This window comes from Engraulis encrasicolus, chromosome 3 (genome assembly GCF_034702125.1).
Source record: "Engraulis encrasicolus isolate BLACKSEA-1 chromosome 3, IST_EnEncr_1.0, whole genome shotgun sequence".
Lineage (NCBI taxonomy): Eukaryota > Metazoa > Chordata > Actinopteri > Clupeiformes > Engraulidae > Engraulis > Engraulis encrasicolus.
Window position 1 is genome coordinate 44818759 of NC_085859.1, and position 138975 is coordinate 44957733.

The following is a 138975-nucleotide window of genomic DNA, read 5'->3' on the forward strand; positions in this document are numbered from 1 at the left end:
TTATTTTGTTGTAATGTAGCTTATTTATAGCCTCTATTTATTGCATGGTATTTATCTAGCTATTTATTGTGGGGATTGGGTTATGGGTCTAAGCATGCTGTGTGTATTGTAGCCTAGTGCATCACTTGACCTGTATGGCTTACTCAGACTTCTTGTTGTGTGGGGCGGGGAAACCCTGTGTAGGGGAGATGGCCTATGGGGCTCAGTTATTTTAATGAACTTGCATTAATAATAAAGAGTTGTTATTCCTTGAATCCTTTTGTGCATGGTTGTTCCATACCGGACCATACCGGGGTATAATTAAAGGTGGTGGCAGCTTAATTAGCATACTGTCATTTTAGCGCCCTCTTGTGGCAGCTCACAAATTTATTACATTGGTGGCAGCGGTGGGATTTAATCTTGCAAAATGGAACGACCTGCACCTGTGGATTCTAGTAATGCAACTGCGGGGGGCTCACATGGTAACACAATGAGCCGCCCGGTGTTCATGCCCGAAACGTTTACTGGTCAAGGTCGGGATTGGTCAGACTGGTCCCAGCAGTTTGCATTGGCCGCAGATGTTAATAACTGGAATGATGATCTTAAATTGAAATTCATGTCTTTGTTGTTATCTGGGCGGGCCAGAGATGTTTATTGTGGATTGACTGAAGAAGAAAGAAGTAGTTACACAAATTTACGCACAGCCTTGAATAAATGTTTTGACCCTTGTGAGAGTGAGGATTGGAATCGAGCTAGTTTCTCTTCGAGGAGGAGGTTGGCCACAGAGTCGGCACGTGAGTTTGGCAATGCCCTGAGACGTCTGATTTCCAAAGCGTACCCATCTGCAGGGGGTGCTACACAAGACTTACTGGCGAGAGAACATTTTGTGGCACATGTTGGGGTGGGGGAATTGCGTATACAACTCCGTAGTGCAAAACCAGCTACCCTAGAAGCAGCCATAAATTTAGCCTCTGAATTGGAACTGATAAGAGACATGGAACAGGGCCAGACAGCGAACAAGGCTAAAATATGCGGAGTGTCAAGTAGCTCCCCTGATCCCCAAATGACTGTGTTACTTCAAACAGTAGAAAGCCTACGGCAAGAGGTTAAGTCTCTTAAAGTAACAGTCGACAAACTCTCAGCTTCTCAAGATGGTAATAGGCCTACCCCTGTAGTCAGAACTCCACGGGTGGGACCTCAAGCACCTAGTCGCGCTCCTAAAGAGCGCTCTGACGTATGCTGGGAATGTGGATGTAATCGACACTGGAGAAAGGACTGCCCATATCTGTCGGGAAACTCGAAGGAGTGAGTGGTGAAGGCCAACGACTCACTCCCCCAAGTTACTCAGCGGGCCTACAAATTAGTGCGTCACGGGGCAGCCAGGGTGTGGGGGTGTTTTTACCTGCTAAAGTGGGTGGGGTAGACTGTAGTCTATTAGTGGACACCGGGGCCCAGGTTTCTGTAGTAGCCAAGGAGTTTTGGCAGAGGGCCCACTGGTGGTAAATCTACACTGGAACCTTACACTGGGACTGTGTCGGCAGCAAATGGGGGGCCGATGAGCATCATGGGGAAATGGGCAGCAGCATGTCAGATCAATTCACTCGCCTTAGTAATTGACTTTCTAGTTGCAGACATTCCATTGCATGATGTTTTACTTGGGACTGACTTTCTCCTTAAATTTGGGGCAGTGATAAATCTGGGGGAACGCTGTTGTGAGATTATGGGAAAACGACTGCCTCTACTGTATAGTAATCTCAACAACCAAGTGCGACGGGTTGTGGTGCAGGAAGATGTTATTGTTCCTCCCTGTTGTGAAATCATACTACCAGGAAGTGTAGAGGGGGTTTTTGAGGAACCTGTAGAGGGGTTACTTGAGCCTGCTAATGGTGTGGCAGAAGATATTTTGATAGCACGGGCTCTCTGTAGAGTGAAGAAGGGTGTCCTACCCCTTAGGGTTCTCAATGTAACAGAGGGGGAGCTCTTGTTGAGAAAGGGAACGACTGTGGGTACTCTGGATGTGAATGTGGATGTGCTTACCGGTGAAGAGTCGGAAACGGAGTGTATGACAGGGGTTGCACAGTGGACTTCGGACTCCTTGATGACCCAATTTGGGCTAGACAACAAGGGGCTAACAAAAACCCAATTGCAAGCTGTCCGTGAGCTGTTTAATAACAATGTCTCTGTTTTCAGCCGTGATGATTCAGACCTGGGTAGGACACATCTGACCCACCACCAGATTGACACCGGGCAAGCAAGGCCCATCAAAATGGCCCCTCGCAGAGTACCTCTTCACTTGCAACAAGAGGTGTCGGAGCACATCAAGCAAATGCAAGGAAAAGGCATCATCCAACCCTCCTGCAGTCCCTGGGCAGCACCTGTAGTACCGGTGAGGAAAAAGGATGGTGGTTTGCGCTTTTGCGTCGACTACAGGAAACTAAATGAGGTAACGAAAAAAGATGCCTACCCCCTCCCACGCATTGATGATGCCTTAGATAGCCTGCATAGTGCCCAATGGTTTTCTACTCTCGACCTTGCCAGTGGGTACTGGCAGGTTGAGGTGGACCCTCAAGACCGTCCTAAAACGGCTTTTACCACCCGACAGGGGCTTTTTGAGTTCAACGTGTTACCATTTGGGCTAACCAATAGTCCTAGTACTTTTCAGCGACTAATGGACTTAGTTTTAGCTGACTTGCAATGGACTACATGTTTAGTTTACCTGGATGACATCATCGTCTTTGGGCGGGACTTTGCAGAACACCTTCAGCGTTTAGACCAGGTCTTGTCAAAACTCAAGATGGCGCACCTTAAAGTGAAACCGGCAAAATGTAACTTTTTTTCCACTAAAGTTCACTATTTAGGGCATGTCATTTCAGCGGAAGGGGTGATGGCAGACCCTGAGAAAGTGGAAGCCGTACGAGGCTGGCCCACCCCTAAAAACCAGACAGAGGTGCGTAGCTTCCTCGGACTAGCGTCATATTACAGACGTTTTGTTAAGGGTTTTGCAGAGATAGCTAGGCCATTGCACAAGTTGACGGAAAAAGGCCGGCGGTTTCAGTGGGATGAGGCGTGTCAAGAAGCCTTTGTCAAGTTAAAAACCTGTCTAATCTCTGCGCCCGTGCTAGCATACCCTGATCCCCAGAAAAGTTTCATCTTGGATACAGATGCGAGTGACACTGGTATTGGAGCGGTGCTTTCGCAGGAGGTAGATGGCTTAGAGCGAGTGGTAGCCTATGCAAGCCGAGCCCTGACCAAACAGGAGCGTAAATATGCTACAACGAAAAAAGAACTTTTAGGTGTAGTGGCCTTCACAAAGTACTTTAAACATTTCTTGCTCGGTAAGGAATTCTTACTCAGGACGGACCACAACTCCCTCAGGTGGCTCCATAACTTTCATGGGATAGAGGGACAACTGGCCAGATGGCTAGAGCAGTTGGCAGCATTCCAATATAAGATTGTTCATAGACCTGGGAAACTTCACACAAATGTTGATGCGTTGTCTCGATTACCTGGGTACAAGGGAGACCTGCCCGGCAGTACATCTCAGATATGTGCAGTGGATCAAAAAGGGGGGGAATTGCCTCCTGAACGGGGGGAACCAACATCAGACCCCCTGGACGATGATGCCTTGACCGAGGCCCAGCACGCTGACCCAGAGTTGAAATTGCTGATGAAGCTAAAAGCACAGAACGGGGACAGACGCGTGGCATTGAATACTTACCCGGACCTGAAGAAGTTTGGGTTGGTTTGGGACCAATTAAAGGTACAGGGACGGAGGTTGGTACGGGTGTTGCCTGCAAAGCCAAAATTACCTGCCAGAACCCAACTTGTGTTACCCGCGTCCTTGGTACCAGTAGTATTACAGCAGTTACACGATAAAACTACGGGTGCTCATTTGGGAGTTCAAAAAATACAAGGGAAAATAAGGGACAGATTCTACTGGCCAGGGTGGTTTCAAAGGGTAAAGAAGTGGTGCCAGGATTGTGGAGAATGTGGGTCTCAGAAGCAGTCAGGTGCAACCCCCAGGGCACCCATGGTGACCTCTGCCACTTCGGCTCCCTTTGAGAGGATAGCAATAGATATTCTGGGTCCCTTGCCTAAAACGGAGCGTTCTAATGTGTACATCATGGTGGTGGGGGACTATTTCTCAAAATGGACAGAAGCTTATCCTATCCCCAACCAGGAAGCAGAGACGTTGGCCAGAGTGTTAATGAACGAGTGGGTCTCTCGCTATGGCACTCCAAGGAGCTTGCACTCTGACCAAGGTCGCAGTTTCGAGTCCAATCTATTCCAGCAACTGTGTCATTTGCTGGATATAAGTAAGACCAGAACCACACCATACCACCCACAATCGGACGGCATGATAGAAAGATTCAACCGTACACTTTTGTCTATGTTAGTCTTTTATGTGGATGAAAATCAACAGAACTGGGATAGTCTCCTTCCATTTGTGATGATGGCCTACAGAAGTAGCGTGAATGCCACTACAGGTTTTACCCCCCATAAAGTCTTGTTTGGTAGGGAGATGGTTTTACCAATCGATGTAATGTTAAACATTGATGTAAATGAAAAGTTCCCCTCGGCTAAAGGCTATGTGGAAAGGTTAACTGAAAGCTTGTCTACAGTGTTGGAGGCAGTAAAGAAACACCAGGCTAGAGCTTCAGAAAACCAAAAGTTTTATTTTGATTTTAAAGCACAACACCAGTCTTACTCAGTGGGGGAATTTGTGTGGGTAAGAAATAAAGCCAGAAAGAAGGGGGTGAGTCCAAAGCTACAGAAAAGATTCAAGGGACCTTTCAGAGTTATTGAGCGAGTATCAGACGTGCTTTATCGAATACAACCAGAAGGGGGAGTCTCCAGTAATGTTGTGCATTTCAATCTGCTAAAACCCTGTGTGTCTCCTACCGTTACAGAACCAGTACCACAGCTGGGGGCCCAAGTCCATGACCAGCCGGCTACAGGGGCACTTCCGCAGCTTGGGCGGAGGGGTGAGAGGCCACCGAGTGGTGCCAGTCGGGTGTTCCGGCGGTCGAGGGGTCCTACTGTGGGGAGCACGGGGGCTCCTATGGCTGCCACAGCTGTGCCCAGGGTCATCCCATCGGCAGTCGGAGGGTCCCAGAGGTCGGAGGCATCCACAGGAAGCCCAGCCAGGGGGACCAGATCGACTTCTGCTCCTGTGGTCTCTGATGGTGTGGCCGCCGACGGGGCAGCTGCGGGTGGGACATCCGGTTCATCTGCTGCAGAGGGTCTGCTGTCGCCTGAGGCATCTGCTGTGGAGGACTTCATCCTGCCACCCGAGTCTGGTGCCCAGGAGACACCTGAGGTTGCTGGGGAAGAGTCTAGCCTGTCAGCAGCATTGGCTGCTGGGGGGTCCCGCGTCCCAGTTGCTTCAGCTGGGGGGGAGGTCAGTTGGCCTTCCACGGATGGAGAACCTGGTTCTCCAAACGAAGAGCATCCCCAGCCGGAGCTGGGGACATCGCCAGGGGGGTCACTACTTCCAGGTAGTCCGGCGGCTGGTGACCTGGGCCGGCCGGAGCGTGCAAGAAGGCGCCCTGCATGGTGCCAAGACTATGTTGTTTCTTTGTGAGGACTCGGGGACGAGTCCATTTTTCTGGAGGGGGGGTAGTGTGATGTGAACTAATGGGTGCGAGTAATGGACATGGCTGCGCTCGCTTCCCCAATTATCGCACTGCCCCGCTCACCTGTTGACAATGACACTGATTACTTGGCGTGCCAAGAAAGCCATGGCTGTGTTGGGGCTCATTCGCGAGAGGCCGAGAGACAGAAGCAGTTGGGGCTGCTGGGTCCAATTGTGGGGAACGTTTGGTGGCGTTCGCGGTTGTTTAGGACCGCCGGCGCTGAAGACACCGGGGACCACTTAGTGACCCGGAGTAAGATAGTGGGGGGAAATGCTTAGCTAGCCAGGACCACGATAGTGTAGACGGACCCAGCGGGTTGCCTCACTGCCAGGCCACTCCAAACCCGGCTAAACAGCCACCTTGATGAACTGCTCGTTCCTGAGCCAAGACTCCTAGTGGGCCAAGGGCTCGCTTATGATCCAACTGACTGACTGAATGAAGTGAGGTCTCGCTCCGCAGCGGGACAACGGGGTCTCACTGCCCACGGACAGGGAAGTCCGCTTTTAAACTTATTCCTTCATTTTGTGTGTGCGTGTTTGCTGGTGCGTGTGTGAGCGCGTGGGTGCCATCGCTCTGTTAAGTGTAACCCGGTCACCAACGAAAGTCTGTCTTCTCACGCGTGTACTGTCTTATTAGTGGTAGATGTTTTGATGATGATTCTGAAGGGTGCCGTGTTGATGCTTTTAATGGACTCATAATTACTTGCCGTGATGAATTGCTATATAGTGCTGTGATGAATTACTGAAGGCCTGACTTGCTGTGATGAATTGCTGTGATGAATTTTCCACTGAGTTGCTGTGATGAATTGCCGTGATTATTTTGTTGTAATGTAGCTTATTTATAGCCTCTATTTATTGCATGGTATTTATCTAGCTATTTATTGTGGGGATTTGGTTATGGGTCTAAGCATGCTGTGTGTATTGTAGCCTAGTGCATCACTTGACCTGTATGGCTTACTCAGACTTCTTGTTGTGTGGGGCGGGGAAACTCTGTGTAGAGGAGATGGCCTATGGGGCTCAGTTATTTTAATGAACTTGCATTAATAATAAAGAGTTGTTATTCCTTGAATCCTTTTGTGCATGGTTGTTCCATACCGGACCATACCGGGGTATAATTAAAGGTGGTGGCAGCTTAATTAGCATACTGTCATTTTAGCGCCCTCTTGTGGCAGCTCACAAATTTATTACACTATTGTTTGTAAAAAACAGGATGGCTCCCAGCAAAACGTGAATTACAAACGCTCACGACACACTTGTGTGAATGCACTGCAAACTTCTTACACAGCAACCAAATAAGGGTAGCCAACTTACTACATCGCTATAGTTAAAATTGGTGTGACTGTGGCATATTATAATTAGGCTACTCTGCATGGCCCGGTGGAGTGGGCAGGAGGAGGACGACAGCAGGTGAGAGAGCAAGGGGGAGAGAGAGAAAGAGCAACAGTGAGAGGAGAGAGACGACGAGCGCCAACAGTACTCTTGCGAGAGGCTTCAAATGGAAGGTCCCGAGGACCAAGCTACGGAATGCCCACACTTAACTCAAGGGATTGTCCACACCCCTCCAGTTTCCAACGTGGCGTTTCAACTGTGCTCCGGCCGCGGACCCTCATCGGGCAGAATGCCATCCGCGCCCTCCGTGGATACACAGCTCACCGGCGTCCGATCCCTAGGATCTTCTTGTGCTCGGTCTAGGCTCAGCCTCGTCCGGCTACCGGTTAGGACGTTCGCTCGCGCACCTGTTCTCCGGCTCAGGTCACTCGCCATCTCGACATCACTCTCTCTCTCTTCCTCTCGCCTCCCCCGCTGCGTCGCCGCTCCTCCGCTCTCCCTGTGTGTTCCAAACCTGCAAATAAAAACACTCAACCTCCCTAAATGCACCAATCACATTCCTAATTGTCCCGTCTCACACCTGCACCCATTTTGAGTTCATTAGTCCAAGTTCACCCTCCAGTCTCTGTTTATGTTCGTCGTTTCCACAACTTCCCACGCAAAACAATTAAAACAATTTTTGGTTTCCACCTCCACAAGTGGCCCTTGTCACCCCGTGACATCCAGACATTTTTAATTCATCTTTATCTCAAGCAGTTGTCCCACATATTTTAAAAAAATCAACTATTATACCAGTTCCAAAAAGACCAGACACAAAAACTCTTAATGACTTCAGGCCTGTGGCACTTACATCAGTCGCCATGAAGTGCCTTGAAAAACTGGTCTTAGCCCATATAAATTATACAGTCCAGGACACTACTGACCCCTTTCAGTTTGCCTACCGTCCCAACCGATCAGTGGATGATGCAGTAGCAATAGCTTTACACCACACATTGGAGCACCTGGAGAGTAGCGGAGCGTATGTCAGAATGCTTTTCCTGGACTACAGTTCTGCCTTCAACACCATCCACCCAGGCAGACTGATTGAGAAACTGACAGGCCTTGGCCTCAGAACTCCCACCTGTAATTGGATACTGGACTTCCTTATAGAGAGACCACAGGTGGTGAGAATGGGGGGGCGGGTGTCCTCTGTGCTCACAGTCAGTACGGGATCTCCACAAGGATGCTGCCTCAGTCCTAAACTCTTCACACTGTATACCCATGACCTTCTCTCAAGCCATGACAACACCATCATCATCAAATATGCTGATGACACTACCATCCTGGGGCTCATTAAAGAAGGGGACGAGTCAGGATACAGGTCTGTTGTGAATTACATCATTGACTATGGGGAGACAAACGACCTCATCCTCAACACAGACAAGACGAGGGAAATTATAGTGGACTTTAGAAAACATCCTCCTCCCCTACAGCCTCTGCACATTAAAGGGACAGAGGTGGTGAGGGCTGAAAGTCATAAATTCCTAGGCATGCAAGTAACATCCAACCTGAGCTGGAGTCTGAACACCACATCCATCGTGAAAAAAGCCCAGCAAAGGCTGTACTTTATTAGGATGCTTAGGAAGGCTGGACTGAACTACCGCCCTCTTACCCAGGCCTACAGAGGACTTGTAGAGAGCATCCTCACAACAGGCATCACTGTCTGGTATGGCAACATCACTCAGGCTGAAAGGAAGTCTTTGCAACGAATAATCAAGACTGCAGAGAGGATTATAGGCACAGCACTTCCCTCCATGGACTCCATATATGTGCAGCGCAGCCATAGGAGAGCAGAGAGAATCATTAAAGACCCACTCCATCCAGCTAACTCTCTGCTCAAACACAAGAACTGCACATACACACCGAGACACAGTACAGCAGCGGACAGCATTCCTACCAGAAAAGCAAGGTTTTTCAACAGTTTCTTCCCAGCAACAGTGAGACTGATGGCAAAAAAGAACATTTGATCCACCTTTTTTTATTATTATTTTGACCTCTTTGATTTTTATCACTTTTTAATGTATTTTGTCTTCCTATTTTTCTATTTAATTCTATTTATTGACTCAGAGGGCCTGCACAAGAGTTCCTATGTGCTTGGACTACTAGTTTATGCACAAATGGCAAATAAAGTACTTTGAACTTTGAACTTTGAACTTTGAACTGTGAAAAATACTGGAGGAAACTTGACACACATCAGCCTTGAAACTGCACAAGGTCCATTGTTTGGACATGCCAACATGCCAATATTTCAACACAGAAAGCCAAATCAACCCGTCACTAGCTTCAGAAAGAATAAAATTAAGTTTTTGAGCGACCGTCTCACTTTCCTGATCTCAACATCATTGAGCCATTCAGGGGAAACCTCAAATGTGAGGTTCCAGCAAGACACCCAAAAATATTATAGGAAACAACCATTCTGCCAGGAAGAATGTGCTGTTCTGTCATCTGAGAACATTAAGAGCCTTATCCACAACTACCACAAACAATTTAGAGCGGTCCCTGATGTTAAACAGGGCCATATTCAGCATTAGCAACTAGGGTATGTAAACTTTTGAACAGGGTCATTTGGGTAGTTTGGGTTGTGATCATGCTTTTGAAAGAGTAAACACAGAATATTGCTAATAAATATCTTGAGCTAGTCACTAGCAATGAGTGAAAAAAAAGGTTTTGTGTAATCCTTCATATTTTGTGAGAAATCGCGAAGAAAGCGTTTATTCTGCTGGGGTATGTAAACATATGAGCACAACTGTATCTGGGGTACTGATCTAGTGAAAACCTGTTAAGGCTTTACAACACATTAACAAATGACTTGATAAGCATTGCTTATGCATTATCAAGGACTTACAACTCATTACAAACGCATATCGCATAACNTTTAAAGTGAAAATCTTTCCATGCTTTCCAAAACATCAACAAATGACTTGTTGAGCATTGCTTATGCATGGGAGGCAACATCTGAGAGATCTTACTATTCTCATCAAAAATATTTACAAACCACTTACATAATACATTTGAGATGTGAGATGATGTGCTTCATGGTAACGGTAACACAAGACAGACAACTTCAATATCTTTAACTATTTAATTTTTAAAAGTAACAGTTATCAGCTTAAACAGTAACACAATGAAGAAAGAGAGATGAGGACTAGCAAAATGAAGAGATTAGATGAGGGGAGAGCTTGTGGAGAAGAGAGGGAGGCAAGAGAAGAGATATAGTGCATTCATTAATCAAAATTTTCTGCAAGGGCCGGTGGCGTTCATGTGTGCTTCGGATGTCAGTGTTTGGTATTTACGTAATTACCACATGAACGCATAATTAGGAACTGTACTGCATTTAAAAAGTATTTTCTACTGGGAGGCAGCAGCGATCCCGTACTTTTGAGCTCAGCCACTTTGCACTGTAGTTCAGGATTTCCCAAAATAGTTTTTATAATAAAAATATATTGAGAGTCTGTAATAGTGATCTAAAGTGAAAGCTGTAGAAACTGCATGATGACTTCTGTTCAGCTATGAAAATACTCCGGGTGTCGGCGGGCGTTATGGGAGAGAGGTGGATGGGTGTTCATGGCCGCTATGGGAGTTAAAGGGTTAAAGGAACTTTTCTGACGATGATGGTCCTTTGTAAAAAGTTTCAGGGGTAAACTGCCTTCATGATGCTACCTGTGAGGAAACAAACAAAAAAAGCACAGTTTTCAATTATGGGCAATATTATTGGACACAAGTCATGTAGAAAGCAATATGCACTAAGAAGCAGGAACTCAGACCGTTATCGACTTTTTCCATATACAGTCCCGTCCAAAGGATTTGGAACAGAAAGGCGTATGACATTGGAGTACATCTCGTCTTATTTAAACCTACTGTATAAACATGCCATAGGGTCATTTCACGTGAAATCAGACACTTTGGGACCCGACCGACACCAGTGTTAATTTCGTGACGAAATATTTTCGCCATAATTATCGTTAACGATTGTTTTTCCCCTGACGACAATAAAACGATAACGAAAAAAACAGCATGTGTTTGTACGAAAAATATAACGATATTGATTTATATTTTCGTCAAAAAAATAAAAATGTGACTACAATACCATCGGAGACGAAAACCAATAGGAAGCATTTTTGTTAATATGTCACTGAAACATTGAAAAAGAATTTCCTGATCTTTCGCAAGTCGCGACCCATCTGCTCCGCGTCTCCCTCCCCTCCCTCACACACACAAACACGCAGGCACAGTGACAGGCAGCGTCGGTGCTGCACGCCCGTGACCTTTTTTTAACAGCAGTAGCCTACTTTTCAGTGCAATCCTGGCTGGACAAAAATATTGTTGCCCATTTATCCATGACGAAGAAGTTTATGCAGTCATGAAATAGTGGTGGTGCTGTCTGTCCTACAGTAGCAAACATCTTTCTCTAACGATGCCTTTTTTTTCTCCACTCCCAGTCGCTTTCATGAACCTGCTACCCGACGGTCGTTGTCTGATCTTTTTTCAATGTTCGCTAATGTTTGTAATTTAAGGGTCTATGCGTAGGTACAAGCCTTCTGATAAGAATCACTTTAGTGCTGATCGCAAAGGATTCGGAAGTGTGGAGTTTTGCGACTTGTTTCAGTCAAGGACACTGAAATAGGAAGTAAACGGCCTTTCCACGCTTTCATATGCGTTTTTCCAATAACATCTTGCGAATGCATGCAACATGGACACAACCATGTCAACGAGAGCGCGTATGCCATCACAACTTCGCATCAAGCAAATAATATGCAACAGCTTGCAATACGCGCACGAGGGAGAGAGAGAGAGAGAGAGAGAGAGACACGTCTTCCAACAGGTGCCTGTAGGCTACCCCGCGACGCTCTTGATTACTGGTATACCCACAAGTATTTTTTCATAACGTGCAGTCCCGTTTTCCCCCCGAAGTCGTAAAATATCGACAGAGCTTTATGAGTGTCGTGGCCATGATTTTTTTTACACATTGGACGCACTGGCTTATAAGACATTCTGGCAGTTTTTGACAATATTTCATGATTACAATATGTCATTTTAATCATTGATTTCCCCAAATTGTATTTTAGTTTGACAATTTTATAGAGAAGTGTAGACAAGAGGAAATGAATGTAATATTTTGGTTGACTAAAATTATTTTAGATTTCGTCGACTAAAATTGTATGAATTTTAGTCAGCTAAAACTAGACTAAGACAAAAATGATTTAGATGACTAAATTGTGACTAAAACTAAAATTGCATTTTCGTCAAGAGACTAAAACTAAAACTAAATTAAAAATTCCTCTCAAAATTAACACTGACCGACACGGATTTCAAATCATACTTGCTGTGCCTGATTAGTAGCAAGGTAGCACCCCAGAACTGCATTTGTGCGAATCTGACACCAATATTAAGGGAGAAACAGACTAGCGAAGGTTTACATATGAGGGTAGGGTATAGTCTACATGTTTCTGATATTGGCTCAGCAACTCACCCTATTGGACCATCCTCCATTCCTGGTTCTATCCCCCTGGGTGCTCGGTGCTGGCTGTGTCAACGTGCATGGGTGGCTACCCAACACTGTTCAAAAACATGATGAGATTTAGATGAGATTTAAAGGGACAGTTTGGTCAATTTCAACATGCAGTTGTATTGCACACGCTACCCTTGACTTGTCAGTACCTGGTGATGCCACATTTTTCGGCTCAGCCCTTTCCGAGATATGAGCAATTCTAATGGGGGCAGCGTTTGTTTACATTTTTAAAAAATGAAACATAGGCCAACTCCAAATATTTTCCCAAAAGGTACTGCTGTTTGCTAGTTGTCTGCTGATGTTTTATAACCTTTTGGATGTTTTTGGGAATAAATAAAAATGTTTTTTTGAAATGTAAACAAAGAGCTGCCCCCATTACAATGACCAGGATCTCGGAAACGGCTGAAGAAGAAGAAAAAAAAATCTCTGACTGGTACTGACAAGTCAAGGGTAGTGTGAGCATTACAACTGCATGTTGAAATTGACCAAACTGTCCCTTTAATAGCAGACAAAATATTTATTACATATCACTAAAAGCAAATACTGTGTCAAGCCCTACATAGCCTAAATAAACGAAACAGTGCCAGCATGCATACTTACACTGGGTCTGCGTCAGGGGGCACTTCCAGGAGATCTGGTCAATACTGTGTCACTGGTGTCAACAGTGAGTGGGCTGAACGTTCATCTGTTCAATGTAAACAAACATTTAATTATTTCCCATACACCTAAAACAATTACATGTGTATGACATTAGCTCACTAACTCACCCTATTGGGTCATCCTCCACTCCTGGGTCCATCCCCATGTGCCATGGGTGCCCGCTGCTGGCTGTGTCAACATGCATGGGTGGCTGGCTACCCAACACTGTTCAAAAACATGATGATTTAGATGAGATTAAATGTCACAAAAACAATGCCAGCATGTATACTTACACTGGGTCTGCATCAGCGGGCACTTCCACTTATCAAATAAATCTGTCATGAGCCAACAACTGAGAGAGGAAAAAGTCAAGTCACAATTTAGCTTTCATGACAGTAAATTACTACATGAGTGCAAATAAATACATCAGCAGGTTCACAACGCCATTCATTATTTCTGAGGTCAGTAGCCTACTGTAAGAAAGCTTGGGACAAATCATTCATGCAGTCATTTCAGAAGTCATAGTCAAGTTCATTATGTATTTTTGCTGGATTTTTATGGGGATTTGGAAAACTATACATTTTTGAAAAGTAGATAGTATAAGCAATCAGAAAAACAATGTTTCCATTTGCACAGGTGGCGGCCATCTTGGATTTTTCAAAATGGCGTCCGAAAAACCTATATTTTGTCATTTCTCAGCTTCTGAATAAGTTAGAACATTGATTTTAACTGCTTAACCAACATTTTGAATCTAATGGTGTTAGTTTTATTGTTGTCAGACATTTTGTTACCACACCAATTTATTTGAACTATTGATTTATAGTATTTATGAGTAGATGGCCCACCATTTAAAACATCCCAGCTTGAATGTGCAAAACTGGTACAGTTTACATGTCCACCATTTTGCTGTACATTTACAGGCTTGCCTGTGCAAATCTCACAGCTACATTGTATCCAGTATACAGGAGCAGCGCCACATAGTGAATGTTTTGAGTGTCAACAGGTGTTCAATTTTTTCATTTGGGGGAATCCTTCAGCATGCATGCATTTTCTGTATGATAATACTGGAAACTGACTGCAAGACAGAGTGACAAATCAATTGGTGTTATTAATATTATTAATGCACATACGAGCATGTCATTAACTGGTGTTGGTGAGTGTGCTTTAGTGTAACTGTTCTGTTTGCTGTTTGTTCTGGTTATATTCATGGGTGAAGAACATCGAGGTGAACAAGAGACATGTCAAGCCCATGAGCTCATTAACTGGAAGCTGTGTATTCTATGCCAGTCTGATGATGCCAAGACGGTGGTTCTGGTCCAGAATCCAAGATTAGACACTAATGGACATGTACGAGAAGTAGTTCAAGAGAGGGTCAGTCTGAGTGATTGGGACCATGTTAAATCCAAAGACGACTGCAGAACTGCACAGCTGAGACACCAGTTACACAGAAAGCAGTCTAGGATCTCTCCTGTCACTCAGGTGCAACCAACAAGGTTCAAATACAGCATGCAAGCAACCAACATGCACATCATTTCTACAGGACGGTGCACAGCCAAGAAGCGTGGCAAGAAGAGAGGATGAACAGAAATGGATGACCCAGGCCCCTCAACATCTAATTCTTCTCCACTCTACTCGTCAAGAAACAAAGCTCCATCTGCCAAAAGGCCGATGGTGAACTACTTTATCTGGTCAGAACTGCAAATGCCGGAAAATCTCCAAAGGCTGCTTTGGAACAGTCCCAGAATCTCACACTCAAAACTAGACTGAACACCAGCATCTCAGCATATGATGCACATGCAATTGATGTATGATATCACAAAGATTGTGGGACAAAACATGTGTCATGTACGGCGAGACTCAGGCCTGACAGAAATACAACTCTCAAAGAAGCCTTGACGTTAACATGTCTGCTTGAGCTGATCAACTGTATTGATGTGGAAACACAAAACAAAGCATGGACATCATTGAAAAAAATGTATGTCAACATGCTTGATTCAGAAGCCTTGGAGAATCATGAACTTGCATTCAGTAGAAAGTGGCCGAAAGAGAGACACACCCTTGCTAGTCTGTACAATTCAGCTGGGACATCATTGATGTTGCTGGATACTTGTATGGCATCTGTTCCCTGGCCTGTCTTGGTGAAGGTTGCAATGTTTGTCCTTGTCACCTTTGCTGCTTTGTAAATTGTTTTCTGTATCGAAGGGGAGTAGAGTTGCCCAGCTGGGACTTGAACCCAGACCTTCTGGAGTAGTAAACAGGGGTTCTGACCGCTACACCAAAGAGCCAGGCTCGTTGGCATGTTAGTCAGAACACACCCACAACCCTAGTGATGGTCACTCCATCACACTGCCTTCCCCTTTGGGAAGCACACCCGTGCGGTCCACACACTTATGGTGTCCCTCACACAACTGCCCATCATGCTTCTCCCATCCAGTGTGCCCCGTCATCAATGCTTCACCCATCACTGGGGTCCCTCACACCGGGGACACCAATCCTTGGGGTCCCTCACATGGAATTACGGCACACACACAATGGGTACACTTCCGATGGCCTCACGGTACCATCCCACTTCTGACACCATTTGTAGTGAAGGGGAGTAGAGTTGCCCAGCTGGGACTTGAACCCAGACCTTCTGGAGTAGTAAACTGGGGCTCTGACCGCTACACCAAAGAGCCAGGCTCGTTGGCATGTTAGTCAGAACACACCCACAACCCTAGTGATGGTCACTCCATCACACTTCTCATGTTATAATATTCATCAGTTGTCATTGCAGCATGAACCATGTCTTCTTCACATGCTTCTGGATAGGACTTTTGACTTCTTTAGGTCATTTAGAACAGACAGATTTCAGTTATGGCAAGACTGTGAGGATTCTCTTTTTCAGCCACTTTCTACTGAATGCAATCTTTGTGATATTGGACAGCAATTGAATGTGCATCATCTGCTGAGATGCTGGTGGTCATTCTTGTTTTCAGGGTGGGATTCTGGGACTTTACAGCAGCCTTTAGAGTTTTACTGCCATTTGCAGTTTTGACCTGATAAAGCAGTTCACTATCGTCCTTTTGGTAGAAGAAGCATGGTTTCTTATCGAGTGGACTCGTACGAAATCTTGTGGATAGTGGAGAAGAATCAGATGCTGAGGTGCCTGGGTCAGTCATTTTTCAGTCATTTTTTTGAGACTTGGTCTGACCAAGTCCATAACAATTAACATTTCCCAAACGGCATGGTTGATCTGCCTCCTTAGGTTTGCTACTGGTTGACTGTTGTCCGACCAAGTGAGTGGAGTTCCCGATTTTTTTGAGATCAGAAACAATATTAAACATTTCTCTTGGCCCTTGCCTAGAAGCAGTGCAGAAGGTGCTGCATCACTGGGAGGTTGTGGCCTGTCTAGTGCAGTTCTGCAGTCATCTTTTCATTTTAACATAGCCCCCTTCACTCAGACTGGCCCCCTCTTGAACTACTTCCAGTACATGTCCATCGGCGTCTAATCTTGGATTCTGGACCAGAACCACCTTTTGGCATCGTCAGACTGGCATAAAACACACAGCTTCCAGTTAATGAGCTCATGCTTGATAATGCCTCTTGTTCACCTCAATGCTCTTCATCCATGATTATAACCAGAACAAACAGCAAACAGAACCCTCACCGTTACACACCACCATCACCAACACCAGTTAATGACAGTATGTGCATTAACAATATTAATAACACCAATTTATTACTTGATTTGTAACTGTGTCTTGCAGTCAGATTTCAGGATCATCATACAGAAAATACATGCATGCTGAAGGAAGGCAAAAGGCAAAAATGTAACGCCTGTTGACATTCAATATATTCACTACATGGCACTGCTCCTGTTTACTGGATACAATGTAGCTGGTATGAGCTTTGCACAAGCAAGCCTGGATATATACAGCACAATGCTGGACACGTAAACTGTTTTGCACATTCTAGCTGGGATGTTTTGTATGGTGGGCTTGACAGACATGCATCTACTTGTAGATACTATACAGTAAATCACCAGTTCAAATAAATTAACATGGTAACAAACTGTCTGAGAACATTAAAACTACCACCAGTAGATTCAGTGACCCTGAAAATATAGGTTTAGCAGTTTGAATCAATGTTTTAGCTCATTCAGAAGCTGAGATATTGCAAAATTATGGTTTTTCGGAAGCCATTTTGAAAAATCCAAGATGGCCGCCATGCAGACATTTGTGCAAATGGAAACATGGTTTTTCTGATTGCTTATACAATATACTTTTCAAAAATGTATAGTTTTCCAAATCCCCATAAAAATCCAGCGAAAGGTTCAGATCCAAACGTAATGAACCTGACTATCAGTAGGCTTAAGCTTACCTCATCTAAACATACAAAAAACAACATGACTCACTACAAAGACCTCAGAAAAGAAACTAACTTACATTTATGGTAGTCCAACGCCGTTAGTTTTGTGCCAATCTCTTTGCCTACATCTGCAAAGCTACTCAACGTGACACCTCCTCTCAGTTTGTTTACATCCGGCGTCCACCTCTCCCCAATGCAATGAATTAGCTATGCACGATGGGCATGAGATTGTGTATCTTGCAAGCGACAGGGATTTATCTTTCAAATAAGAAAGGACTATGCAGGCAATTGCTTGTCTGTTCAGTGAATATCAAAACATTTTAGCAGCCAAACTTACTTGGATGCAGCAGCGGCAGCAGCAGGAGTAGGCAGTAGGCAGCAGCAGCAGGCAGGCAGGCAACTCAGCTCATCACATGCTCTTCTCGCATTCGCTCCAACTTCTCGTGTCAACTTTGATTAATACTTCCGACACTGTCAACATCCACATACCAATACGTCCGCGAAAACACAATGACGTCCGCGAAAACACAATGACGACTCTTCTCCGTTTAGACTTGTAATTGTCCTTCAGCAATATAAACCGTGAACACTGAACAAGACACTACCAAAAATATTGGATAAGAGGAAGATAACGCAAACCACGCCCACTCAATGCAAACGCGTGGGCTCAAGTTGGGTCTCCTAAGGGGGCGTTGTCCCCTCCTTCTTCTTCTATTTTTGAGGTGTTTGCTCAAGACGTGCGCTACCGCCATCTACAGCGCTAAGGGGACTTGATTTATTCTCAACCTCAGGACTCCGAAGGTCTCCTAACCGAAGGTCTCCTAAAGGGGCGTTCACCCGACATAAAGTGGATACCGGAAAGGAAACAAAATGATGCTTCTTGGTTACATCCAGTTTCTTTGACACTACTTCCTCAAAGTTTAATGTGTCCCCTCAAAGAACGTCCCCTGGAAACGCATCACTGATCACAAAACAACATCCGGTCGATTAACCACTTCCTGGAATATTTGAATTATCAGAGACGATGCTAATTAGAATAGAGAATCTTTGGTATTACCCCTGTAATTAAGAAATCATAGATTTCTAAAACTAGTGAAAAAGAGTTACAAAGTTAATTGTGTTTCCTGCTGGCCGTTTTCGGTTGTTTTGACGGAGAGTAATGAGTATGACTGAGCTGTATTTTACCGCGATTTCAACGTTGTGTCATTTCAACAGTATTCTGGTCAAGGTAAAATAAAATAAAATATTGTAGCGACCAAGGGACACACAGCTGTCAAGTATGGAGTACAGAATGGTGGCGCGGGACTGTTGTGGAACTGTTGGGTGCTTTTAAGTGTTCTTATGAGTTCTGATGAGTCAGTTGGAAAATGCCGGGCTGGAGATAAGCTGCAGGTTTATGGCTCGGTGTATGTGTTACTGTCTCGTTGAATAAACCCAAAGAAACGGTACCTTTGACTCGGTATTTCTTAGGGTAACGCTACACTGGTGTCAGAAGTAAAAAAAAAAATAACAGGAAAGCAACGAAGGTAGGCTACAGTTACCTGACATAACGCTAAGAGCATCATCCCTCGATCCCTGCGTTTTGTTGTTTTGTTTTAGCTAGCTGTACAGTTAGGTTAGGCTACCGCGGAGTTCGGAAGATGTTTTCGAAACCGAACATGTCTACGAAAGTGGAGGACACGTCGGAAGGTGGGGAGGAATTTACCTTCGGACATTTAAGGGAGCAGTGGCGGTTGGGGGGTGAGGTAAGCAGACTCCGGGAAACGGTGGAGAGGATGGCAGCTGAGGCAGGCTTCGGAAACTCGTCTTCATCGCGAGCCAAAGCGAATACATCGGTTGCCGTGGAGACCGAGTCCCCTTCCTGCCTTCCTGCTGCAGACCAGAATGTAAACAAAGATGGCGGCGCCCTTAACATCGCGGCGACTGCAGCGCAGCTGAAGACACCGAAATATGCAGGTACATCGGAGTGGGAGGCTTTCCATGCACAATTTGAACTATTAGCGCGGGCTAGGGGATGGACTAAACAAGAACAAGCCCTCCATTTAGCCCTGTGTCTCGTAGGTGATGCCTTACAATGCCTGCTTCTGCTTAGTCCAGAGGATAGGCAAGATTATGACGCTTTGGTTGGGGCGCTGAACAGACGTTTTGGACAGTGTATACAGCCTGGCCTGATTAAAAATGAACTCAGCAACCGGTCCCGACGACCAGGGGAGCCACTGCGGATCTTAGCTAATGACATTGAGAGCCTTACACGGCGGGCATACTCTCACATGCCCCCGGAGGTGCAGAGTGAGCTGGCGCGGGACCAGTTCATCAGGGCCCTATCCCCCACTGAGCTACGTGTACAGGTACAACTAGAACACCCACGTTCTCTGCAGGGTGCTCTGGAGCTGGCAGTGGAGAGGGAGATTGTGTGGGGCGTGTCCGGAGAGGGCAGGCGCGGTGAAGCCAGCCCTACAGCCAGGTCCGCGATGGGGGTTGACGTGGCACCAGACAGGCCAGCGTGGGCAGCAGAGGTCACAGAGCTGCTACGGGCCGTGTCGTTGCAGACGGCACGGAATACGCGCACAGGGCCTAAGGTGTGCTGGGGGTGTGGCCAGCCGGGCCACCTCCTCCGGCAGTGCCCCAAAGCACTGCATTCCCCGGGAAACGGCGTGGGGTCCGTATAGGGGAGGCTGTGCGGACCCCAAACCCAGCCCCCACCCCATTCCCCTTTTCCAGTGCAGTGGCGCCTTCAGCATCGGTGACCGTGGCCCTACCCAACAGCGAGGTTGCCACTCCCACGACTTGGGTCAATGCTGCTCACCAGCCCCTGCAGACCTCAATGACGCTGTCCCAGTCCTGCGGCCCAACCCCCAACCCCGCCCCGCCCAGCCCTTCAGTCACATTGGCCCCAGCACAGCAAATGACAATGCCCCGTGAGAGCCAGGACCCAACCATACTCCAGGTCCAGCGCCCCCGGTCGGAGGAGGGGAGTGTCATCTCTGCTGTGCGGGACATCTGGCGGGAGAACTGTGCCGACCTGGACCCCCAGCAGGGCGAAGAGCTGTGGCAGCTACTGCTTGAGTTCAAGGACATCTTTGCGCTGGGCGAGGAGGACGTTGGCCGCACACACTTAGTGCAGCATGACATCAACACAGGGGACAGCCCACCCATCAGACAACGCCCTCGACGCCTCTCACTAGCGCGGCAGGAGGCGGCTGATCGAGAGCTGTCTGAGATGCTGCGAGCAGACATCGTGGAGCCGTCGGACAGCCCGTGGGCCTCCCCTGTGGTCATGGTCCCGAAGAAGAACGGACGATGGAGGTTCTGCGTAGACTACAGGCGGATCAACGCAGTCACCAGGAAGGACGCTTACCCCCTGCCCCGAGTGGACGAAACCCTAGACCAGGTGGCTGGCTCAAGCTGGTTCTCATCCCTAGACCTGAGATCCGGTTACTGGCAAGTCCCCCTTTCCCCCTCTGCTAGGCCAAAAAGTGCATTCATTACTGCCCATGGACTCTGGCAGTTTAAAGTCCTCCCTTTTGGCCTCTGTAACTCACCAGCAACATTCGAGAGGCTCATGGATAGGGTGCTGTCCGGGGTCCCACGGAGCGAGTGCGTGGTGTACCTGGATGACATCTTGTCCCATGGCCCCACCTTCCAGAGCTCCCTCCACTCACTACGGCACGTCCTGCAGCGGGTGGCAGCCGCTGGCCTCAAGCTCCACCCTGACAAGTGTCGGTTCATGCGGCGAGAGGTGATATTCTTGGGACATCAGCTGGGCGGGGAGGGAATTGGAACCATGGAAGAGAAGGTACAGGCAGTGACAGACTGGCCCACACCCACAGACCAACACCAGCTGAAAAGCTTCCTGGGACTTGCCTCCTACTACAGGAAGTTTGTGAGAGGCTTCTCCTGTGTAGCTGCACCTCTTTTCAAACTGCTGCGCCAAGGGCAAGAGTTCGAGTGGAGTGGGGAGTGTCAGGCAGCATTTACATCTCTGCAGAAAGCACTAGTGGAAGCCCCTGTCTTAGCCCCTGCTGACCCCTCCCTCCCTTTCATTTTGGACTGTGACGCAAGCGGCCAGGGCGTGGGTGGAGTGCTCTCCCAGGTGGGCCCAGAGGGTGAGAAAGTGGTGGCGTACTACAGCAGGACATTTAACAAGCACGAACGCAGGTACTGCGTCACACGCAGAGAACTCTTGGCTGTAGTGCTCTCCCTCCGCCACTTCAAGTACTACCTCTGTGGGCTTCCATTCACAGTTCGGACAGATCACTCCGCCCTCCAGTGGCTCATGTCCTTTAAAGAGCCAGAGGGGCAGGTGGCACGCTGGATAGAGGAGCTGCAGGCTTACGACTTCCGGGTGGTGCATCGGGCAGGGGCCAGCCATGGCAACGCTGACGGCCTCTCCCGACGGCCCTGTGCAAAGGACGGATGTCGCCACTGCGAGCGGAAGGAGAAGCGGGACCGAGAGCTGCAGGCACAGGAGGACGCCATTGTCAACCAGGCGGAAGTGGTGGTGTGCCACGAACTGGTCCAGTGCTCGCCCTCACACTGGAGACAACAACAACAGGCAGACCCAGACATACAGCCCGCGATGCGGTGGGTGGAGGAGCAGAGGCGTCCACCGTGGGAGGAAGTAGCACCACTATCAAAAGCAGCAAAAGGCCTGTGGGGGAAGTTCGACGCCCTGCGCCTGGTGAGTGGAGTGCTGTACCGGGCCTGGAAAGACCCAGCGACACGTGAGCTGAAATGGCAGGTGGTGGTCCCGAAAACAGAGACGGAGCGCGTGCTGCAAGCGATGCATGGGGCGACAGGGTCGGGCCACTTCGGTGTCAAGAAGACATTCGAGAGGCTTAGGCAGAGCTTCCACTGGGGCCAGTCTAGGAGGGACGTGAAGGACTTCTGCAGGCGGTGTGACGGCTGCACAGCCAAGAAAGGCCCGTCCGACCGTTCTCATGCACCCCTCCAGCAGTTCCCAGTAGGCGCACCCATGGAGAGAGTGGCAGTAGACATCGTTGGCCCCCTCCCACTCACCGATAGCGGCAACAGATACGTCCTCGCGGCCATGGACTACTTTACAAAATGGCCGGAGGCGTACGCCCTCCCTGACCAGGGAGCAGAGACTGTGGCTGACGCCCTGCTCGAGGGGATGGTCTGCCGCTTCGGTACACCAGAGCGTCTTCACAGCGACCAGGGACGCAACTTTGAGTCGCAGGTGTTTGCTGCCTTGTGTAGCAAGCTAGGCATCACCAAAACACGCACCACACCCCTGCACCCACAGAGTGATGGCCTAGTAGAGCGGTTTAACCGCACACTCATCGAACAACTAGCCATCATCACCACCAAACACCAGAGAGACTGGGATAAACACCTTCCCCTTGTCCTGATGGCCTGTCGCTCCGCGGTGCAGGAGTCCACCAACTGCACCCCCGCCCTCCTGATGCTGGGAAGGGAAATCAGCACCCCAGCAACGATGGCCTTTGGGCTCCCACCCGACACCCCAGCATTTCCCCCGGGACCCGAATATGCCAGGAGGTTACAAGACCGCATAGAGACAGCGCACGCCTTTGCACGCGATCACCTGCGGAGCGCAGGGGTGCGGCAGAGGAGAAACTACGATCTGCATCACAGGGGCCGAGAGCTGGAGGTAGGTGAGCTGGTCTGGCTCTACAGCCCGCAGCGAAAGAAGGGACGTTGCCCTAAGCTGGACAGCGAATGGGTGGGCCCCTGTCGAGTGCTGGAGCGACTTGGGGAGGTGGTGTACCGTATTCGGGTAGCGGTCCACCGGGATAGGCTTGCTCCCTATCGGGGTGAGGCTACACCCTCATTCCCACCTGGGCGCCGACAGACCCCTTCTGCCACACCCACCCTAAATTCCCCCTCCTCCCCCCCCACACAACACTCCCCCACACGCACCATGACCCCACGACCACTAGCCACACCTGATTACGCAGACATGCAGGCAGACACCCCCACACACAGTCCCCCCTTCCCCTACCTCACACAGGACACACCCACACAGTTCAATGCAACCCAGCCACCACCCAGGGGTAATGACAGAGACATATGTGGGTATCCACCTGCACATACCCCCCGGACACCCTTCACACTCTCCTCCCCTAGTGCAGGGGGAAACGCACCCCCGGTCTCCCGGACTAGGCCACGGAGGCGGAGGAGACCGCCTGCTAGCTTGAAGGACTTTGTGCGGTATTAAGTTGTGGACTACTAAGCTCATGCGTTTTTAATGTTGTTCTGATGTTATGTGTTTAAATTGTTGTTCCCTCGGGGCGAGGAACTTTGACAGGTGGGGATAATGTAGCGACCAAGGGACACAGCTGTCAAGTATGTGGAGGACAGAATGGTCGCGCGGGACTGTTGTGGAACTTTTATGTGTTTTAAAGTGTTCTTATGAGTTCTTATGGGTCAGTTGGTAAATGCCGGGCTGGAGATAAGCTGCAGGTTTATGGCTCGGTGTATGTGTTACTGTCTCGTTGAATAAACCCAAAGAAACGGTACCTTTGACTCTGTATTTCTTAGGGTAACGCTACAATATATATATAGGCCTATATTAAAAACGTTTTGAAAAAAAACAAAAAAACAATGTCACTGTTAGTTGTACAGCAGATACCCACACATATGAGGTATCAAAATTATGGTTGAGATGTCTAGTTTTCAAAAAAAAAAAACTTGGGTTGGACTTTCAGTTATGGTGCTGTTGTTTACAAATTGTGTCAGAGTGAATTCTGAGGGTTAACATTACTTGTCCACCTAAGCAGTTGTATGTCTCTATGCAAGTGGGTGTTTGAGTACTCTATTAGTTGTAGAGAACAATATTGCTTAGCAAATTTCGTTAACTAGCATGCTAACTAGCGATTTCTGCTATTTTGCTCTGTGCTTGCAATGGCTCAAATGGAGGGGAATGTTTTGCGCTTAGTGTAAGCTTAATCTACCTTTTGGCAGTAGCCTACAAATAACAAAATTAATGTTTAAACTGTGCTTTTTTATTTGTTTCCTCACAGGTAGCATCATGAAGGCAGTTTACCCTTAAAAAAAGGACCATCATCGTCAGAAAAGTTCCTTTAACCCTTTAGCTCCCATAGAGGCCGTGAACGTCCGGCCACCTCTCTCCCATAACGCCCGCCGACACCCGGAGTATTTTCATAGCTGAACAGAAGTCATCATGCAGTTTCTACAGCTTTCACTTTAGATCACTATTACAATATACAGACCCTCAATACCTATATTTTTATTATAATAAAAATATTTTGGGGAGATCCTGAACTACAGTGCAAAGTGGCTGAGCTCAAAAGTAGCCTACGGGCTCACTGCTGCTGCCCAGTAGAAAATATCTTTTAAATGCAGTACAGTTCCTAATTGTGCGTTCATGTGGTAATTACGTAAATACCAAACACTGACATCCGAAGCACACATGAACGCCACCGGCCCTTGTAGAAAATTTTGATTAACGACTTTACGAGCTGATGACGTACACAACAGCTGGCTCTACTCTCACCATGGCAACTGTTATGTATTGGGATTGATGTTCGGTGCATGCGCACCATCTCAGGCTGTTGCCTTAGTTACCTGTTATATGATTTCCATCGTCTGGCTACCGACAGTTGGAAACTTTCTCTCACTCAAGCAAGTCCCGTACGGTGTCAGTGAGTAGTACAAGTCTGCAACATGACCACGCTAGGTCGGATAGAAGAGTTTAACGAGGACTCTGGACACTGCATTGATGAATATCTTGAGCGATTGGAATGTTTTTTTGATGCAAATAAGATAGAGGGGGATGGCAAGAAACGAGCCGTGCTGCTTAGTGTGTGTGGAGCCGCGACTTATTCAACACTGCGCTCTGTGTTAGCACCCACTCGCCCCTCTGACAGTGCGTACAAAGACATTAAAAAAGCCTTACAACGCCACTACGGCCCCGCGCCATCCGAGATAGTGCAACGCTTTCAGTTTCACAATTGCAAGCAGAAGCCAGGCCAAAGCATCGCCAATTACATAGCAGAGTTACGAAAACTGTCAGTCCACTGTGCTTTTGGGGCACAACTAGAAGCAATGCTGCGTGATAGAATTGTCTGTGGGGTGCTAGATGAGTCCCTGCAGCGTCGTCTGCTTGCTGAGCCAGAGCTCACGTTCAAAGGGGCGGAGGAAAAAGCCCTTGCTGCCGAGACAGCCGCTTCCAATGCTCGCATTCTTAAATCCGAACGTGCCAATGCTGCCCAAACAGCTGATGTTCATCACACATCGGCGAAAGCGAAACAAACAGAGACTCAAAGTCGTCCGTGTTTCCGTTGTGGGGGGATGCATGACTCTCGTGCATGCAAATTTATCACAGCTGTATGTCATTACTGTAAGAAGAGGGGGCATATTGCTCGTGTTTGCCTAAAGAAAGCCAAGGATGGCACTGACTCTTCAGGAGCAGCAGCACAACCCACACAGGATGCACACATTGTCACACAATCAGAGGAACCGCAAGAGTACCAAATATATACCATGGGCGGGCAGGCAAGTGCAACAAGGAAACAGCCATATCATGCTACTGTGATGTTAAACAACAAAACACATGTGATGGAGGTGGATTCTGGAGCAGCATGCTCTTTGATCAGTGAGCACACCTATGACACCCTGTGGCCAGATCAACCCCCTCCAATACACAAAGATAGCAGTGTGCTTAAGCAGTGGTCACAGGCAGAGCTGCGAGTTAGAGGGAAGATTTTTGCAAAAGTGCATTATCAAGGCCGTGAACTCACATTGCCCCTGCTCATTGTGCAAGGACAGGGGACAAGCCTTATGGGCCGAGACTGGTTTGATGCTTTAGGCATATCCATGATGGGTGTACATCACGTACACAGTCAATCCATAGAGTCAATCCTGACTGAGTACGCAGAAGTGTTTCAAGAGATGGGGGCCTCACGCACACCCCCAATCTCCATTGACATCGATCCTGCAGCTTCCCCAATGTTCTTCAAAGCCCGCTCTGTGCCCTTTGCTCTCCGGGCCAGGTTAGATGAAGAACTTGATAAGCTGGTTGCCCAAGGCGTTTTTGAGCCAGTGCGCACTTCCCGGTGGGCCACACCCATTGTACCAGTTGCGAAAAAGGATGGCAGTTTGAGGATTTGTGGCGACTACCGCTGCACGGTTAACAGAGTTGTGAAACCTGATGTGTACCCCATTCCTACTGTGGCCGAACTGTTCTCCAGACTGGCAGGCGGGGTGATTTTCAGTAAATTGGACCTCAAACAAGCTTACCAGCAGCTCGTGCTGGATGACGCTGCAGCAGAACTCCTCACCATCAATACCCACCGTGGGCTCTTCCGGGCCCGCCGACTGCAGTTTGGAGTGTCAACAGCGGTGTCGATATTCCAGCGTTTCATGGATACCCTTCTTGCTGGCATTCCAGGCGTTCAGCCATATTTGGATGACATCCTCATTGCAGGAAAAACAATCGATGAGCACAATGTGCGACTCTCTGCTGTACTGCAACGGTTCACAGAGGCAGGGCTGCGGCTACAAAAGGAAAAGAGCATTTTCACAACAAGCCAGGTTGAGTTCCTGGGGTTTCGGGTGGACAAGGACGGTGTACGGCCAACCAGTGAAAAGGTGGAGGCAATCCAAAAGGCTCCGTCACCCCGGAACAAAACCGAACTGCAATCCTTCCTCGGCCTCCTAAACTTTTACAGTTGCTTTCTGCCCAACAAAGCTACAGTGTTGGAACCTCTACATCGTCTCCTGGACCAGTCCTCTACGTGGCGTTGGACTGATGATCATGAAAAGGCTTATGCTGCTGCAAAGCAACTACTTCAAGCTGATGGCGTGCTAACCCACTACGATGAAAGCAAACCCCTCGCCATTGCATGCGATGCCTCTCCTTATGGTCTGGGGGCGCTTCTATTCCATGTTGAGCCAAATGGACGAGAGGCCCCCATCTGCTTTGCGTCTAGAACGATGTCTTCGACGGAGAGGAATTATGCGCAAATTGATAAAGAGGCGCTGGCTGTCATTTTTGCAGTCAAGAAATTTCACCAGTACCTGGCTGGTCGTCATTTCCAGATTTTTACTGACCACAAGCCCCTCTTAGGCCTGCTGCACCACTCTAAGCCCATGCCCTCTATGCTGTCCCCTCGCATGCTACGCTGGAGTGTGCTTCTTGGAGCCTATGATTACGAGCTGAACTACAGGCCAGGGAAACAGCTAGCGAATGCTGATGCTCTGAGTCGCCTCCCCCTGCCCTCTACAGTGTCAGAGACCCCTCCACCCTTGGAGGTGCTTTTGCTGGAAACTGTGCCGGATGCCCCATTGCATGCAAGCAGAATCGCTGCCCTCACTCTGAAAGATCCAGTTCTGTCTCGCGTCTTACGCTGGGTCCTTCATGGCTGGCCTACAGAGGTGCCAGATGACCGTTTCAAGCCATTCCTGAACCGCCGGCATGAGCTTTCAGCGCATAAGGACTGTCTCTTATGGGGAAGTCGGGTGGTTGTTCCTGATCTGGCGAGGGAGGGAGTGATAGCCATGTTACATGATGCGCACCCAGGCATTGTGCACATGAAAGAGCTGGGGAGGAGTTACGTATGGTGGCCAGGTATGGATGCCGCCATTGAGAAAAATGTCAAAGACTGTACAGTCTGCCAAGAGTCCCGCCATGCTCCGCCCACTGCGCAACTGCATCCATGGGAGTGGACAACAAAGAAATGGTCTAGATTGCACATAGACTTTGCGGGTCCATTCCAAGGCAAAACCTTCCTCATCATTGTGGACTCCCACTCTAAGTGGCTGGAGGTAGCCGTGGTCAGTTCTATGTCATCCGCTGCTGTCATTAGCACACTGAGACTTCTGTTCGCAACCCATGGTTTGCCGGACGTCATAGTCTCTGACAATGGAGCCTCCTTTACTTCTGAAGCATTCAAGGAGTTTGCCGGGCGCAATGGCATAAGGCATGTGACCACAGCGCCCTACCACCCTCGTTCAAACGGCCAAGCCGAACGAATGGTCCAGACAACCAAGGAGGCCTTGTCCAGAATCACTGCTGGGGACTGGCAGACACGTATAGCTAGGTTCCTACTGTCACAGCACACCACGCCTAATTCTGCGACTGGGAAAAGTCCTGCCGAGATGCTCATGAATAGGTGACTTACCACTGCTCTTGATCGCCTTCATCCAGATTACGAAAATGACATGCATCGCAAACAAGAGGTGATTGCTGACAAGCATAAAGGCAGTGTTAGGAGTTTTCAACCTAGAGAGACTGTCTACATGAGGAGCTACACTGGGGCGCACAAATGGGTCCCCGGTGTCATTATGGATACCACCGGCCCTGTCTCATACAGAGTACAGACACCAGATGGGCAACTGCATCAACGCCATGTGGATCAACTGCGTGGCAGAGTGCAGGCAGGCGCTGACCAGGGTTCTGAGGGTTCTGAGGAATCACCGGACGACAGTACCCCAGAGCCTATCGAACCAACCCCACCTGCCTCTCCACAACCACCCGAGAGCGCCGAGCCAAGTGGTTCACCTGTCCCTGTGGTGGTGCCTGACCCTGCCACCCCCCTACAGCGCCCAATAAGGGAGCGCCACCCACCCCAGCGTTTTGGAGACTTTGTGGACTAGGGGAAAGGGGTGTTATGTATTGGGATTGATGTTCGGTGCATGCGCACCATCTCAGGCTGTTGCCATAGTTACCTGTTATATACAAGTTAGCTGACTAGAACAAAGGAGCCATGTAACGCCATGCTGATAACATAAGTTGAGATTCATAAAGGTTCATAAAAGCAATCCCTCTGTGTCCGTGTCGAATCTTACAGCAACCGCTAAGTTGAAATACTCAAAAACCGGCATTCAGTATATTCAGAGAGTCATGGTAAATGACTGTCAGAAAATATTCAGCATTTTTACCTTTTGACTTCCTAATTCATTTGCTTGCTGTAGCTGATGAACAACAGTCTATTATCGTTTTATTAACAAAAAAAAATGGCCAGAGTCTCACTCTGGTCCACCATCTTTAAGTTGTAAACAACAACAAAATAGCACATGAACGCAACGCACTTGTAAATACCACTTCACAACTAGATAATATCTACTAGATAAGACCACATGAATGCACTATATCTCTTCTCTTGCCTCCCTCTCCTCTCCACAAGCTCTCCCCTCATCTAATCTCTTCATTTTGCTAGTCCTCATCTCTCTTTCTTCATTGTGTTACTGTTTAAGCTGATAACTGTTATCTTTTAAAAATTAAATAGTTAAAGATATTGAAGTTGTCTGTCTTGTGTTACCGTTACCATGAAGCACATCATCTCACATCTCAAATGTATTGTGTAAGTGGTTTGTAAATGTTTTGATGAGAATAGTAAGATCTCTCAGATGTTGCCTCCCATGCATAAGCAATGCTCAACAAGTCATTTGTTGATGTTTTGGAAAGCATGGAAAGATTTTCACTTTAAAAGTTATGCGATATGCGTTAGTAATGAGTTGTAAGTCCTTGATAATGCATAAGCAATGCTTATCAAGTCATTTGTTAATGCGTTGTAAAGCCTTAACAGGTTTTCACTTTAGATCAGTTCCCCAGATATACTTAAGTAATGGGGTTTAAATCCTTGATAATGCATAAGCAATGCTTATCAAGTCATTTGTTAATGCGTTGTAAAGCCTTATCAGGTTCTCACTTTAGATCAGTTCCCCAGATATACTTAAGTAATGGGTTATAAATCCTTGATAGGCCTAATGCATAAGCAATGCTTATCAAGTCATTTGTTAATGTGTTGTGAAGCCTTAACAGGCTTTCACTTTAGATCAGTTCCCCAGGTATACTTAAGTAATGGGTTATAAATCCTTGATAATGCATAAGCAATGCTTATCAAGTCATTTGTTGATGTTTTGGAAAGCATGGAAAGGTTTTCACTTTAAACGTTTCCCAGATATGAGTTAGTAATGAGTTGAAAATTCTTGATAATGCATAAGCAATGCTTATCAAGTCATTTGTTAATGTGTTGTAAAGCCTTAACAGGTTTTCACTTTAGATCAGTTCCCCAGATATACTTAAGTAATGGGTTTAAATCCTTGATAATGCATAAGCAATGCTTAACAAGTCATTTGTTAATGTGTTGTAAAGCATGGGAAGGTTTTCACTTTAGATCAGTTCCCCAGATATACTTAAGTAATGGGTTATAAATCCTTGATAATGCATAAGCAATGCTTATCAAGTCATTTGTTAATGTCCAGAAACATCCATGAGGGGCAGTCACATGAGCCTCAACTTACTGTTTGCCATGTTACCAGTCATCACACACTAACCATTACAAAAGGGTTAATTAAGATTTCACTAATGCTAAAGCAAGAGTTTACAAACCGTTGCCATACATGCCTAATAGTACTTGGTAATGGTTAGGTGGTAGGAGGCAACAAAGAGATAATGTTTTTTTCATAAATAAAGGTGGGTTATCTGACATTTTAATGATGGTTTACTAATGCTTATCAGAAAGTTCAATCACCATAAACGAATCATTACCAAGAAATGCATAATGACTAACTCGTGATTCACTAAGGGTTGACTAATGTTAAAATAAGGCTTAACTAAGGCTTAACTTTGCTTAGCGAACAGTTACATCAGCACACACAAACCATTTACTAACGGTAGAAGTTAATGATTAAGAAATGAGAAATAATACTTACATAATGACTAACTCGTGATTCAGTAAGGGTTAACTAATGTTAAAAATAAGGCTTAACTAAGGCTTAACTTTGCTTAGCAAACAGTTACATCAGTACACACAAACCATTTACTAACGGTAGTAGTTAATGATTAAGAAATAAGAAATAATACTTACATAATGACTAACTTGTGCTTCACTAAGGGATAACTAATGTTAAAATAAGGCTTAACTAAGGGTTAACTAATGCTCAAAAAGGGGTACTTATTATAAAGTGTTACCGATATTCTAGACAGAGATACATAATTTTGTTTCTTTTCCAGTATCCCCTTTATGTCGGGTGAACGCCCCTTTAGGAGATTTTCGGTTAGGAGACCTTCGGAGTCCTGAGATTGCCCCTTAGGATACCCAACTTGAGCACACGCTTTTGCATTGAGTGGGCATGTTTTGATTCCTCTGAGTAGAATTCCATCCTCTTTGGAAGTAGGCCTAAAAACGTTCAGTGCAAATCCCATATGGGGCATTATACTGCACTCTGGTGGAATGAAGCTGTTATTGCCTTTTTTATGTACGTCTTTACATTACACTTGACAATACATGTCATTACAGAGGTGTATATACTGTGTACAGAAATGTCCATTTATTTCCTTCCTTATTGGTTAACTTCATAACCATTAAAGCGCAAGTCCAATGTATTCTATTCCACTGTATCAATATCTACCTAATGCAGTAAAAGGCACTAATGTGTGAATTGAAATGACCTCTCCTGAGCACTGTGTCCTTCCTCAGCTGTAGCCATTTCTCCAGCATGTTTATGTAGAAGTGCTGGATCACCTGTCTAACCAGGGACGTCATGAGCTCCATCCAGGCCTCGCTCCACACACCAGTCAGAGAAATGATGTGTCCTGTGGTGTGTGCTCATGGCAACCTGCCAGATATACACTGTACATATCCAAATCATTTAAAATATCCAAATCATTTTAGGTGATGAGAATGGTAGCCCCTTAATGTAAGTCATACCACTTGTGGCACACTGTAATAGTCATTGAGAAGTTAAGTACAATACTATGACAGTGCACAGGGCCTTTAGTAATGCACTACGACTTGGTCGCCATTCTGGTGACAGCAAATTTATAACACCTTGTCTTAACGGATTAATACAAACTGTGCACTACTACTGAAAGAGAAAGCAAAAACACAGAGCAGCATGGAATCCTGCCCCTTGTTGACAGGCGTTGATATATGAGAGTTGTTTTTACAGTCTTCATGTCAGTTCCTGCTTTTGCTTCATATAACCGGTAGAGCCTCATACCACCGCCACCACTCCTCCCAAGGTGCTTTCAAGTCAAGTCGGTTTTATTGTCAATTTCCCAGCTCAGGTGACAAAATCAGAACAAATTAACAAAGTAATTAACAGAGTATTAAAATAACTTAATAAACATTTGAATAACTAAAGAAATTCTGAACAATACTCTTGTGCTATATTACTCCACATCCTTGCCACCCCGGTCTCAAGATTGGAGTGGAATGTTCCATTTCCATAGCTCTGCTGTTTTGTCATAAACGCTGTTCAAATTTCCAGATCTTAGCTCAGTGGACACAGAGAAAGCCATTAGAAAGGTTATATAGACAGCTGTATGCTGCATAAGACACATCGACAATGACACACTCATGCCAGATGCCAGATGACCATTCCAGCCCTCCTCTAGCACCTCTGGCTCAGCAGAACATCTGAACGTGAAATACATCTTCCAAGTTGCTTATTACAACTGATCAGATATGTATCTTGTGACCATGCCAGGTAGGCTGGGGAATTGAATACACTGTGCTCATCCCAATTCTCCACCATTACTAAGGTATAGGCCTACCTTGGGGTATCTACAAGACAAGGTGTAAGGTGTCACAGATATGGGGCGTTCATTTACACTGAACAAAGAAGGAAAAACCTGCAAATTTCTTCTGTTTCACATTACATGCATGCAAACATTTAACATTTTCTGCTTATGCATAAAGTGGGTGTTATTGCAGTGCATTGCATATTGCTAATGGTGCATTGCTAAAGGGTGCATTTAGTGTCCTTTCTGGTCAAGAGAACCTTGAACTTGTGTATTTCCAATGTATTCTAAATGCACATCTGGCACTCTGCACTTTTTATCCTACAAATATACTGATTTCCTGTTTTGTGAAGTGAAAGTAAAAGTCCAGGGAAACTCCAACTATGACACAGCACTCCACAGCAAACAAGTGCACACTGCACACAACAAAATTGCATTTATGCCTCATCCGTACAAGAGGGCAGCTGCCCATGGCTCTCTGTAAAAGAGCAGTGCGGCGGGACGGTACCATGCTCAGGGTACCTCAGTCATGAAGGAGGATGGGGGAGAGCACTGGTTAATTACTCCCACACTAACCTGGTGGATCAGGAGTCGAACCGACAACTTTTAGGCTACAAGACTGACGTCCTAACTGCTTACCCATGACCATTGACAGGCTATCTTGTACAGGCTATGTTCCGCAATCTTGATTCATCTGGAAAAAAGAACTTGCAGTCCTGTTAGGCAGGTTTTGGCAGGTGACATGATCAAAATAACAAGATTGGAAAATTCCCGTCAAAAGTCAAAACATAACACAATAGTGCACGTAACACTGGCAGACTGGCGTTTGTAGTTCTAGCTCAAAACTACATCAATTGAAGACAAAAAATACATTATAGGTCGGTAGACCAATATGCTGGGACTACTGACATTTTTCCTGTCATTCCACATGTCCATCACACGAAAAACAGGTAAGGTTTTCTTATAAAGTTCATTTCATTTCATTTCATTTATTTAAACTCGAAGAATCATTGAGAGCCCAGCCCTCATTTACAATGATGTCGAGTAAAACAAACAATTACACATATAAAATCATATATATATACACAACATACACAATGCAACATAAATCATATAAGAGGTAAAAATTAAGACAAACTATGAATTAAAACTTATGAGTTAAAACAAGTACAAGTATGTGATAAAAAACTTCCCAGTATTACTTTAAAATGTTCTAAAGACACCAAGGCTTGAAGACCTATCCTTTGTTGTAGGGTATTCCAAAGTGAAGGTCCACAGACACTAAAAGCCGTTTTACCCAGTTCAGTGCGGGCATAAGGGACCTCCAGTAAAAAGTTGCTGCTGCGGGTTTGATATGGGTTGGAGTGCCAAACTAAAAGAGATGAAATATATACCAGTGAGGGCCTTAAAAATAAAACTAAAATAATGCATGTCCCTTCTGTGAGAAAGTGGAGCCCACCCAACTTTATCATATAACAGGCAATGATGAGTGCTATATGGATCCCCAGTAATAAAACGAAGAGCTGAATGATAGACAGTGTCAAGTGCCTTCAGATTAGAGAGTGGTGCATGTCTGTAAATAACATCACCATAGTCAAGGGAAGACAGAAAAGTAGCTTCAATTAACTTTTTTCTGCAGAAAACAGGAAAGTGATATTTATTTCTGTGCAGGAAAGATAGCTTTTGTCTGAGCGTAGTGACAAGACAGTCAGTATGTTTCTTGAATGTGAACTTGTCATCTAGCCAGATTCCCAGGTACTTATAATGTGATACTCTCTCAATAACAGACCCATCTAAAGTAGATATATTAAAATCATTTTTCATGCCATGCTTAGATCGAGTAAAGACCATACATTTAGTCTTGCTTACGTTAAGTAGAAGCTTAAGACCAATGAAGGCATTTTGTAGAATATTAAAAGACTGCTGCAAATTCTCCAATGCTAGCTGTACAGAATCTGCAACACAATACAAAATTGTATCATCTGCATATAGATGAATAGAGCAGTTGGAAAGGAGAGAGAGTATGCTATTTATGTACATGGTGAAGAGTACCGGACCTAATACTGAACCTTGTGGGACCCCCTTGGTTATTAGCAGGGGGTCAGATTGAGTATTACCCAATTTTACAGTATGGTGTCTGTTTGATAGGTAGCTCTGGAACCATTTACAGGCACTTGCACTAAAACCAATACCAGGCAGAATTTGTAGAAGCAGAGAGTGGTCCACAGTGTCAAATGCTTTGGATAAGTCCACAAAGATGGCAGCACAATGTTTTTTCTTGTCAAGAGAAGTGATAATATCATCAATTACTTTAGTAGCAGCAGTGACTGTACTATGTTTAGGCCTAAAGCCTGATTGGAGAGGGCTCAGAATATTATTGGTATTTAGAAATTCTTTGAGCTGATCATTTACCAACTTCTCTAGTATTTTTGAGAGACACGGTAGCTTGGATATTGGTCGATAGTTGTTAGGGTCAGTCTTATCACCCCCCTTGTGCAACGGGGTAATGTGTGCAAATTTCCATAGTGTAGGGACAACTCCAGTGGAAATAGAATAATTGAAAATGTGCAATAATGGCTCTGCTATTATATATGCCGCAGTGCGAAGAAAAAGGGGATCTAGGTGGTCTTCTCCAGTGGATTTGCGACTATCAATTGCTAATAAAGCAGATAGCACTGTATGCTTAGACACAGGATGAAGCCTAAATTCCAGATCATCGTCTCTGACATTGTCTCTGATACACATATCATGTCCAGCCCTAGGCATAAAGGAATGATTATTGCTATTATCAAAACTTTGACTGGCTAAAGAAAAATGTTTGTTAAGAGCACTGCAAATGTCTGATTTGTCTTGTAGTAGACAATCATCAAACTTAATGGAAGAAGGCATAGGTGTAACAGATTTATTGTTTTTGTAATTTACAGCCTTCCAGAATTTTGCAGGATCAGAGTACGAGCTAGAGACAAGGTTAAAGTAATAGTCAGATTTAGCCTTTCTTACAGATAATGTACATCTGTTCCTGATTTTCCTGAAACTTGCCCAGTCAGAGGCATCCTTGCTCCTCCTTGCTAATGACCAAGCCTTATTTCTTGACTGAAAAAGAGAGGAGAGTTCAGGGGTGAACCATGGGTTTGTTCCACTTTTTACTCTTATCTTTTTAAAAGGTGCATGTTTGTCAACAATGCAAATAAATGAGTTTGAGAAAAACTGTAGAGCCAAGTCAGCATCAGGAATTTCAGTTGTGAGATGAATGTCACTTTCATAGAGATCATTTAAAAAGGCTTGCTCATTAAAATGTTTCATAGTTCTTTTAACCAAAATGCGAGGCAGTGCTTTGGTTAGAGTGCTGTGCCTAATACAGGCAATGGGACAGTGGTCACTGACCCCTAAATCAAAAACACCAGTTGCGCTAATTTTGTTCATCTTATTTGTAAAAAGTAGATCAATAAGAGATGATTTGCTAAAGTTCTTAGAGTTTGGTCTTGTTGGATCATTAATAAGTTGATCCAAAAATAGACTTGAGAAAACATCTCTAAGATGTTTGGAGGCATCAGTTAGCCAGTCAATATTAAAATCCCCAAGAACCAGAACTTCTGAGTCAGTGAATCTAGATATCAATTCTGCAAGCTGATCTATGGATTTAGAATCAGCTGACGGGGGTCTATAAATCCCAACTATTATGAAGGAGTTGTTATTGGTGCCATAATAAACCTTTAGTGCAATAAATTCAAAGGATTTAGGTTCACTTAAGGAGTACAGAAATGTGACAGAGAAATGTGACTTCACGTAAATAGCCACACCCCCACCCCTCCCGACCCTGTCAATTCTAAATAAATTGTAGCCTGAAAGGTTGACTTCAGAATCATCAATTTCACTCTTCAGCCAAGTTTCTGATAAAACCAAGATATCTGTGTTAGTTTGAGCAATTAAAATATTTAAGTGGTCCATTTTATCTCGTTGCAATATACTTCTGATATTGAGGTGGATTAACCCAATGCCTTTTCTGTCCTTAAAAACACATGGATTGTCCAAGCGAACAACGTCAGGGGTAGACTCCAATGGACATGTAGCATTCATGACTTCAGGGCTTAGTCCATTATTGAGAGGGATATCAGGAGAAGAAATAGGAAGGACAGTCTCTGGCAGGGAGATATCATTGCAGATGGGCAGGCTTTGACATTTCCGAGGAGCCAACTGCTGGCCAGAGGAGGTATTTGAATGGGAGGGTGAGCAAGCAGCAGCAGAACGAAGTGATCTGACATTAAGAAGGGCCATCTGTAGGTGATGAGAGGGGCTACTTATTGCCTGTGTAGTTTGATCCCCAAGTGATACAGCAGGAGAGGGAGAGCTGCAATTATCAGCAGGACCCATAGTAGAGCTGGGTGTGTTTGTGAACTGGATTGGGTCATGCTGTGTTGAATGTCAAGGTGTGCTGAAAGCAATGAACTGAATAAAGTTGGTGGTTAGCTCTAGTAGGCCCAGTTTGTTTGGATGCACCCCATCAGATCTATATAAAAATGATTTGGTCCAGAATATATCAAAATTAGCAATAAAATCATGACCAGCTAGATTGCAAAATTGTTTCAGCCAGGTATGGAGACTATGCAATCTGCTGAAACGCTCTGAATTACTGGAGCTAAGTGGGATAGGGCCTGACATTATGCAGCGTTTCCCGAGGCTTTCAACAGTGAGACATAACGTCTCCAGCTCATTCTGTAGCTTCTGTTGCCTGAATAGGAGAGATGTTTCATCAGACATTATGTTTATTTTTTCAGATGACAGATGAATACATAATCATTATTATGTATTACTCTGGTATTGGTAGGCCTTGTCTTGTACTTTAATGTATGTATTGTGCCTATGTCTGCCTATAGTCAAATAATATAAAATTCCTTAATCAAATGTTTAGGAACATTTTTGAACGGTATGGATATGTAATACAATTTCACTGTTCTTGGTTTTGTTTTAAAAGATAGCTAACATCTGGGGCCTAAGACTTGTGCAGATTTCCTACTGAATATTTGCTGATCTGAAAATCTGCAAAGAAATGTAGGCTACCAAAAAATTCTGATGTATCAATGTATGCCTAAACAGTTTTCATTCTCGTGGTACATCCCATTTCAATTCAAATTCATTTGGCATGACATGTACTTTGTACGTAGGCCTACATGCTTTTTTTGTTTGCAAGCAAAGCTTTGTACATAAGGCCCCATCTATTCCTTATGGCATCTTAAGTAACNCATGATTACTCAACCAGTCTAGCCAAATATGCCAGTGTCACAAGTTAAATAAATAAACACGATAATTAGATAATTAGTTAAATAAATAAACAAGATAATTAGGCCTAAGTGTTATAGGAAATAGATTGTATAATAATAATAATGGGGCACCTAAGTCACGCCCTTCTACTTTCGATCCGTGGGGCTGGAGCTCTCAAAATTTTGAATGGGAGATAATGGAGCGAGTCAAGCTAAATCCTCATCCCGTTTGGCATGTGCTCCGGATTTCACATATGATGGCAGTGAATTTTAAAGGTTTGGATTTTGGTCTTAAGACCACCCATTTTCGGCATGAAAAGTTATTTTAGCTTTTGTGCAAAACAGTGTTAGAGACTACAACGTGCGTCTCGCATATTTGATGTGAACCGAGGCAGAGCCAACCCTACTGCTGCTCCGCGGCTTAAGTGGCTGCACGTCGGACATGCAACGTTTGTTGTGTAGTCCAAATAATTACATATTTTTTGCTCGCATACAACTCAAAAATCGCTTGCCAAGTCAACAAGCACACCATTGGTTATTATTAAGTCTGGGGCACAGCATGTGTGATCGACGGGGAAATGCGAGGTGGATCTGAAAATGGCTTTGATCAGTCCATTACAGCCCAGTCAAAGGTCATTGCTTTCCCAGCCCCATGGGCCGCCCAGAAGGGGTGGAGACTTAGGTGCCCCATAATAATAATAGGCTAATAATAATAGTAAGTAATGTCAAAATGTATACAACAAATAGGCCTACTGCATTTCAAACCATCCATATGCATTGCATGAACCTCATCAATGATTAATGCAATCCTGTTTTTTTGTGGTTAATTCTGAATGCTAAATCGCAATATGCAAAAGGGACTCGTGTCCTTACTTGTGTGAACACAATAATGTGGTGTAAACAGGAAGAATAATTCTATTCCATCATGTTTTACCAGAGATTATTTAAGTATATAGAGATATGCCAATGTAATAGGTTGCTATGGGCACCTAACATGACCAGGTTCCGGTCTGCCTAAAGGTGCGTGTCATAATACTCCTAGCATTGAATAGAACAGTCCTTAGGTCTGCCTAGGTCTGCCTAAAGGGGGATTCCCCCCCTCTCCCCCTTGCAATAATAGAACCCGGAAACAATGGGCCAATGGAACCTCTCTCTCTCTACTCTCTCTGGTTTTACAGTAAATGCACAAAAGCTGTGATCAGATTGTGTCCATGCAGACAGACACAAGAGTTTGTCATTGTCACTGGAATGTTTAATATGCAGGTCAGTGATGTTTCAGCAGTGGCAACCGTCAGGGCAGCACAACGACAGCCAGTGGCACTAGTATGGATGTTTTTGTTTTGTTTTTTAGTGTAGCAGGCCTACTTTGACAATTTGGGCTGAAGCCCACACCCGACTACGCCAGCCCTGAGGGCTATTCCCCCCAGAGCAAAAGTTAAGTTAACTTGGAGAATAATGAAGATAGACTTCGAGTAAGGCACACTGGTTCACAGATACTCAGAGGCAAGAGAAGTATGCTTCCCCAACAAAATTAATATTTATTTCACACGGAGGTCCACAGTACATCACAATAATAATCCCACAACACAGGTGACCCCTTTTCCCCCACGCATACACACATACACACCCACACACATACACACCCACACACTCCCAATACACGGGCAACACGGCCCCAATGCCCACAGGCCCTAGGGCCTGATCCACTACCGTGGAGAGCGATATAGAGAGCTAGGCGGCAAGGTGGAGTAGCGGAGAGGGCCCCGCCCAAACGGTATACGCTGGCAATAGAAATAGAAAGAAACTCAAAACTCACACCAAAGAAATAAATCAAAGAAGAAATTAAATAAATGAAATCACACAATTACTACACTAAGATAGAAAATCAAACTCAAATCACCCATGTGCTCACAGCAAAGGAAAGTGCAGAATTCCTCCACCTGGGACGAGAACAGCACACGCTGGGTTGAGGGGTGGGTCTCCTGTCCCAAAAGAGAGAGAAAGAGGAGCCAGAGAGAGGAGAAGAGAGAGAGAGGACAGTGATACAATTAGTAAGTAATGCACACAAACTCCTGCCTCTAGTATTGTGGCAATGCTTAAATGTTAATACTGTCCGATAGAAAAAAGAGAGAGAGGAGAAGAGAGAGAGAAAGGACAGTGATACAATTATTCACAGTAAGTAATGTGCACAAACTCCTGCCACTAGTATTGTGGCAATGCTTAAATGTTAATACTGTCCAATAGAAAAAGAGAGAGAGGTGAGAGAGAGGAGAGGAGGGAGAAAGGACAGTGATACAATTATTCACAGTAAGTAATGCACACAAACTCCTGCCACTAGTATTGTGGCAATGCTTAAATGTAAATACTAAATGTGGGGGGCCAATGCAGACGGGACCCAGACTGGAGCTGAATGCAGAATCAAAAACTGTATTAAACAAAGCCGAAAAAAGTAAAGGAAACCGACAGACAGAGAAATAAACAACATGGAAAAGAGGCACTCAGACACGCAGTCACAGGTGTGCGTTCCCGCATCAAAGGTAGCGAGAGCCCGCCGGGTTGACGAATCCCGAGCGTGAGCCGGATCTAAACAAAACAGCAGCCACCGAAGCCGTGGGAGGTCGAGGGACAGAATCTCCAAGTAGCCGCAGATCTGTTAAGTTAATAACAAAACCACACTAAGTTATCCGGTTCACTAATGCCCCATGATAGCAGCAAGGCGAGGAAGGGATACATACCGTTAGGCTGGAGATGGTTCTACAAGGCCACTATCCATTGTGAGCTCCGAACACAAACGCGCCACATTCCGCTGCTGTTCCAAAACCAGAGGAGAGGAATTAGACAAGGGCTACACCATGCAATCTAAGCAACCCACCGAGTCCTACGGTAACTTACCTAGCATCCAAAGACACTGCCACAAAGCTAGCCACCCCACGAGTCAGCTGGCAGCTTCCCACAGGTCAACGCAACCCCTCTGGCAACCGAGGCACCATAGCACAGTTTGGCTACACTGCAGAGCAAGCGAATTACGCTGTCAGAAAACGGTCATCAAAGCGTCCAAAATTACCAGTTAGGCACAAACGCCCTCACCACGCGATGGCCTTCCATGCCAAATCCCCCGGCGAAACAAGGACTGTTCTCCCCAAACAAAACCAGGCATGTGCCAACATCCAGGCCAAGCCCCTTAAATACCGCCCATAATAATCAGTGCGCACCTATAGAGGCAGTCGGTTGGTATGCAAATGAACCTAAAATGAACAGGCGGAGCATACAGGCAGTCGGCTGCTATGCTAATGAACAGGCGGAGCATTCGGAGGATCACTCTCAGCCTCAAAATGAATGGTAGTGAATGAGAAGCCAGCGCACTGGAGGGTATTGTCGGGAGAATTTTCATTGAAAGTCAGCTGCCTGCGTCGTGAATCCAGGGAAACAACTATGAAGTGGCAGAACCATATCTATGTCCGAACGACCACAAACAGTTGTAGAATCCACAGTCCCCCCCACCAACACTAAGCTGTCAGACTGAGTTTTGGTGGGGGGACTGTGGATTCTATAACTGCTCGTGGTCGTTCGGACATATATATGGTTCTGCCACTTTATAGTCGTTTCCCTGGATTCACGACGCAGGCAGTGGACTTTGAATGAAAGTGCTCCCGACAATAACAAGTCTAAAAAAGCAGAATTTACCCTCCAGTGCGCTGGCTTCTCATTCACTACCATTCATTTTGAGGCTGAGAGTGACCCTCCGAGTGCCCCGCCTGCTCATTAGCATAGCAGCCGACTGCCTGTGTTCCCCAGCTTCGGTATCCATGCGATTGTGCATCCCGTCACATTAGCACATTCATTGCAGCATATATCAACCACAAATGACTAATTCATTTATGGGCATTACATGTCATTGCACCACCTGACGTCTGAGTCCAAAAAAACAAACTAAAACGTTTTTGACGCATGCATAAGCAGGTGGTATAGCAATAGAAATAGGATTTGTATGGCACATTATCATAACTGTCATTCATTGTTCTAGAGAAAGGACAGAGAAGAGTAGGATAATTAACTATGTATAAATAGGTAACACTTTATTCGCTATTGATTCACTATTACAGTAGATCTACCACTTTAGGTACAGTGTAATAACCAGTGTAACAATATTTAATACCATGTAATACCAGTGTAATACCATGTACCAACTCTAACCCTAACTGTGCACAATTGGTACATGGTGTTACACTGGTGTTTCATGGTATTGATAAATAGTGTTGCACTGGTTATTACACTGTACCTAATGTGGTAGATACACTGTAATAGTGAACAATAAAGTGTAATCCAGTTGTATTATATATAGTATACAGTACATATTAATTAGGCTATATAAATAAAAATATATAAAAATATGTTTTGAAACATGATGCTGTTGGGACAGGAAGTTGGTTACAGCATTTGGCAGCATAATGCCTAAATGCCATTTCAGCCTGTCTGGAATTTAACCCAATATACACATGGCATGCAGGTTCTACACTCCTTATGATTGTGTTATTACCTATACTGATACTGATACCAGTATCGGCTGGGGCCCCGATACTGCACTAAAATGGTGCTATCGGTATCGGCGAGTACCAACATATAGGGCACCGATACCATTTACAGATGCTCGTATGACAATTGAACGCAGCCTTGAACTTAGGCTATGTACTATCAGAGGTATCTAAAAAGTATAAAAAGTTGTACTGAATTCACTTTGTACAGTACTGTATTAGTCTTGTTCCTGTTTCACAAAGGTAGGCAGCAGCCTGAAAAAGCCATGATAGCAATGACATTCCTGTAATGTTCATGATTCACAGTATTGTGTTCATTGTTAATTCTAGCCACAAGGTGGTGCAAGTTGGAGTTCAAGTTCAAGTTAGAAAAGGGGGAAGCGGAAGACAGATAGAAAAGGGAAACCAGAAGGCGCAAAGCAGAATCTGTAACAGGGTTTTGAGAATGAAGTAAAGAAATAATAGTTCACTGCATTTGATGTCCTGGTCATTCATTCAAGAACTTTACACTGGCGACGAGGATACAGACGGATGAAAACATGGCTACAGCATTACCACCGTTCCCGAGTTTTAACGTAGATGAGGAACAAAACGCATCCATCCGATGGAAGAAGTGGCTGCAACGGTTTGAGAATTTTCTGATTGCACTAAACATAAAGGATGAAACGCGGAAACGTGCTATGCTTTTACACTATGCTGGAGAGAGAGTACAGGACATCTTTGACACTCTTGAGGACACCGGGGAAGCAAAAGACTACGAGAAAGCGACAAAGGCACTCAGTGAGTACTTCTCTCCCCAAACTAACACTGAATACGAGACTTACAAATTCAGACAGGCTAAACAACTAACGGGAGAAACACTTGACTCGTATCATGTGCGACTACGGCACTTAGCATCAACATGCAGTTTTCCTGATGTTGAAAGGGAGATCAAAACCATGATAATTCAGACATGCACGAGCAATAAATTGCGACGTCAAGCACTACAGAAACCCGAGTTGAAATTGAAGGAACTGCTGACACTCGGTAGAACCATGGAACTTGCTGATGTTCAAGCATCAGGCATGGAACAGACAACAAGACAGGTAGTGGGAGAACAATTACGAGACGATGTCATGGCTATAGGAATGAGAAGGGGACAGGAAAGAAAATGTTATAACTGTTCTGGGCCCTTTCCTCACCGGGAGGGCACAGTATGCCCAGCGCGAGGGAAAACATGCAACGCGTGTGGAAAGCAGGGACACTTCAGCAAATGCTGTCGCTCAACGCGTCCGACAAACAACACTAGAGGGCGCCAGAGAGTTCACTACGTGCACACTGGTGAAGATGGCAGCGTCACACCTCAAGCATCAAGCAGTGCAGCAGATACAGAGTCCCCTGACGAATATGTGTACACAATTGGTAGAGCAAAAACAAATCTCCCACATGCAAAAGTAAAAATTAAGGACAGCAATGTAAGAGTGATGCTTGATACCGGGGCAACTGTGAATATCATAGATGAAGCCACCTATCAAACACTAAGACACCAACCTCCACTCACCAAATGCACAGTTCCTATCTTCCCATATGGCTCATGCAAACCCCTACCTACCTTAGGGAAATTCACTTCACTAATAGAATCCAAGTCGAAACTTACAACAGCCACTTTCCATGTACTCCGAGGCAACAATGGCAGCTTACTTGGCTATGACACTGCCAGTCAGTTGGAACTAATCAAAATCGCTAACACACTCCTTACACCACAGAAATCAGTGCAGCCCACAAAAGACCCCCACCACACAACGTCAGATGCTGTGGAACACCTGCTCATTGAGTACGCTGATCTCTTCCAAGGGATAGGAAAACTAAAAGACTTTCAGGTTAAACTACATATAAAGAAAGATGTTCCTCCAGTCACGCAATCTCACCGAAGAGTGCCATTTCATATCAGAAAAAAAATTGAAACTGAATTAAAACGCTTAGAGGCCCTTGACATCATTGAGAAGGTGGATGGGCCCACTCCGTGGGTTTCTCCAATTGTTCCCGTTCCCAAGCCAAAAGACCCTGAAGCAGTGCGCATTTGTGTAGACATGAGGATACCAAATGAAGCCATCGAACGAGAAAGACATATCACACCTACAGTAGACGATGTCATACAAGCACTTAATGGAGCTCGATTCTTCTCAAAACTGGATTTGAATTGTGGCTATCACCAGTTGGAGCTGGAGCCATCATCACGATACATCACAACATTCTCCACTCACGTAGGACTGAGAAGATACAAACGACTGAGTTTTGGAGTGTCATCAGCAGCTGAAGTGTTTCAAAATGCTGTTCAGCAAGCCCTAGATGGTATCCCAGGAGTCATTAACCTGAGTGATGACATTCTAGTGTTCGGCACGACGAAGGCTGGCCATGACGCATCCCTAAGAGCAACATTTCAACGTCTGAAAGAAAAGAACCTAACCTTAAACAAGGCCAAATGCTCCTACGCACAAACCACTCTGGATTTCTTTGGATACACATTCTCCGATGGAGGCTTTTCTCCTGATCCGAAAAAGGTCCAGGCACTACATGATGCTGCTGCACCAACCAATGCTGGCGAGGTTCGCAGTCTTCTTGGCATGGCAAACTACAGTGCCCGATTCATCAAAGATTTCGCCACCATAACACAGCCTTTAAGAGCACTCACAAAAAAGAATGCATGCTGGAAATGGACAGAAGAACATCAAAAATCTCTGGATACGCTAAAACAAAGCCTGTCAAATAATGCAGTCATGACCTACTTTGACCCATCCAAAGTGACTGAACTAGTAGTGGATGCCAGCCCTGTGGGCCTTGGAGCCGTGTTGGCGCAGAGACGAAGCCCACATGAACCAGCCAGGGTGGTCAGCTATGCAAGCAGGGCTCTGTCGAACATTGAACAAAAATACTCACAAACAGAACGAGAGGCCCTTGCTATTGTGTGGGGCTGCGAACATTTTCACATGTATCTATATGGGGCACCATTTACCCTTGTGAGTGACCACAAACCACTGGAATGGATTTTCAACAACCCCAAGTCTAAGCCACCTGCTCGTATTGAACGCTGGAGCCTACGTCTCCAACCTTACAACTACAGAGTCCATTACAAAGCTGGCAAAGGCAACCCTGCAGATTACATGTCCCGCCACCCTGCAGACGTGTCACATATCCAACAACAAGTGGAGGAATATGTTAACTTCATTACTGCGAATGCTGTCCCCAAAGCCATGACACTCAATGAAATTCAGGAGGCAACAACAGCTGACCCCACACTGGGCACAATAATCAATTTTATCAAACGAAACTCCTGGCACTCACTGTCTAAAACACAAGACTTTGCTGATGGAGTGAATGTTCATGCCCTGAAATCGTTCTACAAAGTCAAAGATGATCTGACTGTGACAGCCACCGATGATACTGTACTACTGGGCAGAAAAATCGTTATACCCCACTCTCTACAGTCCAGGGCCATATCGATTGCACATGAAGGCCATCAGGGCCTGGTCAAGACAAAGAAACTGATTAGAGAGAAGGTTTGGTTCCCTGGCATTGACAGACAGGTGGACACCATGATAGCTGGCTGCATCCCATGTCAGGCGGTTGTAGTCACTCACACACGAGAACCTCTTTGCATGTCTGAATTGCCATCATCACCATGGGAAAAAGTCAGCGTTGACTTCTGTGGTCCTTTCCCCTCTGGTGATTACCTTTTAGTGGTCATTGATGAGTACTCCAGGTATCCAGAAGTAGAGATTGTGCAGTCCACATCAGCGAAGGCCACTATTCCCAAACTTGATAAAATGTTCGCAACATTCGGAATCCCCCTAGAGGTCAAAACAGACAATGGCCCGCCGTTTCAAGGCTCAGAGTTTGCTGAGTTTGCAGCTTACTTAGGTTTCAGACACAGAAAAATAACTCCACTTTGGCCGCAGGCTAATGCAGAGGCCGAACGCTTCATGCGCACAATTCAGAAGGCCATAAATGCAACACATGTGGAACAGCGCCCATGGAAACAGACTTTGTACACTTTCCTTCGCAATTACCGTGCCACACCTCACTGCTCGACCGGCTTGGCACCTGCTGATGTGCTATTTGGGAGACCCCTTAGGATCAAGTTGCCTGATTCCCCTGTACCCATCAAGTGCCCAACTGCTACATCCATACAACGCACAGACTCCCTGGCAAAGTCACGGATGAAATTTCATGCTGACAGGACGCGCCATACCACTCCATCGTCATTGAGGGTGGGTGACGCTGTCCTTTGTCGTCAAAAGAAAGATGGGAAGCTATGCCCTGCCTATAACCCCCACCCGTACAAAATCATTGCCATAAAAGGATCCATGGTGACAGCTAAAAACAACAATCACGTTATCACCAGAAACTCATCCCACTTCAAACCCATAACAGCAAATGGAAATCCCTCGACTCAACGAAGAACCATGAGTGGACAACAAGACCCCATGAACTGGACCGAAATCCTTCCTGAACAAACACCACAGCCCCCAGCCCCTGACCCTCCAGAGCCACAGTCACCTGACCGCAGATACCCAGTCAGAATGAACAGAGGGCCCCCATCATATCTCGCTGACTTTGAATAACGCAGATAATTTCTTTCTTTCTTTCAAAAAAAAAAAAAAAAGAAGTGTTGTAATGTTCATGATTCACAGTATTGTGTTCATTGTTAATTCTAGCCACAAGGTGGTGCAAGTTGGAGTTCAAGTTCAAGTTAGAAAAGGGGGAAGCGGAAGACAGATAGAAAAGGGAAACCAGAAGGCGCAAAGCAGAATCTGTAACAGGGTTTTGAGAATGAAGAAATAATAAAGAAATAATAGTTCACTGCATTTGTTGTCCTGGTCATTCATTCAATAACTTTACAGTTACATCCAAGTAGTAGCCTATGCAGCTCTTCGTATATACTGTATCAAACAGAGAGGTATCAGTATGGTATCGGTATCGGCCAATACTGCACAGTCAGGTATCGGGTATCAGTATCGGGCCCAAACAATGGTATCCTGCTCCTTTTCCAGGTTCTCATTCCCTGAGGATGATAGCCTCCTTCATCGTAGGAGACACCCCCTTCCCAGAAGGCAGCGCTGTAGTTTTGTTGGATGACATTCAAGTTATGTACTATGACACGATTATCGAAAAGCTTGTACACAGAGGACAGAACAACCCCACTGTAAGACCAGGCCCATCTGACTTGAAGTACATTGGAGATGTCATTGGACACATATCAGCACACATGAGGCACAGAGTGTTGTACTTGAACAGTCACCTGAATGACACAAGCAGTAAGTCAGTTCTAAAGATTTGGTTCCTCTAGTGACACAGTCACTCAAAAATAAAAGTGACATTTATCTGTTTGTTATATCTGGAAATTTGACAAGAAATGTATGGTGCACAATGACATATTAGTTGGCTAAAAGTTCATAGATAGATATCCTTTCTTTAATGCACACACAGGCAGTAATCATCAATTAGCCATCATAATATGAGTGGATTTATTAAATTAGAAATAATCTTTTATCTCTTTCAGATGTTTGGATCCATCAGCGAACAGCTACATGTGAGATATCGGACAATGATCAGCCCAGGGGTCTAATAATCAGAGATGCCTACAACGGAGAGAGCGGGGACATTCGCTATTACAATCCAGAACTTAACACTCTTCACACTGACCGTGTGTGGCCAGAAGCAGCGGATCATTCAGCTGACAGTCTTCATTTTATGCATGAATACATTTACCATCCCACCTGTATTAGCCTGCTGCAGAAACATCTTGCCAATGAAAGAAACCGGGTTCTTAAAAAAGGTACACTTAATCTATTTACTCACCTTATGACTTAAGCCTTAATCATATTTAATCAGCTGGTCTATACCTGCCAAGCCACTAGCTCATATGGGTGTAGTAATGCCAAGCGCAACTCAGTTGTAGTGTCCAATAGCAGTATCTTCAAGAACCAGACACTGAAGTTATCATTGTAGATGGTGCAGCTTTGGTCCATACATTGCCACCAACCAGATCGAAGACATTTGAGGACTATGCAGCACTGGATATTCTGCCCTGCATATATGCTTATGCAATGAAATACAAGAGCACACACATTGTGTTTGATGTATACAGTCCATCAAGCCTTAAAAAAGACACAAGATCTAAACGAGGACAGGGACGTCGACGCCAAGTGACCAACAAGAATAAAATTCCATCAAACTGGCGCAATTTTCTGAGGCATGATGACAATAAAACAGATCTCTTCCACTTTCTGGCTGACAAGATTGCTCAAATGACTCTGCCTAACATAGTTGTCACCACGGGGCCCAATGTCTTGAGTACTTCGGAAATCTGTCTTGATCATCTAGACAAGTGTTCAGAGGAAGCTGATAGCCGCATCTTTGTACATGCCAAACATGCCACAGAGGAGGGCAGCAAATCCATAATGGTCAAAGCCAATGACACTGCTTGCAAGTGACACTCCCATTCCTACAGGATCTTGGTCTCCAGCAGAGGGAGCAATGACTTTAACCCACAATATTCCAGCACATGTGCAGATGAAAGGGCTAAACAGCTGGCAGTACACAACAAAAGAACCTCAGTAGTAATTTTTGTAGTAGTAGTAATTTTTTTTTATCAGTACCAAAGCAGTATAGAATCATGTAAAACAGAGGAAACAGCACTCGGCGGCACTATTAGAAATAAACATGACTTACCCCTCAAACAGAGATCTAATGGTGCATTCCCCAAGGGTGGGAGATGGGATGTTTCTGACCTCCTACTTGCTGAAATGCATTGGAACGCCTGTTGAAGCGGGATGTTCAAGTCGCGAGCTGGGGCAAAATCAAAGCAAACCGACTTCACCCCGTTGACTATCGTGATGTCATCACAGCAATGGCAGCACACAGTGATAGGAATAGTTTATGTTGCACAATACTTAGCATTCATCATTCTATTGACAAATAAAGTTGATTCAGACAGGTTAACGGTTGCAAAACCGCAGATGAACTTTTCTAAGGTGTAGTTCTAGTTATTGGCATTGCCTCTTTCAAAGATGTAATGAGGTTAAATGAAAAGAACGCATGGCTGACATCTTTGAGGAGTGAATATGTATTTTTTGTCCCTCCATGTTTGTAGTTTCTTTGATTTGCTGGTTGGAACACTTGTGAAGTGGGAGATAGCTGACTCCTGGTTGCCTATTGGGACGCTCCTACCACTGGGGAATGCACCATTATAGACAGAGATGCGTCATACTAGTTATTTTCCGGTATCCACTTATCGGGTGAACGCCCCTTTAGCAGACCTTCGGTCAAGACCTTCGGAGGCCTGAAGATGAGAATAAATGGAGTCCCTTTAGTGCTGTAGATGGTGTTAGTGCACTTCTTGTGCAAACACCTCAAAAATAGAAGAAGGGGGAGGGGACAACGCCCCCTTAGGAGATCCAACTTGAGCACCCTCGTTTGCATTGGGTGGGCGTGCTTTGTTTCCTCTTTATTAATCCAACCTCTTTGCTTCAAACTTCCCAAAGCCTGTGACCAGTAGCCTCTGGATATCCACAACTCCAAAGTTACACTGATCAAAACGCCTATCCAATTCACCGTCAATAAGGTCCAAGACCTCAAAATGCTGACCCTGTAGTGATTTGAATCTCATGGCTAATGTAGGCGTCACTTATTCGGGACCTCTCGAGACGGCTGACGACACTGCTGACAAGACAACCGAGTTCCAGGCTGTGGCGCATGAACGACACAGATCCCGGAACAAAAGGGAATAATGCGTGTTTTGTTTTGGTTTTCTTTTTTTCACCTCCACTTGAGCCATATGATTTTAGCCTAAGTAGGCTAAATTGAACAGTCAGAGACCAGTATTACTGACATATGTGCATCTGTGTGATGGAGTGACCATCACTAGGGTTGTGGATGTGTTCCGACTGTCACGCCAACGAGCCTGGCTCTTTGGTGTAGCTGTCAAAGCCCCAGTTTACTACCCCAGAAGCTCTGGATTCGAGTCCCGGCGGGGCAACTCTACTCCCCTTCGCTACAAATGGTGTCGGAAGTGGGATGACTACCGTGAGGCCATTGGAAGCGTATCCATTGGGTATTTCTCAAAACCTACTCCGCACACTTCCAAGTGTGTTCGGCCTAATTAGTCACACCCAGTGATTGGATACTCCATAGAGTTCACCAAAGAGTATCCAATCACTGGGTGGGACTAATTAGGCTGACCACACTTGGAAGTGTGCAGACTAGGTTTTGAGAAATACCCATTGTGTGTGAGACGTAATTCCATGTGAGGGACCCCCAGGATTGGTGACCCAAGTGTGAGGGACCCCAGTGATGGGTGAAGCATTGATGACAGGGCACACTGGATGGGAGAAGCATGATGGGCAGTTGCGTGAGGGACACCACATTCCCGTAGGGGAAGGCAGTGTGATGGAGTGACCATCACTAGCGTTGTGAGTGTTTTTTTGACTGTCACGTCAACAAGCCTGACTCTTTGGTGTAGCAGACAGATCCCCAGTTTACTAGCCCAGAAGGTCTGGCCCTTCGCTACAATCTGCAATTGAAGGACAGTAACCAGTGTTGCCAGATGTGTCTGACCAAATCCTGCCCAAAAGCTTCTCAAAACCCGCCAAAATGCACTAAATTCCGCCCAAAATCAACAAATTACATTGACTTCTATGGGCCCAAAACGGCTGCAAAAAAACACCAAATTGCCAATTTCCCCCATTTTTACCCGCAGACGCTCATCCCAAGTAGCCCAATTGGGCGGGCACCCGCCCAATCAGGCAACACTGACAGTAACTGGTGTTGTTGATAGTGATTACACAATCATATTTTAGCATTTGTGATATAATTTGTGTTTACATGCCAGTTGCGTGCATGGCTGCCATGTTGGTGATGCGAATGTTGTTACTGAAAACGTCAGCTCAGGAACTCATTATTACTGTATATACTTCCGCCTGAGATCAACCTTGAGAAATCTTGACCTGACACCAAATGTTCACGCCACCTTTTCCCGAGTTTCCCGGGTTTCTTGGGATTCTTGGGAGCCATAAGCTCTCTTTTTCTGATCTCTCGATTCAGTCAACAAACGACGTCACACAAGAAGTGACCTCCAGCGGATCATAGAAACTCTTGCAGAAGAAGAATGCACTTTTTATTTGTAGGCTACGGAGACTTTGAGGAACGAAATAAAAACCAGTGTGAACTGGATATTATTATTTTAAATAAATGTTTCTGTTCTGGTACATAAACATGATTCAGTTTTTGTTTTTGTTTCTGTGCATGTGTAACGTTCCAGGTTTTCATTTTCATTCCTTGAACGGTGGTCAGTCACAGTAACTTGTGTATGGTATGCATATTTTTCATATTCCCTTTCAGTGAAGCCCAAAGTGAGGATCATCCAGAAACGAGGTCCAGGCTCCTCAGTTCGTCTGACCTGCCTGGCCACTGGCTTCTACCCCCGTCACATCAACCTGACCCTGCTCAGAGACAGCCAGCCTGTGCCTGACCACCAGATCACTGGGGGGGAGCTGCTACCTAATGGAGATGAGACGTACCAGATGAGGAAGAGCCTGGAGGTCAGCACAGAGGAGCTACAGCAGCATCACTACACCTGCACAGCTCAACACCTCAGCCTGGACAACAAACTGGATGTACATTTAGGTAGACAAATAATTGGACAAATAGATTTCTATTCAGCGTGTGTCATACAATGGTTTGTTTCACCTATTGCCTTTGCCATGCTTGCTTGTTATTCATGGGCAATAATAATTTCCTTCATACATATTTGACAGACCATGAGTGGGATTCGGTAACCACCTCTATTGTACCCAGTGTCCTTGTAGCTGTAGCTGTGTGCCTGCTTGGAGGAGTTGTGGTCATTTTCATTTGTAGGAGGAAACACAGTGGTAAGATAATTGTGTTACATGTGCGCCTGAACCATTAAGGTTACTTGATGTTTGGATGTTTCTTGGTAATAGGCACAAGATCAACAACCCTAAAAATGTTTTACTGTAGCATAAAAATACTTCCTGATGTGGGCCAGCTGTGACACCGGTAAAGGAGTTTGACTCTTGTAACAGTGCATAATATAGAACACTAGATGCTGTGTTGACCACTCACCTCCCACCCAATACTTGTAAAAATAACTTGTGACACAAAAAGCACCAATTATTTTTCACAATATGGAGTGTTTTTTTGTCTCTGTCTCTGTGATCCCATAACTATTAAAAGCATAACTGATCCCATAACTATTGCATGTCTACCACAGGTACCACTAAGACAAGTGAGGGGAGCTACTCTCCTGCCTCAGGTAAGTATCATGCACGGAGAGGGCACTGCACCTCCAACAAGTGCACACCTGATCACCTCATTTTCCTATGCCACCACCAATGTACAGTCCACCTTGAATTTACAGTTTATTTAATTTTAACTGTGACAAATGCAAACCATGGTATGTAAATCATGCCATATTCCACATCATTACAACCATGAAGAACATAGCCTACTGTACTGAATGCTGTAAACTGAAAAAATGAACTGAATTGTAATTTTCGTTTGTATAGGTACAGAGGACATGGATAAAGGCATCACATCAGGAAAGGCAGACCTTTAAAGAGAGGAAAGTCTTCTATGACTGATCAAAGTTCTTGCTATAATTAAATAACTGGAATAATGACAAATGGTGTATTTTTTATTCATGCAAGAGTGGCCATTGTGATGGTAAGCACTCTGTAAAATCACTTGCACTCTTTACCCTTTGCTGATATGTCATAGGTCACTGCTACTGCTTCTTCATTAAAACCTTTGTGCATTTTATTATTTTATTCTTTCATTCAGTGCAAAGCATGCTGATCTTTACATTGTTTATGTACTGAAAATTGCACTGATGTATTACACCTTTGTCCAATTATGTAAATATTTTATATTATGTAAATGTATTGTGTAAATATTTGTAGGCCTATTGGTTGTACATAAGGTCATGTTCACATGGTAGGCAAATGTAACTTAAGGGTCTGCTGCACGATCACTCTTTTCTGAGGAATGGCTGTGTTGACCCGAAACGTCACTGAAATAAAAATGTATGAAAAGGGAGATAATTGGCGTGCAGTTCTTTCTTACCCTATGAACTTTATGTTTTGACCCTGCACCTGGCAAAACAAAATTAGATGTAGGCCTATGTGACATCTGACTAAGAACCCAAAGTAGGCCTAAGTCAGTCATCATCCCCCTATAAGGAGGAAGAAGGGGAAGTAGTGAGCCCGGCGGTAGAGCCCAAGGGACCTACTGTTTTTTTGTTTGTTTTTTTTTTTTAAAATAGGCTGTATACACCCAATCCAGCAGTTGGAAATCCACATTTAAGGAGCGTAACTTTGGCTCTCTCTCTAACGCGAGGAAGAGGAAGAGGAAGAAGAGGGACTATGGTGAGTTTTAGGCCACCTTAGGCCCCTCTTATCTGACAGAAAGTTTAATGTTTGAGGGTATAGAAAAATAGTCTGCAACATTTACCCCTTATTCTCACCTCTTTATTAGTAATCAAAATAAAGTAATATATACAATATCAACATAATCAGATTAGTTTTATTTCACGTGAAGGGATTTGAGTATACATTGATGAATTTTAGGAAAGTCACTCATTAGATCATCATTAATATCTGCACAGTCCTTGATCATGCAGAAATGCTACTTTGCATCAAAACCAGTGAAGTAAAATGAGAAAAAAGTTGAACCTGAAATGCTTGCTCATTCACATGGAAAATTTATATTTTTTGTTCATGGTAACAGCATTTGGCCATAGCCAACAAAAACCTCCCACATTTCATTTATAATTCACGAAATTGCTACGAGCTAGAGAATGGTAGGCCAACTTAGCTAGGCCCTATTTTTAGTATAAAGGTGTGATTTACCTAGCAGGGCTCTGCCCTACTGGTGACGCAATGCCTTCGGCTCAGCTACACACAGTAGAGCCAGGAGCTTGCTCAATCCCGGGAACTCCACCCACTTTGTCTGGAACCAATCAACTGAGCATTTCCAACCGCCCTGGGTAGAGGCAAGTTCAAGGCAGTGACGTGGTTTCAGCAGAGACGTTCTATTGGGCTAAGGAATGTTTGGTTTAAACTTTGGCAGATCCCTCAACCAGTAGCAAGCTAAGGGAGGCGGGTTAACCAGGCCATGGAAACAAAGTTCTTCCTGTATGGAAATGCTAATCGTTATAGTCCTGGTCAGACCAGAATCGCGGTAGTGATCTGAAGTCTATGAAAATCAGGCAAAGATTTACCGGCAATGGAAAAAACTCTTTGCAAAACCCATGTAGCGTTATACTGCACTCTAGTGGATTGAACATGATTTGCCTTCTTTTTTTTTTTTTACTTCTGTTACCCAGCTCCTGTTTTCAGAGGTTGCCTCAGGACACCAGATACAGGCCTACAATGAGATAGCCCACATTTATTTGACACAGTTACAAAATTAAGAATGAACTGCGTAATCCCAAACCTGTGGAGGCAGTCTTGCTAGTCTGTGTACTGAAGTCATACATTCACATACAGTAGTAGCCTATAAGATATGAGCACATACAGTATTTACTGCTAGAGAGAGAGAGAGAGAGAGAGAGAGAAAGAGATATCATATATATATACAGGTTTTTTTTAAATCCTTCTGGATTATGGGTTCTTGGGTCCTTGATCTCTCATTACAAACCTGAACATGCGCTACCACGTGGTAAAGCGTATAGCGAGCGCTCCCAAGTATAGCAAGCGCTCCCAAGTGCCACCTGGCGGTTGTTTGGGTACACTGCAGCTAGGCCCGGTACGTACCGAGGTGGATGACGTGGCATTACCTCGGTAAAGGGTGTGCATTGTAGGGGGACCGACTGTAGGTAGATAACTGAAGATACCGGTGATAGTAAATTAGTAAGCATATCCATGTTGAGGAGTACAGATAGGGTTGCCACCTGTGTCTGGCAAAACAACCTGGACATTTCAAACTCAATTGGCTTTTTTGCTTATACACAATGGCATACTTCATTCAGTGTCCAGGAAAAAAAACAAAAAAAACAATCCGGGACATTAAAATCGGGACAATTGGGAAGTAGCAGAGCAGGTGGCAACACTACAGAGGTGGGTGGAGTCAGCAGCAGATGAAGTGTGAGGGAGGAAAACTGAAGTGGTAAACTCCAGCTCACCACACCACTCAGATATCTGAAAAGCCTTCACAATATAAGCTTGCTTTTAAGCTAAAGGTGACAAAATGGTGATGGAATTTTCAGCACTGTCAACTTTACAGACGGCGCCCCAAAGGTGGAGTCAGCGGATATACGTAGTGTGAGGGAGTAAAAGTGCAGTGATACACTCCAGCTGAACACACCACTAAGAAGTCTGAAAACAAAAGCTTGAAAAATAGGAGTCTGCTAGTCAAACTAGACAGGGCAGTGGCCTCATCAAGCCAACCAAGAACCAATAAAACAGAAGAGAGAGGAGGAATAACATAAGAGAGAGTCTATGCCAGCCCTGTGGTTAAACATTACACCTGACTGTTATTGTTAAACCTTAAGACTAAAGTGGGCCCATCCAGCCATCAAATCAGGAAAAGATGTGGTGGCACAATACGTAATAAAGGGCTGTCGCTAGGAGGGTTGTTGTGACGCATTTCATCTTGTGAATGTACAAATTCCCTTTATCATCTGATCTGAAGTTTGTTGTTTTGCTTGGCTAAAGGATCAAATTTTATGTTGTCAAGTTCGGACAAGCCTAAAGTAGAATATTACCATGAAGAAACTCTTCATCCTGACCCTTCTGTTGGCCCATCTGAAGGCCACTGCAGGTAAGATGACTTAATCCATCTGTTCATTCCAGTGGTTATCGCCACATAGGCTACACTACGCAATAGAAATGATGTGATGGTTAAGTGATTTGTAAAAAGTGGGTGTGCCTTTCACATCAAAATATATAATTTCCTAGACATTTTATGTAAAACCAATATGTTATTCCTTGCTAACAGATTCTGCAACCACTTGTCAAAACACTGACACCCAAAGTACCTAAACGTGTTACCTGTAGATCGCTTTAAGTATTTTCAATTACCCCCCCCCTTTTTTTAGGTTCTCATTCCGGGTTTCCGGGTTCTATTATTGGGGGGGAAATCCCCCTTTAGGCAGACCTAGACAGACCTGAGGACTGTTCTATTTAATGCTAGGAGCATTATGACACGCCCCTTTAGGCAGACCGGAACCTGGTCATGTTAGGTGCCCATAGAAACCTATTATGTTGGCATATCTCTATACTTGAAGAATCTCTGCCTACACCGTGTTTACGCTAGAAAATCAGATGAGCCGTGCTTTGAAGCGTCGAAATAGGTCGCTCGTTGGAAAAGACTAATTTAAGCCATGTTTTCATTTATTAATGTTTGACTCAGCGATGGAGTTATAGCATAGATTGTGTTTAAGTATACATGCTGTGTAATTGGGTGTTGCCACCATCGTTTATACTTAAAGAATCTCTGATCAGGTCATGGGAAAAACTAAATGGCAGCACTTAGCTCATAAAACCTGGAATGTCTTTTGTTTCTGAAATTCCCCAATTGGCCAATCCAGGGGTGTGTTTCTCGAAAGCGTAGTTGTTAGCTAGTCAGCAACTTGGGTAGTTGGCAATGGGAAATTGCATTGCAAACAACAAAGTCGCTAATGAAGTTAGCAATGATGGTTTCGAGAAATGCACTCCAAATGGTGTCTTTATATCTTTCAGATATTTTTGTCTTCCAGCGAGCATCGGGATGTGAACTATTGAACGACAGTCAGCCTGGGGGTCTAATATCAAGAGATGCTTACAACGGGGAGAGTGGAGACGCTCGCCATTACAACCCAGAGCTTAACCCCTTAAGACACGGCATTATAAATGAGCTGTTTCCAGGATGGCAATGACCAAGTTGTAATGTATTACTAAAGGCCCCATGCACTGTCATAGTAATGTTGTACTATAGTAGTTCACTTTCAATGTCTATTACAGCGTGCCACAGGAGGTACGGCGCGCATTAAGGGGCTACCACTCTTCACACTGACCGCGTGTTTTTTTTTTCCCAGGTTCTCATTCCCTGTGGATGATGGTCACCTACATCAAAGGAGACACTCCCTTCCCAGAACTCAGTGCTATAGCCTTGCTGGATGACATTCAAATTGGATACTATGACATAATTGACAATGAGCTTATGTATAAAGGGCCAAACATCTCAGACACACCAGACACATCTGATATCAATTACGTTGGAAATTTTATTGGATACATTTATGGACGCATGAGGGACAGAGCAGACTACCTCAGGAATTACTTGAACCACACAAACAGTGAGTCGGTGCCCAAGATTTGCTCCTTCAATGATAATGAGACTGGTTAATGTGACATGACTGTAACTAATGCCGTTTTGATATTCCTTTAACCTTCACACAAAACGTATTATATGGAACAAAGTAGCACAGTATACAGTGAGTACGTTCCAATATGCGATCTTCCGTCCTCCACTTGTGCTTGTGGCCTACCAGGAAGTAATATGTCGTGATGACATCACTGACAACAGCATTATATTTCAATATCTCGCAAAAGCTCAATTGTAAAGTCATTTTCTCATTTGCAAACGGGATGGTAACTGAACAATAGTCCCCCAAAAATTCTTGTGGCTTGGCTGACAGTGGGGAAAATTAATCGTTTTCTCCACGGAGGAAGGGCATCAGCAAAACGTGAGGCCACAAGCCCAAGTGCAGGACGCAAGGTCGCATATTGGAACTCAACGCACCCACAATGTGTGTGATGAAAGCCCAAAGAAGGATCGCCTACTCCCTACCCTCTCTTTACAAAGTTTTTTCACTTCGTTCAGGTTGAGTCATCAGGTCATGGGCAAAATTAAATGGTAGCACTTAGCTCATAAAATCTGGAATGTCTTTTGTTTCTGAAATTCCTCAATTGGCCAATCCAGGGGTGTGATATCGAAAGCGTAGTTGTTAGCTAGTCAGCAACTTGGGTAGTTGGCAATGGGAAATTGCATTGCAAACAACAAAGTCGCTAATGAAGTTAGCAATGATGGTTTCGAGAAATGCACTCCAAATGGTGTCTTTATATCTTTCAGATATTTTTGTCTTCCAGCGAGCATCGGGATGTGAACTATTGAACGACAGTCAGCCTGGGGGTCTAATATCAAGAGATGCTTACAACGGGGAGAGTGGAGACGCTCGTCATTACAACCCAGAGCTTAACACTCTTCACACTGACCGCGTGTGGCCAGCTGCTGTGGACAGCAATTGGCCTGACAACTTCCATTTCATGTACGAGTACATTTACCACCCCAACTGCATCAGCATGCTGCAGAAACATCTTAAGAGGGAAAGACATCGGGTTCTCAAAACAGGTACATTTGTCAAACACTGAAGGTCTCTATACAGGCAGAGAGTGTTTATGGGTAGTACGAGAGAGGAATCTTGCGACTTTTTCCGGGTGGTACTGTCCACTAAGTGGCGCCATCCAGACAGCGCAGAGGAGCGCCAAGGAGCGCAGAGGCTGTTGAAATGAATGGGGTCCCATGGAGCTCAACCACGATGCTGCCATTGCTTTGGGAGAGAATTGGTATCATCGTTTCATTTTATTTTTCCAAAAGGCAGGATTGATTATCCTTTCAAACAGCACTTAATTTGAATGTTTAAACTCGCTGGATCTTTGTAAAATACGTCTTTATTGTCAGTATGACATCACGAGTGGCTTCACACACTGCGTTTGGATTGGTCGGCCGGCTGCATTGCTGTGATCACGACGGCCGTAAAGCAATTTTGTTAGCAAGATGCTAGCGGAGCCTGACTCATAAATGCCAAAGCTGTAGGAAATCAGGACATAACTCCCAGGTTATTGTATATTTAATTGAATTCCACATTGGTTTCTCAGAACTTACAGTAATATTATCAAGTTTCAGCCGACAGCGAGCACAATTGTCAGTTATTAGCGCCAGCCTTATGACCTCTGCTGTCTCGACAGCGCTCCCTAGGTGAACTGCAGGCACGGGTTGGAGGGCGAGATTCAACACTGTGGGCTATGGGGCGCCGTTTGTAAAGCTGACTGTGCTGAAAAATTCAGCAACATTTTGTCACATTTAGCTTAAAACAGTGTTATAAAAATTGTATGAATTTTTCAGACTCCCCTTTTTACACATTTAGAACAATAAATGTTAAATCTAAATAATGTATCCAAATGTTAAATATAAATGTAAATAATATATAAAAAAGTTAAATCTAAATGTCAACTCTAAATAATGAATCTAAATCTAAATATTAAATATAAATCTTAAATCTAAATGTTAAATCTAAATCTAAATGTTAAATCTAAATATTAAATCTAAATGTTTAATCTAAATGTTAAATCTAAATCTAAATGTTAAATCTAAATCTAAATGTTAAATCTAAATATTAAATCTAAATGTTTAATCTAAATCTAAATAATAGGCCTATATCTAAACATTAAATCTAAATGTCAAATCTAAATAATAAATCTAAATGTTGAATATAAACTTAAATCTAAATGTGAAATCTAAATCTAAATGTTAAATCTAAATGTTAAATCGTAACCTAAATGTTAAATCTAAATGTAAAATCTAAATATTAATATTTAGATTTGACATTTAGATTTAACATAGATAAGTTAAGTTACAAACACAAAAATGTTCAATCTAAATATTAAATCTAAATGATGAATCTAAATATTAACATTTAGATTTAACATTTAGGTTTACCATTTAGATTTAACATTTAGATTTAACATTCAGGTTTAGATTTAACATTTAGATTTAAATTCCACATTTAGATTTAGGTTTATATTTAACATTTAAATTTAGATGTATTATTTAGATTTGACATTTAGATTTAATATTTAGATATATTATTTAGATTTAGATTTAACATTTAGATATAAAATGTATATTTAACATTTAGATTCAACATTTATATTTAGATTTAATATTTAGATTTAACATTTATATTTAACATTTAGATTTAATATTTAGATTTAAGATTTATATATTACATTTAGATTTAGATTTATTATTTAGATTTGACATTTAGATTGAACATTTTTATATATTATTTAGATTTAGATTTAACATTTAGATACATTATTTAGATTTAACATTCATTGTTCTAAATGTGCAAAAAGGGGAGTCTGAAAAATTCACACCGTTTTAAAAACACTGTTTTAAGCTAAATGTGACAAAATGTTGATGTAATTTCAGCTAAATGTGACAAAATGTTGCTGAAAGTTTCAGCACAATCAGCTTTACAAACGGCGCTCCATAGTAGGCCTATGTAAACCCACTGTGATACAGGCGTCAAGTTGTGGTTGAAAAAAACAACAAAAAAGTAAACTCACTCGAGGGTGGCTTGAGTAATAAAAATGCAAGTGTAATGGATGATGTGCCGACTATTGGTCTATTACCTGTGTTTAAAAAGCAAACAAACAAACAAACAAACAAACAAAATAATGAAAGGCGGCAAACAGTAGGCTATTCCATCACCCTCGTAAAGCTGAAAAAATACATACATTTTTTCAGGGATAGTTTAATTCAAATGATTTCATTTGTCTGAAACCATGATGTAAGGCTGCATTAATTCGGATTTGTAGCCAAATGATACATCTCTTTAATAATCATTGTCAATACTGAATTTGAAGAATAATTTATTGTTCATTTGACAGTTTCTGGAAATGGAACTTGTTGCATGTTACATTTGTAATATGCACGATGACATCTATGTATCTTTGACACATTCAGTGAAGCCCAGAGTCAGACTCCTCCAAAAACAAGGTCCAGACTCCTCAGTTCGTCTGACCTGCCTGGCCACTGGCTTGTACCCCCGTCACATCAACCTGACCCTGCTCAGAGATGGCCAGCCTGTGCCTGACCACCAGATCACTGGGGGGGAGCTGCTACCTAATGGAGATGAGACGTACCAGATGAGGAAGAGCCTGGAGGTCAGCACAGAGGAGCTACAGCAGCATCACTACACCTGCACAGCTCAACACCTCAGCCTGGACAACAAACTGGACACAAACTTGGGTATTACTAAACTTAACTACTATTATGAATGCTGGCTTTTACAACATCTCAGAATATCTGTCAATCACAATGGGGAAAAAAAGGACAAGCTTTGACAGATTTTGAGTAGGCTATTCATGCATCCTCTTGTTAACGCGGTTTGGTTTCCATCGTGTACATTGGCTTTGGTTAGAGTGGTGGACATTGTGTGCTTTGATGGGAGGTATTATGTACAAATAATACATTCTTTCTATTTCATGAAGTGCCATTTTCTTCACTTTTTCACAGAGCTTAATTGGGACTCAGTAACCACCTCTATAGTGTCCACTGTCATAGCTGTGTTTGGGTGCCTGCTCGGAGGTGCTATCGTCTTCATCATGTGGAGGAAACTCAAAGGTATAAGATACTTGTTCACCTGATATGTGCAATTCAGAACGGACATGTTTTAAATGTTGAAGCGTAATTTTAGTAGATTATTTCCTAAATTGATGCTCCAACTTTGGTCTCTTTCAAGAATATTTACTAAGAAAAAGAACTAATTACTGGCCTGAAGCTGAAATACTGATAATTCAAAATGGCAGATTTACATGAAAGGCTCCACCTGTTGTATGAAAGGTGTAACTTGTGTATGGGACGCCTTTTACTTTACATTGCACTTACCTGATGCTTTCATCCAAAGCGACTTACAGTTATTAACAGAGTCTTGGTTACAGTCCCTATAGGCAGAGCAATGGGGGTTAATCTGCCTTGCTCAATGGCACTTCCGAAATCGATGGAGGTGTAGGTTAAGGGTGGGATTTGAACCAGCAACCCTCTTATCATAATACCACTCTCCCTAACCATTACGCCATGGCATATTGGTTAGGAATGGAAGTGGAATGGAATGGAAATAAACTAATATAGTAGATAATCAATGGGCCTTTAAAGGTTACTCAACTATGTTGATAGGTGAGAGTCACAAGATCTTTTGCCTTGAAATAGTTTCACTGTATTGTAGTAGGGCACTAAAATATACCGACTGTAATGGGGTAATGTGGTGAGGCTGTTATGGCATTGGAGTTTGATTCCTGTACCAATACAATATTACTTGTGTACCCCCCAGGGGCGTAGCAGTAAATATTGAGGCCTATAGGACATCCCCCCCGCCCCCCCAGCCATATATCTTCATAAATCGAACTGTGTGTGGGCCCACTAAATACATGGGGCCCTGGTGCCTCAGTCACACTACCCCCTTGATAGACATCCCTGGTACCCCCACCCCCACCCATACAGCACAAATACAGCACCAAATGCATGCATGTATTTGCATGTGCACATGTGCAAGTCGACCTAGAGTGGTTAAGTGTTTCTGTGTTCAATATCCTAAAACTATATGCATGTCTGTGATGTGTCAATGCAACAGGTGTGAGCTCCCAGACATCTGTAAAAGCCTACTCTACAACTTCTACAACAAGTAAGTATTATTTAGAGGAAGTAAAGAACACTCCAGCAAATTCACTTGAACACCACCACCATGTGCTGTCAAAAACACTCTAACTTGAATTTACAGTCCTCCATTGTTCAAATCATGATTTATAATGTTGAAAGTGTACTGAGTTGCTTTTTTTGTGCAGGTACAGATGACGGATGAAGGCATCACATCAGGGAGGGCAAAGGCATGGGGAGAAAAGACTGAATGAATGACCAAAAGTCTACCTAAATTAGTAGAATATTGAGGAAAACATGTTCTACTCAGGCAGAAATGGTTATGCTCTGTTCAAAAATAGCGCTTTTGCATAGCCAGGCCACACCCTCCTAGTGTTGCTTCTAGTCAGGTCAAGAGCAATGTAAATATCGCTTCTGATCTCCCGAAAAATAGGGAGCTCCACCCACTTTGTCGGAAACCAGTCGACCAGTAACAAACCAAGGGAGGCGGGTCAACCATGCCATTTGGGAAAAGTTAATTGGTCATACCAAGCCTCGAAGAGATTTGAAAGTCGATGATAATCAGGCTAGCTTTTGCACACAGTGTGGGAGATCTACACTACATTACCAAAAGTATTCACTATCCTACCTTGACTGGCATGCTATGCATTTAACTGCCATCCCATTACTAATACATAGGGATTACCGATAATATGATATCGGTGGACAGCCTTCACAGATGAGTTGAAGCTAATCTGCAAAAGGGGGAGCGATATCATACTGGAATCCATATACCGGTATAACCATATTGCTATGGTTTAGGAATGGGATGGCAATTAAGTTCATATATGTGGGTCAAGGCATGTGACTGGGGAAATGAGGGCAGTCATGGGTAAGCGGTTAGGCTGTCAGACTTGAAGCCCAAAGGTTGCCAGATCGACCCCCGATAGGCCTACGCCAGTTTGGTGGGGGGAGAAGGCCTAATTAACCACTCCTCCATCCTCCTCCATGACTGAGGTACCTTGAGCATGGTACCGTGCCGCCACACTGCTCCTTTGGGGCTCCATTGGGGCTGTCCCCTTGCACGGGTGAGGCATAAATGCAATTTCATACTGTGCACTTGTGTGCTGTGGAGTGTTGTATCACAATGTGACCATGGGAGTTGGAGTTTCCAAGGTGGGCTTTCACTTTCACTATTGGTAATATAAGTTTGTAGTATGGTCACATAGGCAATGTGTTCAAAATTGCAAAATTATTATTGTATCATTTGCACTTTTTTGCTGTTTTGTTCTGCATGTTACAGTTTCCCCTGAGTTACAGCCTTTAATTTGCTTTAAAGTTTAAACTGTGTTATGTGTCTGATGATTTTCCACTGTGCCTATCCAGGACCTTGATTGAGAATGGTCATGAACAATGGGCATTCAATAAAAATGCTTTGTGAGAACCTCATGTGAATATTGAGCTATTCATCATTTAAGCCTATATTCCTCCTTATAGTGAGATCAATTAATAAAGAACTTACTAGGCCTATATCTGACGGCACACTGTGTACATGCAGCAATGGTTCAAAATATTTTGTGATTTGGGGTAGATTAGATGGGGGGGGGGGGGGAGAGACAACAACTGAAGAATTTAGATAGTTTAGTAGGCTATCCACCATTTTTTTACTTTTGCATTTCATTATTGAAAGTGACTATTCAGAAGTCTTCTAATTGTGAATTCTTGCCATTAAAATATTTTGAGAATAGTCTACTTTGTACGGCTATGATGTGCATATTGCAATGAAATGCAATGGAATGCCCCATACAAAAATGCCCATTTCCCCAAATATTCTAAAATGAATTCACGCAATTGTGCAACAAAACTCTTCAACTCCACTATGCTCATGCATATCAAACCACTGCTTTTACTGATATGGCACGTTCTAATCTCATGTGGCTTTGGTCGTCTCTGGGCAGCAGGGCATGTGAGGCAGTTTTCAGGAAGGACGCACGCTTGTTGTAAAAGCGGAATGGCTGTTCAGCGAGAGCGAAAACTTCTAGCAGCGAAAAAGGAGAAGTTTGTTGACGGTCACGTTTGTGATCTAAAGAGAATGGCTTGGGGAAGATGAATTCGGTAACAAACCGCGGAAGGATGAGCAGCAACATCTCTGGGGTCCTATCAACTTTAAATAGCAAAGGAAAACATGAGGAAACTAATTGTTTTGTGCACTGCATTTGCTCTGTCGTACGCATACAGAACGGGTAAGTTTTGCGTAGACTATTAAATAGGCTGAGCTATGCCAGAGAATATCTGTTTAGCTTTTAGCTAATAGGAACCCTCTGTGTATTTATCTATGAATAACTGAGTTAAATAGTTATTAGACAGTGAAGTGTGATAACGTCAGTCTTTCAACATTCTGGGCGCGCGTGACAGATGGCACGCATAGAGCTCTACGCCCAGCACAACAGTCTTGCCTTCGATTCCCTTTCTCCTTCGACATACCGTTCAAGGCTGCCGTTTGCCTGTTAGATATTGGAGAATCGCATGCAACAGATTGGCCTAACAGTGTCCTTGCAATAATGCACAAGATGCGAAAAGAAAGTATCACGTAAAATGGCTAAACATCTTTGGGTTACCAATGCAACACTTGAGTGGTTTGATTTTGTTATATCAATGCAGATGGGCCCATTCCCTCTTTACCGAACAGACTTTTCTTCTACATCATCAACAACAACATTGCTATAATAGTTAAGTTACAGATTATGCCTTGGCCATTACAATTTTGCTGACACCAAGGTTAGGCTATAACAGAGGCTCTGCGCCAATCAAGGGGTTAACAACTTGGTGCTCACTTCTCTAACAGTTTCAAATGACAAGACCTGGCTTCAATAAAATATAACAGCAGGATTTCACTCTTCCACATCATCACAGTGACAAACATGCTGTACTATAATAGCCTATTGCACACAAAAGCAATCACCAAGGTCTGAAAAATATGTTGGACAATGAAGAGTTGACAGGAAGAGATATGGTTGTTGTGGGGTTGTAAAGGTACCCATGCCAGACTGTAAACAGGGTACCCACAGGCAGTTTGTTGTTAATGATAGGCCTATGGTATATTAGCACATTGGTTGTGGAGAGTTACTTGTACACAATCCCTGGTGCTGACAAAAACATACGTATTTGTGGAAAAAAAGGTTTGCACTACTGCTTTGCATTTTTTTCTTCTTTATGATATTTTTTTCCTTTTTATTCATTCATTGGCCAGCATGATGACGTTTCGACCTTGCAGTCTTCCTCAGATTCCTGGGAGGTGTGTGTAAACCTTTTTTTCCACAAATACATTAGCACATTGCACCACAGCTTTACCCATGCTGGAGGAAACATCTTAAAACAGAGCTAATAACTTATAGGGGCCTATAGTAAAAGGGCCGAGAGCAAGAGAGGTGGTGGCTAGTTAGCCTACATCACATGTGGTTGCGGTGGCTATGGCCCTATCCTGACCTTATAACCTTATGAACCCTCTTCCTCCTGCCCACAGAGCGAAACGGAAGCACCAATGTTTACCAACGTGGGTGTAACGGCTTGTTGCTGAAGCAATGGCCCACCATTTTGCAGAACAATTTCACACCTACCATACTGTAGCATATTTTTTTTAGATTAGATTAGATTCTTTATTGTCCCATTTGGTTTCACATCAGACTGTTCAGTTCCATCAGGTGAGATATTGTAGTACACATCTCATTTGCTAAACATATACGTTTAACTTTGTAGACACCATTTTCACACGTAGATACATAAACATCCTCAGACATTCACATACAATACATATACTCACATCTATTCATATACACTCCAATATACACTCTACATACCTAGACATTACATTCCTCTCCTCCTCAATCCATCCATTTTTGTATCATGTAAGATACAATATCACGATGGATGTCCTGTGAGGTTGGCCTACCCAAGAAAACTAGAAAGGATTATAATAGTTTTGGACGGTGTATCGAGTTGTGTATCGGCAGTGGTGGACAGTAACGAAGTAAATGTAATTCGTTACTGTACTTAAGTAACATTTTCATACTTTCATACTTTACTCAAGTATTTTTATTTGGTAAGACTTTATACTTTTACTTCACTACATTTCAAAGCAAAATTTAGTACTTTCACTTCGTTACATTTACAGAAACACTCGTTCCTTACTCGTTCCTTTTTTATTTAAGGCGATGCACGGCAGGAGAATTAATTAATTTTGAATGCTTGGTCAAATGAACGCTGGTGTGAAGAAAGTGAAACTGAATCCGATTGGCAGACTCAGAGATTCGCCATTGTGATTGGTTGTAATGTGTCACGTGACAACAAGCTCTACTGTACAGAATTAGTTTTAGAAGACAAGCAGAGACAAATCACTGATGTGTCCATTGCGACTTGCAAGACGAATTGAAATAAGAAGAAACGGTACTCACTAGTGACATGCGGAAGCACAGCAAAACAATAAAGCAGGCGACAATAACGTTGTATTAATCTGCATGTCGTATTCGTTGTCTGAGGGGGAGAGGTTTAGCTCGCAGGCTGCACTCGCCTGCCACTAAGACGAAATTTGTTAGATATAGGCTTCGCGTTTGAACTGAATAATCAGCGAATTGTTACTTAATGTACTGCTTATTTGACTTACTGTGCTATATCTGTGTTGTGGCTTACAACAGTCACATAATTGCCGTTTTTGTAGCGTGTTGGTTTCTTGAGTCAAGTACACAGGATGCCTAAACATGCTGCTCATTCCAAACCATCCAGCACAACTCCGGGATAGCCTTCTTTCCCCTCAGTACATTGCAGTATTTTCTGAAGTAGTTGGGGTAAACAACAGTAACAAAGTAAGACTTTGGCTAAATATAGGCCCAGTGATGTGCGCAGGCACAAAATGCTTTTTCATGATCAGACAGATAAATGTTCCAATGAAGTTGTATCAAGTAGGCTATTGCATCTAGCGAATACAGACCATTACAAGTATATGAAGATGTTCCTATCTTTAAAGGTAGCTTAGAATCGCAAGAAGTCTGTTTGTCCATACATAGGCCTAAGCCAACTTTAACATAACCAAACACATAATAATAATAATAATAATAATAATAATGATGAGAAGAAGAAGAAGAAGAAGAAGAAGAAGAAGAAGAAGACGTCTACCAAAACCATAATAATTATTATAACAAAAATTATACATAAAGTAGCCTACTTTATAGGCTACTCTAACTCCTTCCTGTCACAAATAAGTAGGCCTACTAGACTGTAGGCCTATGGCTGGGGGTAGTTGTTCTAATAGGCATATAATCAATTTCAGCCTAATCATTTTTAATATTAATGGCCCTTTCATTTGTCCTTTTGCATGTTAGGGTCAGTATTAAATGTTTAGAGAGGTAACAATGAACTTCTGATGCTATAACATCCATAGACTTAGGCCTACTCCACAGTGTTTCTGAGGCCTGTTATGGCCTAGTTCGAACATGTTGGTATAGCCTATGTAAGTCAGAGGATATTTGATTAGATATGACCAAACTAACTAGGCCTACAACACTTAAATATTAAAATTGCACCTAAGGCTTAATTTTTAAGTTTTTACTTTTAATACTTAAGTATTTTTGACGGCACATACTTTTGTACTTCTACTCAAGTAAAAAAGCGAGGTGAATACTTTTACTTTTACTTGAGTCGTTTTTGATGCAAGGTAACTGTACTTTTACTCAAGTACATAACTGGTGTACTTCGTCCACCACTGTGTATCGGTTGTGGTTGTAGTACAGTATGTGCAGGATACCTTGCTTTATTTGTCTGTATGCGCCCACTACATTGTGGCTGGAAATCCACACTGACCCGTCAGCATGCAATCTATTTAGTGTAAGAGTAATTTATTGTCAAACATATAACAGCATTACATAGTAGTTTTCAGAACCAATGTGCATTGAAAACTTTTGTGCTATGATACAGTACTGTTATTGATAAGCATGAAAGATACTAAACGTCTCTGGGCCTACTTGTGTGACTGTTCCCGTGAAAACATGCATGGTCTACAGTAATTTCATAATCAATGTGTTCAATTCCCCCTCCTTTCCCAGGGTCTCACTCCTTGTGGATGATGGCAACTTACATCAAAGGAAAGACACCATTCCCACAGTTCTCCGCTTTTGCGGTGCTGGACGATATTGTGTTTGGGCGCTATGACACCAACGAAGGCAAAGCAGTGCACATAAACCTCCACCTCACGGCCTCAACGGACGCCTTCGATGAGGACGACACGTCTTATGCAGCAGGGGTGATGCATTATGTACTGGACCGCATGAAAAGTCGAGTGTCGAGAATGAAGACCTTTTTCAATCACAGTGGTGAGTGGAAGGCTTACAGATATCGTGATGATATGTGATGCTAACTGATTAAAGCTTAAATATAATGTGCAAACAAGGTATGGGCTACTGCTATGTGACTTATGGGATGATATGTAGGTAATGTAGGCTATGGGGAATTCTATAAGCTCTAGAAAACTCTACAAACTATTAACACATATTTTGGGCCTACTACTAATCTTGTAAAATACTGCCAATATAATTACAAATCTAATAGAATCTAATAATGCTGAATCTAATGACATACTCAGGGCCGCTGACAGCTTTGATTGGGCCCAGGACAAAGTCATCTGAAAAGGCCCCCACTCAATGCATGCATTGTACTGAGGACCAGATTCAATTCAATTCATCCATTTCAATTCAATTCCCCTCTATCCCTGGGCCCTGGGCGGCTGACACCTTTTGCCCCCTCCTGTCAGCTTCCCTCCACATACTGTACCGCACTGAGGTGTAGGCATATGGTAGACACATAGCAGTGGGAGAATATAGAAATATTACACACCAACAAGTAAATTACAATTTACAGACAACCTGTTGTATCATACTTACTGTTTGTGCTTTTTAAGGAATAAACATTGTATAAATAAGTGCATTTTCTCTTCTCTTTTTTCTTTGAAAGAAATTTCTGTTCTTCAGAAGGCTGTGGGTTGCGAGCTACTAGACGATGATAAGCCAGGTATGATGATGACCAGGGATGCCTACAATGGAGAGGTGAGCTCAGCGCTTCCCCATCACTTAGTTACAGGAGGACATCTTGACAACAGAGCAGGGGTGCATTTCTCGAAAGTATTTTTGGTAGCCAGTTAGTTAACTTAAGCACCCTGCATTTCTTGAAACTGTAGTTGCTAGTTATGTTCGCTGCTTTGCTGTTTACAATGCAATTTCCCATTGGCAACTACTGAAGATGCTAACTGGCTAACAACCTCGATAGTTGCCAATGGGAAGTTGCATTACAACCAACAAGAATTTGGTCTCTATTACATTGCACGTATGAAACTGCATTACGTAGCCTTTCCAGTCATGCTAGCCGCATGTCTATGATAACCGGCTACCACCTACCCACCACCCTGACCAACAAATGTCCTGGTCAAAACACTGGCCATGTTTACATGGGTACTCTTCATTTAAATCGATTAAATATAATCACAACGAATGAATCAATACTATATAATCGGTTTAAATATTTTAATATTTGACTGTATACATGAGGCATATTTAATCAGTTTATGGGTCAGTTCAGAAGTCAGTGTTGCACAACAACAGCCAGTGCCACTATTGTATGGATTTTTTCTTTTTTTCTAAGAAGCATATTCATTGCAGCATATTAACCACCAATTACTAATTAATGTATGGGCATTACATGCTATTGTGCAACCTCATGTCTGAGCCCAAAAAAAACCCCCTTTTTGTCCCGTATGTCTACCTTTGTGTGTCCTTCTACATTTGATGAAGACTACCACATGCCCAAAAACGTCTTTTACCCTTAATCAGATTAAAACTGCCCATGTAAACGTGGTAATTTGCAGCCGCTGGTGAAGGACCACTACGATGGGAACAGCCTTCACATTGAATGGATGCTTCCACACCTGGAGGATAAAGGATGGACGCTGAACATGGACTTTCCCTTCCGATACAAAATGAATTACTATCCAAACTGCATTAAATACCTCCAGAAGCATCTGTGGAAAGAAAGAAACCGAGTGCTGAAAAAAGGTGAAGCGGTTTTCAGATTCATATACAGTAGGCTACAGCATGACTGCTATCGGGTATCTGACAAGGTCAGCAAGGTGTCAGATGTGACTCCAAGACCTGACTGTACATGTGTTAAACATGTTTAAAAAAACATTCAAGCAGTCAATTAACTAGAGTGCATTGCGTGGCAATTGCAATGCACTATGGGTTTTGGATTAAATAGTACAACTATAACTATACTTTTTCTTCTTGGGTCTCACAGTGAAGCCCAGAGTTCGGCTCCTCCAGAAGAGACTTCCAGACTCTGGAGGGGTCAGAGTGACCTGCCTGGCCACTGGCTTCTACCCCCGTCACATCAACCTGACCCTGCTCAGAGACGGCCAGCCTGTGCCTGACCACCAGATCACTGGGGGGGAGCTGCTACCTAATGGAGATGAGACGTACCAGATGAGGAAGAGCCTGGAGGTCAGCACAGAGGAGCTACAGCAGCACAACTTTACCTGCACAGCTCAACATCTCAGTCTGGATAACAGACTGGACATTGATTTAGGTACTGTAGTAGTATGCCATCTGTTCTCGTATAATTTCAATTCCAGTAGCCTCTTAGTGCAGATGGGGTCGCTGGCCGGGTCAATGAGGTTGGTGAGACATTAGCCATTACAATTTTGGTGACAGTAACGTTATAACATAGGCTCTGCGTTAAGGGGTTTAAATATCTTTAAAGGTACACTGTGCATGAAATGGTCAAAAAAGGTACTGTAACTATGCTGTTCATTGAAACTGGGTTGCCTATTGCCAAATTTTATCTTTTCATGAAAGTTTACTAAGTAATAAACTAACATTTTCTAGTATGGCCCAAGTGCAGTTACTTTTGCAACTAAAATGTCTGGAAAATGTATGGAAAGTGCAATTTTCCCTGTCATAATGCATATTTAGAAATTCATGGTGGTGGTAAGTATTAATGAAAAAGGTAACATTAGTGAATGGTTAGCATGGATTCTGGAAACTAAAAATCTTGCACAGTGTACCTTTAAAGTGTTCACTTTATTTGTTTTTGATAGAGCGTGAGTGGGCCTCAGGAAATGGCATGGAGTGCTCTGTGCTGGTGGCTGTGTTCGTGTGCCTGGCTGGAGCTGTGGTGGTCTTCATCAAATGTAGGAGGAAACACAAAGGTAAGAAAAAGACGGTATGTTATTGCACAAGGACACAGTACCAGACTATTAAAAAGATGAAAAAAATCTGCATACTAAAAGATAATGCGGAATTAATATGTTATGTAAAAGATCGATCATAATATAAGCTAGCCATTACATTTCAAAGTTAAAAAAAACTCTTGTCTTTGCGAATGGTAAGGGCAGTCACTGAAGTATGAAGACAATGTTTTTAAAACCATTAAACAAGACTGAAAACACTTCACTTGGTTGGCGTTCTAACAAAGATCTTGACCTTCAAAATGGAGCATGGAGATGGGGAGAATCTATACATTGCTTAATAGCAAGAGTGATGTCATGGGACCTACCATTGTTTCATTGTTTCATGTTGACGCCATGTTGGAAAAAGTCCAAACAAGTCTCTTGATGAACCATAAACAACACTACACAATACCAATGTTTCTGGTTCATTTTCGTTAGTCTTTATTGGACTTTTGGAAAATGTAATACTGAAAGAATCTTTGGTACTTTGTGGGGAAAAAATCCCTGAGAGAAATACCATAGGGGTGTTACTGACTTTATAATCGAGAAGTCTCCTCACCATCGAGAGTAAAGGACGGACTTCCCCTTCTTAACAAAAAGTAATTAACGTGTTATCACTGTATCGTTAGAAGTACTATATGAGAATGAAACCAGTAGGCCTACTGTAGAACAATGCAGAGGTATTGTACAAAAAACCCACGTGTAATGGGATTCATACAGTTGAGGGCGATATTAATAGCCCCCTCCTGAAATTAGACATTTCTCTTGATTTCTCAGTAAGAATGACCATTATTAACCGTTTCTGTTATTCTGGAAACAAATACACTGGTGGAGATAATGTTCAATGAGTTGAATTTGGATTTTTGTATTGTTACGATGAGTTTAAACAAAAAAGGGCAAAAATGACAAGGACAAAATTATTAGCCCCCTGATCATTAATAGTCAATATGGTGCCATTTATGAACCAAAACTGACAACAGGCTCTGATAAGTTGCTACCTAGGTTGGCACAGGCCCCACTAGGGATTCACTGTTAAGTGTTCTAGCTGGTCCAAATCACATGGATGCTGATCATAGACATTAACCACAGACTCTCAGTGGGATTGAGGACTGGACTATGAGTGGGTGATTCCAATATCATGGTTTTAGTGTCCTTGAAGAACCTCTGAACTAATCTAAATGTACAGCTCCAGGCCTTTGTATTAGAATACCATGAAAAAGTTGATTTATTTCCATAATTCCATCAATAATGTTAAACTGTCATGGATTGTAGATTCATGGCCCAGTATTTTAACTATTCCAATCATTATTTTTTTTCTTTTTATATACGTTGGCCTTCCAGCTCAAAAAACCCATGAATTGGGGAATTCGCATTATTAGAATATTGTTATAAAATCACATTTTTCTTCATCAAAATTTGGGTCACATCAAATCAGTTGAAATTTGGTACTTTCTACATAACATGCAATGGTCAATACTTGGTTAGGACATTCTCTGTCATCATAATGGCCATGATGCGTTTAAGATTGAAGTCAATGGCAAAAACAGTGCATGGGAGTTATGGAAGCCCAGATATCCTTGATGCTTTGCTGTCAGCTGTTCTTGTTTGTTGACCTGGTGCCCCACCTCAACAGAAATTAAACCCCATTCATTTTCAATGGGGTTTCATTTCTGGTTATTTAGAATTAAACTGGTGAATTAGCGCCAAAACGTGGCATGGAAATCTACAGGGTATATTGAAGAGTGAAGTGTGGGGTACCAGGTCAACAAACTGTGGAAACTGCTTAGCCTCATTAGACCAAAGAAGCATTGGACACCTGCCTAGATGATTGTTATTGACCTGGCCTCACCTGGGGTCCCCCCCCCCAAGAAAGACAGTTGTTAGGGCTTGTCATCATATTGGGCTTTGGGGCCATCATCACTGAAGAACCCCTTTACTAAAGGCAGTGCATACCAGAGTGTTATTGAGCTTTGCCTGTGAACATTTGAAAGTCAAAAATGAGTTTTGAACGTCTCTGCTTTCATCTGATGATATTCAATTGGACCTGCTTTGATGCATGGATTCTGCTTCTGTCAGGTGAAGAAAGGGATAGGCCTTGAATCGTTATAAGATGGTTTCCACAATTAAACATGGTGGTGGATGCATCATTCTGTGGCAGCCTCAGCCACAGGAAACCTTGTTTGGGTGTACGGCACCATAAAAACTGAAAATTATGATAGAATGTGGAAAGTGACCTTGCAAAAATATGCTCATAGAGGGAGCTAAGATTTTCACTGGATCTTTCAATAAGATAACTAGACTGCCTGTGCAGTCGCCTTCGACTGCTTAAGGTATATCCCCGAAACGCAACGCTTCCAGTCCCCAATCATTCCTACCACTCCCGTCCACCTTTTCATGAACGTTTATGATAAATACAAAATATAAAATAAATATATTTAATATCTATACATAGATCAATGACGTGCATAGGCTTAAAACCAAATGACTATTGTGAAAATGAAGGAAAAAATGGGGCAAATGGTAACACTGTTTTAATGGTTCACTATTACAGTGGATATACCACATTAGGTACAGTGTAATAACCAGTGTAACAATATTTAATACCACGTCATACCAGTGTGACACCATGTACCAATTTTGTACTTATATCATGTAGGCTATTTGTGTGTAAGTGGTATTACATGGTATCGCATATTTGTACACTGGTATTACACTAGTATTACATGGTATTACATATTGTTACAATGGTTATTACACTGTACCTGGTATTGCCTATTTTTACACTGGTATTACACTAGTATTACATGGTATTAAATATTGTTACACTTTGTTAAACTGTAATCAGTTCATGAACCCACCCTAGAGCATTCACACACCAAATCTGGGACAAATCCATCCACCCGGTCAGAAGTAATGGGCCAAACAAAAATTCGGCCATCTTGAATTCGGCCATCTTGAAATTGTTGACCTCCAAACTCGAATCAGTTCATGAACCTACCCTAGAACATTCACACACCAAATCTGGGAAATCCATCCACCCGGTCAGAAGTTATGGACCAAACAAAAATTCGGCCATCTTGAATTCGGCCATCTTGAAAGTGTTAACCTCCAAACTGTAATCAGTTCATGAACCCACCCTAGAGCATTTACACACCAAATCTGGGACAAATCCATCCACCCGGTCAGAATTAATGGGCCAAACAAAAATTTGGCCATCTTGAATTCGGCCATCTTGAAATTGTTGACCTCCAAACTCGAATCAGTTCATGAACCTACCCTAGAACATTCACACACCAAATCTGGGACAAATTCATTCACCCGGTCAGAAGTTATGGACCAAACAAAAATTCGGCCATCTTGAATTTGGCCATCTTCAATGTGTTAACCTCCAAACTGTAATCAGTTCATGAACCCACCCTAGAGCATTCACACACCAAATCTGGGACAAATCCATCCACCCAGTCAGAAGTAATGGGCCAAACAAAAATTCGGCCATCTTGAATTCGGCCATCTTGAAATTGTTGACCTCCAAACTCGAATCAGTTCATGAACCTGCCCTAGAGCATTCACACACCAAATCTGGGACAAGTCCAAACATCCGTTCAAAAGTTATCGCGTTAACACGAAAGACCTTAGGCGGTGGCGGCGGCGGTGCACGCAAAACCATTACATCCCCGACGCTCCGCGTTTCGGGGATATGAATAACCCAAAACTTGCATCCAAAATAGTTCAAATGTTCCTCAAGGATACTAAAACCATGGTCATGGAGTGGTTCAGACCTCAATCCTTTAGATAGTATTTGAAGAGTGCTGAAAATGAATGTCCATCCTCAACATCCATGCAATTTGGAGCAGCTTAACTATTTGCAATGAAAAATGCCCCTAAATCCCTGGTAGGACATGTGCCAACATAGTTAACAACTAATCAAAGTGCCTGGTGTCAATTTTTGTAATGACAAGGGGGCTAATAATTTTGTCCTTGCCATTTTTACACTTTTTTGTTTAAACTCATTGTGAAAATGGAAAAGTCCAAATTTAACTTATTGGATACAATCTCCATGGTGTATTCGTTTCCAGAATAACATACATTTATTAATAATGATCATTCTCAATGGTCAATGAAGAGATATGTCTAATTTCAGGAGGGGGGCTAATAATATCGTCCTCAACTGTATATCCTCTTCAAGTGTGTCTCATTGTTTTCAATGCTCATATTCTGTGCTCATATTTTGTGTCTTCTCTGTCTGACTAGTCATTCACTATGGAGCAGAACAGTGCTTCCAGACCTCTCCACAGCAGAGTAACTCAGAGCAGAGTTCATCAGATTCAAGTGAGTGTCCAAAATACTAATACGTAGTAGAATAGAGTAATGAGTTGAGAGGCTTTATTGATCCCAATTGGAATTAAGGTGTCAAGCTGCAGATACACATAGCACATTACATTACACAGAGTTGACACTTTTATCCAAACAAATCAATTCAAACCCAAAATAGGCCCTACAATATCATGGGCAGTCATGGGTAAGCGGTTAGGGCGTCAGACCTGTAGCCCAAAGGTTGCCGGTTCGACTCCCGACCTGCCAGGTTGATGGGTGGAGTAATTAACCAGTGCTCTCCCCCATCCTCCTCCATGACTGAGGTACCCTGAGCATGGTACTGTCCCACTGCACTGCTCCATTGGGGCGCCATTGAGGGCTACCCCCTTGCGAGGTGAGGCATAAATGCAATTTCGTTGTGTGCAGTGTTCACTTGCGTGCTGTGGTGTGCTGTGTCACAAATGACAATGGGAGTTGGAGTTTCCCAATGGGCTTTCGCTTTCACTTCACAATAGGGTATTGGTTACAGTATAGGAGCAATGGTGGTAATGCTCAGGTGGATGCAACCCTCGGATCCATTATTAGATCAGCTCCCTAACCATCAGCCCATTGCACAAATGGCACACATTTTCACAAATAGGTGGCAGAAGTACAAAGAATCCAATATACCACTTATACACATACGTACATACTGCAGTGCGCACATACTGTGCATACACAATGTTGCCTACTGTCCATACACAATGTTGGATACATACTGCACACCAGTAACGTGCGGTCAACTTTATGGCTGGTGAGGCACTGACTTTTCCAATATCAGATTTTCAAATATATAATACTACAGCAACAGTATAAGTACATTTTAGTAAATTTACCAAATAGGCCTACTGATAAGTTTCATACGTATGTCATAGCTTTCTTAACATAAGGTAGGCCTACAAAATAAAATATGCTGCATTTCCGTAGAGAAAATGTTATTAGATCTCTCACTCTCTCTCTCTCACTCACACACACACACACACACACACACACACACACACACACACACACACACACACACACACACACACACACACACACACACACACACACACACACACACACACACACACACACACACAGGATTCAAATAGTGGTCTCACATAAACCACACAGCAGCAATGTGGACAAACAAAAGCATCACGGCAGAGAGAGCTGGATAGCAGAGCAGAGGAGAGGAGAGTAGTGGAGTGGAGAGGAGAGGAGAGGAGAGGAGAGGAGATTAGAGGAGAGGAGAGGAGGAGAGGAGAGGAGAGGAGAGGAGGAGAGGAGAGGAGGAGAGGAGGAGAGGAGAGGAGAGGAGAGGAGAGGAGAGGAGAGAGAGGAGAGGAGAGGAAGAGAAGGAGAGGAAAGGAGAGGACAGGAGAGGAGGAGAGAGGAGGAGGAGAGAGGAGAGGAGAGGAGAGGAGAGGAGAGGAGAGGAGAGGAGAGGAGAGGAGAGAATGGAGAGGAGAGGAGGAGAGGAGAGGAGAGGAGAGGAGGAGAGGGGATGAGAGGAGAGGAGAGGAGAGGAGAGGAGATGGGAAAAGAGAGGAGAGGAGAGGAGAGGAGAGGAAAGGAAAGGAAAGGGAAGGAAAGGAGAGGAGAGGAGAGGAGAGGAGAGGAGAGGAGAGGAGGAGGGGAGAGTAGTGAAGAGTGTAGCTCCTTCACAGCCCACTGCTCTCACACACACAGGATTCAAACAGTGGTCTCACATAAACCACATCAGGGCGGATGCTCAATGAAAGACACACACACACACACACAGGATTCAAAACATGGTGTCATGTAGACCGCTGAGCACCACGGCGAACAAACTGGTGTGATAGCGTTTGTGATAAGCACCGGATTCTCGTGCAAATGTAGGCCTACATCTACGTGTACGAGGCTACGGCAAATGATGTGGGACAAAGGTGTGGCAGGAAGCGAATGTCAACATTTAAACAGAGATTACTACACAAGCTTCGATATGGTCACCAAATATTTTGGGACTGTCATTTATGTTATGCCTACACTTTGGAATTAGATCAGAGTCTTGTAGTTAAGCTACACGGGTATATTTGATTTACCTCAACGCCCTGTATTACTCAACTTTACAAACAGTTACAGGGCACATGAGAATCCTGTTCAGATCACAAAAGCTACCACCACACCAGAGAGAATCACGGCGGATTCTTTATCTCCCCACGGGTCTCACAAACACAGGCTTCACACACATAGGAAACACTGATCTTACCTTTAACTGGTACATCAGGTCCAGGCGCCGCTCTTTTCCTTCACTTTTGGCGTTGCGCTAACGTTACTTTAGCCGGCGCTGTTCATCCAAAGCCACATCTATTCGAGACGCCCCAAACGTCCAAAGCAATTTGGCATTGAATATGAATATGAGTAGCCGCGAGGATTTGTTTCGTGAGGCTCCTTAGTCCTTAGTAAATTGTTAAGTCGTGAAATCCCATGCGAATGTTCTTCCACACATTCTCGCCGGTTGCAAACAAGACACAGGGGAAACAAAAAAAATAGTTTCTGTTGTACCGCTCACTTTGAAATGATCGGGTAGTTGACCGGTCACCTGCAGCAAACCCTTCAGCTCTGTCGGTCCTCCATTCTTTATCACATACTTTCCCCTTGGAAATCCAACTTTGAGAATGGTCTTAGTTTCGTTATGAAATCCACTTGTAGCAGTCAAAGTGAACAAGCTAGCCAACAACACCGACTGACTGTATTGTGAACTTCAGATTCGCTATGACGTAACTGGCCAGCAAGACTCAATGCCAGAAGGAGTCTGCGGCCAGGCTACTGCTGGCCTCACCACTGTATATTTCAGTGGGCGTTCAGAGTAAAGAAATGATAATCACACGTAGAAAATAGTAAAAAAAAATTATCAGGAAATGAGGGCACACCATACATACTTCTATTAAATGTATAAAAACGTTTAATACAATATTACCAGGTTGCATTCACAGAACGAGCAAAATGGCGCATGCGCTCAAGCCTGTTAACGAGGGATTGCGCAATCCGGGGGTGAGGCAAGTTCAGAGTTGCCCCAAATTCAGCGTATTCGGAGGAATTTGACATGAAATGGGCAAATATTACGATTTTGGCCACAAAAATGATTGAAAACGAGTGAAACAGTTTGAACACTGCTTAAATGGTAGTTATGGTGCAGATGCTCGAAAACAATAGCTGTTATTGTAACTATTATTCATATTTACTGCATCTCATCATAATCATCTGGGGCTGGTGAGGCCATGCCTCCCCTGCCGTATTGGAGTGCACGTGCCTGCTGCACACATGTACATACTGTGAACATGTACATACAGTTCATGCATGTTACCTGTCAAAAAGAAAGAAACAACTCAAGGGAGAATGTTAGAGCCATTTTGCCTATTTTGTGTTTGATGAACTTCTGAGTTATTATTTATACATTTTGGTTATGGAATAAGGGTATTTATGTTTATGAAATCGGATTTGGTAATTATTGTTATTTATTTTGTTGTTGGATTGTCTTGCTTGAGCCGCTCCGTTTGGGTTGTCTGAAGTGACGCGTCTAATTGGCTTTGGATGACGTTTTGATAAAAGCACCTGACTCAGATGGCCTGGCAGAGCGGTAGAGGCAAACAATCTTTCAACCGTGTTTAGTAGAACCTCCGAAATAGAGCCTTAAGTTTGAACCCCCTTTAGTTTGTTGTACATTTAAGTTAAGTTGGAAAGAGTGGAAAATAAATCAGAACTCTATTTTTCTACGACACGCGTTGAATCCAAGTTTTTATCCGCTCGAGAAGAGGCAGCTGCGAGGCGGCCTCTACATTAAGTTGAAAGATTGCTTCAAACTTCGGATGTGGACGGACAAAAAAATCGCTTCTTCTTTGGATTACTTGAAGACGTTCTTTGGATTGTCCTACAGTTTTGTGAGTAGCCTGGAACATTACTTTGATCGACAGACGAGGTGAGCGCGGTTACTTTTTTTGAAAGACTGTGTTTGGAAGGACAATAGGCCAAGCGCCAAGGCTCGCATTTTTTGTTGAGAAGTGAAGATTTGTAACGTGGAATACTGAGACAGACGCCTTTTTTCGTTGATACCAAGAACATTTTTCGTTTGCTACAATTACTGAGAGTGCAAAGAACTGCTTTTTGTAACTTTTTGATGCTTCATGGAATTATAGACTATTTTTTTAATAGTCCTGCCGCCGTGTGGGCTATGTTTTTTGTGCGCATGTGGATGAACACTGTTGAATGCGCGTGGAACTTAACTGTGAACTGAAATTCCGACTTTTTCTTTTTGATACGGATTTGAACTTTGCCATTGACATTGCTACATTGTTAACATGTCTGACAAGGATGCCAATACGGAGCCCACTAGCTCCGACATGGCAAACAAGGATGCCAATACGGAGCTCACTAGCTCCGACATAGCAAACACTGATGAAGTGCAGGTGGTTTCTGGATCTGAGCCACTACCTGAGCCAGAGCCGTCCTTTAAATCACTGAGTGCTACGAGGCGCGGCAAGCTCGGCCACTGCACGCGCAAAATGAATGACTTGAAAAGAATGATGAAAGAAAATATTGATGTTGCTGTTGTGAAGGCTGATTTGCTTGGGTTTAAAATAATTCTGAGTGATTTTAGTATGTGTCATGAGTCTGTGCAAGCGCTGCTGTCTGATGAGATGAAAGAGAGTGAAAACATTGATTGGTATGAACCTAAGATGGCAACATTCCATACATTCATTACTGATACTGATGCGTGGGTAACACAACATGAAGTACTCGCACAACATAATGTTGACACACCACATCATGAACCACACCCACTAATACAACATGAACAACAACCACCACAACTTGTAGACCCCCAGACACTGGTTAGGCCAAGTGATAGTGCGTCAAGGGTGTCAAAAGGTAGCTCACGATCCTCACGTTCTTCACGCTCATCCAAGAGCTCTTATGTGTCTGCCACCAAAGCTGAATTGACCGTAGAAAGAGCAGGATTGCTAGCAAAAGCAGAGACTCTGAAAGAGAAACATGACTTGCAAGCCCAGATGGAAGCACAGAAACGTGACTTGGAAGCACAAAAACGAGACTTGCAAGCCAAGATGGAAGCACTGCAATTAAAAGAAGATATTGCTGTGAAGAATGCAAAACTGAAGGTGCTTAATGAAATGGAACATGGTGATGCAGAAAAACAAACTTTTGAACCCAGAGATGACATGAATACTTACCTGGAGGAATACCTGGAAACGGAACGACCCCGCCCTACCGAAACCATGGCAACTGAAGACAGCAGAGTGGACTCAATGCTTGTACCTCAATTTGCTGATCTAGGGGCTGTGCCGAAAACGCCGCTGCAAACAGCCATGAGAGCACGTCAGATTTCAGCTGCACCAACACCCAGGCCTACAACAACTACAACAACAACAAACACACCAATACCACCACCAATAGCAAACCCACTGGTGAAACATGCTTCATCCAGACCTAGCAAGAGAGTCAGCCAACAGATGGGCGGACAGTCCACTCCTGCAGGGGGCGCATCCAGCCCCATGAACATGTCAGCACAATCAGACATGACAAACCTGCTTGTGTCTGTAGTGTCACAGACTTCTCTTCCTAAAAAAGAAGTACCCGTTTTCAGTGGTGACCCATTGGAATACCAGTTGTTCACGCAAGCTTTCAGACACAATATTGAAGATAAGACTGACAGTTATGAAGACAGACTGTATTTCCTGGAACAGTTTACGGCAGGGCAGCCTAAGCAACTTGTGAGAAGCTGCCTACACATGGATGCTGCAGCTGGCTATACGGAAGCAAAGCGACTTCTCAAACATCATTTCGGTGACGAATTTAAAGTAACAGCAGCCTATATGCAGAAAGCCTTAGATTGGGCCACAATTCGTCCCGATGACACTGAAGAATTGAACAGCTATGCACTCTATCTAAGAAGCTGTAACAACATTGCACAAACCTTCCAATACATGTCAGAGCTTGATCTACCATCCAACATGAAACTGATTGTAACAAAACTCCCATACAAACTCCGAGAGAGATGGCGGTCTGCTGTGTGCACCCACATGGAGCAGACTAAACAGAGACCCAAGTTTCACGACCTAGTCCAATTCATTGAAAGACAAGTCCGAATCATGCAGGACCCAGTGTTTGGCAATATTCAGGATGCGACTAAAAATGCAAAACCCAGACAGGTGACAACAGACACACGTCTTACGAAGTCTGGAATCAAGAAAACCTTTGCTACCACGGTGTCTCCAGTCACAATTTCTACAGATGCCAACACACAGAATTCTGACACCAACACAAACATTAAAGACGCATTTGCAAAACCCTGCATGTACTGCCAGGGACATCACACCATGGAGTCTTGCAGACGGATAGCCAAAATTCCCCATGACCAAAAGACAGAGTTTCTGAAAAGCAACGGACTTTGTTTTGGGTGCTTGACTAAAGGTCATCTCAGCAAGACATGCAAAAACCGCCTAACATGTCACTCATGCACAAAGAAACACCCCACCATCTTGCACTTTTCAAACAGCCCACCAGATGGTGCCACACAGAATGCAACAGTCTCTTCTGTGACGAAGAAGGATGGCAGCAATGCTACAGGGTCAGTGCTAGTGACAATGACCTCTACAGGCCAAACAGGGGCCGGCACCATGGACCACAAACTGCCGATTGTACCTGTGAAAGTAAAAACATCCAAGGGCAGTCAGGTCATACAAACCTACGCCTTCCTCGATTCCGGAAGTTCCGCAACGTTCTGCACTGAGGCACTCATGGAACAGCTGTCTGTGAGGGGGCGGAAAACAGAAATCTTGTTAAGAACTATGAACCAGGAAAAGCCTGTGCAAACATTCAGTGTGACAGGACTGGAAGTCTGCAGCCTTGATGGTGACCAGTTCATAAAGCTTCCAGAGATCTTTACACAATGCACAATTCCTGTAAAAAGAGAGAACATCCCATGTGAGGATGATGTGAAACAGTGGCCCTACCTACACGACATCCACCTTAAGTCCATTATGGCCGACGTCGGTCTGTTGATAGGAGTGAATGTTCCCAAGGCCCTGGAACCACTGCGAGTAATCAACAGCCAAGGCGAAGGTCCTTATGCGGTTTTATTACGGCTTGGATGGATCATTAACGGGCCGCTGGGCATTAGTTCGCCTGTAGATCAACATGGCCGACCACTAGTCGCATCCCACAGAATATCAGTGGCTCGCCTGGAAGAACTCTTGGTCCAGCAGTACAACCAGGAGTTCTCAGAATTGGCCTACGAAGAGAAATCGGAGCACTCTTTCGAGGACAAAAGATTCCTCAAAATCATGAATGACTCTGTGACTAAAAGAGAAGGTCACTACGAGTTGCGACTGCCATTCCGCAGAGATGATGTCAGTCTGCCAAACAACAAGAAAATGGCCGAACAAAGAGCTCTGAGTTTGAAGAGGAAATTGGAAAGGGATTCAATGTTTAAGAAGGACTATGTCAGCTTCATGAATGATGTTCTCAAGAAAGGACATGCTGAGATGGTACCTGAAGCACAGCTCCACCGGAACGATGGAAGACTCTGGTATATCCCTCATCACGGGGTCTATCACAAACAGAAAGGGTCTATCCGTGTGGTCTTCGACTGTACTTCCTCCTTCCAAGGCACATCCCTGAACTCTGAGCTACTGCAAGGCCCCGATCTTACGAACACCTTGTTGGGTGTACTACTTCGATTCAGACAGGAGTCAGTGGCCATGATGGGGGACATCGAAGGAATGTTCCACCAAGTAAAGATTCCTGAAGATGATGTGGATTTTTTGAGATTCTTGTGGTGGCCAGACGGCGACACCGAAAAACCACTGAGGGAATACCGAATGATTGTGCATTTATTCGGTGCAGTTTCATCCCCGAGCTGTGCAAACTTTGCCCTTCGACAGACAGCTGAGGATAACAAAGACAAGGCCGACACATCTGTCCTGAACACCATCCTGCATAACTTTTATGTAGATGATTGTTTGAAATCAGTGGCCAATGAAAAGCAAGCCATCACTCTGGCCAAGAACCTGAAAGCAGTTTGCGCAACTGGTGGATTCAAGCTCACCAAATGGGCCAGCAACAGCCGTTCAGTCCTCGCATCACTACCTCAAGAGGAACGGGCCAAAGAGATCAAGAACATCGACTTGGAAAAGGACAAACTTCCAGCTGAACGTGCTCTCGGCATGAGATGGGATATAGAGTCCGATATGTTCTTCTTTAACATCACCTTGAAAGAGAAGCCACATAGCAGAAGGGGAATCCTGTCAGTGTTGAACTCCATCTATGATCCCCTGGGATTCTTGTCTCCCGTCATGTTGTCTGGAAAGATGATTCTGCAAGAGCTCTGCAAGCTGAACTATGGATGGGATGAGGACATCCCAACAGCACTTGGATCAAAGTGGAAGGAATGGCTGAGGGACCTTGAGGTACTCTCCAGCTTCAGAGCCGAACGATGCTACAAGCCAGCGGGATTTGAAGTCACAGATGCCCAGCTACACCACTTCTGCGACGCCAGTGAGAGTGGCTACGGGACTGTGAGCTACCTGCGACTGACCAGTAGAGGTAGACCTCCTGAGATTGCCTTTTTGATGGGGAAAGCAAGAGTGGCTCCACTGAAGGTGATCACAATACCCCGACTGGAACTTGCATCAGCAGTGTTGGCTGCTCGGATGGACAGAATGCTGAAGAATGAGCTGGAGCTCAGGATGTCAGACTCCGTATTCTGGACAGATAGCACATCTGTCCTGAAGTACATCATGAATGACACACAGAGATTCAAAACATACGTGGCAAACAGAGTGACTCTCATCCGCAATCTGACAGAGAAATCGCAATGGCGCCACATACGAACTGCTTTGAACCCAGCAGACAAGGCATCCAGAGGGATGCGAGCTGAGACCTTATTGACCGACAGAAATTGGATCAAAGGCCCCAACTTCCTGATTGAATCTGAAAGTGCTTGGCCAAAACTCTCTGCTGAACCCCTGGAACTATCTGAGAATGACCCTGAGGTAAAGAAAAGTGCAGTGACTCTTGCCACATCAATCCAGCAGAGCCCACTTACCTGCTTCATAGAGCACTTCTCATCATGGCCTAAACTGATCAGAGCTACAGCCTGGCTTCTGAAGTTTAAGAGACACCTGAGGCAGAAGAGCCAGACCAGTGTCTCATTGAAAATGTCAGTAAAACCCGACCCTGCAGATCAACAGCTGTCAACGCAAGAGCTCAATGATGCTGAGATGTCACTCATAGCCTATGTTCAGCATCAAGCTTTCAGAAAGGAAGTATGCACGCTACAGAAGGGCCGAACCGTGAAGAGAGACAATAAGCTCTACAAGTTAGACCCTGTTCTCCAAGATGGAATTCTACGAGTGGGTGGCAGACTGAGTAGGCTGGCCATGCCGGAAGAACTCAAACATCCAGCTATTCTGCCTTGTGACCACCACTTATCAAGAATACTTATGAGTTACATCCACGACTCAGCCAAACACTGTGGAAAAAATCAAATGCTTGCAGAACTACGAACCAAATACTGGATCCCTAAAGCAAATGCTGCTGCAAGGAGAATAACGGACGACTGCATACTCTGCAGACGATGGAACAGCAGAGCTCTCAAACAGAAAATGGCAGACCTGCCCTCTGTAAGAATAACCCCAGACTTACCCCCATTCACTCACACAGGCCTGGACTACTTCGGACCTATTGAGGTCAAGTATGGTCGTAGCAGAGTGAAGAGATACGGTGCATTATTCACCTGTCTTGTCAGCAGAGCCGTACACTTGGAGATGGCCTACACCCTAGACACAAATTCCTGCATTTCAGTCATCCGCAGATTCATCTGTAGACGTGGCCAAGTCAAGGAGATCCTCAGTGATAATGGAACCAACTTTGTGGGAACCGAAAGGGAGCTCAGAGAAGCCCTTACTTACCTGAATCACAATAAGATACAGAAGGCAATGCATGAGAAGGGAATCAAGTGGACCTTCAACCCTCCATACGGCTCACATCATGGAGGTGCATGGGAGCGTCTCATACGCATCATTAAGAAAGTCCTGTACTCTGTCACGAAGGAACAAACCATGGATGACGAATGCCTTCACACTGCTCTCTGCGAAGTCGAAGCCATTCTCAATGCTCGTCCAATCACTGCAACATCTGGAGATCCGAAGGATCCTGAACCTCTTACTCCCAACCACATACTGCTCCTTAAAGGAAAGCCTATCCTTCCACCAGGACTCTTTAACCAGCAGGACTGTTACTCCAGGAGAAGATGGAAGCAGGTCCAGTACCTATCGGATCTCTTCTGGAAAAGATGGACGCGAGAATACCTTTCCCTTATGCAAGAGAGACAGAGGTGGAATGAGGTGAAAAGAAACCTTAAACCTGGTGACCTAGTACTGATCATTGATGAAACCGCCCCACGCAACTCCTGGCCTATGGGCTTGATCACAGAAACATTCCCTGACTCCAATGGGCATGTACGTCGTGTAAAAGTCAAGACACAAACTGGCACCCTTGAAAGGCCCATCACGAAACTTTGCCTCCTCAAAGATATGGCCTGACTCACCTTACCCGACAACACATAGAACACGCATCACAGTACTTATAGGACACATGACACTTACCTCCTCGCACCAACAGCCACAGAATGAAAGTGTGTGTGTCTGTGTGTCTGTGTGTGTGTGTGCATGTTCGTCTGTGTGCATGTGCGTGCGGCTGCGTGTGTGCAACTATGTGTTTGTTGTGTGTGTGTATGAATGCGGAGCGCATTGCTGAATTCTCTGAATTATTTGAACTATGAAGGAATCTTGGACTATGAATATGAATATGGTACGATTTATGAATATGAACTTTTGAGTTTGAGACTTTGAATTCGATGCTTGAATAATGGACTCTGAAGTAAGCATATAAGGACAATTTTTTGAATTTCTCTTTCGAAACCCTAAGGATTACCCTTTTTGAGTGGATTATATTTTTGAATTTTTTGAATCTAACGGATTTTTTCCTTTTTCTGAATGGACTATTCTCTCGGAAGGATATTTTTTTTGAATGCTTGAAGGACTTTTATGTTGAATCATGCGAGAGACTTTCGCGTTATATGGTTGTGCGAATCTTGAATGCCTTTGGACTTTGAATTTTGAAATGAATGGCTCTTTATGAATATGTTTTTGAATTGCCACACTGTGCTCAATTAGGGGCCGGTATGTTAGAGCCATTTTGCCTATTTTGTGTTTGATGAACTTCTGAGTTATTATTTATACATTTTGGTTATGGAATAAGGGTATTTATGTTTATGAAATCGGATTTGGTAATTATTGTTATTTATTTTGTTGTTGGATTGTCTTGCTTGAGCCGCTCCGTTTGGGTTGTCTGAAGTGACGCGTCTAATTGGCTTTGGATGACGTTTTGATAAAAGCACCTGACTCAGATGGCCTGGCAGAGCGGTAGAGGCAAACAATCTTTCAACCGTGTTTAGTAGAACCTCCGAAATAGAGCCTTAAGTTTGAACCCCCTTTAGTTTGTTGTACATTTAAGTTAAGTTGGAAAGAGTGGAAAATAAATCAGAACTCTATTTTTCTACGACACGCGTTGAATCCAAGTTTTTATCCGCTCGAGAAGAGGCAGCTGCGAGGCGGCCTCTACAGAGAAAATTGTCAAGATAATGTGAATCAAAGTTAAAGTCAAAGTCAAAGTTATTTTTATAGCACATTTCATACACGGGTGCAAATCAATGTGCTTCACATAAAAATAAAGGTAAAAGAAAGGAAACAAAAAAAGTATTAGATAGAAAAATAATTTCAATTTACTCAGTTCAAAACCAGTCATCTGCAGTCTAAGCTCTCACATCAGTCATGTCTACTACATGGCCAACTGAGTTGCCTAATATAATATGTTTCACTTCCTATTAGGGCCGTGAGTTATGCTATTCATATACCGTTAGTTACAGTGCCCTCCATAATTATTGGCACCCCTGGTTGAGATGTGTTAAAAGCCTTAAAATAAATTCAGTGTTTATTGCAGAAGAATACTGTCACACTGAAAATTGTAGGAAAATGTAGCCTTCAACTCAAATGAATTGTAAGACAATAAAAAAATCCCTGACTGAAAAATAATTATTTTTCATTAAATCACCTGTTCCACAATTATTGGCACCCTTAACAATTCCCAGGAAATAAATATAATTGAAGCATTTCTGTCATTTCTACAGTAGTTTACAAAGTTTACCAGAGTATGTAGGAACATTTAATTAGTAATTCATCACTTCCTGTTTCCCTGGGGTATAAATATGACGTGACACCGAGGCCATTTCTCTTATCCACTCTTAAACATGGGAAAGACAAAGGAACACAGCATACAAGTGAGGCAGATGTGCGTCGACCTTCACAGGTCAGGCAGAGGCTACAAGAAGATTGCCACTCAACTGCAGCTGCCCATATCCACTGTGAGATGAATAATTAAGAAGTTCAAAACACTGGAACAGTGGTTAACAAGCTTAGACGAGGACCCAAGTTTCTTTTGCCACCACGCACAGTGAGGAGGATGGTAAGAGAAATCAAGAGATCTCCAAAGCTCACTGTTACAGAATTACAACAAATGGTAGCATCCTGGGGTCACAAAGTCTCAAAATCAACCATCAAGCGCTGTCTACACACCAACAAGCTGTTTGGGAGGCATGCACGGAGAAAACCTTTCTTCACTCACAATCATAAACGCAAATGTCTGGAGTTCGCCAAGCGGTATTGGGACTTCAACTGGGACCGTGTGCTTTGGTCAAATGAGACCAAGATTGAGCTTTTTGGCAACAAACACTCTAAGTGGGTCTGGCGTGCCACGAAAGATGCGCATGCTGAAAAGCACCTCATACCCACTGTGAAGTATGGGGGTGGGTCAGTGATGCTGTGGGGCTATTTCGCTTCCAAAGGCCCTGGGAACCTTGTTAGGGTGCATGGCATCATTAATGCTTTGAAATACCAGGACATTTTAAATCAAAATCTGTTGCCCTCTGCCCGAAAGCTGAAGATGGGTCGTCACTGGGTCTTTCAGCAAGACAATGACCCTAAACATATGGGCAAATCTACACAGAAATGGTTCACCAGACACAAAATCAAGCTCCTCCCATGGCCATCTCAGTCCCCAGACCTCAACCCCATTGAGAACCTGTGGGGTGAGCTGAAGAGGAGAGTACAGAGGAGAGGACCCAGGTCTCTGGATGATTTAGAGAGATTCTGCAAAGATGAATGGCTGAAGATCCCTCTTTCTGTCTTTTCCCATCTTGTGAAACATTATAGGAGAAGATTAGGTGCTGTTTTGTTGGCAAAAGGGGGTTGTACAAAATATTAACACCAGGGGTGCTAATAATTGTGACACACATTATTTGATGTCAAATAATTATTTCTTTATGTGGGATTTTTTCCCCACTGAATAAATGCACTTGTATTGAAGGTTGGATTTTTCTCTTTTTTTCCATTAAGGTCCCATATTATTTAGAAAAAAATAATAATTGGAAGCTAAAAAACACATCTCAACCAGGGGTGCCAATAATTATGGAGGGCACTGTATGTATTGCTTCATACTTTGAGATTGTCTCCTTTCTTTTAGTATGTTAAGATGACAATACGTGCCAGCGAAAATAATGTATGATTTTATTTCACATATTATTTCATATATTATTTCATATGTTATTTCATTATTTCACAGAAACAAGAACTGTTCCATTTAAGTTTTGCTATGTTTACACGTAATTAATTCTCTTTTGTTTAGGTACTGTCACATGACAGTGAAACCTAAGGAGGGAGAGGAAGAGAACACAGAGAGCGAAAGAAACAGACAGAGAAACAGGAACTTCAAACATGGATTTTTTTACCTCTTAAATGAGTAACTTCAACATTCACAACAACAACAGCAAAGATCTTTCTACAGGTGTTATGATTGATTGCAATTTCCTTGGTGAAATTCAAATAAACCTAGAAGTGTTTTGGTTATATTTAAAAGACTGGTGAACTGGTGTTTATTTCGTCTCTCTTCACCGATAACAAGTGTTTAATCGTGGTGGTTCCTGTGCAGTCTTCATAGCCATAGCTACCAACCTGCATGTAATGTCTAATGGCCTCATCGCCATCCATACTCCAAATCTCTCTGTCTCTCTCACACACACACACACACACACACACACACACACACACACACACACACACACATACACACACGCACACACACACACACACACACAGACTATCTCAAATAGAAACCCACGCTAACCTATTCATGTAATGGTCAATAAATACTGTACATTTCTGTATCCATATTACATATTTTCTGCAGTAAGGTAAGATGTTGTAATCGCTTCATAAGCAACACAGGATACATCAGGCCAACTTTATTTGCTGTACTGTATGTTCATGTTCTGTTCAAATTATACAGTATAACTAATAGTTCACAAAAAAACCCTTCTTTGAAAACGGTTAATTTTGTAATGTTTGCAACAAACAACATTCACAAAATTCGGTGGTAGTGGTTTGGTGGTTTGATTTTCTTTTACCTAATTCCTGAATGAGTTTAATGTAGTAGGCAAGTTTACCAGCGTGGCTACACGGGGGAGTCAGTTGTGGACACACAAAGCAGCCAAAATTAATATGTGAATCTGACTCTTGAGAGCTCAGATGTAGCGGCATGAGGACTGACACCTCTACAATACAGGTGTGGACAGTATGAGCCTCAGCAGGTGCTATGGTCTGGTTATAAGCTCCAGTGACACTTCAATTACCTTATGGGTCCAAAGGTTGAAGGCGTAGTTCCCTATATTCACACATGGTATGCTGTTTGGAGGAAACATTTGATACAAATTGTTAATAACAGCCCTATGGTGAAAGTAGGGGCACACATGTAGGATGACGTAGTATGCGTGGTGCCCGTGGCATGCCTGTTAGTGGTGTGACGGTCATGAACGAGCGGTCTCAAAATCTACACAGTCATGAAGAAGTGCTGTTATTAACTCGCTGTGAGAATGTTTTTCATCACAGAATGCCAGTGGTTGATACAAATATGAATACGGTACACTGTAAAAAATGCCCGTTGAAATTACGGCAAAAAACTGTCAAATTGCAACAGTCAGTGACCGTAAAATGTAAAACAGTTTGTCTCTGTACTAAATACGGCAAGCTACTATTAAGTCAAAAAGCACTACATGACTTTATTTTTGACAGGTGTCATATGTAGAAAATACTGGACTGTTCTCTGTAAACGAAAAAATATTGGAAAATACCGTTAAGTGAAGATGAAATAGTCAAGAAACGATACATAACTTTATTTTTCACTGGTGTCTTATGTAGAAAATACTTAACTGTTCACTGAAAAGGAAATATTTGAAAATACTGTTAAGTGAAGATGAAGTAGTCAAGAAACGGTACATGACTTTATTTTTCACTGGTGTCATATGTACACAGCAAATTTGTCAGAGTTAGATTGATCAGACTGGTTAGACTGTGTTCAGCCAAAATCTAAACACCAAGAGTTGCAGCAAGACTACACAGTGTTATTTGACTCCTCTGGATCGGAGTTGTTGAGCTAAGGCCACACCAATTTAATTTGTTGCTTCTCGGATTTTTTCAGGAAAAAGTTGAAGCGAGAGGGCGAAAAAAAAAATAAAAAAAAAAATGTGTGGTTGTCGTGTGGTTATACCACCTGTATATCAGCCTCACATGGACCTCCAAAGGAAGGTGCAAGACAGGCAAACACCTGGACATGGAGAAGGACAGTGTAGAAGGGAATTAAGGCAGCCAAATAGACCAGGCACAAAATTAGCTCACAGGGCAATTATTATATTAATCTGGTTTGAATAACCTGAGATGATTCAACAGTTGAATAGTTGTCGTTTTTCTTTTTTAAAACTGCTATCCCACTCCACTAATTCCACTAAGAGCAATACTGTATTTCACCGCTGCTACTGCTAACCCACAGGGGCTTCAACTTGCCATTGCATGTTTGTCTGTAAATGTTTGAATGTAACACGTTTCCTGATTCGCTAGTCGTAATCGGCATGTTGAAAGGAGTGGTTTTATTGGTTCTCTACGTCACATGACCTCCAACTACTAAAGAGACACCTCCCCGTTCATGAAAACATGCAGTCTTCGTTTTTTTTAGCGATTTCATTTTTTGGGGTATTGAAACTGATTTTTTATTTTTTTTCCATTTTGTTACAAAATACAAGAGGCGAATCCGAGAACCAACAAATCAAATTGGTGTGGCCTAAGAGAGCTAGAGAGTTAATGTTTAATTCCCCAGAGAGTTATGAAAACCATGCCTCCTCAAATGTCAAATGTTTTGGCAACATGCAGCCATTTTTGTTGAGTCCCCTATACGTGAACCAAACTCAATCCTCTGTAAGTGAACCAAATTGTGAACCAACAGACAAAGAACTCTGTTCTGCTTTTCTTCACATTGTGTATACTACAAAAAGTAGGTGCTCTTTCTGGTCGTATTAGGCTTTTTGAGTCCTCTTTTTGTCCAATAGATCTCTTGTGATTGCACTTGTTCCAGGTGCAACTTGTCAAACCACTGATAGGCTGGTTGTAACAGGCAGAGTTTGATGTCAACATGCTATTTGATTAGTAGCCATCAATTAACTTAGATTACAACCCTCTGCATGTGTTCAAGTTCATCCTGCGCAACATTTCCCTTATTGGACTTGGAGGCTTTGCCATCAGAGTTTTCGAGTGAGAGGCAAATTGACAAAATAAACCTCTATAAAATTCAGAATATCCTTATTTACATTCCTCCTACCCAACAGAAAGCAATGGAGGTTATAATGAATTAAATATTAATTACTCCACAGAAAACAGATTGCCTGTCTGCTTGGCTCCAGTTGCCTCCACGTTGTAGATTTGACAGCAGTGAAGCTGGCAACTGAATAAACTGTGCAACAGTTAAGGACATTTTGCAATAATTCACTGTAACTTATATATTTCTCCGGTAACAGCCTACAGTTTAGCCTCATTTAATGTGTAAAATATACCTATAGGCTAGTATAATCTGAAAAAGTCCTACCTGGGACAGTAATCCCTTGATTCAGTCTCTTAGAAATAGCCCAGTCTATTTTAAACTGTCATTCTACCCCATCCAAATCAATCTATCAATCAATTCCTGACCTCACCTGAGTGCTAAGGGCACTCAATTAACTTACTGCCTGCACCTGCTAAATGCCTCATCACTCGGGTCACATGGTTCACTTGAACATGTATTTAAACCGGGACTGTTGCATTGTGCTATTCACTGGTTGGCAGCTAGCTAGCTAGCTGGCTGACTGGCTGTAAGGCCGGCCGGCCGACCGGCCTGCCCTCACCTGGCCGGCCCGGCTAGCAGGTCACGTTGTAAGGGTGGCTGTATGGCTGGCTAACTAGCTTGTTTGTTAGCGTGCTTGCCCCGCTAGCTGTGGCCTTCATTTTACTCAAGGTTATTTTCAGGCCTTTTTCAAAAATACCCTTCAGTGAGTAGAATCAGTCCAATCAGTTGTCTGATTGTAACTCTATAGGACTCACCTATTATGTGAAATTTATGGGAATTCCACTTAAATGCAACACGTATAAACTTANCTTTGAATTGTGCTGCTGGTTTAGCAATAAATTCTGTGGAATGAATAGAGACTCACCTTAAAAACAAATGCTTTATACTGTAAATTGAACAGTCATACTGTCAAGGCATGAATAATTTCTGTTGTTTTAACAGAAATTGACAGTAAAATAGGCAAATGAATGCTGTGGAATGGTTAGTATTTCACTTAAAAAACAACAGGGTTGCATTGTTAATTATACAGCTGTATACCAAGAGCCTACATGAGTGTCACTGTTATTTAAACAGTAACTCCCCTTTATTGTAACATCTTGAAAATGTTGATTCTACAAGTCTTAATTTACCTTACCGTAAATCCATATACAAGATCTCTGTGTTTTATACGGTGAAAAAATGGCAACCACAGCTGCCAGTTTTTCACCGTAATTTTGACAAGAATTTTTTTTACAGTGTATGTAAAGTGATTTTTCGAATGAGAAGTGTTACCCGGACACACGGACCGCGCTCACAAAAGTTACATTTGGGGTTTTCTGACAGTGGACAGTGGACCGTGGAAGTGGTCACGAGAGGCATCGTTCACTTTCTAGTGACTCAAATAAACATCGGCTGACTCGGGACGGTGATTAATTAAACTTTTAATCCTACGTAGAGCCCCTTTAAATATTGAGTCACTATGAACAAGTTTTTTGCCTTCACTTCTATGCTCTCATTGCTCAGAGATGTAGAAACGAGTAAGCCTTCTTACGTGTTATTAAATGCTTTTAAGATTTTGTATGCTCTAACGTTCAATCAAATTGATTTCTTTTCATCAAAAAATGTTGTAATCTGCAAAGCGTAACTGCCTTATACAATATACCCAGCAAATCTAAAATGCACATTTGGAATGGTCATTGGATCTGTACACAGATGTCATGGGTAAAATTGTTGGCTTGATTTGATTAACTTATTTTAAATCAGTTAGGCTACATTATGACTATTGATCCAATAGTAATGGAAAAATGACCTACATACAAAATGTTTGATTTTTATAAGACAGCATCGCCATGTTTGCATTTGACAATCACCAAGACGGTAAGAAAAGGCTGTTTGAGGATTTAAATAGTAACTAAGGCCCATAATCTTCGGAATGAGTTGAAAATTTCAACATAACTGTCATGATATGTAGCCCCATAATGCATGCCACACCACCAGTGGTACGCTGTAATAGCCATTGAAAAGATAATTACAATAGTTGTACTCTACTAGCCTATGAGTTGTGTGAGCGGGAACAGCCCCCATAGTGTCCGCTACAGTGGTGACTGTGTTTGTCTGCCTAGTTGGAGCCTGTGGTGTCTATTTCATATGTAGGAGGATGCACAAAGATGAGACATTTTTACTGTTACTGGAAGTGAGTGGGCCTACAAATAGATACAATAATAAGGAAGGCTTTGGTTCGAAGGTCAAGTGGTTGCTAGGTGACAACTTTTGTGTTGGTTTCACAAAGTCTTGTCATAACTTGCGTCCAACTATCTTATTGTTTACCTTTTGATATTTGAGGAAAAGCAAAAAGCTTGATCTGAGCAAAGTTTACACTCACAGTTGGTTGAATGTGCCATTGCATTGCTGTGTTCAGTACTAGACTGTTACTGTCCTCTTGTGACTGAAATGTATCACTGCAGGCCAGGGATCCCAGTCTTCTCTCCAGAGTGACTACACAGCTGCTTCAAGAGGAGAGACCCAATCCTCAACTCCATGACCTCAGGCATAACACTAATTAACTGGTCTGGCGTCAAGCGTGCGTCAAGTGTTAGACGAGCATAGAACCTTCGCTTGGAATGCCGACGGTATCTGGAAATCATACACATCATCTATAGAATCTATAGCCATGTGGTTGAAAACGAGGCATTTTTGAACTGTGTAAGTGAAAACACGATTCATTAGGAAACTTGTTTGTGGCATTGGTGATCACACGCATCCACTCCTATGAAGGCACGAAGTTGCCGCTTCACCTACAAGGGGCGTGTCGCGTGTACGTTCTGAGAGACAGCTGTGACGCTACACAGAACTGTGTGGGGATTGGTTGTTCCACCATTCTATTGCGTGACGTTGAGTGCCAAGGCATTTTGATAGACAACCGTTTATCCCGCCCACACTCTCTCCGAGCTCACCCAGACCCTTGTACAGCTTTTTGCTGTACGGGTCTGGCTCGACAGGCTACTACTTTTGCATTACTTTAGTTACTCTCGCCAACATTTTTTAATATGGATCTCGCAATTTAATTTGTAAATCAAGCTCATGAGTCATGGCTATTTTACCTCCCATCCAGGTGGTCTTTTGGCAGCTTGCAGACTAAAAAGTAGCAGGTTCACGAATAGCTTCTTTTCTGACCCACCACACTGAACACCCTTAAAATCCAAGTGTATTGTAATTTACTTGTTACTTGCATTTGTAACTAGTATATATAACAGTTTTTCCCCTGCAATGCCTTACATTACATGGTTAAATCAAAATGTAATGCATTACAGTAATTATTGGTGGGGGTTCCACAGATGAGGGTGTTTTGTGATAAATGGCCGAAACACCCCAAGATTCTGGGTTACACAACTGACGATGTGTCGCATAGAGCAACATCGCTGAGTGGGGTCCAAGCAAGGTCTCAACTGGGAACTGAACTACTTGGGATTGAAACATCGAGTCCTTTTGCATAACTTTTAACTACTTTTGTAACTAGTTACAACACTGCTCACAGGTCATCTGTAGGCCTACGTGCTTGTTGTCTGTTGTCTGTAGCCTACATGTTCAGTGAAAAGGCACAAATGGTTGTGGAAAGGAAGTGGTTTCTTGAACAGCCAGGAAGCGTACGTGACAGGAACTAAGAGACACAGAGTTTGAAGGTCCAGGCAGGTTTCAACTTGCAGTGTTTCAGTCGTGAACTACGGTTTATTTACAAACAAAAAAGTTACTTGGCAAATCGCAACACATTATGCACAGATGTGGTTGTTCCAGGATGTGGCTAGAGTCGTTTTAACAAAACAATTCGACAGCTGATGATGGTTCACATTGTAGGCCTAGGTAGGCCTAATATGTCGACGATGGTCAATTTATTGAGGATAGTCATCTGGTTGTTGCAGACTTTGGGGGTCACAAAATCAGGTAGGCCTATTGTTTATTTTAAACAGCCAACTGTTTCCTCTAAAAGGAAATGTATTACAGTAACAGCAAACCATGCTAAATCACATTTCCCCATGTCCATATATAGAATGGTCCTATCCGAATAGGACTTAAATTCACAGATTGTCAGACCAATGGTGTCTTCTTTTGTACATTCCCTTTGGAAAACAATATTTCAATAACAAAAAAAATATTTATGACTGTTCCAGTTACAGTGTATTTGCAGATAAACTAATTCTAACCTCCAGGAACACACTCTGTATGGATGATGGCAACTTACATAAAGGGCGAGACCCCCTTCCCAGAATTCTCCGTATATCTCACACTCGACGATGTTGTAATTCTCCACTTCGACTCAGAAGAGGCTGAAATATCGCACATAGACACCCATGAGGGCTCAGGCACAAAGTTCAATGCTGAAGAACTCAGTTATTTCAGAACATATGTAAATGGAAGTCTGAAAAACAGTGCATCTTATTTGAAGAACCACTTCAACGACAGTAAAGGTATGATAACTGGTAAGAGAGACATTGTTAAGCCTACTGAACATGGCAGAGATATTGGCCAGGTTTTCCAGGTACATGTAGGAAGCTCTTGTTAAAATATAAACAGCTTGAGACCCCATATGGTGTGGGTTTGATTCCTGGTGAGGCATGCTCTTTTTGCTACAAGGACATCTTAGACTCTACTACAAATAGTCATAGCTTGATTTGTATAGCCCAATTCACACAGCCCAATGTGCGTTAACAGTTGGATCGAAAGCCAAGTTTGTCAGAGTTTCAAAGTAGGTCAGATTGGTAAAGACCAAGGATTTAAAGATTGATAGAAAATCAGAAATCCCCTGGGAACAAGGCGGTCTTTCCCTTTCACAACAGGAGTGAGGGAAAACTCCCTTTTCTGCTTATGGAATCTTTGGGTAGAAAACCTCAGTATAAGCTGGGGGAAAATCCTTTGCTCAGGAAGAAACCTCAGGCAGAGGTTTACCCCAGTGGGGTAGTCTACGTAGAACGCAGGGATACACATTATACTCACCTCAAAATTTCAGGGATTTCATTATACCCACCTAAAATTGATTGATCCATTATTTAGAATAGCACAAATATATACAGTATACCCACTTCAAAAATGCTCTAATATACAGTATACCCACCACAAAAAAGTAGACTACACCACTGGTTTACCTCTTAACTTGGTAACCTGGGCAGTAAAGTGCAAAAACGATATCTGCAACTAAATCACCTCCATTTGTGTCAATTAGCTATCTGAAATATTGTGGCCTACCTGGCACTTCAATAAAATAAAAAATACCTATTGACAACAATGTAATCACAAGAATGCAAAACAACAAATGCAAAATTACAGCTACGTGTAAGTGGAGTTTCAAATTATGATCATTCTGCTATTTGAAAGAGGTATTTTGTTATTTCATTCAGTTTCAGTTTCTCATCTGTATCAACATTCAACTATTTTTCAAACACTAACATGGTTTGGTTTCTCGCTCAATATTTTCCCCCAGATATCTCTGTATTTCAGAGAGCTGCTGGATGTGAACTATTGGAGAATGCTAAATCAGGACCAATGTTCAACAAGAATGCTTATAATGGAGAGACTGTTGAAGTACATTATTATGATGCTGACCATGATACTATTCACACTGATCGCCCGTTATTTTTGCCTGATGAGGACGATTTCATATGGAATCACTTATCTCCCTTCCAATATGGACTGATTTATCATCCCAACTGCATACAATTTCTAAAAGCACGTCTTGAAAAGGAAAGGAGGCGTGTGCTAAAGAAAGGTACATTTATCACAGCAGGCCAATGCCTTGTTGTCAACCTCATTGACTTCTTAGATATTGTAGCGCCGAGCCGCCTGGAGTGGACTGTGTGTGTGTTTCCCCATAGGATTCCCTCTCTGTCTATCTGTATGTGTGAATGGTGAATGTGTGTGAACGTGTGTGTATATGTGTGCGTAAATGTTGTTCCCCACTCCCTCGTGTGTCTTCTAGAATTTTGTGTGTGCCAATCAGTTTTGGGGTGGGTTTTGATTGGGGGGAGGTGTCCGGGCGGCAATAATTAAGGGATTAGATATACGGGTATTGATAAGGGACAGGGGTTATTGATAAGGGATCGATAACGTTCGTAGGCCTAACTTTTAATCAGAACTGAGGAGAACCAAATTGAGTGAAGCCGTGCTGAACGAGAAAGGAGCGCGCTTATTTAGTTTAGTGACTTGTAGTGTTTGTTGTTTTATCGGGGGCACCTCCTTTTGCCCCAGTTAGACTTTGAGAGGGCAGGTAAATAAAAGACAACGCGAAACTATATTCTGCCTCTGTCATCCCTTTGAAGTGGCTACCGCTCGGCGCTACTATATCTTGTTATGAAAAGGGCACTGCCCATAAATGTATTTGTTTGTAATTAAAGTTTGAACATTAGTATGGCTTATAATGTAACCAATACCAGGCATGTGCAATGTAATATGGGAGGCTATACCTTGGAATGTTAGCAGTTTGTAATGTTGATATCGACATGGTGTAATAATTACTGAAACCTTCTTCAGTAAAACCCAGAATCAGACTCCTTCAGAAGACACTAGGCTCTGAGGGGATTAGAGTGACCTGCCTGGCCACTGGCTTCTACCCCCGTCACATCAACCTGACCCTGCTCAGAGACGGCCAGCCTGTGCCTGACCACCAGATCACTGGGGGGGAGCTGCTACCTAATGGAGATGAGACGTACCAGATGAGGAAGAGCCTGGAGGTCAGCACAGAGGAGCTACAGCAGCATCACTATAAGTGTACAGCTCAACACCTCAGCCTGGACAACAAACTGGACATTGATTTAGGTAGTGTGCCACCTGTGCTTGTTCATTTTCACTTACTGAAAGTAACTTGTGCTCTGTTTTACTGTTTTCAGTGACATATCTGTTTTACTATATACATATATATAGTGTCATCTTGCATGTTGCAATATGTAATATGTCTTACGCAAACTCTATTCCCAACACTGTGGAACAGTGCAGTTATTTTTTGACTTACGACTTCAAAGCCGCACTTTCACTGGACGTATGGAAAACTGGGCTAAGACACTTGGTTAAATTGTATCTCATAGTTGTAATAGGAAAATGCACATGTAAATTAGCCTGATACTAGGTTACAACAGATGCTTGGTTACAATGCATCAAACGACTCATCATGAATTATTTAAAAAGTACCATCTTTTTTAACGTACAAAGGGACAAACTTAAGTGTATTATAACCTGGCTTTCATAGCTAGATACTAATTGCATTATTGAATATTGTGCATGTCTCTTCATGTTTTGTCTCCATATAGTCTTCTAATTAATTCATTAATACATGGCAGGGAAGAGAGTATTGGATATTGTAGTGGGGTCATCCCTATGTTCCCCGGGTCCTATGTTCCCCGCAACCAGGGAACTTAGGACCCTTTCTTCATAAAAGGGTTCTATGTTCCCTGCTACTTCCAAGTAGACTGCTGCCGCATGGCAAAGTGTAGCTTGTTGTTGCATCTGTGACAGATTAGGTTTAGGGATAGTTTTGGTCAGGGCACACATTTACAACTCAGAAATATTGCATTACTGACAGGTTAGGTTTAGGGATGATTTTGGGAAGGATTAGATACAATGAGGGGAACATAGAACCATTTTTTTTTAGAAAAGGGGCCCCCAAGTTCCCCGGTCCCATCCAGGGGAACATAGGACCCGGGGAACATACTGTAGGACCCGGAGAACATAGGTACGCTCCCATTGTAGTGCTGAAAAGACATTGATGTTGAGTTGTGTTTTTTTTTTTTTTTACAGAAAGTGAGCGGAACTCAGTAGCAACCCCCATAGTGTCTGCTACAGTGGTGACTGTGTTTGTCTGCCTGGTTGGAGCATGTGGAGCCTATATGTAGGGGGAAGCACATAGGTAAAACCCATTTTACTGTTACTGGAAGTGAGATACAATAATAAGGAATGCTTTGGGTCAAAGGTCACATGGTTGCTAGGTGACAACTTGGTGTTGGTTTCACAAAGGCCTGCCATAACTTGTGTCCAGTTTTAGTTATATCATTTATAAAGTTATATAATTTTGCAACGTGCATTCCTTGTTAGATATCCAGATATAAGAAACAAAAACAAATCACTTTTATTTTTCAGTGACCGTGTCACTAGAGCAACCACATTTTTAGAACGGGCTTACTGTTTGTGTCGTTCAGGTGATTGGTGGATTAATGTGATATTTGGAAAAAAAAGAAGCGTAAATGTAAATTTACACTAGGTAAGATAGGAATGTGTGTGTGTGTGTGTGTGTGCGCGCCTGCTGTGTCTGTATTGTTTTGTGAGTGATGTTCTGATGTGTTAATGTGTGCCGTATGTATTGATGTGTACAGTACCTGTGTGGCTGTACCTTTCATTGCATCCACATGAGTGTGTCTAGCAGCCCATGTCTAACTTTTACACATAGGCTATCTCTCTTCATAGGCTACTATGTATAGACCTACACACACACACACACACACACACACACACACACACACACACACACACACACACACACACACACACACACACACACACACACACACACACACACACACACACACACACACACACACACAAGTAGAGCATTAGTTTGAGCAAGCCTTGTATTTTTTTTGCTTTCTTATCCTTTTTTGCATGTTTGTGGTTGACGTGACTGTTCAGGGATTGGTGTTCAGAGGATGTCTTGTTCTGCAGGACAGCGGCCCTGGGCAGCTGCACAGCTCAACACCTCAGCCTGGACAACAAACTGGATATTATTCTTTTCTGCATTTCTTTTCAATTCTGGAAGTGACTTTCAGTAACGCTCCTGTTTCACTGTAGTGCCGCCTTGCATGTTCCATCCTGCATGTTGTGTTTTTTACAGAGTGTGAGCGGGACTCAGTAACAACTGCTACAGTGGTGCTGCCACAGTGGTGACTGTGTTTGTCTGTATGGTTAGAGCCTATGGAGTCTATATGTAGGAGGTAAAACATGTTTAATGTCGCTGGAAGTGAGTAGATACAATAATAACGAAGGTCAAGTGGTTGGTAGGTGACAATTTTTGTGTTGGTTTCACAAAGTCTTGCCAGCAATCTATCTTATTGTTTACCTTTTGATATTTGAGAAAAGGAAATAAAGAAGAAAGATGTAGGGATGCACCGATACCAATACTGGTATCGGTATCGGCACCCGATACTGCTCATTGTACTCGTACTCGTCAAGCACTTGCCGATACCAGGAACGATACTGCTATTACACAAAACAATGCAAAATCTTGAAAAAACTTTCAAAAACCTGAAAGCAGCATGGAAAAAAGTGCCGCCTCATACATTTACTAACATGTAAATCTACATTTAAATGGACAATAAAAATATCACAGGTGGAAAAAAACAAGGTCATGCATTTATTGTCATTGTATTTTGATGGTAAAAGGTATCGGTATCGGTACTCGATATCGGCAAGTACACACATTAATGTACTTGTACTTGTATCGGTTTTCAAAAAAGTGGTATCGGTGCATCCCTAGAAAGATGGGATTGCCTTGCTGTGTTCAGTACCACACTGCTACTGCCCTCTTGTGACTGAAATGTATCACTGCAGGCCAGGGATCCCGGTCTTCTGTCCAGAGTAACTACACAACTACACAAACTTTGTGTTTTCTGCACGTACCTCATGGAACAACTTACAAAAGGACTTGAAGTTAACAAATCTAATTCCATTGAGCGATTTTTATTCCAAGATGCGATCACTTGACACTGATTCACTTGTCTGTAACTGTTTTAATTGATTTGTTATTGTGTCATTTGATTTGTTATTTTAATGCAACTGGAATTCTAAGTAACTTGTGCCGCCACTTGGCCAGGACACCCTTGTAAAAGAGATTTTTAATCTCAACGGGTTTATTTTCCTGGTTAAATAAAGGTTAAATAAAATAAAAATGAATAAATAAACAGCTGCTTCAACAAGACTCAGAGAGACCCAAACCTCAACTCCATGACCTCAAGCATAACACCAATTTACTTGTACCAAGCACTTTATTATTTTGATCTATGTAAATGTAATACTTTGTGGTTTTAGTAAATACAGAAACTAGAGTAAATAGAGCAAAATAGAGCAAATAAGATGCAGGTGCAGTCCTGAGTCAATATTTGTTAGCTGTTTATTTTGTAATGCTTGTTTTATGCTACATTATGCAAAAGAAAACTTTCTATGTATTTTAATGTTTCGTTTCATTGTATTTCCTTGTATTAAGGATCTAAGTGGATCTAAAATATTGCAGATGTAACGGAGGCTAACCAGCAGAGTTGGCGTGGAACATTGGTAAAAACCTCCCTCCGATAGCCTCATACAGTCTCGTGCCGTTGGGCCGAGAGACTAGTCTCTTGGCCCAGCGGTATCGTAGGCTTCTGTGTCTCCCATTGCCGGACTATTGTAGTCTTAAGAGGTCGTACGTTCGATCCCCGAGGGGGGTTAACAGGTGCAAGATGACCTCCGTCACACAGATGCTTCTTCCAGACCTAATGGGTTAAGTAGGCTTAAGTTGTTACAATTAAAAACATATCTGACTTTCTTGTCATCTGATCTGTTTCTTAATGCCTTAGGTCAGGTTTTGTACTTCTGTTGAATTTGCAAAGACATTCAAGTTATGAGATAGGTGGCAACACTTTCCCCACCAAATGGTTCTACTACAAAACAACTTTACACATGAGTAGGCCTAAACCATATTTAAAAGAGACACCATTGTCATAATTCTTTTACTGTATCTACAGTTTGTATGACCTCATAGGCCTACCATACATACTGTTCATGTTGTGAAACAGCATACGTGTTTGGTGTTAATATAGCACTTTGTGCCATTGTACTCAGAGATATCAATAGTAGGCTATTACAGAAACAACAGAGAGAAGGGAATCAGCATGTGAACCCACTATATCAAAACATCTTTAATTCCATGTAGGGTAGAATGCCCTAATGTGGGACAATTTTTGTCACTTCAACTTTGGTGGTTTATTAAAATTTAATGACAACATTTCAATACAAACAAATTACACCCTTTTCATCCTCTAGTTGTGCTCTAATCAAATAAAACCTTTAAAAACATGTTAAGTGTTTCTAATATGAATAATTTGGATATTAATGTAAGTTGGTCAAAAACCATGGTTATCCCTAAAGTGGGACAATCGGTTTCCTAATGTGGGACAGTGTATATTAAAAGGTCTCTAAAACATGTTTGTGTAAAATATTAATTCAAAATGAGATCTGCCACTCTTTAAGACATATCAGCTACACATCTAGAACATGTTTTATGAATTCGTTTTACTTTCTTTTATTGGTAAATATGACTGAGACTGTTTGAACCCATTGCACACAATTGGTCACTTCAACATGGCAGCTCTATTTGAGGAAAGAACTTCCGGTTTTTGAACCCAAATGTTGTGTTGATAGCTGTGCTCCAGTAGATTAGGCCAGAAAGACTGAAATACACCTTTGATATAGATGTATATCAATTTTCTTATGTGGACATGGTGTTTGACTTCATAGTAATTGTTTGACTTATTAAATTACTACTTTTACAACTGTCCCACATTAGGAAAATCTTGTGTCCCACTTTAGGACACACCTATCCTAAAGTGGGACACTAATAATATGGTTTAAAAATAATATGACATTATTTTATATACACCACGCATTATTTTCTGATGAACATATACCTACCCAACATATTTATCAAAAAATTGACAATGTTGTTTTGATTGGAATTGATTTATACCCTAAAGACAAATTTGGCCAAATGCTATGTAATTTGCCATTTGACGGACTTCACCCAGGGTTCTTCTTCTTAATTGTAACCCCTCCCTGGAGTATTACTATACATTTACTAAATCATGATATTATGATAACAGGATGATAGGGCTTTTATTTGGTTGTAGTTTTGTAAACATTTACCAACTTTGGGCAAAGCTACACCCCTTAAACCTTAAGGTGTCCCACATTAGGCATCGTCCCACTTTAGGGCATTCTACCCTATGTGTACAAATTGGAATTGTTTATCCCTTGTGGAAAAATGGTATTGTACTGCAATATAAAAAAATGTCATTTACAGTATGATTGCAAAAATACTGCTGTCATACTGATTAAATGCAGTGATTCATTCATGATATCACTGCAATCCTGCAAAGAACTGCAGTTACAATATGCGGTCACAATAGGTACAGTGCAGCGATGTAATGTAATGTGGTAAATGCTGAGTGCACTTTCAAATGCTGAAGGCTGCAAAGTTTAGGCCTCATGCAAACATTGATCAAAAAAAAAAAACAGAACAAAACTAAATGAATCACAAGAGTATTAACAGTAACTGCAAGTTCATTCGCTCACATCATATTTAGCACATGCCTTTGCTCAAAGTATGTAACAGATGTAGTACAGGGTTTTGATTAGCATCTCTGGAGCAATTTAGGGTTAGAGGCCTTGTTCAAGGACACGTGTTTATCTATGTCTCAAGGCTGTTGTGTGTCTCATCATGTTGTCCTGTCATCTCCTTCAATTCCTCGGAATCTGTAGAAATGCAAAGGGTATTCCAATATGAAAAGTTGTAAATGCTGTCACCACTTGTCTTTGTAAAATATTACATTACATCAGAAAATAAAATGGCTCCACTGCAAGGCTCTTACTTGTAGCAGAAGAGGAAGTGTTGATCTGGGATATACATATGTACAGCACGGCTGTTAAGGGGTAAACGAAAAAATAGGAATCAGAGATAGGAACCTGATCTCCTGCCAATGCTAGATGCATGCGGTGTGTGTGTGTGGTGTGTGTGGTGTGTGTGTGTGGTGTGTGGTGTGTGTGTGTGTTTGGACCAGGTAATGAGGCAACCCAGTTTTTCTGCAATAATTGCCAAATAACGGCCAACATCAACCCCTTACTGTTTACACGACAGCTACCCCAAAACAACAATGCAGACAGTATACTGTATTTGGATCATCAGTTAACTTATCTGTACACAAATATCCAATTAAGTGTCTGAGGGAAAGATTAATTTGACTAAGAACAGTTTCAGTAATACACTCGCCTCCAAAAGAGTTGTCGCCTATCCATCTGTTTGGAATAACAGCTAATAACCTGACTTTCAATTAATCACTTGGCTTCAGAAGTCACTCATATGAAAGCTACAACCCTCCCGAATGAAAATGTATGTACAAAAATAAATTTCATGCACCAAAGAAAGATTGACCCTTTATTGAACACAGACAGGGCAGATTTTCACAAGACAAAAGTTTTGTCGCCTATCGAACATAATGTGAAAATGAGCAGATAAGTCACTTCAAAACAAGGGAGTAACTTTGACTTTGACATTGGTAGGGACATAAAATTGGTGGGGGTTCGGGGGTTTCTCCCCCGAGAAAATTTAGAAAATACAGTTGTTAAAAGTACAATTTTAACGCAATATGTGAATGTATTAGCCTATGAATGAATGTAGCTCAATGGTTTTAGAGGGGGATGATTTTTGACCATTTTCATTGTGTGTGTGTGTGTGTGTGGGGGGGGGGGCAGATTACCAATCATAAGTTCATGGCACACAGATGTTATATCAATGAGCAGATGATATGTCAACGAGCGTTCCTTAGGAAGTTGGTCTTTCAATCACATGGTTGCAGGCTTAAATCCCACCCTTAGGCTACACTGTAAAAGATTGTCGTGATTTCACATTAGAATTCTACATCAAGAAGATGTATATACCAGTTTACTATTCACTGCTGTAATGTGCAATGCATTGTGGGATATCATATAGAGTACAATTCACAATTGTAAATGTACAGCAGCACATAATACTTTTTACATCATACTGTTGTAAAGATCTGTTTTGTCAGGGCTGCTGTCCTAATGCAAATGTATGCAAAGCCACATGCAGAAATTATGGAGCTCAGGTCACATTCTGATTGGATGCTTTTTAAACATGCATACAGGCCTGATAGAGGTGGAGAGGATTTGAACTGATTTGAACTCTTCAATCGCACACACCTGGTCATGAGCAAGGAGGTAGACATAGGAGGGTTTACAGACATCATCGGAGCGTAGTACGGAATGATAGCAAGGGGAGTCCAATTTTCTTCTTCCATGGTCAAATTGGAAGCATGGTAAAGTGTGGAACAGGTCATAGGATACAATAGTGAATGTTTGTCACCTGTCCTTAATTATCCCCCACAATTAATGCTGACCGACAGCTGCAGTAAATTTGGCCACAAACTGGGCACTGACAACCGGATATTCTCTTTCGACCAAATTTGTGGAGTACAAATTTTGTCCATCATGGCATCGCACACACTGACCATGTGCACCATGTCATTAAGCATAAATGTATTAGTTCTATGGCATTAAAGCAACACCTTATACTACGAAGACGATAGGAGCCAATTTGGATTGGAGCCAATTTTGGTCCCCTAGGGGAAATTCTTTCTCTGCATTTATCCCATTTGGGCAAGTAAATCACATTGAAGTACACACACTAGTCCGTAGCAGTGGGCTGCCTGCTGAGTGGCGCCCGGGGAGCTGTGTGGGGGTTAGGTGCCTTGCTCAAGGGCACTTCAGCTGCGGTCCGGTCGGGCATTGAACCGGGAACCCTTGGGTTGCCAACTCAGGACTCTAACCACTGAGCCACGACTGCCCCATCTACTACACTGTGGCCAATGCATTTTCCATTGAGTGATACTGCTTACCCAATCTACCTTCTTTGGTCATGAGCCAGCTGATTGTAAATGACGTCCAGGTGCGCTAATTTCAGCTCAGTGCAATTCAAAACGGGCTTCTCTCTGCTAAAAGGGCATGGGAGAAGCCAATGATGGTCTGTCCATTTATACAGACGATGGGCAGGTCATAGAGCATAAACGATGCTCAGGTGTGGCAGCCCCCCTGTGGTCCAATTTGGCTTTTTGATGGCTTCGGCAACAGAATATATCTCAAAATCTCATGAGAAGGAATGGAATGGTCCAGGACCATTATTTTCAAAGACTGAATGTTGTGAAGTTTCCAGTGTTTGCGTTGGAAGAACGCAACAATTAGCTGGCAACTTGTTGCTAGCAATTTGGTGTAATTTTACAACAATTAGCTGGCAACTTTTTATTGCCAGTAATTTGCTTTAATTTTACTTCAATGAGCTGGCAACTTTTCACCAGCAATTTAACCTAATTTCACACCAATGAGCTGGCAACTTTTTTGCCAGCAAATTTGTTGTAATTTTACAACAATTAGCTGGCAACTTTTTATTGCATGCAATTTGCTTTAATTTTACTTCAATGAGCTGGCAACTTTTCACCAGCAATTTAATTCAATTTCACACCAATGAGCTGGCAACTTTTTTTGCTAGCAAATTTGTTGTAATTTTACAACAATTAGCTGGCAACATTTTATTGCCAGCAATTTGCTTTAATTTTACTTCAATGAGCTGGCAACTTTTCACCAGCAATTTAATTTAATTTCACACCAATGAGCTGGCAACTTTTTTGCCAGCAAATTTGTTGTAATTTTACAACAATTAGCTGGCAACTTTTTATTGCCAGCAATTTGCTTTAATTTTACTTCAAGTAGCTGGCAACTTTTCACCAGCAATTTAATTTAATTTCACACCAATGAGCTGGCAACTTTTTTGCCAGCAAATTTGTTGTAATTTTACAACAATTAGCTGGTAACTTTTCACCAGCACTTCAACTCAACTTCACCTTACTGGTGCAATGTGCAATTAATGAAGATTGGCCAACAGGCTGGCCCACTTGAGCCATGAAACTTCACACACATTAAAAGGACAGGTGTTTCAGTTATTTTGTCCAACCACTGTGTAGACAATTCCACATATATATGGAATGTGTACTTATAAACATGGATCAGAATGAAAACTTTTTGGAACTGAAGTTTTGATATGTGCATCAAACAAGGGCCAAAACCAATCCATTTAAGAATATCCTTATACTTTTTTAAACACTCTTAGAAGGAGCAGAGTCTGTTTTTAAACTGTAGTTCTAGAGCAGGAGCATCAATGAATGGAACATTCTAGGAACTTGTTAGCTTTTTGATACAGATCTCTCTTCTTACTCTGTTGACACACTCTATACCTAACCAATCTGTCAATTAGTGCCTTGCCTCACTTTATTACTAATCACGTTCATGCCGTGATTCAATGATTGCCAGCACCTGCCCAATGCCTGATTACTCTGGTCACATGGTTCACTTTCCCCACTATATAAACCTGGACTGTCACACTGCTTTGGTTGCTTGTCTGAATGGCACAGCATAGCGCCTGACTCACTGGCGCTCACTGGTACTGGCAATCAATTGATTAGCCGACTAGATGAGTGGTTGGTTTGTTGACAGGGTGGCTGACAGCATAGTGCCAGTTGACCAGCTAGCTGCCTGGCAGGTTGACTGACAGCCTGTCCGCCTGGTCAGTTGACTGGCTTGCTGCCTTGCTTGTTGACTGGCCAGCTGTCTGTCCGGTTGACTGGCTGCCTGGTTGGTTTAGCCAGGCAGCCAGTCAACCAGCCAGTGAATCGGACAGGCAGTTGGTCAGTCAACCAGCCAGTCTGTCAAGGCCAGTTGGCTACCTGGCCGGCTAACTGGATGGCTGCCAGACAGGTTAACTGGTTGGGTTGTTTCATCTTTTGAGAGCCATCTTGTAGCATAGCATGTTTAATGCTGCTTTTTCCATAATATTAAATTTAGGACACTTGATTGGATTGACAAATGCATATCCATACAGTCCTTATTGTGACTGTTTTTGAACTCCCCTTTGAGATGACTTGATAAATGAAAGTCCACTTGAGGAAACTATCACTGTCACTGTGACAGCACTATGCTGAGTGATTTATCGTTTGTACCTCACCCATGCTAGGCTGAACTTGAAGACATATATGCTTAGAGCAGAGTGGCATTATGGTACCATGCTATCTCAGTCATGGTGGAGGATGGGGACGATACTATGTTGAAGGCATCTCAGACATGGAGGCGGGCAGCGGGGGTGGAGGCGGGAGGAGGCGGGCGGATGAGGGGGCAGGACATGTGCCATGGTCAGAGTAGTTTTGAAAACGGAACAGTGTTGTAATTTTAAACGACTTGCTGGCAACTGTTTTTTTTCTGCAATTTGTTGTAAATTTAAAACAATTTGCTGGCAATTATTCCCCATCAATTAGCTGTAAATTTCAGCTTGAAATCTTTTACAGTGTACCTCTGTTTACACCTCCATCCATGACTGGAGTGAAATTGACCAAAGCAGCTAGTTCTGATACAACATTGCTCCAGAGACTTTTACCAAATAACATATAAGTCGCTTTGTGTTCAAATGTCAGCAAAGTGGTATTGCCTAACATGAAAATGATCACCAGTTCTGCCAATAGGCCTAGCCTACTCACTTTATTGACATTTAGGCCTATTTTAACAGCAACAAAAATGACACTGACATTTGCTTGCCTTTTCTTGAAATAAAAAATAAATAAGACGGGGCCTAGAAAAATAATGTTTTGGTTCCGGTGCCGACTGACCCTTTTTATCCTCCAAAATTAGCGATGCTGTGTGGACTGTTGTAGCCTACACACAAAACAACACACTTCTTCATTCTCATAGGCTAACTCCCTATATCTCGCTTTCTTCCTGCCTGTAGCTGTGTTTGCATCATAGCAGCCTACAGGCAACACACATGCGCGTGCAAGTGTCTTTGCGCAGCGCGTCTTGACAGAAATCCCAGCGATGTCACCGCATAGTTGCGCACCAACTGTGTCACGTTGTAGGCGAATTTTAATGTTACAACATACCAGTTAGCTTTGTAGCCCTTCTACATGACCGAAATGCAATACAACACAATGATTAGGTGTGCCCTATCTGCGATTTTTGAATGATGTTGGTTACATACTCGTCATGGAAGAAGGCTTCCATTTCAGTCGCGTTGGATGTTCAGCGAGATCAGAACCTAGTCGCAGCAATTAGTCTAGGCTACTCAAGTAGTCCTACAGTTAAATAGACTGTAAAACAAAGCGGGGTAAATTTAATATCAAAGTAGGGAAATGTTTTGCCGAAGTTTACTTTTACTTTTTCATTTACCACATGGGTCGCGTTAACAGAGGCTTGTCCGTCATTGACAGATTTTTTTTTAAGGAAGACTGTAAATTCTGAAGCCTGTCCATCATTTCGACGGTAGTTTAAATAGGCTACCAGTAGATCAAATGTGCATTTCAATTCGTTATTATCTGCGCTGCGCAGAGACCACATTTCTTCTTAAATAGGCCACTTTATCCTTCACCTTTCTCCGCCTCTCTCTGCTTGTCACGCAACTATTACGCATCTGCAGAGCTCCGTTCCCTGCACCCAAATAGTGAATTAGAAATTGCCGATGATGTCGGCACAACTGTTCGAATAGGCTAATTAAGATTCAGAACCGTTTGTAGGCCTATACGTAGGGCTAGGCTACTACATCTCCCCACAATCTGATTTAATGGCAGGGCGAAGTTATCCCTCTATCGTCTTTCATAAAAGTTTCATAGGCCTATCATAAAAGGGTTTTTTTCATATCATATCCTCAGGCGTCGCCACAAACTCCTCGCTTGAAACAAAAAGTAGGCGGGCCTATGTACCAGAAATAGTAACGCACGGTGTCTTAAATAACTTTAATCTGACGTTTTGAAATGGTAGTTAGACTACACGTTACTGAAAAAAATAGTGAGATTACGTTACCGGCAACACCGGTCGTGATTACACAGTAGGGGGCTAAATATTGGTGGGGACGTGTCCCTACCGTCCCCACCATAAATTACGCCCATGCTTCAAAACACTTCAAATACGCAGATTGGGTGTCATACTTAATCACTGAATCACTCTCACCTCTCCAGAAAATCGACTTTGGCCTTAGGTGTATGTTTAGGGTCATTGTAATCATGGAAAGCAACACAATGAAAATCAATGGAGTTCAATGAGAGATGGTGACATATTCGCTATTCGTAGAGCAATACATGTTTAACTTCATGATTTAATAAATGATAAAAGCCCTCAAACACCTGCAGCATGCATGCAGCTCCTCATAAGAGCTGTATCTGTACCATGTTTACATGGTACATTACATCCAGTTTGTTATCCAGGCTGAGGTGTTGAACTGTGCAGGTGTACTGATGCTGCTGTAGCTCCTCTGTGTTGACCTCCAGGCTCTTCCTCATCTGGTACGTCTCATCTCCATTAGGTAGCAGCTCCCCCCCAGTGATCTGGTGGTCAGGCACAGGCTGGCCGTCTCTGAGCAGGGTCAGGTTGATGTGACGGGGGTAGAAACCAGTAGCCAGGCAGATCAGGAGAACTGAGGAGCCTGGACCTCGTTTCGGGATGATCCTCACTTTAGGCTTCACTAAGAGTGATATTAAATATATGAAGATCATACACATGCATTATTGACAACTAAAACAATAAGTATTCTTATACACCGCATTCCAATGAACCTTCCAATGATAACGGTATTTTTTTAACCCTATACTGCACGGTGTTGCCATATGGCAACATACCATTCTTTTGGCATTTCCTGGTATTTAAATATAAATAATAGACACTGATTGGTTTTCATATTGAAACTGTGGCCTTGTTTTATCCAATTATGTGGTTTGTTGACATCACATGACACCACACACTGCCCCAGGCTCGCTCTTTCCCTCACTGTACATGAGTGTGTCTCCTTGACAGATTGCTCTGCCACTGGCCAAGATTTTTCACACTTTTTACAATATTTACAAAATTTAAAAAAATATTGGGATGATCTATAGTTAGTCATGATCTGTTTTCACCATTTGTTTTGTTTTCAACTAAAATTATTTCCTTTTTATGTTGAAAAATAGGTATGTTGCCATACGGCAACATTGTGCGGTAATGGAACAAGACGGTCAATAGGGAAAGTGTATTGATTCAAATACCCAATTCTAATTGATTGATTAATTTATTTATTGATTGATTGAATGATTGATAACTGATAATATTTATAATTAGTGCAAATGGCAGTCTGTAATGAACATTGAAAATGTTATAGTAGGTGTACAGAACTGTTTTATGAGCTTTCACTCTGAGTACATGCAGAAAAGCGAACAAGGCCTATGCAGCCTCCCCAGACTGCCAGAGGTATACCACAAAAATCCCCAAACCCCAGATTAGAGCATAAAGCTACGGTCATCTTGACCATTTTAAGCCTCCAAAATGTTTTGACTTCATTTGTCTGTTATAAATAGGCTAATTAGCACACAACGTTTGAGCAAATCTGTCAACCTGATCAAAAAATATTGTACAAAGTCAACCATTTTGAAAGTCAGCCATTTTAAAAGCATAATCTCCAAATTTCAAACAGCTCATAAACCAATAATATTATTAACACACAAGATTTACTGCAAATCCAAGCACCCATTGAAAAGTTGTGGCGTAAACAAAAGGTAGGCCGTCTCGAAAGATTGCCAACTTCAAAGTCAGCCATCTTGAAAGTCAGCTATCTTGAAAGCACTGGCCTCACAATTTTACATGGCTTATTTACTCATTATAGAGTGTTATCACACAAGGTTTAGTGTAAATCCAAGCATCCATTCAAAACCTATGACAAATAAACTGTCGGTTATGTTGAAAGATGCCTGGCCCGCAAATCGGCCATCTTGAATGTCGGCCATCTTGAAAGTGTTGGCTTCCAAAATTAAATCAGTTCATGTACATATTATAGACAGTTACCATACACATTTTTTGTGCAAATCTATGCACAGATATTGTGTTAATACCTAATATATTCATTGGTGGTTGGTCAACGTAATACCACTGAAATACTGTTTTTCGGGGATATAATAAACAGTATTCACTTGTTCTCTCAATGGCAAAAATGTGTTAAATAACTCCCTTGAACTTGTGGGTAAACTTTCAATGTTTTTCTGAGATAAAAACAATTACATTTCTATAAAATAATCCATAATGTTGTATGACCCTTGTTTGGTCTTGGAGTAAAAATGTACACTGGATCCTTTCCGTAACTGCACAATGTTGCCATATGGCAACAAACCTAAAAGTACCCCCCAAAAAAACTTTTTTTTGAAAAAAATTGCAAATATGTCTTAAGAAGTTCATTTTATGTGACAAAAACCACAGCAAGATTTTTTTCCATGATGGGATAATAATGCGTGCAGTATAGGGTTAAATAATAAAAAAACTTAAAATGCTCTGTTCCACATTGTTACGCAAAATAGTTTTGTAGTGCTGTAATTCAAATTTCGTTCTTTTATCTCATTTACATCAAAACAGTTGGAATTTAGTACCTTCTAAATTACATTTAAATGTTCAATACTTGGTGATAAGCTCTTTGTCTTAGTAACTGGACTGGAATGCTGCATTTAACATTGAAGTCCATTGCATGACATTGCATGGGAGTTATGGAAGCCCAGATATCCTTGATGCTTTGCTCTCAGCTGTTTTTGTTTGTTTGGTCTGGTGACCCACACTTCACTCTTCAATATACCTGTAGATTTCCATGCCACGTTTAGGTGCTTTGGAGGTGATGACATTCTAACTCACCAGACATAAAACCCCTTTGAAAATGGATGGGATGTTATGTCTGGTGAGTTAGAATGTCATCACCCCCAAAGCACCTAAACGTGGCATGGACATCTACGGGTATATTGAAGAGTGAAATGTGGGTCACCAGACCCAACATACAAAAATACAAAGTAGCTGAGAGCAAAGCATCAAGGTTATATGGGCTTCCATAAGTCCCATGCAATGCCCTGCCATTGACTTCAATGTTAAATGCAGCATTCCAGTTACAGCTTATAATCAAGTTTTGAACATTAAAATGTAATTTAGAAGGTACCATGCCAACTGTTTTGATGTAAACCGGAAAAAAAGAATGACATTTGTATTACGCTACAAAACTATAACACTACAAAATTGTTTTGCGTAATAATTTGGAACACAGCATTTTGGGCATTTTATTTTTTTAATTACTTTTTTTATTATTATCATTGGAAGGTTCATTCAAAAACGTTTTAATTGTACTCTAATGGCTGATGACTTGAAAATTCGAACGTCTGTCATTTCTATTGATTATTTGGGAAAACGGCAAAAAAATTAATTTGCGTAATAATGTGGAATGCGGTGTAGTTCAGTGACTACATTGTAAGGAGCAATCATGGTGCAGTCAAATAGTGTAAATAAACCTACTGTAACCTTTGTATCTATCACAGGCATGCAATAAACTGTAGCTGATTTTGTATACTGTACAATAAGGGTGGGCGATATATATCGTCTGCGAAATTATCGTGAATGTTGTTTTGACGATGAGTAATTTTGCAATATCGAGATATTTTTATGAAGTCGCTAAAATCAACAAAGCGCTGTGACAGGACTCGTCCAGACAGCGACGACAGCCAAGCCTGTCAGTCAATAGTAATGTTGTTGTAAACTGGAGAATAATTCTGTGAACCAATGAGCAGACAGTGCTGAGGGGGCGGACTGCAGCATTTTGGCAGACTTGGTAGACAAGAAATCTCCGGCCGTGTCTCAAATGCCGCACTTGTGCACTTCGGGCACTGTTTTCCAATGCTTAGGGTGCTCACGCTGAAAATTTCAGTTGAGCCAGTGCACTGAGGTCTTAAGTGCATAGTCTCGGGGGGGGGGGGACTATGCACTATGCACTGTGCCCTCGCTGGAAGTGACAGCTGAGCATGGCATTAGCTCGCCAAAACACGAGTTGGCTACTGTTTACAATGCACAGCGTCTGGTGCTTGTATTTCCATGTCCTTCACCCCAAAGGACAACAATCACACATAAAATACTTTGGTTGGCATGGAAAGGTTGGTGTCCCATCAACATTACTTAGAGAATTAGGAGACTGTTGACCAAACTCTTCTACTGAACTGAATGCCACATTTCCTCTGTGTCATTGTCAACATGGCCGCCGTTTAGTGCGTGCAGTGACCATCATTCAAGCACTGCATTTTTCCGCCATTGTCAGGGCTTCATCCTGGCACTTTCAGTGCACTGGCTCAACAGAAATTTTCAGCGTGAGTGCCCGAAGTGCACAAGTGCAGCATTTGAGACACAGCCATGGACACTGCACGCACTAAACGGCGGCCATGTTGTCTGTGGCTATTGCTGTGTTCCAATACTCGTACTGTCCACCCTTTCCGCACTGTGTTTGGGTACGCAGGGTGTTCCATTTCTAATCGCGACGGTAAAGTGTACTGTAAATTTCCCGGATAACGCCCCCAAAATGGCCATTTTTTGAAGTGTGGAGTTACTGTACACTTTTCGTACTCAACGGCCGCCATGTTTGTTACGTAGTTGAGTGTCAGATCTGTCAAACGGCTGAATCTCTGTGATAAAAGCATAGTTTTGAATCCAAAGACAATCGCCATGTGTATTAGAGGCAGGGGTAACTTTAAAAAGTGTCAGCATAACGAACAGTGCCATCCGTGACGAATTGCATATTGGCAGTTGGTAAACTCGGATGACACGCAACCAACCGTCATTTCCGTTAAGTGTATCAGACAGAATGGGAATGGGAATGGGAATGTACTCGCCTCGTGATTCGCGGAGGGTGGAAAGGGTACTTCACTGCACTCAAACAAGGTACACAGTACAGAGGGCGAATAATGGGACACACCATATGTCTCAAATGACGCACTTTTGTCAGTGCAAAGTGCACACAGTGCACTGAGGTCTTTAGTGTCGTGGAAAACTTTGAGCACTATGCACTGTGCCCTCGCTGGAAGTGACGGCTGAGCATGGCATTAGCTCGCCAAAATATGAGTTGGCGACTGTTTACAATGCACAGCGTCTGGTGCTCGTATTTCCATGTCCTTCACCCCAAAGGACAACAATCACACATACAATACTTTGGTTGGCATGAAAAGGTTGGTGTCCCATCAACATTACTTACAGAATTAGGAGACTGTTCACCAAACTCTTCTACTGAACTGAATGCCACATTTCTTCCGTGTAATTGTCAACATGGCCGCCATTTAGTGCGTGCAGTGTCCATCATTCAAGCACTGCATTTTTCCGCCATTGTTAGGGGATCATCCTGGCACTTTCAGTGCACTGGCTCAACTGAAATTTTCAGCATGAGCACCCTAGGAACTGAAAAACTGTGCCCGAAGTGCACAACTTTTGAGACAGCATTTGAGACACGGCCACTGACTCGGAGGAAATTAGGGTGGCCATCGGTCCGTTTTTACAACCTGTTGACGACGTCCGTGTGTCCCTCTCTTTGTCTTTCCTTTCCTCCTAGCCTTTTGCTTATGGCCTCGAGATGCGAGGCAACGTCATTGACGCAAACTAGACCTTGACAGTCGGTCGCGTTTCCGATATCTGCGGCCGCCATGTTACTCCAGATATAACCCCAGACTTCGCCCAGCGAATTAACTGTATTGCTGTCGCCTTATGTCGGGGAAATCTCCGTGCAACAGCCCTATATGAAGTTCATTAACTGACTGTATGAAAGTTAAATAAGGTAACTATATTATTGTCTACTGTCTGTTTCCCATTTTTTCCTGCACTGGTGGCAATGCATAGTGCAACTAAGTGTGTCCGCTAAATGCCTTTACAACGATACGAGGGTTCTCACAACTTTACAAACAGGGGAAAGAAACGTCTTTCTGCACGGGCGCTGTCTGTATTTTGAGCTCCATCCAGCGTCTGCATGAAAACAAAAAGGTTGACAGAAGCGGGTTGCCTCCCTTAAAACACCGCTGATAAACAGACTTCTGACCAACTTTGAGTAAAGTAAATCAAATTAATTGTTGGCTATTAGGCCTACGAATGCATGACTACACAAAATAGGCTACATTAAAAAATATATATATGAAATAGCCTACACAGACAACAACGGAAGGATTTGTCTATCGTAACCTGCCGTCTCTGATACAGTTAGTGGTACTGATGACTCCTTGTGAGGTAATGAAATGCGAAAATCCTTCCCCCAAAAAATATTGTTTTACAAGTAAAACTGCTGTTGGCAGCTGAGTTAGTCTGAGGTAAGATGGCAGCGCTGTTCACTGATTTCTGCCTACAGTTTAGAATGCCAACGTCACTGTTTTCTCCACGGAGGCAGGGATTCGGCAAGTCGAAGCAATGGGTGCGCGCTAGGACATGGAAATACAAGCACCAGACGCTGTGCATTGTAAACAGTAGCCAGCTCATATTTTGGCAAGCTATGGATGCTCAGCCGTCACTTCCAGCGAGGGCACAGTGCATAGTGCTCAACTGGCGCAGTGAGTTAAATTACAACGTGTGGAATTCAACACATGCAATTTGCAGCTGCCTTAGGTTCTGCTTCCTATCCACAAATGCTTCCAGTCAAAAATGGCTGTCATCTAACAGAATCATAGGCAATACATCATGAAACTATTCTGTATTTAAATGGATATGTTTTCATGCCGAGTGATGAAGTATTACTTTACAGACCAGAGCATATGCATAGGCCTATTGTTAAATTCAAAAAGTGACAGCTTTTCAGCTCAGCATTTCTCCCAACTCTCACTCTGTCCCTCCCCAGTTAAAACACAAATGCAGCACTACTACCTCCTTGAAATTAGTCGGGAATCATGCTCAAATAATAGACGGCATAAATGTGTAGCTTTGTTATACTGCCATGCTTTGTGATGTTGCCTACATGCCATCATTTATACCAATACCTCTTGGTAACATGCAGTTTTGGATAGGCCTACATATGCCTACAAATGTTCTGCTTTACTCACCCTGCCCTGCCAATCCCATATTACGGTACAATTCAAACACATTGATTACCACCCCCACCCCTCCTCCTGAAATAGGCCCTACTTGTTCTTTCAAGTGTTTTTGGAAAATACCGTCAAATTATCGTTGTCGTGAAAATTCTAAAAAATGATCCAAGATATTTTTTTTGCCCATATCGCCCAACCCTACTGTACTGTACACTACTTTAGCCTATCATTACCTTTTTTAAAGATACGATTTTTTTCCTTAACAAGATGTTTCTGTAGCATATTAATGCAGGCAGGGTGTAAAACGTGTTCATATATGACCGGAAAAATATCCTGCCAGTTTATGTCCACGGCTGCTGGCCACACACGGTCAGTGTGAAGTTTCTTAAGCTGTGGATCATAACGACGAGCATCTCCAATCTCTCCGTTGAAAGCATCATGACCAAATAGAACCCCTGGCTGACCGTCATTCAGAAGTTCACATCCCGATGCTCGCTGCAAGACCAAAATATCTGAAAGACATTAAGGATGTGTTTTCAGACAGAGGCATACCAGCTTATGATTAAATGATTCTACTTAGAAATAAATGTAATTTTGTTTACTAAATATTTTTTATTATGGGAAAAATCAGGTAAAATGAAGGGGCTTCTCAAAAGAGGGTATCTATTTTGGCACTTTTACCCCCCAAAGCATTGTTAATTTGTCAAATAGAAAAGTAAGGTTTTCTAGGCACTGTTGCTTTTCACAAGCTGATATTTCACAGGAAATGAGTTCAAGGAAAGAAGATCACCTGAGCTTGAACAGAAAATAATCTTCCATGTCTGAGATGCTCCATTATTCTTTCCTATAATGTTAATTTGTAGCAAAATTCCATTTGAAACACAACATCAGTTGTCACTAGGAGTCAAATATTCAGAACTGACTCACTGTTTGTGTGGTTCTTGTGATTCTTCAAATACTCTGCCGTGTCCTTCATGTTATCATATATATATCCTCCCACAATTTCTTCAATGAACTTATCAGATGAGTCTGTTTCTGCACCAGTGCTGCTTTGTCCTCTATACATAAGCTTGTTGTCATTTTTGCCATAGTATGCAATTTGAATATCATCCACCAAGAAAATGGCGGAGAGTTCTGGAAAGGGAGTGTCTCCTTTGATTAAAGTGGTCATCAACCACAGGGAATGAGATCCTGGACAAAGAGGAAGAGAGGGGTGATAAATGACATGAAGTGGAGGTAGATGATGGCAAGACATAACAAAAGGTTGTAGGCACATGCCTGCAAGATGATGTAGAACATAATACTGTACAGTCCACATATGCAATTCAATATTGAAACAAGCATAAAACCTACAAATGTGTGTCTATGCATTAACCAACGATAACTGCTGGCCATGGCATTCACTAGCTTGATTATCATCGACGTTCAAATCTATTCGAGACTTGGTCTGACCAAGAGCATAACAATTACCATATCCCAAACAGCATGGTTGACCTGTCTCCCTTGGTTTGCTTATGGTTGTTTGCTTCTCGACAAAGTGAAAGGAGTTCCCGTATTTTCGGGAACTCAGAAAGTACTTGCACTGCTCTTGACCTGACTAGTTGCAACGCCGAAGGCGTTTCGTCACTAGGAGGGAACGGCCTAGCTAGGCATTCACTACTTCTGATAACTGCTGGGAGGGGGGTGTATTTATGGTAGAAAAAATGACCAAGTTGAACCAAATATGCATATAGCAAGTACAGGTAGGTGCACACTTTTCCAGATGCTATTGTCCACATAGATTTTCTGCTGTGCAGCCGGGCAGTTACTTAAGCCGCGTTTGCAACCACAAATCAATTTGCTTGATCTGCTTGGTCTTAGAAAGGTAGGGATGAATGCTCGGCAACCAATCAGGCGTTGAAGGGCGCAACGCCAAAAAAAAAAAAGAAGTTTTTCCAATTCCTGAAAAAATTGTTTGATAAAATTGGAAAAAATAGAAAAAAATAAAGCACTTAGTGGTCCGTGGAATTTCGCCTAATTTTTGCCATTATTGACAAAATGTGTCCTGCATCAACACATTGCATAGGCATGTCACACCGCAGGAAATTCACTGCATTATGGCCATTTTAATCCTTTTGTATACATGACTGACATCAGAGCGCATGCTAACTTGATAATGATATTGTGTTTAATCTTAATATGTGTTTTCATTTATAAAAAACGTTTTTTTCCTTCTATAAGAGCAGTCACACCACAGGACACCATAAAATGAACCTAAGCATTGCGTGACAGAAACATTGCAATATGAAGACATATTAAAGGGACAGTTTGGTCAATTTCAACATGCAGTTGTAATGCTCACACTACCCTGGACTTGTCAGTGCCTGAGATTTTTTTTTCTTCTTCTTCAGCCGTTTCCGAGATCCTGCTCATTGTAATGGGGGCAGCTCTTTGTTTACATTTCAAAAAAACGTTTTTATTTATTCCCAAAAACATCCAAAAGGTTATAAAACATCAGCAGACAACTAGCAAACAGCAGTACCTTTTGAGAAAATATTTGGAGTTGGCCTATGTTTCATTTTTTAAAAATGTAAACAAACGCTGCCCCCATTAGAATTGCTCATATCTCGGAAAGGGCTGAGCCGAAAAATGTGGCATCACCAGGTACTGACAAGTCAAGGGTAGCGTGAGCAATACAACTGCATGTTGAAATTGACCAAACTGTCCCTTTAAGAGGTTAATGGTCACCTTAAGCTTCCACAGCACCCTCCAATTACTGCGGTACTGACTGGTTAGGAGACAGACCCTTGTAGCTGGCCTTGCAGCTGCCCGTTCAATAACATTGACATACATGTCACCCCACAGGATGCAATTTGTGTTATGAAATTGAACTTGTAGTTAATATTACTGTCTTGAGTTTTTTTTCACATTCACATATCTAATTATGAAGTTAATATTTATGCAATCATGCCAAATGCTTCATACATTATTCAAAATGTTGTTGGTTAATTTATATATATATTATATTCCAGGTTTCATTAATGTTACAGTCACACCTCAGGATATTTGACATATAAACCTTTACATGAATCTTAACAAAAATGTCGTGAATTGCATGTGCAGTCTTAACAGGTTGGACTAGTGTTGCCTTCACGGGCACACTGCTCATGTGACAACCGAGTTCTGTATTTTGGCGAATGAACGCCACTGATCCCGGAACAATCGTGAATCATGCCTGTTTTGTTTTGGTCCTCTTTTCTTTTTTTCACCTCCACTTGAGCCTAAGCATCCACGACATACCATTTTAGCTGAAGTAAGCTAAATTAAACAGTCAGAGACCAGCATTATTGACATATGTGCATCTGCAATTGAATGACATTAACTGGTGATTACAAGATGATATTTTAGCATTTATGATACTGTTTACATGCCAGTTGCATGTGTCACGGGGTGTTGGTGGTCGAAACTGAAAATGCTTTTTTTGTTTCTAAGGGGAAGGTTTTAACCGATGGACAATAACAGAGACTGGTTTTATCATGGACTAATGAACTTGAATGTGTGCAGGTGCAAGGCGGGAGATTTGGGGAACTTGATTGGTGCATACTGGGTGGGTAAGGGTTTTTATGCGCAGGTGATGGAGCACTCGGCAGCGGAGGAAGCGGACGAGTGACGACACAGCAGGGGAGGCGAGAGGAAGAGAGAGAGGGGACCGGGCGAAGATGAGACGCGAGACGTGACCTGAGCCAAAGCCGTGAAGCGGATGCCGGAGGCCTGGGGGACGCCAAGCCGGCAGCCGGACGGGCCTAGGAAGAAGGCGGACGAGCACAGATCATCCTACGGATCGAGAATGGCCACCTGCGACCCGATGGAAGAGGCGGACGGCATTCTGCCCGATGAGAGTCCGTGACCTGGGCGCAGTGTTTTATGCCACGTTGGAAATGGAGGGGTGAGAACGCTCGCCCCTCAGAAAGATAAGTGCATATTTCGTGACCTAGTCTCCGTGGCACTTCAAGTCTATGAAGCCCCCTCCCTCCAAGAAGGCAGACTGCTCGGCCCTCCTACTCTCTCTCTCTCTCTCGCTCACTCTCTCTCTCCCCCTCGCGCTCTCCTCTGCCTCTCCACTCGTTCCTCCGACTCACTCACTCACTCTCTCTCTCCTGGAGGCTGTTCCAAACTTCGTACTGTCCGCCCTTCCCGTACTGTGTTTGGGTACGCAGGGCAGTTCCATTTCTAATCACGGTGGTGAAGTGTACTGTAAACTACCCGGATAACGCCCTCAAATCGGCCATTTTTTGAAGTGTGCAGTTATGTACACTTTTCGCACTCAACGGCCGCCATGTTTGTTACGTAGTTTCCTCTCTGGTTGAGTGTCAGATTGGTCAAACTGCCGAATCTCTGTGATGACAGCATAGCTTTGATTCAAAAGACAATAGCCATGTGTATAAGAGAAGGGGGTGACTTTTAAAAATTGTCAACATAAGGAACAGTGTCTTCCGTGATGAATTGTATATTGGCGGTTGGTAAACGCTGATGACACGCGACAACCGTCATTTCCGTGAAGTGTATCAGACAGAACGTGAATTGGACCTGCACTTCACCCTCAAATTTAGCCGTTAAGTTGAGGGTGGAAAGTGCACTGTATCACAGTACACAGTGCAGAGTGTAGAGAATGGAACACGCTCCTGGGCCCCAACCTCGCCCATGACCGAAGTGAAATTATCCTCAAGATGCATAAACGTGATGGCCGTTCCTAGTTTCATTCACTGCGTGAAGTTTGAAGTGCAGTAGTAATGCGTGCCGTGTGCCATGGTTTTGAACTCACGTGTGTTATCAGAAAACGGCTATCCCGTGCGTGCGCATATTTATAAATTTTAAGAGTAACGACGGTGGCATCATATATATGACGTCTTCATTGTCCTTCCCAGCCTTCCGCCGGATTGACGTGATGGATACTGGAATCCTTGATGGGAACGAATGGACTGGCATTGACGCTGGGGGCCCTACCGGAGAGAGAGACGAATGGACCCGCCCCCGTGGATGAACTGGTTGCACGCACCCACACACACACAACAAAATGTTAGGCCCACAGAATACTGTGTCCACTTGAGAAATAAATACTTAAAACTCAACTGCTCTGGTGTCCGGGTGTGTTTGGTTGTACACTGCTCCTCGGGGTATGCGATAGTAAGTGGAGGTGTCACCTGGCAACGTGCACCTCCCACCTGTGAAACATGCATGGGCGCCATGTTGATGATGGGTGTGTTGTCACGTTGTTCTATACTTCCGCCAGAGATCAACCTCGATAATTATCGATCTGACATTGCGTCACCAAATGTTCACGCCCACTTTCTCGAGGTTTTAAGTCGGCTTAAACGAGCCATAGGTCCCCCTGTTAGTGTGCATGTTGTATTTGAAAACAGATTCCCGTGTGGGCGAATAAAAATAATTGTATGTGTAACAGCTGTGTCCTCCTTTATTATCCAGAACCTGTCTGGGAAAATTGTGCTTTCACATCTGGGTTGTCTCACCCTCTAACGAGACTGGCGTAGTCACCTTTTAAAACCTGATTGAGTAAAAGTTTGAAATCTTGGTAACCACCACTCTGCTTCACAGTCCACGTTTGCGAGGCAATTCCCTTCCTGCTTCAAGCATAGAGAGCATTATTTTCTGTGGATCTTGAAAGATTAGTAAAAATGTTAAAAATCGCAGACAATGAGTGCGTTGCAATATGCGACCTTGCCTCCTCCACTTGCCTCCTCCTGCTTCCAGTGTCCAGTGCTGTTGTCCAGTGATGACATCACTGACAACAGCATTATATTTCAATATCTTGCAAAAGCTCAATTGTAGAGTCTTTCTCTCATTTGCAATTGGGATGGTGAATGAAAAACTGTCCCTCAAAAGTTGTTGTGGCTAGGCTGACAGCTGGGAAACTTTATTGTTTTCTCCACAGTGGAGGGGCCAGGAGGCGGGACGAGGAGACAAGCGCAAGTGGAGGAGGCAAGGTCGCATATTAAAACGCACTCAATATGAGGCTCTCTGCTTTTAAAATGGCTGCCAGCCCATGAAATAAGCATTTTCTTCCTATCTGAGCTTAAATCCGATGACATAATGGCATTCCCCATGTCTGAAAACATAAAAATAAGTGCTATTTTCAAATTCATGCCTTATTTAGTCCAAAAGAAAAGTGATTGCAGGATTTTAACACAGTGGCGGCGGCCATATTGGATTTTGGTACATTTCGGTACATTTTCGTGTCCGGCATAGGCCTACGGCAGATTTGGATTCAGCACCCTTGAATACCCCTAAATCAGTTGTATGCCGAAAATTAACATGATTTGCTTTCAGTTGTCAACTTTTGGGAAAACTGACCCTGACTACTATGCATTTGTTTAGTAAGTGAAGAATTCTTGCACATCTCCTTGGTCAGGTGCGTAGGAGTGGTAGGACTGGGTCACCAACGTTAAAGCAAAGAAAGCTCCCGCACACTGTTCACATTTGCATGGTTTACTTCAACGTTTCGGTCTACTGACCTAGCTTTCTTTGCTTCTCCATGCATTTGTTAAAATGAAATTTCCCCTGCAGTGTGCTCGTGTACCCCTAGTGGTACATATAGCCCTGGTTGGGAAACACTGATCTATGCTCGGGCAGCATTTTTTATGTCTTGGCAAGTCACATTACGTAGATATTTCTGTCCACATTGCTTGCCGAGCATTCATCCCCATCTTTCTAAGACCAAGCGGATCTTGATGTTATCAAGCAAATTGATTCGTGGTAGCAAACTTGGCTATTGCTGACACGGCTAGGTCAAAACATACAGATGGTATTGTGGAGTAACCCAATGTAATTAAATAATTTCTTGGTACATTAAGTACATCCATCTGTGACACACAATACGCCCGTGACACACACAACATTTGTAGACATCTGAATCTTGCACTAAAAACTTTTCATATTACAAGCCTCACAAAAGTCCACTATGTTCTATGTTTTTTTGTTTTTTTTAAATGACATGCACTATGTAACCGTTACAGTAATGAAGTAAAACCTTTTACATTTATGGCTCAAGAAAAAAACATATTATGGACTAATCTGACACAAACATGTAAGAAAAAACATACTTTTTGTGGCAGGGCTTCTTTAAACATTGAATTATGGCATTTTGCACAATGTATTTTTCTTAAAGGGACACTGTGTGAGATTTTTAGCTGTTTATTTCCAGAATTCGTGCTACCCATTCACTAATGTTACCTTTTTCATGAATATTTACCACCACCATGAAATTCTAAGTATTCATTATGACTGGAAAAATTGCACTTTTCGCACATGAAAAGGGGGATCTTCTCCATGATCCGCCATTTTGAATTTCCAGAAATAGCCATTTTAGCAGCAAAAATGACTGTACTTGGGCCACACTGGAAAATATGGTAACACTTTATTTTAGGGATACATCTATTAGCACTAATACATACAATATTAATGCCTGTGTAAGTAACTTGTAAGGCATGTACTAAGCAAAATCAGACAGTTGTGAAGCATGTATTCGCAAATGTCTTGTTTATGCCCAATTAGGGATTCATTAGGCCTACTAATATGACCTTAGTAAGGGCCAGTAAGCCTATAGGCCTATTTCTATTTATTAGTAAGTAGTAAGTTGCAGAATATAATGTGTATAAGCTCCCGACACACTGTGTGAACAATCCCTGAACAGTGTGAAAACAGAGGTGGAATAAGGGTCCCTATTCTAAAGTGATGCATTGCTGAGCCCAGATGGCTTAGGGCCCCCGCACTACCACACCTTTTTAGGTGAAATGCACTTGAGCTGGCGGCGGCAAAGGTCCTTTGCCGCCGCCAGCTCAAGTGCATTTCACCTAAAAAGTTGCTCATCAGGAGGCAGCTTCTAGGTTACACCCTAGTTTAGGTTAACAAACAATCCTGTGAAATGAAGAGTCCTACGGCTGCCAGAAATGTGGAACCACAATCAGAAATTCCACATTTTTGGCAGCGGTAATTTCATGTTTCACAATGCGTGCGAGATGGACAGTGACCACCCCTGCATATCGGGTTGACAATGTTGTCTAATTAATCCGGCTACCGTCGGCAAAAATATGGAATGTAGCCTATGCGTGTAAATTTAAATGCTGGTCAAATTCATTACATCCACTTCATTACATGTAGGCCTACAGTTAACCCCCAAGTTGTTTGAGAGATGCAGAGGGACCAGACACCCCGACAGCATGCATAATGGCCGAGTAGGCTACACATCTCGACAGAACACCGGCGAATATTCCACTCTGCCATGCCTGTACCATTCAGTAAGGGTTAACGTTCGGCGAGAAGGTCGCTACCGTGGAATAGCAGCACGACAGAGAGAATCTTTAGACCCCGACGCGGAGCGGAGGGGTCTTGTTCTCTCTGAAGTGCTGCTATTCCACAAAGCGACCGACTCGCCGAAAGTTAACCCGCTTATTATATGGATACTTAAATGATTCACACATGCGGGGACATTTCTTTAGACCTATTTAATGTTAAGATTGTTGCTGCGCAAAACAAAACAGTGCCGTTGTGGAACACCGCTAGGCAACAGCTAGGTAGGCTAGCCAGGACAACAGGTGTTGTCTATCACAGCAGCTGATTAGAGTGACAAAAGACCGGACCCCCTGCGGAGTGATATGAAACATTCGCTTTAGCCACTGACTTGTATACAAGCCAGTGGCTTTAGCAGTGAACGTCTTGTTGCCATTGACAGCGGTAGCCAGGACAACGGGTGCTGTCTATCACAGCAGCTGATTAGAGTCTTGTTGAAAAGTCGCTTTAGCAGTGAAAAGTCTTGTTGCCATTGACAGCGGTCTGTTATAGACCAACCCGTCCGTTATCGAAAAATAACAGACGTCCGAACGTTGGGGAGCCCCGTTGAAATGAATGGAGCATTCGACAGATGACGTCACAACCATATAATAAGCAACAATAAAGAACATGGAGGGACTCCCTGCGCCATGGGACTCTCTCCTTTGCCGCGAGCTCCCACGCATTTCACTTAAAAAGTTGCCTACACCCTCACTGAAGTTAACAAACAATCATGTCCAATTAATTAGGCCTACCGCTGTTAAAAACATGTGAAGTGCAATTTCGCAATGCTTTTGCGAGGTGGACAGTGACCACTCCTGCAGATCGTTTAGGTTGAACTGATTCGAATTAAAATAGGCTATTGGATTTCTGACTGTGTCACAATGGTCAAATTCATTAGATGGCCTTTTCTACATGTAAAGTTAACATGTAAAGTAGCGAAATTGTTTGCGAGATGGACAGGGACCAGACAGTCCAACAGCATGATGGCCATGGACAGCTCTATTCGAGTGAGATCACAAATCTTTCTCAAAGCGGGCTGAGGTTTACCTGTTGCGCACACCGCAAGGCTACACGGGACTGTTAAAATTGCACTCTAAATAGGCCTAACGGTTTTGAGAGGGATGTCACACTTAATGCTGGCAATATGCTGTAATTCCACTGAACTGGTCTTTAAAATGTGAGATGTGAAATTTTAAATGGTAATAAAGGCATGCTGCCAATCATCAAAAATGCTTATAACACTGTGACCAATAGCCTATGTAGCAACTTCTGACCTTCAATACGTGCATTTATAGCACAGTGCACAATATAGCAAAAGTTCACAATATAGCGTGACCGAGCACCGTGCCAATACCACAATCACAGGTGAACTAAACAGACCACAGTTACTTAAGGACATGGTAGGCCCAATTATTTTTTTAAAAGATAGAATTTGGTTACAACTTGACTGTTAAATTCTCTGAACACACTAATGGTGTGTATAAACCTGCATAAATGACACCAAATCATTAGGCCTACACAAATGTTGTGTCTAAAAACAAACTGAATGTCCTTGGCGGAGGTCTGCACACTCTGGGTGCATTTCTAGTTGTGTTAAGCAGATGTTTTTTTTTCCAGCTGACAGATGTCTGTCTGATGTTACATGAGGACTTACAAGAGAACCTTACCTGTTTTTGTTGTCATGAACATGTGAAATGCCAAGAAAAGTGTTAGCAGTCTCAACATGGTAGTTTTCGTACTCTGTAATGTGTTTTCCTCTTGAAATTCTGTATGTTTTTTTGTCAGTAAGAACTGTGAAGAGAAAACATACCTCCTGTGTCTGCCAGTGTTACTTGCATTATGTGATGTTTTGACAGCAATTCTCCAACTTCCTAATAACCACCAAAAACCTGCTGAACAGGACTGGACAAGTTTTAATCAAGACAAAGGTTCAGCGAGGTATCTCTGAGATGCTATGGACTTCACTCTCTGACACTGTTTAAAGGTACAGTAGATGTAAAAACAGTTAAAGATTTAAAAACGTTGAATTGTGTTGACTTAAACTGAATTGTTAAGCAAAAATAAATCAGTTTATGTTCTGTTTTTGGGTTGCCGCTTGATTTTGGAGGGGGGCACTATATTTAGCCACAATGCCACACAAGTCAGGGTCAGCTGTAAGACAGGCCAACAACATTGTGTTGCCAAAATTGTGAATAACCTCAACAAAGTGATAGGAGTCTGTTTTACTGCACCATTGCTCTTATTTGAAAAACAAGGTTAGGCAATTCACATCATAAGCACCAAAATATCCTCTCACCCTCAATTTCTCCTCCTTCATGCATGTGTTTCAGGGTAGACCTACCAAAGCTCACAGATGTAAACTATTCATTTGTCCTTGCAGAAATAAATACTCTACATAACTAGGCACTTTGCATCAGATTTCTTTTTTTAAAACAATTTCATACTTGCTTGATTATTGTTAGCCCTCCTTTCACAGACAGTGCAAGTGCAGATTTTTGTCCTGCTTTGTTTCAATGAAAGTCCCATTTACATCACTGTGACACACATTGCATTATAGCAGAGCAGTGTGTGGGAATGGTACCATTCTCAGGGTAACTTTGTTAAGAAGGATGGGAAGTGAAAACGTGAAGTAAAGTGAAAGCAGAACTGGGAAACTCCAACTCCCATTGTCGTTGTGACACAGCACTCCACAGCACGCAAGTGTACACTGCACAATGCACAGAACGAAATTGCATGTATGCCTCACCCGTGCAAGGGGGCAGCCTGCAATGGAACCCCTAGGGAGCAGTGCGGCGGGACGGTACCATGCTCAGGGTACCTCATTGATAAAGATGGGGGAGAACACTGGTTAATTACTCCCTCCATCAACCTGGCGGGTCAGGAGTCGACCCGGCAGCCTTTGGGATACAAGTCTGACAAGCTAACTGCTTACCCAGACTGCAGGTTATGTAATGTGAAAGTGTCTTATGTACAGCTGTCCACAAAAAACTTGTCTGTAGTTGTTTTTGTTTACATGTGTTTGTTCACAGTTATGGTTATGTTATTTAAACTTTTGATTTTTTGAACTTTTAATTTGTTTGAACATGAGTTGTAGCAAGAACATTTATTTCTTGTCCTGTAGTTAATTTGAGTATTGGCTGTAGCCTAAAATGTCTGTGAAAATTCTCATTCACCCAGTACAGGTCATCTTAATCCTGCTTGCTGGTCGTTACGTCTTCTTACATGACTTTGGATACTGATTTCTTGGTCTGATGTTATCACCTGGGCCGGGAAAGCATCTTGGGTGGAGTGGTGGCAGTGGCATGTGGCTCTGCCGGTCATATGAAACGAAAGCAGTAGCTGTAAAAACTCTCAGATGTCAAAGCCTGTCAACTATTGGCCGGACTCCAAGCAGGGCTGGCCCGAGGCATAAGCAAACTATGCAATGGCTTAGGGCCCCCACGGCACCAGGGGCCCCCATGAGAAAGTTCCAGAAAGAAAGTTTTCATATTGAGTATTTCTTTATCATGTACCACTTAGGCTACAGCCACAATGGAAACAGGCTGGTTGTCTAGTGGCATAGAGGGATGTTTTCTTGGCTCGATGTGAAAAACCCTACAACAAACACAGAATATAACAAAGAGTAACAGTTTTGAAGCAAATCTAAGACATTTCTTTTTGAGAAACTTTGCTCCAAGAAGTGCAGTGCGTGATGGATCTATAGACAGCCTACCTATGTCCTTAGCTCCTACCCCTAACTTGTGCAAGTAAACATTATGAAGCATCTGATGGTATGGGGGGGGGGGGGGGGGGGGAGGGGGGGGGGTGGGGGGGAGATGGGGGGCAGATTAATTTTTGCTTAGGGCCCCATGAAGGCTTGGGCTGGCCCTGACTACAAGCAGTTTTGTCTGTTTACTTTCTCTTCCAGTATTGGTGCACACAGGTGTGTTTTGAAATGTTAATACCGGTAGGCTACCTAAAATTGTTTGGCTAATCATTTAGGCCTATATGTTTAATAAATATCCAAATCTTGTCAGTTGCACACACAACACATTTTCAGTGAAGTGCGTGAGCTTATTATAAGTAAGAGGAGTCCGTAAATCAACAGTAAATCAACTATGTATATTAATAAATCAAAGATGACGTGACTAATTGTGAAAACCTATTCAAATCCATGTTGAGACCCTATTTCCCAAAGTCAACCTCATCCCGCAGCTGAATCGTATTGCATTGTGGGGGACACTGTGACCTGGTGCAGCACTTCATACCATCGCTTTAACATCACACTGTGTCATTCCAAACCAGAGCGCAGCCAACCTGATATTTGGAAGTAAAAAAATAAATCTAATTCCAAGCTCTATTGTTGCAGCAGCATGTAGGCTTATGCTGAGGTCGGGCTGCACACATCCACAAAAATGGGTGTTGTGACATTCATGAACGAATTGATTCTTTTGAACGGATTCTTTTGAAAAAAAAATTGCACACTCCTTTGGATTTGTTCTTCTTAGGTCCTTTTTTGTATAATCATTCACAGGCATGAGGAAGGCCGAGAGGTCAAAACGTTATATCATGCCACTGAATGATTAGACAAAAAAGAACATAAGAAGAAAAAATCCAAAGCATGCAAACTTTTTTCACAAAACGTTACTTGTTTTGTTCAGCACCAGGGATTGTGCCCAAGCAACTCTTCAAGTGAACTTTTAAGCACATGACCCTTGTAAAACACAAGGATCTAGAAGGAGGAGGACAGCCAGTTGTTGCCTAGAGTTGTAGTGAAAAATACTATCTTCTTAATACTTAAATAATTTTTAAAAAACGTTCAAAAGAGCCTGTTTTTGAATGGCTCTTTGAAAGGAACAAGCCACTATGATCCGGATCCCGTCAAAGAGCCATAATCTCTAATAAAAACAATAATACAGGAGCCAGATAATAGCAGTACATTGTGTGAGATGGAGTAGGCTAAAGTATGTGATACGCTACTAGTGATAGATAGAGGGAGAGCGATACTTCATTGATCCGGAAATAATGAATAAGAGAACGACAGACAGGCCTGTGTGTCATTTTGCCTTTTTGTAATCACTGACGGTACCTCACTCGTGTGCTCCAAGCACATGCTGACCTTCGGCCCCAAGTAATACTGCAGCACTGCTTTCTTCTGTGCACTACTAGACACATCAGTCAGTCCCGTTGCCTGGACGAAAGTCTCAAAAGGCTGTATCCAGCGGGTTCAAGGGATCAGTGGCTCATTTGGCAGTGCGAGGAACGGTGCGGGTGGTGGGAGGTTTATAACAGGCATCTTCATCGCCACTGTTACGTTGGTAAATGTGCAATAAATAAAGCTAACGCATCGTGTGTGTTTACTGAAAACCCGGGCAACACCCAAACAATACAACACAACATACCCAGGCATAATATAATGCTCTAAGCACAATCGGACTGGTCTGAACATGACATAACACTACTCCTGTGCCTATGAGTGAGAAAGAAATGGAGGGTGCCCTCTGCTGATGGAGAAATTAGAGGGGGATTTTACATCCTTTCAAGTGACTTAATCAAAAACAAGCCAGATGCAATTTAAGTCAGAGCAATTGAATTGGCAAAAACGAGACAATCACTCTAGCCTGACCCCGGTGAAGTTTACAGTGGTTGATCTCTATCTGGAGTGTTCGACAACAAATTGTCAAGTTTATTACACAGTCATGCAGCACACACATAGACAAACATTACGGTATGGTTACCATTTACACAGTCCAACAGATTCCTTTACCACAGTTTCATGTTGATGGTGTGTATAGTTGCACCTGCTGTGTTTGTATTCCTGCAACATGAAAAGTAACACAAACATCTGTAATTACTGTAAAAAAATGTAGTGCTGCTACGGGTAGCTGCTATGCAGCAAAACTTTGGAACCAGCTTCCAGACCAATTGTTGATTGTTGATGGTTTTAAATGCAAACTCAAGACAAACCTGTTCTGAGATGCTTTCTCTCTCTGACTTTTGACTTTTGATAGTCAAACTTTGTTTTTGATTCTAATTATTGTCTTTTTCCATGTGTCATTGTTATGCCGTCTTCTTTTATTTCATTGGCTGTTTTCTAATGCTTTTATTTTTCTGAAAACACACTGAACTGCATCTTTGTTTGAAATGCGCTATACAAATAAAGTTGCCTTGCGTTGCCTTGCCTTCTTTTATTCTTGAGGACAAAGGTCATTCATCCAGATTTAATGAAGCCATTGACTTCAAAGCATAGCTGTGCTCAAACAATGTGCAGAGTTATCACCACACCTTGAGTTAGTGTACTGCACACACATACGATAGGCTACTGATACTGTAGCTACACTGACTGCCTGAAAACCCATATGATATTGTAGGCCTATGTGTGTAGTCAGGGCAGGGTGAGAGCAGTCAACACATGAACAGAATGTGAAAGGCAGTGATTATTTCAGGTTTTTAGATGGCTTCAAACATAACCAGCCTTTCCAAAAGGGTACAGTACAATTCAAATCTGAAGTCTGTACACATTACTATGATGACTACTGACTATGGAAAACATCCCTTGTCTGTACACATTACTATGATGACTATTGACTATGGAAAACATCCCATGAAAAATCCCATGAAAACTGAAAGTTAAGTCCTGTCACGATTATCCCCAGTGCGATGCAACCAACCAGACGAAAACACAGTATTTTCTGCAGGGTGTGTCTTTTCTCGCCACGAACAAAAGGTGATTAGACCATAAGTGATCATCATGTTTTGGAAGAATGTCATATTAAATCATACACACACACCCAACGCCCAATGTGGTTTACATGAGTCCAGTAACATGCAAACATGGAATGTGTGAAACAGAACCAGTATTTAAGAAATGTCACATGGACAAGTCTGAATAGGTACTGTGCGCACAACAAATAAAAGGTCATGTTTTGAAATGGTATATCCACATGGTGATGCTCTGCTTTCACGACAACAGTGCCATGACAACATAATGACAGCTATGACAACACTGATGACAATGATGGTACAAGTATTTGACCACAGAATGTGAATACACTTTCTACAGTAGTACTGAGTAAACAGCCTTCATATCTATGAGCTCTGTCTAAAGCTATCTAGAGCTAAATACCGCTGAGGAGGCTATGAATGATATTGACCTTTCTGAAAAGGTGTCTGAAAAAGCTTTGCAACATGTTAGTATGAAAATTGTGTCTGTGGTTTTAAATATGGTTTACTCATGTGAAAGTCGTCTTGCACAGTGGTGTGGTCTACTTTTCTATGGTGGGTATACTGTATATTTGAGCATTTTTTGAAGTGGGTATACTGTATATATTTGTGCTATTCAAAACAATGGATCAATCAATTTTAAGTGGGTATACTGAAATCCCTGACATTTAGAAGTGGGTATACTCTGTTCTATGTAGACTACACCACTGGTCTTGTAGTAGAACCATTTGTTGGGATAAGTGTTGCTTGTGCTCATGACATTGACTGTACAGTATATGCACGGATTCAACAGAAGTATAAAACCTGACTGAAGGCGGTAAGAAACGGCTGGCAAGACAGTCTGGGTTAGGATATTTTTTTAATTGTAAAAACATGTTTTTTCATTATTATTAATTTCAACCCATTAAGTATGGCAGCAGCATCTGTGCCACATTTTAGATCATTCAAATCTAAATAGGTTAATACAAAACAGCTAAGAAACCAGGGTAAATACAGAAATATTCAATCAAAGGTCAATAATACATAACTGGAATAGAAAAATCAAATCAAATGAAACAACAATGGAGCACGAAGAAAGTTATGTTTTGCATAATGTAGCATAAAACAAGTTTTACAAAACAAGCAGCTAAAAATATTGACTTACAACTGCACCTACATCTTATTCACTCTATTTTACTCTATTTGCTCTAGTTGAAAGTGAAAGTAAAAGCCCCATTGGTAAACTCAAATTCCCATTGTCATTGTGACACAGCACTCCACAGTACACAAGTGCACACTTCACACAACACAATTGCATTTATGCCTCACCCATGCAAGGGGGCAGCCCTCAATGCGTCCCAAGGGAACAGTGCAGCGGGACGGTGCCATGCTCAGGGTACCTCAGTCATTTAGAGCACTGGTAAATTACTCCCCCCACCAGCCTGGTGGGTCGGGAGTCGAACCAACAACCTTTGGGCTTCAGTTCTGACGCCCTAACCGCTACCCATGACTGCCCCGCTTCTGTATTTACTCAATATAGTTTCTATATTTACTAAAACTACAAAGTATTACACTTAGATCAAAATGATACAAGTGCTCGGTACATGTTTGATCATAAAATGTAGGCCTAAATATAGGCTACTTTCTAGTACTGAGTACATTATCGTCATACATATGAGCTCTATCTAAAGTTATTGGGTAAAGGAGTTGGGTAAGAGCTCCACTTCTTGGCTTCTTCTTTACCTGATGAACTTCTAAGACTATGTCTCTAAAGACCACTAAAGTGGATATGAATAATGCTGTCCATTCTGTACAGGTTTCTGCAAATTTGCAACATGTAATTTGCAACATTTGCAACATGTATGCTGCTGAAAATATTGACTTACTGTAGGGCTGCATCTGCATCCTATTAACTCTATTTTCACTATTTCACTATTCTAGTTTCTATATGTAGGCCTACTAGTTTCTATAATATACTAAAATATAATAATTATTACATAAATAAATATAATAAAGTATTACACTTACACAGATCACAATGATAAAAGTGCTTGGTACAAGTAAATTTATTTTGTGGCTGAGGTCATGTAGTTGAGGTTTGGGTATCTCCTGTTGAAGCAGCAGTGTAGTCACTCTGGACAGAAGACTGGGATCCCTGGCCTGCAGTGATACATTTCAGTCACAAGAGGGCAGTAGCAGTCCAGTACTGAACACAGCAATCCAATGACACGTTCAACTGTGAGAATGTAAACTCTGCTCAGATCAAGCTTTTTGGTTTTTCCCTCAAAAATCAAAAATAAGATAGATAGCTGGACACAAGTTATGGCAAGACTTTCTGAAACCAACACAAAATTTGTTACCTTGCAAGCATGTGAACTTTGAACCAAAGCCTTCATTATTATTGTATCTACTCACTTCCCATAACAGTAAACATGTTTTACCTGTGTGCTTCCTCCTACATATGAAATAGACTCCACAGGCTCCAACTAGGCAGACAAACACAGTCACCAATGTAGCAGACACTATGGGGGTTGGTACTGAGTTCCACTCCCGCTCTGTAAAAAAAAGACAACTCAGCATCAATGTTGTTTTAGCACAAAACATTTCCTACACCAGATATCCATTGACTTTATCGATTCCTAACACAGCACACATATGGGTGCTATCTGTGGCCATACAGTCAGGCGATTTGTTTGGGGAAAGATAATTGGAGACCACTGCACTGACTGCATCTGCTACAAGAGACAAATGTTAGAAACAGACCAACGCTTGACAATAGCTTGGGTGCATTAAGCACATGCCAGCGGTTGGTAGGCAGTAACAATTGATAGGCTGAACAGGAGTGGTCGTGCATGCCGACCCTGTCAGTGTGAAGGCAGAGTAGAACTCACCGCCCCATACTCAGCTGAAACACCTCCGTCTTCTCGCTGCCGCCATGCCACGCTCTAGTGTGTATCTGTAAAGTGCACTATTTTTCACATGTAAGCCATTTTCTGAATTGTTCGCAATAAAGTAGTGTGGTCTTTACCGATTTTTTTATGTTTGCTGATGTCTCTGTTAAAGGAGTCATCTGGTGTAAAATGTTTTAGATGGTGTTGAAACATGATGCTGAAAGCTAAGTCTGGGCACATACCTGAACTCCATTTGTGCCTTGCATTGAGAAATAGAGCGCTAGTTAGCCGATGCTAACATTGGGCTTTTGCCTGTGCTTCACCAGGGCATGAAGTAGCCATCGTTATAAATCTCTACTTTCCACCCATTTACAACACTCAAAGTTGCCCAAAACTTCATTCTGTAGAGTTGATGGGTTGTTGACATGTAAAACGAGGCATAGAGAACTTGGTAGCCAATGCCATTTGGTAAACAATGCCAATAGCCCCATACGACTTGTGTTGCTGTCGATAAAAATTGACGAAGCATGTGAGCGAGAACTTGTTGTCACGATGTGGGTGTTATTAAATACAGCGCATTTAAAGTCGGCCACAAATATGAATGAGACGATGAGCTCGCACCGGTTTGCTCTACTAAGACACCACGTGTGAGGAGTGGGGGGACAGGCAGTGAGGAGGAGCTGAAATGGGGACCTGCGCAAACTTGTGTAGAGGTGTGAGACAAGACCCATATACACACGTGAGTGAGTTGTTGACCAACCAGTTCATGGGCGCGTGACCTCGGAGGCAGTCCGCAGACGAGCGTTGAAGGGGATAAGAAACTGCAGAGGTTTCAAGATCTGACTGCAGTCGCATTCATCCCGCGATAGTTTGACACCATGTGATATGTCACCTCGTCAACGCAACATCACCGAAATTTTGAAGTTTGACAGGAAATCTAACCTATTGTCACAGGCTGCGCAACAGCCGGATACAGCCTGCACCAGAGACAGTTTACAGGTAACAGTTACAGACTGTCAACTCACTACTTTTCCGGGTGGTACTGCACTCTAGGGGCGCTAACGTGTGAGTGCAGACTCCATTTGAATGAATGGGCTGCATACCCTCGACAGCGCCCTCTAGGTGAATTGCAGGCATGGATTGAGTGAGTTGACAGTCTGTAATAGTTAAACTGGCTGTGGCGCAGGCTGTATCCGGCTGCTCACCGGGTGATACGTTTCATTATAGCAATGTTATAAGATAAGAAATATTATTATTATGTGATGTTATGTCTGGTGAGTTAGAATGTCGATACAACAAAAGGTTTTTGAATAGGTATAGGTTTTCTTTTGTCCCTGTTTCTGTTAACCTACTAAACGCAGGTCATTAACAACCACCATCCTGTAATGCCATGTATGTGGGTGGTGGGCTGTGGTGGATATGCACTTGAGTGTCTCTATGTATGTGTGTGTTTATTGTTGTTTTTGGGGGTTTTTTGTGTTTTTTGGCGTCATGTGTATCGGTGTTGTGTGTATGTGGCAGCTATGTATGTCCAAGACAAATTTCCTTCGGGACTATTAAAAGAATCTTGAATCTTGAAAGCACCTAAACGTGGCATGGAAATCTACGGATATATTGAAGAGTGAGGTGTGGGTCACCAGACCAAACAAACCAAAACAGCTGAGAGCAAAGCATCAAGGATATCAGGGCTTCCATATCTCCCATGCCATGCCCTGCCATTGACTTCAATGTTAAATGCAGCATTGCAGTTACAGCTTATAACCAAGTTTTGAACTTTGAAATGTAATTTAAAGGTGC

The 138975-nt window shown here is 42.9% G+C and overlaps 4 protein-coding genes, 1 long non-coding RNA gene and 1 pseudogene across 7 annotated transcripts; 4 read left to right on the forward strand and 2 right to left on the reverse strand.

The window, feature by feature from the left end:
* Nucleotides 1-12462: 12462 nt before the first annotated feature.
* Nucleotides 12463-13569, reverse strand: LOC134446204 (uncharacterized). The gene is made up of 3 exons (XR_010034387.1): nucleotides 13259-13569; nucleotides 13092-13176; nucleotides 12463-12538 (listed from the first exon to the last, which is right to left on the reverse strand). It is a non-coding gene; the product is annotated as an uncharacterized LOC134446204 (long non-coding RNA).
* Nucleotides 13570-25118: 11549 nt separating this feature from the next.
* On the forward strand, nucleotides 25119-29078 carry LOC134445060 (uncharacterized protein K02A2.6-like; annotated as a pseudogene).
* Nucleotides 29079-47775: 18697 nt separating this feature from the next.
* On the forward strand, nucleotides 47776-52688 carry LOC134445068 (class I histocompatibility antigen, Gogo-OKO alpha chain-like). The gene is made up of 4 exons (XM_063194181.1): nucleotides 47776-48036; nucleotides 48282-48557; nucleotides 52121-52405; nucleotides 52537-52688. Exons 1-4 carry the CDS (start codon nucleotides 47790-47792, stop codon nucleotides 52686-52688), a joined length of 960 nt encoding a protein of 319 aa, XP_063050251.1. The 5' UTR covers nucleotides 47776-47789.
* A 3817-nt stretch (nucleotides 52689-56505) lies between these two features.
* Nucleotides 56506-90814, forward strand: LOC134445075 (uncharacterized). The gene is made up of 14 exons (XM_063194190.1): nucleotides 56506-56560; nucleotides 57816-58076; nucleotides 58853-59131; nucleotides 61532-61816; nucleotides 62084-62191; nucleotides 63198-63248; nucleotides 65374-65442; nucleotides 69295-69561; nucleotides 70199-70290; nucleotides 71106-71292; nucleotides 71534-71821; nucleotides 72333-72443; nucleotides 76716-76793; nucleotides 90585-90814. Exons 1-14 carry the CDS (start codon nucleotides 56506-56508, stop codon nucleotides 90596-90598), a joined length of 2145 nt encoding a protein of 714 aa, XP_063050260.1. The 3' UTR covers nucleotides 90599-90814.
* A 6428-nt stretch (nucleotides 90815-97242) lies between these two features.
* LOC134446203 (major histocompatibility complex class I-related gene protein-like) lies at nucleotides 97243-104218 on the forward strand. Its single transcript, XM_063195516.1, has 5 exons — nucleotides 97243-97520; nucleotides 97787-98044; nucleotides 100101-100385; nucleotides 101361-101469; nucleotides 102246-104218. The coding sequence occupies exons 1-4, from the start codon at nucleotides 97415-97417 to the stop codon at nucleotides 101453-101455; spliced, it is 744 nt and encodes a 247-aa protein (XP_063051586.1). The 5' UTR covers nucleotides 97243-97414; the 3' UTR covers nucleotides 101456-101469; nucleotides 102246-104218.
* A 1403-nt stretch (nucleotides 104219-105621) lies between these two features.
* LOC134446205 (hereditary hemochromatosis protein homolog) lies at nucleotides 105622-129465 on the reverse strand. 3 transcript variants are annotated; one of them, XM_063195519.1, is made up of 6 exons: nucleotides 129274-129465; nucleotides 120209-120472; nucleotides 119515-119793; nucleotides 112704-112932; nucleotides 106235-106285; nucleotides 105622-106118 (listed from the first exon to the last, which is right to left on the reverse strand). In XM_063195519.1, exons 1-6 carry the CDS (start codon nucleotides 129329-129331, stop codon nucleotides 106082-106084), a joined length of 918 nt encoding a protein of 305 aa, XP_063051589.1. In that variant the 5' UTR covers nucleotides 129332-129465; the 3' UTR covers nucleotides 105622-106081. The 3 variants fall into 3 exon arrangements, with proteins under 3 accessions (XP_063051589.1, XP_063051588.1, XP_063051587.1); XM_063195518.1 differs by lacking the exon at nucleotides 129274-129465 and having other exon boundaries at nucleotides 120209-121512; XM_063195517.1 differs by lacking the exons at nucleotides 105622-106118; nucleotides 106235-106285; nucleotides 129274-129465 and having other exon boundaries at nucleotides 112444-112932; nucleotides 120209-121512.
* Nucleotides 129466-138975: the final 9510 nt, after the last annotated feature.

What these genes read in the sequence shown, in the direction of transcription:
- LOC134445075 (XM_063194190.1), top strand. Translation starts at nt 56,506, where the DNA reads ATGAAGAAACTCTTCATCCTGACCCTTCTGTTGGCCCATCTGAAGGCC. An exon ending in CATGTGGAGGAAACTCAAAG is followed by an intron (nt 62,192 to 63,197) that starts GTATAAGATACT and finishes TCAATGCAACAG; the next exon opens with GTGTGAGCTCCCAGACATCT. An exon ending in GTCGTACGCATACAGAACGG is followed by an intron (nt 65,443 to 69,294) that starts GTAAGTTTTGCG and finishes CTCCTTTCCCAG; the next exon opens with GGTCTCACTCCTTGTGGATG.
- LOC134446203 (XM_063195516.1), top strand. Translation starts at nt 97,415, where the DNA reads ATGATGGTTCACATTGTAGGCCTAGGTAGGCCTAATATGTCGACGATG. An exon ending in CCACTTCAACGACAGTAAAG is followed by an intron (nt 98,045 to 100,100) that starts GTATGATAACTG and finishes AACCTTCTTCAG; the next exon opens with TAAAACCCAGAATCAGACTC. An exon ending in CAAACTGGACATTGATTTAG is followed by an intron (nt 100,386 to 101,360) that starts GTAGTGTGCCAC and finishes TTTTTTTTACAG; the next exon opens with AAAGTGAGCGGAACTCAGTA.
- LOC134445068 (XM_063194181.1), top strand. Translation starts at nt 47,790, where the DNA reads ATGATAGCCTCCTTCATCGTAGGAGACACCCCCTTCCCAGAAGGCAGC. An exon ending in TCACCTGAATGACACAAGCA is followed by an intron (nt 48,037 to 48,281) that starts GTAAGTCAGTTC and finishes TATCTCTTTCAG; the next exon opens with ATGTTTGGATCCATCAGCGA. An exon ending in CAAACTGGATGTACATTTAG is followed by an intron (nt 52,406 to 52,536) that starts GTAGACAAATAA and finishes CATATTTGACAG; the next exon opens with ACCATGAGTGGGATTCGGTA.
- LOC134446205 (XM_063195518.1), bottom strand. Translation starts at nt 120,599, where the DNA reads ATGTGGACTGTACAGTATTATGTTCTACATCATCTTGCAGGCATGTGC. An exon ending in GAGGAGCTACAGCAGCATCA is followed by an intron (nt 106,286 to 112,703) that starts GTACACCTGCAC and finishes ACCCCTTAACAG; the next exon opens with CCGTGCTGTACATATGTATA. An exon ending in CACTTCCTCTTCTGCTACAA is followed by an intron (nt 106,119 to 106,234) that starts GTAAGAGCCTTG and finishes GCATTTCTACAG; the next exon opens with ATTCCGAGGAATTGAAGGAG.